The sequence below is a fragment of the Rhea pennata genome, chromosome 8 (assembly GCF_028389875.1).
Source record: "Rhea pennata isolate bPtePen1 chromosome 8, bPtePen1.pri, whole genome shotgun sequence".
NCBI classification, from domain to species: Eukaryota; Metazoa; Chordata; class Aves; order Rheiformes; family Rheidae; genus Rhea; species Rhea pennata.
Window position 1 is genome coordinate 26,898,525 of NC_084670.1, and position 124,860 is coordinate 27,023,384.

Genomic DNA, 124,860 nt, shown 5'->3' on the forward strand with positions numbered 1-124,860 from the left:
AATTTCAAAGGGCTTGCTCTTTCTATGCTGTCCCTTTCAGTTAAACCAGTTGCCAGTAACTTGGCGACACCATAGACTCTGGTAGTGTGGCCTGCTTCCACCTCCCACCTTCATCCTTGGCACAGCCACGTTTGAGAAAGGCACATTCAATGCTCGACTGAGCACGTATATTCACAGCACACACATAACATGCAGATTATTGCTTAAAAGATCTCTGTAGTTTTAAAGCCTGTTTTTAAACAAAAAATGTTATTTCATACAAAGTTGATATATTGGGGGACAGAGGAGGGTGAGTAAAAGAAACACAGAAGTAAATATGTCGTCATTTAACAATTCACACTTCACTCCCCGATCTCTCTTTTCACCCAAGTTCTCCAGATTCAGCCCTAACCCGTGACTAGCTTCGTTCGTTTGCAACATGTCATTTTTTCTGTATGTTATTCATTAAAAAGCATTCAGCGCTAATCTGGCGCTAAAACCCTTGAATTTACTTCATTTTTGTGCCTCCTTAGTCCATGCTCATACAGAAAGAGTTATTTTGCCTCTCTCCTTCCATTTCCCATCTACAAACAAATGCAACCTTAGTCCACGCAAAGATCTTGTGAATATAAATACGTTAAGGCTTGTGAAGAACACTTGCATCTCCCATTACCATTGCAAGTAGCACACCAACTTGTAGTAATACTCAGCTCAGTTCTACCATTTCCGTAAGAAATTATCCTTTTAAAATTTATTAGCAAATTGCTTATGAAAGGTTTCAGATGTAGGGGGTTACGAAAATAAATTAGAGCTAATGATATGGGAAGTTGTCCACCTAAGTCATCTTGGCACCTCTGAAAATCATACATGAGATACTCATAGAATATCTGGCTTTTGTGGAAAGGTTTTGATTTCCATATATAAAAATGTACTGCAGTGGTCTGAGGGAAGATTACATAAACATTAATTTAGTCAGGACAAGACCAAAAGCACTGTGATTCCTCTTCTAATAAACAGATAACAATTAAAAAAATGTGTTTCTCACAAAAACGGCAGGAAAAAAAAATGACAGCTAACCCTTGAAGAAATGTAACGATGTTTTTCCATGAGAAGAGAATACTGTGGAAACAGCCTCACATTTAAAGTACGTTACAAGAAGCGATTTACTTGATTCGGATTTGGGGGGAGAGGGGAGCAACTCTTACGAAGCGCGTTGCCGCTTCAGTCGAGATACGCGTGAATTAACCGCAGCTAGTGGCTGGCGGGGGAAACGACCGGCAAACGGGCTCCGCAGCGGGCGCTTCCAGCGGAACATCGGCCTGGCCGTTACGAGGCGACGCAGCGCCATCCCAACGCCCGCGCCCGCCGCCGAGCGTACGGGCGCGGCTCCCGCGCGCAGACGGCCGCCCCGCGCGCCGCGGCCCCCCGCCCCCGCCGCCTCACGGCGCCCGGCGGCGCGGCCGAGGCCGGCAGGCCCGCGGGGCGGGGCGCGCTCCGGCTCCCCTCACGGGGCCGAGCCCCAACGGCCGCGCGCGCGCCGCCGCCCCGCCCCGCCCCGCCGGCGGGTCCCTCAGCCTTTCTCCCTGCAGCAAGTTCCTCCAGCCCCTGACTCGCCCCGGTGACCTTCCGCTCCCGTGTTTCAGCGTCTCCCTTAAAGTGGGGAGAAAGCACTCGGCCTTTAAACACCTCTTGAAAACCTTAACCAAGGAGAAAAATAAATAAATGAAAGGACACTTGAACGAATGTATTCCTAGCTGCATCCCACCCACGACTTCTTGTTCGGGCAAACCTCTCAGACCGGCAGAAGAACTCAGCGTGGAAGCGACCTCTGGAGATCCTCCACTCCAGACTCCCGCCCAAGGCGCACGCGTCTTCGGGAGGGGGATCCGGCTGCCATCGACCGACCGCACCGCTCCCGCAAGCCGGAGCCCGCGTCCCTGCCCTCCGCAGTAACCCGCAGGCGGAACGGCGTGCCCGTTAGGGCTTCTGGGAACCCAAAAGATTATCGAACTAAGCTTAAACTCAGATTTGCCTACGGTTTATACCTGAAGTATTACAGTTGATACGTAAGGCGTGTCTCCTGTTGCCAAACAACTAGTTCTCAGGAAAAGAGAGTGTTTGTTTCTCTTCCACTAATGAAATAAATAAGACTGAAGTCAGATGGAGACTCTAGTCAACACAGGAGAAACATATTACATAAGCGAAAAGAAAAAAAAGTGCATTTTTGGGGAAAAAACTCCAACAAACTAATGCTGACACAACATACCTGTATCCCTGTAAAGCGAAAACAGAATGTAGCTGTTTATATTGAACAAGCTAAATAGAACCTTCTTTTATGAAATAAAGTTTTACATAATATACAGAAGTCTAAAAAAGAACTAATTAGGAATGCTCACATCAGCGATAACATAATTACTCAGATGAAGACACTACATGAATGCAAGTTTTAGGGTAAGTTTAGGCTGCAGTATTAGATCAGGAGCGTGTTCCTGAAGCAAATCTCCTGGCCATTCCCCACTTAGTTTGCTTTTCACCCTCATCACAAAGCAGCCCTGGAGTGCCTGAATCACCCTCCTTTTGAAGGAAACCAAACTGGGAAACTGCAGCACGCTTAACTGCACTCCAGCAGCTAAGTAGCATCGTGCTTGGGGGCCAGACTAGAGGCAATCCGAAATAAAACTGTCCAGCTGTGGATATGGATCTTTTCCTTTTGCACACTATGCAGACTTTCCATATTTATTTTAATTAGATAAACTTTAGCACTGGAAATGCTTGATCTTCTATCATTAATTTTTATTCTTTGTGCTCTTTTGTAAACCTGTGGAGAATTACAGTAAAATCGTATTAGCTCTGCATGACACTAAGATTTGCACTTCACCCTGTAACTTCAGTAAAGCAGGTTTTTCATTTTGTTGAAAGATGCACACACTGCTTCAAATAACGGAAGTTAAGAGGGGCTCGAGCGAGATAAAAGGCACCACAGAGCATGTTACGAGTTAACAATATGGAATTCCTCTTCGAAGCGGGCAAGGCACACCATTTAGAAGCTAAAGTCAACAGCAACCACTCACAGTCTCCAACCAGCAGTGGGCAAAATTTGTGCCTTCAAGGGTATATGATACGATGTTCAGACTTACCAGTTTCACAGGAAGACAAAGACTGTGCCAAGCACTGCTGTCACTGGATAGAATCAACAATTTTTCTGGAAAAGTTAAAGTAATCCATCTCATAATCAATACTTTGCAATATCACTTACATTGCCCTATAGGGCCCTACACCTGCAATATCATTTATGGCCCTACGCAAAGTCCTGTCTTTTCAGATACAGGTATGGCTTTACAGATTTTCCTAGCTTTAAAATGCTAACAATTCTTCCAGTATTAAAGAAACTCTTGTCTTTAGCAGTTATTAGGTGTATACACAGATAATGTAAAAGAATAGCTAAGTTAATTTACCTCATAACTTAAATTGGGGTTTTGCGGGGTCAGCTAACTTAGCGGAGAAGTTGCAGCAGTAAGCTGAGTGGAGCTACCACCCTGTTACATTGTTTCAGTTGCACATTCTGATAAAGGAAATAGCCCGATAAAAAACATTTTATCACTTTTCAGCACAAAAATCTTAAGCTGAAAGCTCCCATACAGACTTTCCCGTCCTTTCAGAGAACAGGGAAACTTCATAACACTTTCTATAACCTCCAGAGTCTTAACATATCACAAAGAAAAAGTGAAGCTAAAATAATCGTGTTTGCCTGGAGCCACTGCAGAACATTCAGGGCTGCTTTGATGTCCTGAACCTCCTCAACTTACCACCTTTTTACTGCACAGCGAAACCCCATTTCTGCCTTGTTGCTAGAAGCTTTAAGGCTATTGCTGATTTTTAAGGAGTCTTTTAGTCTGCAGACCATGGCATACACTGCATTGCTAACTGTGATATGGAACATTAGGAGCTACATTAAAGCAAGCCAGAAACTTATCTCTGTATTTCAGACACACACTTTATCCAATGTTTTACTGTTATATAAAAAACATATATATTTGTTGTGGGTACGATAAAGTCAGTAGCTGTCTAGTGTGCTAGCAATATGGTACTGGTCAGCTGAATTAGTTTTACAGAAATAAAAAAGACTGAAGATCTGAGGAGGAGGAGAAAATAGGAAGTATGAGCACGACACGATGCCCAAAGAGTTGCTGGTCTAACAGTGATGAATTTAGTACCATTTTGACTTGCAATCTGTGCAAAGGATGAGAACGCTTGAATATGTGTGTGGCATTTCAGGGCCATCTCCTGTTAAAAGGATAAATCCCTGACATATTTGGTGCATTTAGCCAGTTTCGTTCTGCTAAGTTTATCGAAGGCCATTTCTTACCTGTAGGAACGGTCAGAGAACATGGTCGTCTTCAGTTTGCATCAAAGACTGTAGAAATAAGCCATGTGAGAGGCAGATTACTAAATGCTGGTTCTCCTTACCTGTAATTTCTTACATGGCTTAGTTACCACATTGATTATTGCCTCATGTCATGCCCAACCATCAAACTTCTGTTTAGTAAAAAAATTTCAACATATGGAGAGCATGGCACTTTTATTTGCTTACATCAGAGCAGTAGCGATGTAAAAATTTATGATGTGCACCATAAGGGATGCACATTTCTTCACAGCAGAAAAAAAAGTCTATATAAATACACACATAAACACCAAAATAAATGTGCATTAATTTTTTTAGCTACAAGATTGCCCAAGTGCCTTGATATCTGGGGGAAGGGGAAGCCAGGTGAACAAATTAAGTGCTGCCCAAAGCTGAAGAAAAGATTAAAAGTGAAAAATAATCAAATTTGAGAGGCCTATTTTACAGCATTGAACCAATCTGCAGGATCATTTCACTTGATAAAGCTAAAACAAGATTATTGGGAAGGTCATTTAGGGTATTAACCCACTGTATAGAACAATAAATTTGTTCTCTGTCTCCTTCACAATGAGTTGCTGGCAAAATATTTCAGTTTAGTAATTTCAGTTCAGGAAGCTTTATCTATCTATGTATTTTTATGCTTCTTTAATTTCACTATTCCCTTTTTAGCAACTTTTCAGCAACCAGACTAATTACTTCCATCATGCATTAAACATAGAGGCCTCTTCATACAAGTTTTATTACAGAACAAAAAAGATGTCTCTTCAGTGGAATTTGAAATCTAAGTTTCATACAAAATGCAACAAGTGAATTTAAACAAAGTTAGGGAGACAAAAGATTGAAAATACCTAGAATACAAAGTGGTTATACATGAAATTCTGGACAAATTAAATTCATCTTCCACTCTAATGCCTCACTGTGTTATTGGCAGGATCTTCAGCAGAGACATTTATTTCATGAACTAGCGGAGCAATGCTAAATAATTCCATTTCCTTTATGAGGATTAAATGTTTTTAACTGAGACGCATATACCTTCAACAGTAATTGGCATTAAGAAAGTCATTACGCCTTTCTCAAGAATACCAAAATGAAGAATGCTTGATAGGCCCATCATCTCTTCTGTTTCAACAGATGCTATATAGCTTAATTATACAGGAAAGAAGTATTTGCTATTTCCAAGCATCCAGCAAAAAAAATGGGTAGTACTATCACTTCATGTCCTTTATTACATACCAAAAAAAAAAAAAAAAAAAAAAGAGAAAGAGAGAGAGAGAGAGAGACCCTTGACAGAAAAAGGCATTTAGATGTGTCAAAACCACTTCCTTCCTCTGAAACACTGCAGTGATTGCAATGAGTACAAACACTTGAGATAGAGGTGAACTGAGATGTCCCACTACCTATGAAGAGGGAGCCCATGAGCTACCGTTCAGTTAGACTATCTTTGTGAGTATCTGGATTTCCAGGGCATGCCACAAAATTTATTGCTATTTCATAGTTCTAGAAAACAATCAAAACCATGCTTTCTGCCCTTGGGTTTAGTTTGAGTTGCTGGGGTCACCTCACAGTTCTTATGAGACTGTAAATAGTTCTGACTGGTACAAATGTTGACTAGCATATAAAAAGCTAGTATCAATTTTTAATTTTCCACACTGCTCAGAATTTTGTTAAAGCAGATGATGTACCTCACACAAAATCAATATAAAGAAAACTAGTGTGGTGCTCCCAAGTCATCTGTCAGCTGCTGAGCAAAGACCACCAGGTAATTTAGCCTTGAGAACTCATTCGGTTCCAGCTGAAGATTGGCAGAGCTCAGGATAATCATTCACCATTTTACTCCCAAATACATCTGTCGTAGGAGGGAGAAATCTATGTCTTAAGACCTTGCAAAGGTGATATACATGGATTAGTAACAGTTTAAGAAAATGTTTTTATCTCCCAAATTCTGCATTACAAAGTGACACAGAATACTGAAGAAATTAAAAGGAGATACAGCCCCTTCCCTTGTTATGCCAAGAATTCTCTCTTCCTTGCTAACTCAAAGCAGGAATACTAGGAGAATTCACATTTCACCCCTCCCTCCCTCCCTTTTGCCAAAAAGATGACATTTTGGAGAATTAAGGTGTTGAGCTGATCCTAAATTAACTCTGATACACTTTTTACCTTTTACAGAGAGTGTTACTTCTATTTCACTAAATAATGAGCTCTAATGCTATTCAGTCTCCACAACTGATCTATAGTAATAACTAGAGGCATAATAACTAAGGACAGACATAACTAGTATGCCTGCACTATTTCTGCGTTAAAAACCTCACAGCTTCATTGCTATAGATCAAAATTAAACATGAAGAGAAGCATGATAAAGTATTTAATAAGTCCTATTTGCATGTATTTTTATTGAAGCAATTTTCCGTCTGACACTTTGATAGGTAACAGCTTGTGCTTCTTGTGTTTTCTCTGCAGTGTTGTGCACTGAGGGGAGCAGTGGAAGAAAAATGGATGAAGGTTTGCTGTACTGAGGTCTTCAGAAAGCTCACAGGTTTGGGAACAGTCCCAGTTTGGGAAAAAGAAGCAGAAAGAGTAAGTCAGGAATGAAGATAAGGTGTCATGTGAGTCTCTCTCCTAGACAGAACTTCAGGGGAGCAGGAACAAGTGAAAAATTACATGCAATATTTCTAAATTTAAGTGATTTTTTTCAATCCTATTCCACTGATAAAAACCTTCGCTACGACAGAACTACAGAGTTGGCCCAGATTGACAGGAACAAGAGAAGTGTGCTTTCTTTTGTTTCTTCTCTCTTGACTACATTGACTATTCCACACAGAAAGATATCCCATCTTTCAAACTGTCCCCCAAATATTTCCCTAACATTTTTCAAGATAGACTTGAGCTGACAGTATGCTAATAAATTAACTCTACAAAAATGTCAATTGTACAGTCCAGATCATAAGTAGTCAGTCAAGTAGCAGAGGTCTCCAAATACGTTTTACAGTTATTAAAGCAATATTATTCGACAGAAGTTTAAGACAGTTCCACAAGAGGTTTAAGGATTAACCTCCCCAGAAATAGCTCATCTCCTTTCATTCAACAGTGGCTTTCCCCATCAGGTTCCTGAAAATTTCATTTTAACTTGGAACCTTCAAAAACACACAGGTAAATTCTGAGTCCACCGACTATAAAGTTAGGCCAGAATTTATTATTTACAAACTCTTTCTACCAAACCTTCAGGCATCTGCAGCTTACTTCTGGCAATTTTCAGCGATACATGCACGAACCTTTGGAAGCAAGTTTTTCTGATGTTGAAATAAATCAAACTACAGCAAAAGTGAATTTACAGATGCAAATAAAAGCCCTGAATCGTGACATTTTTCTTAGAGATTTTATGCATCACTTCATATCAGTTTTACATGCAAAAGAGTCTGTGCATTAAAGTTTCAAATGTTTGAGATTGTTCTTTGCATTTGCATTTTTATAAAAATCTTATAAAGTTTAAACAAAAACAAATTTAGTAAATCAATCCAAAAGCACAACCTATCACTGTGTGCTACCTACCTACACACACTTGGCTTGATGAAATCTCATTATCCCCAAACTTATGCTCTCTGATAGCATCACAGCTGCAAGAAGTGTGATCTGCAGAGAAGTCCGTAACAGCCCAACAGGAGACATCCACTGGATGATAGATCCATTAAGAAACCATTGATTTGTCAAGTACAGGAGCTTCACTTAAACATCTTCATACTTAAAGTGATCATTGCCTCAGAAATATCGTATCACATGTTAACAGTCTCAAGGTAGAAAAAACACACAACAGAGTGGAAAGGTAAACTATGCAAGTGCTACTGAAATATGTTTCTGTTCAGAAAATGAAAGTAAAGCTGTCATCTCTGAAAAAAATCAGTTAAGTAACAAATGAACAAGTCTGAATGTCATTCACAGATTCTGGTTTGTAGCATATTTTTACACAGATTAGTTGAACTGTAACCTACTTGGCCAGCAATTTCTTCAGGCAAGGATTTTAATTTTTCATGAACACATTGCTCTAATAAAGTACTTGGCATTAGTTATGGCTTTTGAATTAAAATGCATTCATGACATTAAATTTTAAAATCACTATCTAAACCATCAATTTTGACCAGCTTCTTTTTTCTGTATAGTGTTCGCAAGAATTAGCAACTTAGTGCATATTTCACCAGCAAAAGAATGAAAGCTATGCTAATAGAACGTATTTTTGCAGGTTCCTGCAGAGCATGGTAGTATTTCATACACTGATTGCATACCAAATGAAAGTCAAAGCCAAATTTGTTTTCAGATAAAGGCTTATCTGACAAATATCACATAATAAGGAGTTGAACTCATGATCAAGGGCAGCTTAACACACATAACCCACTATCTCCGTTTTCTTCTGTATTCAAAAATAAAAAGGTTTATAGCATTGTAGAACAGCTCTATAAATTGTCTAGCTTAAGCACTGACTTTAGTGCATATTTATGAAACTATCTCGCTAGAAAATTTTCCAGGTAATAACTAAATAGCCAAGCCTACTCAGTTGAGGATGCTGATCTGCAATTTCTTTACATATGCAAGTCCATTTTAAAAAGCAGTTGCCCTACACTGCCTTATGACAAATTTCACCTTGTCTGCTTTGTTCAGGGTAGCACTCAGATAGCTCAAGTAGCATAAACAGCAGGTATTTCAGTTCTTAATATAAAGTCATTATTTCAAACATCCCTACTGGCCCCTGTATTTTTGCCACCAACAGAAATGATCAGCTGCTGACACTATGGAAGCCCAACAGCAGACTTCAAGCTACTTTTCATCTTGTTTTAGTACTTACAAAGCAGTGTAGAGCTGTGACACTTTAGATTTTTATTTGGTATTTGATTCCCATGCTAGTATCATTCCACTATTCAATAACCTGCAAGTGATATATTTTAACTGTATACACTTCTAAGCAGAGCATCAAATTTGCTCAACAGTAAGAATACAGTTCACTAAAACAGACAGCTGGTCCTACAGCTTCTCCAGTTCTTAGTATTGGTTTTCTTTATTATCCTATGTTAACTTGTAGATAAATCAAGCATAACATACTGTCTAAAAACCCAGCTGTGCTGCAAAATGCTGCTATAAAGCTTTTTCTTTTTTTTTCGTTAAGTCCAAGTAGTTTCATAATCTATGTGCAGACATTCAGGAAGGCAACAGGAGAGCTCTTCTCCTGGGTCTCCCACCTAATTTCCAAGACCAAGCTAGGTCTCCAACCTAATTCAGCTTCCAATAATGTCAGTAGGAATCTGATTGCAAAATGGCTCATTTTATGCTTTTTTATCATAAAATGCTACTTTTATGACTGACAAAACAAAAATGCACACTCAGGTGCCATCTCCTTCACAAATACACAATTTACAACTTGTGTTGTAAACTTCTGCAAGTACAGAAAAGGTTTAAGCTGAATCCATAGGAAATGTTACAGTTTAAACAAAGATTTCATGGATTTTGTTCTTCTGCCAGTTTCACATCCATTTAACTTCACTAGTTTTAGGGGAATTACTCCCAGTATATATAAGAACTGCATCAAAATCAGGCTGTCTCCTTAACTCATTGGACTTAGGATTACACATGCTTTTAAAAAACATGTGAAAGACGGGAGAGAGAGAGAGAAGATAATTGGACTTTGCATGCTTTAAGACCACTGTATAGTCTTCAGTGCATGTAAAGCACACTTTTCTTCAAAACTTGCTTTTCAAGATTGCTGTTCACTGTAGCATTTTTTTTTAACATAGGCCATAAAGTAGTGATTAATTCTGAAAAAAAGTTACATTTTCTAATTGGAACTATTTCAGAGTATAAAAAACCTGCAACATTGTTTAAAGCAGTAAGAAAAACAAAACAACCAACCAGCCAACCCACTCTAACACATATTTCCTCATGGTAGTGACTGTTGAGTTGATAACCACTACAGTTTTTCTAATTACAGCGCAGCTTAAAACAAAGCACTGGATGTTTTAGCTCACTCACATACGACATGGATAATTTTTTAATATGCTTAAGCACCGGGGGAAAAAAGCAGTCACTTCCACAAACCAACACAAATTGGGGAACTTTTAACATATTTTAAACATGTTCTGCGTTGCTTGCTCTTCTCAGTCACTTTGCAGAACTCATTCAAAAATCCACGTGAACTTCTTCCAATCTTTGTTATTCTTCTTTTTTTTTTTCTTTTCTTAAATAAGTCTCCATTAAGATAATTGTCTAAATTTAATAGTAGTCTTGGTACAGCAGGAATGAAAATACTACCAAAAAACCATCATAACTCACAGTCCTCACAAGTTTAATACAATTTAAAAAGCCTCTGAAGGAGATGTGCCTTCCAGTTTATTAAAATTGAAGGTAACATCAAATGAAAAGCAAAACTAAAGAAGAATAGCTAGAACAATTTACCTTTGTCAAACCTTAAATGTAAAGTATATTAAAAAAAACATGGTTTTGATTTTCAATCCCAGAAAAGTGTCTTTTCTATCCCAGAAAAATCCATGCAGGTGTTACAGTATTTGATCATTCTGTATATTGACTGGTACTTAACATCCACTTGATGTCATTAAACAGGTATATAAATACCACGAATTCATAAATATCAGGGTTTTCTAGCCTCAATTATGCTCATACGATAGATGAAGCAGATATACTCTTTGGTAACTGAAGTAGGCTTATTTTCCATTCTAATTAGTCACTCACATCAGCAAATTACAACTCCTGTAGATAATATGGGCTACTTTTATCACAAAAAATAGTAGAGGTGATATTAAAGGTATAAATGTAAGGAAGTTAAAATTATGCATTTCTCATGGTGGTTGTTCGGGGGGGGGGGGGGGGGGGGCGGAATCCAAACTCTCTCCCTTTCTATTCACTGTTTAATCTAGGCAACAGTTAGACTCATATATAAAGGTAATTTGGTAAGTGGGAATGTATACATGCACACTTTCAGTTTAAATAAAACGACTTGTGTGGAGAATGAAGATTTAATGTTAACATGACTTGAAAGGTATTCATAATAAAGTTTAAAGATTTAGTAAACTGGGACATTACAAATCCAAAAAAGTAGTTCTTGATTTTTCATTATCCCTTTTTCAACAAAGACTGACAGAATATACATATACAGGTTGACATTGAGTTATCCAAAACAATCTTCACTTTGCTCAGTTTGCAAGTCCTATTGACTAAAATGTAATATCATTCACAACAAAATATTCTCAGTAACTGAAACAATAAGCAAAGAAAACCAAAACTAAGCTCAGAAGCTAAGTGGTTCAGAAAGCCTTGGTAACACCTATGTGTGCCTAAGTGTGTCTATAATTTTTTTAATATATATATAATATATAGACACACACACACATATATACACACACAAATGTGCGCACATGCGCACACGCACACACGCTTTGTAACCTGCAGTGAAGATCAACCTATTTTCTAATGAAGAACAAAACACATTATTTAAAAATGTGGCTAATTTAACAAAACAGAGAAGAAACTGCTGCTATCAAAATATACAATTTGGATTGCAGACTAGAAGGCTAACATTATTAAAAAAATAGTTTTAAGCAAAACCCCTTTGCTTCTGAATAACAACAGGTATCAACCTGCCATAGCATGAAGCATCCAAACAAGATTTTATAAAAAGTTTAAACTGTGACCCTTCTTCATTTGCAAAGTTCTTGACAAATCCTATAGTGCGAGCTCTGGTCTCCAGACTGGAGCCTCTTTCATTTTTCTCAATCCATACTCCAGTAAATAAATGGCAGCTGAAGAATTCAGAATCTCAAGTGAGATTTGTGCTTTACCATATACCTACAAAATTAACAGAAAAGAATATTACTATTACTTTGGTAGTTATAGAAACTGTACTCTCAGAAATAATGTTGCACAGAAGAAATACAGTTAAAACTTCTTAGAGCATCAGCAAGTTGCAAAAGAGATGTAGTGTTTTATATGTCGTTTAGCTCTATCTGTCTCTACTAAAGGAGGGTCAGCTAAAATTTTTTTCCCCTCAAGAAAATTCATGCTGTCCAAGGCATAGGACTTCTAACATTGAGAGACTGAAGCTAAAGAAAACTCCAGCTCATTCTCGCAATTCAGATATATAGTTTTAGAGCCAGAAGCCATAGAAAGTTTAATGTTCAAAATTACTTAAGACAATTCCGATTGGATTTTTCTTTTTGAAGGCCACTCTTAACCATTCAAGCAGTTTTCTATGGAATCAACATGAAAAAAATTAAGTATTTATTAAACATATGGCTCTTCCTCTGTCTCTGTATTTCTTTAAGTGCTTTAGGATAAGGAAATTTCTTCTGTACAGCATGAGAGATATTACAAGGAACTTCCTCTACAGAGAGGGCTCTGAGCCCGTGAGAAACAGAGGGTCAGAAGCAGTGCTGCTCTTCACAGAACTGCTGGTGATACTCCATCCCTCACTCCTCATGAGAGGCAGTGCTAAGTACTTGGAAGGCTCCTAACATCAGAGTAAAAGGAACAGTAGTCCAAAACTCATCACGCATCACAGCTTTTCTAACCTCTTTCTTCTTGTATCGGGTACTCAAGAGCATTGGAGTAAGATTATGCTCCATGGCTCTTCTATCTTGAAGTACTTTGTCATCTATTTTAGACTGTCATTAAAGTGAGATGGAGCAAGAAAGCAGCAGAGCTCTTAAGCTCAGAACTGCAGTGCAGTCCACAGGAAGGGCTAGGAAGAAAAAAAAAAAAAAAAGAGAGAGGAAAACTCTGCACTAGATAGATTATTCTCTATTCCTTTCCTTCTGAGTAAAAGGACGTAGGGAATCACTATACTAATTGTTGGTTAATAGTAACTACTCTTCCTTTAAATTCGTACACATTATACTTCGAAGGTACATCATTTATAGCTTGAAGTACAAGGATACTGGTATATATTTAACCATATGGTTAAAGTCCAAAAAAGTAGTAGTTTCACTCTAACGTTGTTCAGACTTCTCTAAGCTATATATATTTCCTTGTTGCTTTAACGTTGCATTCCCAGAAAACAAGCATGACTGTAAAGGATTTTCAACAAGACATGTACCTGTCCAAAGTTTCCCAGAAGCGTAGAAATACTGGTCTGTCCAAGTGCCGTTTGTGGTAGCTTAATTCTAACACTGTTACATCCCATTTCTGTACATTTGGATCCAGACGTACTTCATCATATTTGAGATGGAAAGCTTTAACTACAGGAAACAGGAAAACATTTAGAGCATAATTAGATGAGTTTACAATGTTTAATTATTTGACAAAGAATATCCCCCTTTCTTTCCAGCCTAAAGTCTAAAAATAAATATAACAAACCTGTCTCTAAAAAAAGTCAACTGCTTAATAAATGGTACTAAACTAAATATAGTAGTTGGGGGCCAAAATCTAGCTCTCATGCTGTTACGGTTTTAAGTGAAAGGGCAGATCCTATTTTTAGATGCAGAGATTCCAAGAGAATAGGTGAAACTCGCTGCCAATTCAAACACATTTTCGTTGGGAAACTAAGACGTTCTTTCTGAACATCTCTGGGCTGTCCAAAAATTAATAAAGCACTTCTGAGACCACTGAGAAGTCTGGGCACTTCCTGAAAGTCTGGGTAGCGGGCTTTGACAGCAGAACGCCAGTACATCTCTAAAACATCACATGAAGCATTTTGGACAATAGCTCACAATAGTATTATATTAACACTCTGGGGAAATACTGTCTCATGTGGATTATACAAAACCTAAGCATTAACACAACGAGTACTGAGATTTTCCTGTGATCCCTCTTGGCTTGCTTGGCCAAATTATAACTCTTGATACAACCTCATGTAAAGTATTTAAGTCTTGTACAATTTCTATCTGGTAATTGATCTGATGCATTTTGTTTTGTATAGGTTTGTAACCTTTGAAGAAATTATGCACTCAATCTCACAAAGGACTGAATCTCAGAGGTAGTAAGGTAAGACAATAAGCATACAAGGAAGTCAAAACTTTTGTATATTTTGATATGGCAACAACTATGACATTAAAACTAAACGTAAAGTAGAAACAAAGACAAAAAAAAATTTTTTAGAGCTAACAGTCCAGGTCTGTTGGCCACTAAAATCAGATTTTGTAAAAATACAGAAAGATATCATATAAAATAGTGGAGAAAAGGCTTCCGAGAAACCAGCTTCAGCTGGGATCAGGTTACACCACATTCAGTGAGAACTCATAATTTAGAATAAAATCCCAAGGCTCAACAGGAAATGCTCCACTTAAAATGTCTGCCATAGTATCTTGCAGTAATGAATGAAGGCAAATTAAAAAAACTTACTTTGTTTGACTGGTACAGAGACTGCAGTCTTACTCTGAGTATTATTGGAAAAGTTAAACAGAAGCATTTGACCAGACTTTTAAGAACTAGTTATTTTACACATTGTGGTCATACCTTCTGATACCAGGCTCAGATTGCTTGTTCCACAGACTCCACTTAAGGTTTTAGCCAAACAGCTATAAAAATCAGTCTCCTCCTCCTTCTCACACATGGCATTCTTTGAAATGATATACCTAGGACTTTCTAGAAGAATGGTGTCTGAAGTTACCAATTTGTGCAATTAGCAAGTTAATGAAGTGACCATCTGGCTTATACCATTCCTAATTAAATTTCAAGCCTTGTGAATGAAATCAAGAATACATATACACTATCTTTGCCCCATAAATTAATGTTGGATGTTTTAAGCAAGTCCAGATGAGGCAAATCTGTGTATCTTGCATCTGTGCATTTACAGAGAACTTAATGACTGCCCAGCAGGACCTCTGCATTAAGGCTAAATAACATTGAGCAAAAGACAACTCACTTGCTGAACCTGAAAAAAAAAGATCAGTATTAAAGTGCACTAGTATGTTCTAGTAGCAAGACCTTTTACATGGTATTCAGATTAAACATTTGTTAATTAAAGTGACATAATTCAAAATTTTATTTGAGATGTTCACTTGCAGATGCAAAGATAAGCAACTTGTTTCTTATCTTTGAAGAAGAGATAAGAAACATTACACATTCAGTCCAGCCAGAAAGAAAACAGAGGAGAATGATTTTAGAAACTCTAGTAACAAAATGTGATGTGACATAGCAATTGAAAGAAATATGATCAATTTGACAGGCTCTGGTCTGATACAAATTTTACTGAGAAACTCCTTATGATAGCTGCCTTCTTTCCCCAAAATAAGCTTTGAATTTTTGTTAATGACCACCTGCCCAACAGCTTACACGAAGAATAGCAAACTGCAGATGAAACAATGGATTTCTGTAGAACCCCAAAACATATTTAGAAAGATTACTGAAGACACTGAATATGGTCTAAGTGGTAACTTTGAGAAAAAGTATAAAAACACAACCAGACTGACACTGCCTCTGCTCTCTCAATTTATATCAGCTTTATTCTGAATAAAGTCACTAGGGAAAGCCCTAGAGATACACTTATCAGGAAAATATTTTTCAATAGCTAGCTTTAGTGCAACTGAAAGCATCTCTAAAACTGAAAGAGGTGCATTTCAATGTACCTTTATGAGTCAGGTAGGAAGAGATATATCCTTCTTCCATTTGCAAATGTGTTGCAGTCTGTAGCTTCAGACTGAACTATTCAGCATAGGACCCTGATTTTTTTTTTTTTTTTTTTTTTTAAGCATGTTGCCAAAGCTTGGCATGACAATTCCTATGGCCATCTATAAATGTATATATACATACTGTTAAAATTAACAGGAACTAATAGGCAACTACTAGCTAGACCTTAAATATTTAACATTGTTTTTGCTGATTTTGCTTTTCATTATTTCCATTTTCTCTCTTTCTTCATTTTGAAGTGTTATTTTCTTCTTTCATTAGCCTCTCTTCTTAAATTCTCGCCTGTGGTGTATTATTTCATTCATTTTAGCTTGTAGACTCTTTCACTTCCTCCCTCCTCCAAGTTCCCCCTTGAGCAACTCATTCTACTTTCTCATTCACGGATACATTCTCAGCCTTCAGTCTGACTTTTCAGCTAGCATTCTCTTTCTAGCTTCTGCTTCACATACCAAAGATGTACATACATAGAAGCCAGCCAAACTTGTTTCCTCATCATACTGACTGGAAGAGGGCAGGCTGAACTAAGGCTCTTTGTGTGTACGTGTTGTGCGTGTTTATTTTATTTTATTTTATTTTACTCTATAGCTCAGAAAACACAGGACACTGTATGAGGCAAAAAGGTCTATTTTCTAAGGCAACTTAACAACGAAGCAAAGAAACACAGAACAGAAGCTTGTACTCTCTTTAGATATTACTGCACACGTCATAGTTACAAGACTGGTCTGGTAAACTGTGCAAGTGGTAGTACACTGGTCCAAAGCACACTGGGCTTAATTACTCTAACTCAAAAAAAACTGTTCAGATAAATACAGTGCTAATATTTACCTCGCACCATAAAAGTAGGTGAGCATATAGCACATAATTTGAATATAGAATTTCAAGATTTTGTCAGGCACTCCATCAAATTTGTAAAACATTCTTAATAAAACAGCAGCTGGTTAATCCTCTGTTCAAAAAAAGTGCCAAAACGTGAAGAAAGCTGGTAAACCTGTTCTCTCTGAAGTGTTATAATATACAGTATCTTTTTGCCTGTTTCAGAAACTTGGAAAGTAAATTTAAACAGTAGCTATTTCAAAACCTCTGGTAAAGACTACACCTCTGTGGGAAAATAAGATTTCCATGAGCTTCCATACATGATAGTAGAAGAGTAACAAAGAGCACAAGGTGACATTTGCCAGCTGCGTGAGGACTTGAGCCCTTTTTGTTCTCCCTCAAACATCCTAGTTCAGATTGTCCATAGGCATTAGCTGAGGGAAGAACAAAACAAAATCCCCAAACAAAGTAATGACCAGAACACTAAAAAACTTACTTTTTGCAAAGATATCAACAGGTGATCCATCAGGCAACAGCCAAGGCCAACCTTTGAACTGCCAAGCAGGACCCTGGACAAACACTGCCACTACACGATCCCTGTGAACACAAAAGGAGGTGTTGATGGCCTTGAACTTCTAAACATTGTGTTCTCTTAAAAGGAAAAAACACCTGTCTTTATTCCTGTGATGGCATTAATGTAAGGCAAGCAGCATACCTTAGCATACTTTTCATTGTAGTAACAGCAGCACAGAGCACTTAACTCTCCTGCGTGTCCATCGAGAAATATATTTTTAGCGCATTGGAGAAGTGGTTACAGACAAGAACTGTTTACAGTTTTTTCTTAAAATAAAAGCAGTTGATGATTCCACTTCCCCAGCCGGGGCTCTCCCTTCAAGTCAGCTTCTATCCTTGATCCCAAATTAACGAATCCGATTCACTTTCAAAACTTCAGTCCAGTGTTTATTGTGAGAGGGTCTTTTTTAATAGTTTTTTAAAAATTAATAATGCTAGATGTTAGAGGCCTGCAACTATACCTGCCCAACAAACTCTCATGTAGAAAGATGACTAAAAAGAGGGATTTTTCTCTCAGAGCATGTTTCAGTGACTTGCACAGTACAGTATGTCCAATTCTCAAGAATTGGAAAACTCACAGGCATATTCATATTCAAATTTCTGGACTATTTCAAACAAATCTATTAAAAGCAACTACCCTGCTCATACTGCTAAAATGCTGAAAGTTATGATTTATGAAGAAAGATCTTTAAAGAGGTTTGATTTTTTATTATTGTAACCTGAAACAAGAAGAAATTCCTACACAGTAACAATCAAATCTATCTTTATATACACGCTTTCACTTTTTACACAATTTAATAGAAATTTATGTCCTCTCCAAGTTCTGTATTCTCCCGATTAAGAAAGTTTTAAATGGAAAATCTGTTTTTACCAATCTTGTGGCATAAGCTTCAGAGGTTGGTCTACTACTCGATAAGGTACAGTAACGCTGACTGTAGTTCCCCCAGGCTGCATCTGGTCCTTCCTTCTCTGTATTAGAGTTTCATTTTCTCGTTGACAGCCTTGTTTCTTCTTTTCATCTGATGGTACAAACCTTAGGGAATAAAGAAGCATTCAGTAGACAAAAGTAATTTATCTCACATAGTCAACAGGAAAAGTAACAGCTGTATTGGAACTCTGCTTTACTGGCAACAGTCACAGAAGTCATCTCATTTCCAATATGCCAAGCCTCCATGACTACTCACTCAGTACAGCAAAAAGACATAAAAATAACAGTTCATATGTCTTCATAGTGAAAGCAGTCGTACTAACAGGTCTCTTGCACCTCAAAACTAAAGCAAGAGCTGTTTCTACACCCCTGTGGCATGCATGGCCTGTCTTACCACATGCACTGGCAAGTGGAAAACCAGAGTACAACAGGCTACTGGGTGGCAATAGCTCACTCTTCACTGACTGAGGGTACCCTAAGACACTAAGAAATGATTGCTTCATAAAGCAAATTTTATAGCTCTTGCCTTTGTGGAATTCAAACTCTAGCCATCAGAATTACGGCTCTTCAAGAAAGGTGGGATTTTTCACCCCCAAAAGTATTTATTTATTTATTTATAAGAGTGACTTTGCATAACCAGATGATTCATCTGGTTACGAAGATGAATTCTTTTAACACAGAAAAAGAAACTGAAGTTTTAGATTTACTTATTTGCTTACTAGCTTCCCTGGTAATTAATTATACTTGGAAAGTAGGGATAACATGATTCTCAATATGGAATCTTTGTAGGAAAGAAAATGCTTAAGATGTGACCACCAAATGTATTACAGATCTTTCTCTTTTCAGCCCCTACCTTAAAAGAACATTTTATACCCAATGAGAAAATTGTATTTTAGAAAAAAGTCAGATGCAATATCACATTTTTAAGCAGCATGTGGAAATTGTCAATAAATCTTCAAGGAAAAAAATTTATTTTCCTAAGTTACACAAACAACTGAATCCCTCTTCATGATTTAAGACTATTTCAAATATAGTAAGAAAGAAGGCACAACACATTTTTGAAATGTGCCAGTGTCTGCATGCAACTGCACTAGAAAAGCAAAAAGTTGAAAACAACTATGAATTGTGCATTAAAATTAACTGGTATTGCAAATATAGAAAAAGTATTATTTATGCAAAAGACAAAACTATAAATTAACTCATGCTTATCTGTCTAGTGCACATGCAACTAGAACATTCAAAAGAAAATAATGAAGAAGAAGAATGGTACACAGGCCACACTGGAAAAAAGTTCACTCAGGCCATCTAGGGTATTATGAGAAAGAAACCATTAAGATATGCATTTCTCCAGTACAGTTTTGAATGAAATAAAGAACAGTTAATATATTTACATATTTCACCTATCACAACTAATTGACACAAACAATTTTGTGCTATATACAACAGCGCACCATTGTTCTACTTTGGAAAAACGAAAGTTATCTACCAAAACATTACATCTGAATTAAACGTTTCTAGTAAAGTTGAAAACTTAAAACCTCAGAAGTTAGGTGCAACTTTAATCATGAGTGTACCTAATGGTCTTTCTCACCAGCAAATTAGAAGCCTTGTTCTGCCACTATTAACAGATAGAAACTGTATTATATAACTTTGTTTGGGTAGAGAAGAGGATTTGTTTGATCTTCTTGAGCTTTTAATTCAACTATTTGAGATTTTCTCATCACTCATCAGAATTAATGGAAATGGGAGTCAGGATTGAAAAAGCTGGCATTAGAAAAAAGCAAGCAAATAAAATACAATACAAAAAAAAAAAAAAAAAAGACACTCCCCCCAACCCAAACCTTCCACATTTCAAAAACTACCAAAAAAATCTCAAAAGACAGAATGGTGGAAAGCAGCAAGCAGAATTTTTTTCTTTAACATATCACCTGCACCGAATAAGAACAAATTCTTACAGAACATGGAGGTAAAAAAAATAGCATTATTAACATTGTTATTATACACTACAGTCCTAATAAAATATTCATAAAAACATCAATCTAAAGGTCACATTTTTGAATTTCATTTTTAAATACATATGAAGAGGCAAACACATTTTAAAAGGATGCAATAAATCTAACCACCTCCTCCAAATTAGAGGAATATGGATACTAAGATGCAACATTATTGCTGTTCTAAAAGAAATCTATCATTTCACCATTATTATATCTGAGACACCCCTGAATTTGGCTCATATACGTATTCTCAATTCTACTTGACTTTCTAAAGTTTCTATGATTAAGAACTCATTTTTACACTAGGTTATTGCCAGTTCTCTTCTTTTTTATAGTCAACTGGAAACTGTTATGTGATGGAAGTACAACTGAATATTGCCTTAGTGGCTTTATCTTCTGGACTGCAGTAACTTTGGTTTTATTCACTACAAAAAATCAAATGTTTTTGAAAGCGTTTCTCCATGACAGAATAACACGTGTATTGTCATCTGAATGTTGCGAAGAAAAAACTACAATGAACAAATTCACAAGGAAGAAGAAAAAAAAAATATAACCATCTTAAAGAAAGCACTGAAGGAAATGCTTGCATAGATGTATACACACTGAGGACAAGAATAAGTGACAGCTTACGGAACGTTTATGACATGTATGTTTTATTTCCTAGATTTTGGAGCAAAACAGCCATCTAGTCAGTAAGTATAATAAAAGAAACATGCTCCAGAATCAAGAATCAGTATAAATTACTGTATGATTGCAAATATGAAAGGCTTACCTTGTCACTACCAGGACTTAACCTCCCCCCCAAACTTAAGGAATTTTAGTGTTAAATAAAACAAACAACCCCCCCACAGCTCCCCTCAGGAAGTATTTGCTAAAAAAAATAATAGCTGGCATCTTGACTATGTATTTGTACTTGGCCCCCTTTTAACCATCCAATACACTAGAAACACGTTTTGAAACTTGACTGTGCAGTAGTCCACATTTTTTTCAGTTGCTTCTCTGGATTTCTACTCCCAAATCTGGTCAAAACAAACACACAACAGATTCCCCTCTCCACACACATTACTTAGAATTCCTTTTCGTACTCAAACTAGGAAATAAATAGTATTTCTGTTAATTGACAAAGTGATCATTCTGATCTGACCATGTCCCTCTACTAAGGGTACAGGCAAGTAAAGTGGGAAGTAATTGGTAAGACACTATCCACTGAACTGCCACAGCTGCTCATGACTAAACTCTAAACTCAACACCAATTGTTAGCATTAACTCTGAAACGTTTTCATTGAGGTCAACACATTCTTCCCCAACTCAGGCATGATGAAAAATGTGTAAATAGAGAATAGTGCAAGTCCAGTGTTGGACTGTAACAGAGATCATCATAACACACGTTTGATTGTGTTTAGAACCTGAGATGTATTTTTACAACACCTACTCCCCCAACATGTTTATTAGACTATAGTATCAAAAACCAATTCTAAAGCTCATTCTATATTCTGCATGCCAGAAGAGTAAAAACAAGCCCTGTGGTCATTTCTAAATCAACTACATCAACAAACTTGAAGGTGGAAAATTCAGGGCAGGTGTCACATTTTCTAGAACAGTGCCAGAACTGTCATGGCTAAGTTAAATTTTTGCTCTTCTAAATTCTGTTACTGCACTTTGGATGCATGAACACCTCTTGCTCTTTCATCTCGACTCTTCTGTTCTCCATATGTGTTAACCACATCAGTGTCATCCTTTGCCCCTTAATCTTCTTTTATTTTTTTCTGAATTACATTCTTTGTGCTAGAAGGATTGGCCTTCTCTTGAGGCAAATCTATCAAAGTTAATTGTAACTGAGCAGAGCTGTAAACATTGCAAATCCAGCACAGATATACCCATACATGACATAGAGGCACTTTATAGCTATTTGTGTATCAAAAAGTGATGAACTACATAGATGCAAGAAGACATTTTAGTACACTCCATGGCTTGTACAGGTGTATTTTTTTTCCTAAAACATAAAAAACCCACAAACAAGCAACTTCCTCTGTCAACACAATTACAGTACCATCACTAGACTGATGTAATATTAAAAGTCAAACTTCTTTCTGATTAAGTATTTCAGAAGTGACACCAAGTGCCCAGCATGTCTACTGGATCTTCGATGATCTGGCAGTGAGGAGGAAACTAGGAATAACTGGAGGTCAGAAAGCACTTTGTATCTTACAGTCCAGCTTAAAGAAGTTCCAGGGCAACTCCAGTGAAAGCTGTAGCATTACAATATGGACAGCTTACTCATGAAAGAAGCAATATATATTAAAACAATTCTCACAGAAAATAAGCAAAGTACCAAAGATAGAAGAAAGAATAGCTCTCCATTTTATTTTTATTTTTTTTAAACAGACCTGTGGCCGACAGAATTGGCAACAGTATATTTCTACATGAAAATGTTTACCTTTTTCAGAAGAATTAACTGGTATAAACAGATACACAACTCTGAACACCTTGATCTGCTGGACAAGCAGAAAGACACTTCCTTTCTACTGTAATAGTAAATTTTACATTACCACAATAAATTGTTGATTGCACTGTTGATTGCATTCAGCCATAATGAAGTAAATTTTAGAACTGAGTGCATTTACTCAAGCAGTAAATACAGATTTTAGCAACTCAGTAACAAACTGAATTTGCATCATTATAAATTCTTAAAGATAATTCTTTATCAATTCTTAAAGGTTCTTATCTTTTGTTGTATGTGAACTTTGAAAAAAAAATGTTCATCACTTCAGTATGGAGGCCTTTATTTACCAATGATTGTTAGGCAAAAATTGTTTAAACAAGATGACAGTCTCCATCATTTTGACAACTGCATGACCGTAGTTTCAGAGAGGTCACAGTGAAACAGGCAGAGACAGATTTGGCGTATGTGTGTGGATGTTACATAAATGAAAATCACTACAGCTATTAGAAACTGGTACAGTAGATCCTTCTTCTCAGAAGGAAGAGGTCACAACTGTGCAAAAAAGTCGTTTGCATATGAGTGTTTTTTTCCCTACTATTCAAGAGGTAAGTGCTTCCTTTATAACTGGTCTGTAAAACTGATTTGTCATGAGATAGTCGTTACTTCTTCTTAATTAATTAGTACACTAGATATACCTTTGTATCTGAAGACAGTCTTTTATATAATATGTTCTAATCAGCTACTTACTTCAGATCTTGCAGAAGGTCCTTTGCATTAAGCATAGTTATTAAAGAAGTGGTGGCTGCCGGAATAATGATTATGGGAGTTCGAGATCCTGTAGAAATAATAAAGTTACATTTGCCTGTTTTAAAATGAACTGTACCTTAAAAACAAAATAGAACTCTTGCTTTACAGACCAAAATTACGGAAAAAAATATTAAAAACTTGTACCAAATCTGTTCCATAAGTGGAAGTCTTCATTCAGGAGAGAGGGGAAGAAAAAAGTACTCCTGTACCAGGAGCCTCCAGACTCTAGTGTTGTTTGGAGTGGTGACTCATATTTAGTTAAATAATAATAATAATAATAAAAGCTGCTTGCAGTGCACTGCTTCCTCATATTGTTGCCTGCAGTCCAGCAAAAGATGGAGTGCAACCAGTTCTCACAAAAATAAAAAGGAAAACATAACTAAAAATGACTCACCTTTTTTCTGATTTGGAGGTGGTCTTGCTTGAGAAACTGAAAGAAAACACAAAACAAAAGGAGAAATTATGACGGAATGACTAATACATAACAAGTGTTGCCACAAGGCAACAATTCAAGGTTTTTACTCACAGGAAAGAACAGAGTCATGTTACAGTCACTAGATAGTTTTTACAGGTGCAATATATCAATTGCAGTTTTTAGAAGATAAAAAGCTGCTGACTGCCTGGAAAATGTAAGTATAGTTGGGTCAACTGTGCTTACTTTTAAAACTAGCCATCTCTCTCCAACCACACCTAGAGGTTGGATCACAGTAACATTGACCATTATTGCAAGCAATCTTCAACAGCAAGCTGCTTGTAGATCTTGGAGTTCGATAGTGCTGAACCAACACAAGAACTATTTCACAACAAAATAATATTTACAAACCCTCACCTCTTCATAAGCACTTATTATTGCAGACAATAACCTCAGAATTTTGCTAACCCTTAGCACATACAGATCTTTCTACAATCAAAATCTGAATGTCCGGCTTACATTGGCTTTAAACTGCAATTTCCAAGTTGTATGAGCTCTTTAGGTGCCAGCAACAATGAAACTTGACAAATGTGGTAGCACTTGAGCAGAAAGCTAACAAACAAAAACATCAAAGCAAACAATACTGGCCAGAGAGAAACCAAAGACACTAAAGACTAAAAAAATTGAACTTATCTTGAAGATAAAGGATTCCCTAGGTGTTTCCTCCAATATTAATAGCTGTAACTTTTCTTTTTGAACCAAAAGTTTTGATTTCAGGTTTCCTATTCAGTGGCCTCCACAATATGAGAGTTACTTCAGTTTAAAGTTGGAAAAGCTTATGCTTCTTCACTTTGGTGTTATTACTGAATAACTTGCCTTCCTCCAAACATTTTGTAGCTCATTTTTCTGAACAGAGCTTTCAGGAGTAATAACTTAAAGAAAGAACTGTTGAGTTTGATAACTCTCATCATACATGTTTATCCTGATTCAAAAAATTAGAAAATAGTAAGTAGTAGCAAGATTGATGCACACTATCTCAAGTCTTAACTTCTTCTATGCATGAAAAATTTCATTAATTGACTTCCAATTTTATAACACCAACTTGCTCATGTTTATTTATGACCAACTGTTTCACAAACTGGATAGAACAGTATAAATATTCACACCACATAGTTGCCATTGTTGAAATACTGAGACCATATCCTTAATTATCTTTTCCTGACACTGTCAAATGCACAGATATAATTGGTGACACGATATTGAACTACATGAACTTTTTTTTTTTTTTTTTTAATCTAGATCTCTATGTATCTGTCTTTCCTGGAAAAAAATATATGGACAAATATACAGATCAAATTTATGGACAGCATCAGTTGCCCTAAAAAAGCATTTGTAAGAAGTCTGAGAGCTGCACTAAGCCATTGTTGCAGGTTAATTGAAAATTAGATGCTCTACGTAGGCACACAAAAATTTGAAATTAAAAGTGCACCTGATATTTTTCAGATCAGTATTATAAAACTATTTTCTCTAATTAAACTAATGCTTCTCTGTGCAAAATAGGATCCTCTCACAGACTGCATGTTTTAAATACTCTGACCATTAAGAACAGAACAATTGATATTTTAAAAGTTCCAAAATCAAAAATATTCTAGAACAGGCAGAAAGAAAATCTTTCATTTGGAATGAAGTTTAAGCGGTATATACTTTCTTCAGACTATACCTCTCTCCAGTTTACAATATGGAGATGAGATATCGGATTGGATTGGCCTTAGAGAAGAACAGCATCAGTATAACCTATACAAGGCACAAAAAGACAATTCAGTCAGATTCCTGCTCTTGCCTTTTCTACCCTTTTACTGCTGTCTGTCAGCTCCAGATGCATTATTATACTTAACAGTACTAGTGAGATAAATATGACAGGCAGCGTGACCTTTCTAGTACCAAAATAACCAAACAGAAAAATCCATGCACAACAGCATTTAGGTATGCTGAGAATATTCCATATGAAAAAAGGCTTTTGGGGAAGACTATTTTTACAAGACTAAGTCTTAGCATTAAATCCTACCAGTATATCTCAAAGAATTAGCAAGGCATGTACTCATAGCGCTTAGTAGTCTAAACAAGACCACAAAACACTCCAGCAGTGCTTCTAAGCAGGTATATTAATTTTACAGTTTTTTTTTAATAAAAGAGAAAACCCCTTGAAAACATCTTTATAACAGCAATAACCTTTTTTGTTCTTAAATATCTTCTGCTTGAGATTTTCTCTCACCGAAACAAAAATTCTTACAGTATGTAGACTTGAGAGCAGACACGTACATAGCTGTTTGCTAACACTGATCCTCTCATATACTATTCATACTCTTGCATTCTTTTTAAACATCTTTCTGCAGATTTCTCATTAAAATGAGACAAAGTACCTACATTGTTCTATTTCTGAACTCAAATTGAGATTCAATTTGATGTTCAAAATTGACTTGGTAGCTAAAATTTACTAGACTAGGATTTTTAAAAGTCCAGTTTAAGATTCTAGCCCCATTACAAATATCTCACGTACGTACGAGTCTTTCTTAAGAAGTGGGAAGAAGTAATGATGATAATTTATTAAGAGAAATATAAATGATTTCTGATATAGTGATAATAGAAGTAATAATATGTTTTTTTCTGAAATTAGCTTTTTTTTAGGTTGGTTCTCCTTAGGGCATTAACTACCCCTCACGATATATTTGGGCTGTGTTTACTACAACAGATATCTAATCTAAACTGAAGCACTTGGACACTAAGTGCAATTTATCACTTACTAGCATTAATTCAACTAATTCTGTCAGAAGTAATAAACCTTGTTATGAATGCTTGGAGCACTTCTGGAAGCTTTCTAACACTGATCCTTAGCAGTTCACAAGGAATCTTCCAAATGGACATCAAGACCAAGGACGAGAAAAATAAACTGAAATGCTTAAGTTTTAGGATTTTATCCTTTCTTCAGCTGATAAAGATCCATGCTGCACAGCGTGGCAAATAAGAGCTGGATTTCAAAAGCATTTCAGCTCCCGGCACTTGTGAACTACCATGCTGATAAACAAGAAGTCTGCCACTCGTCTTTCTGATTTCACTAGTCCGGCCGTTCGGTAGGCTTGTCAGGCAGCAGCTCCGAGCGAACCCGATCCCCTAGCCTGGGACCATTTCAGTTCTCGAGCTGCGCATGATAAAACATTAACCAAACCAGTTACTACCTCTTTTCAGTAAATATCGTTCAAGGCCACATAAACGACTCCCACCTCACTCTTCAGCTACAGATTTAAGAACAACTTTTCTGAAGCTCACACGTACAAAAGCGCAATGTTACCTTACCTGGTCGTGGTACGGGCTGTGCTGCTGGAGTCTGTGTTTTTCGGGCAGAAGCACCTTCCTTTTGAAAGAGAGAACGGGTGACATTAACAGCTAGCCTCCTTGTCAGGTACATGCGTTTTTACATGAATACAAAGCTACAGAAGATACCATGAAAGTGAGGGCAGTATCTTTTCATTAAAGTGAAAGGAAACAGTGAATATATTCAAAATTGTTTTTTGAACAGACCCTGTTTTAAACTTGCAAGGAGGAGAGACAACCTGATAAGTCTTTATAGGTTTCAATTTTAAGCAGGACATGCCAATCATCATTTTTTGCCCTGTATTCAGAGAACTTCTTTCTTTCTTTCTTTTTTCTCTCTCTCTCTCTTTTTTTTTTTTTTTTTTTAAATATATACTGTTGTTTCATCATAGCTACAATTACTTGGAACCAAGGGCTAATAGGTCAGTGTAAGCAATTAGCTATATAAATTTTAAAATGAGATCAGTTTATACTCTGGATGGAAAACTAGGACCAGGAAGTGCAATGCATTCCTGGCTTGAAGAGTTTTAGTGCCCAGAAATAGCACTCATGATAATTGGTTCTGCTCATGCCTTATCCAATTACCGTAATGTAACAAACAGAAGACCTGCACTACCATTACTCTGGTTAACTCCACAGAGCCAACACACTATCTAAGAGAAAAATGAGGTCAAATGTGTCCTGCTGCAAAGCAACACTAAATTCCTGCAAGAAAGAATTCTGTTCTCGGATATTTCTGTGAAACTCTGCTGAACACAAAGGATATTACTAACAACGTAAAGAAATAAATGAAATATTCCAGTTGCATCCATTTGCAAAAGATAACATAAAACCTTAGAACATGAAACCAAACATACATTTAACCCGAAAATTACTTAAACGCTATATGCAGTGTAGCTTACATACAACTGAGACATACTCAGAAAGGTCAGAGCTCCTACCCTGAAGAAAAAAACTGTCTGAAAGGACTCCAGTAAGGTGCTATCACATTTGCATGCCCATGCATAAGTAACAATATGTTCTGTAATTCAAAATAAAACCTGATAAGCAGGAGACTCTGCAATGAGCCTCAAGTTCCAAGACTTAAATAACCCTTAAATAAATAAATAAAAACTGCTTCCAGGTTCTCACCATGAAAGTTAAAACTTGATCTTTATCTTAAAAGCTGGGCAGTACAAACAAAGATCACTCATCAAGGCCATAGAAAACAAGCATTTACTCAAAATCTCTCTCTCCCCCCTTAGCTTCATTCAAAAACCACACCATTAGTTGCAATAGTCTGGAGCTGGCATTTGGTACAGTCAGCAGCTTCTGTAACTTTGAAAATCACCTCCTACTAACCTTCAAGTCATAAACTTAACCCCTCATTATAGGAAATGGATTAGTCCTGACTTTTGCTGTCTCTGTTTTCTGATGGTTAAAATACCAATATCTATGCCAGTCACCTGAGTCAGAAAGTGTTATTTCACAACTTAAAAAAAAGCCCAAAACAAAAAATCTTCTGCAGAGAAAAAGGGATTTTTGCCATTGGCCTTCCACAGTCATTACTCAGATAGAAAATGGTAAAAATCGAAGTATCACATTCCAAAGGAAGAGCCATGCCTGCAGCACCAAAGGCTGACTGCCTTTGAGAGAAGCCTTGTAATTGAGAAACAGCAATTTGAAAGAATACCCTTCTTTTGGCCAAGAAAGTGGACATAAGATGCTTTACAGCTGTTCCTATAGAAAAATAGAATTTTCTATGTGAAAAGATTGTTTGTATGGCACATTAATTATACATTTTGAAGAACCATCATGAATTCTCTCCTTAACAATTCCTTTAAAAATAATAAAAAAGGTCACAACACTTTACGGAACAGAAAGAAAAGAAAAACAGCAAGCTAAAGAAATTTACTTCTTGTGACCCAAAGTTTCAAGTTTCTAGAGTTTTTCTACAGCCGTAAGAATTACAATGAGGAAACTTTGCTTTAGGTTCCATAGCACGCACTTGTGGATTGTCCTTGTGGTTTTCACCACCAAAATATCCATAAAGCACCAGAAAGAAGATCAAACCTGACAAAATAATTTTCAAATGATCTACTTGGGATTTCCCAACATTTTCCTCTTAATTTTCATCTCAGGTGATTCACGGGCAAACCTATCCCTGGCTCAGTGCAGAAACATGAAAGGAAAAGGCAGGGCTTTGGGAACATTTCGACTGAAACAAATTCACAAATCTAACATTAAAATATTTGATCAACTGTAGCAAATCAAGTTTTTAAATAAGACTATACAAGTGATAACTACCACTTCTCTGCCTATGACCTCCTTTCTATTTGGAAGCTTGATTTCTGCAAATCACTTTCTGATGGGGGTTATGATTCTTAGTTTTGTAAATCACAGCTTTACACTGATGATTTCATGGATAAACCTCAGCTCACAACTCTAGGTATTTTGGCATTTTAGCCGAGAACTGATTAATTGTCACATATTGAAGCCAAAACCTCACAGAGGCTCCTTCCTTTGCAACCGATTTATCACATCTTTTCTCTCTTTGTAACAGTCAGCGGCCTCACCAGCACCTCCTGCCACCTGAATACTGTCGTCAACGTAGCAAGAGTAGCTCTCTCCAGTATTTCAAGCCCAGCTGTTTAAAATGGCTTGTAACGAAAGCATACCACTGAGATGAGGAAGATATGAGAGCACGAAGCAGTGATGGTTGATACGCTTGTTGTGATGGCAATACACACTACAGAGGAAAATCTGCTTTCTCTAAGAAAGTCATCAACAGGGATAGTTTTACTAACATTTCACACTGTCCTGAAAACAAAATATATTGATTTTAAATACAAAACGAATGCTTTTCAGAAGCATTCAGATAAAGGTGAAGTTTTTCTATGATAAGTCACTAATATTTATATGATACACATTCTGTTTACAAGGCATGTATAACCACAAGTAGGTTTATAATGCTACGATTTCTCTCAGTAGAAAAAAAGAATGACGTTGATAGAGTCAACGTTGAAGCTGATGTATTCAATCATACAAGGTAAGTGCTGCTGTTAATTTATAGCGTGTTAGCTCTTCTGGGGCAACTGTTCATTTGCACGCAATAACTCCTTGTGAATACAGCAGGTTATTTCTCAGTGTTTGCACAAGAAGATATTTCAGATTGTCTAATGTGGAATTTCCAATGTGAAAGTTGTTCTTAAGTAACCAGCACGCTGCAAATTCAAACTCCAGTTTGTCTTAGAGTAGCTTTTCTTTGTGCAGCTGTACCCTGAGCATCAGAAAGAGCAGAAATCACTGTTCAGCTATTTAAGGAACATTCATTTCCTCAAAGTTTCTGAACACTTCACAGTTTTGCTCAAAGATGGCATACCTAATTCTTATGCATAAGTTGTTCTCGACTGTTAAGGAGCATATTATGAATATTCATAAATTCAAACAAATTTAGCAACAAAACCATGTAATTTGAAAAATACAAATCTTCTTTAAGACGACCACTTAACACAGTATTTTAATCAAAAACTTGTTGCTTAGTTTAGTTTTGCTAATTTACCATACAAGTTATATATAGTTAACTCATGATTTACATTTAATACATGAGTACTTAATCATTCAAGCAGAACAAGCTGACATGGAACAAAATCAGGAAAACAGATCTGAAAGCTTAATACTTGCCTGGATTTCACTGAATCATTTTCAGATAAACAGTGTATCTCCTCACCAGTGGAATTCATTCTCTTTCAGTTCCAATAGTTTCTATCACATTAGACTTTTATAAAATAGCTGCTTAACTATTTTCATCTTAGTGCATGTTTTCTGCTATGTGAGTGTTGTCCTACCTAAACACCTAAAAACATTGGGTTCACAAATCAATGTGTGGGTATTAACAGAAAACAAGTTATTACGCGTGAAAAATTCCAGATTCCCATGTATATCATACAGTGGAAAACTCCCCACTCGCCCTGAAGGATAACCAGCTTCTACTATTACTGTACGACCTTGTAATCAAACTTTTAGTACATTCTACTTTTCCCTCATTTTTTCCATAGTTTCATCATAGTTCTTCTTCTTTGTCATAGCACTTCAGGAACTACCACGTGCTCTGATTCGTTCAGTGAGAGAGTGCTCTGAGAACCTCCAAGTCTATTCTTAGAAGTCTTTTTAATCTGCACGTTCTGTATACAGCTTACCCTCACCTGAACGTTCATTTTCATTTACCCACTTCTGCAATATATAAGCAAGTTGCAACATATTATCAAGATGCAAACTATATAGGATAGATTCATACAATACTTGTCTGTCCTTCAATATCCTTGATCTGTTGCAATGTAAAAAATTCAGGAACTTAAAAAAAATCAATATATTGAAATGGTCAAATCTGAGACTTTATAACTTTCCGAACATTTAGAACTTATTTAACAAGCTTACATCTTTTGTTAATCTCTAGGTGTATTTAGTTCACTGACTGTTATTTTTTTTTAATATCACTTAAAAGCATTTTGCTGTGTTTGTGGACCTCTAACAAAAAGTAGTTTGTGTTAATTCACAGCATCAGTAATTATCACTATTAATCTCACACTGAGACACAACTAAAGGATATCTAATATTTTTCTGAAGTCTATAAGAGCATTACTATCCATAGTTCAATTTTTCTTATTCCTCTCACATTGAAATCAGAAACTGCCTTAACATAAATCATACCATATTTTAGGAAAAGAACTCTCATCTTTTACACACTGAAATATGTTACACTGGCAGATTTTTTTTTTCCTGGAGGCATCTTTCACATTTACCCAAATGAATATTTCTCTCTTGAAACACAAATGAAAAGCAGCAGGTAAGGCAAGTTGCTTTGCAAGTTACAAATTACAAAAGGAAGAAAAGGACCTGCCAAAAACTGCAGACTATCTCTTTACACTATTCCGATTGGTTTCTATGTAGAGATCCACAAAGTTGGTAAAATTTTGACCTTTAAAAATTTTAGGAGCAAGGGATAGAGTTGACAACTTGATGCCACCTTGTGGCTTTTCTAATTTAGCAAATTTAATTTCTATTTTGTTCCTCTATAATTTAAAGTAGTACAAGAGCTTTACCCCAAAATCTAAAAATTATTAGGCATCTCACATGCATCTACACAGAAATAGTACACGTAAAAAGAAACAGTTGATTCTAGAAGAATAGCAATTGCTTGCACATAAAATGTAAAGCAGATCTCAGTATCATCCTTGAAGGCAGACTGATGATTCAACCAAAGTCTGTTCTATTCATAAAAATGAACATAGTAAAACTGCAGCACTTAAATCTCAAGTGAGAAAGAAAATGTATGTGGGTAGTAAGCTTGTAAAATGCATCCTTAAGAAGAACAGTCTTCAATTTACCTATTCAATTTATAGGAAAAAAAGGATGTAAAAATTCATTTAGTTACCAGCACTAATACTATCTTTCCTTGAATTTAAAATATCAAAGCATTGATCATTCTGGTAAAGCTACTGTAAAGAACTACAATGAAATCTAGAACAACTGCATAGTTCAAAAGAATACTTTTTAAAGAAGTCAAATCTCATATCTAAATTAGGTATCACAAGGAGTGAAAACAATGAGATGACTTAAAAAACAGATAGGGAACTGATATCTGGTCTGGATGTCTTACTTTAAGCATGATAGAAAGAGCTTGGATTCTGAAAAGAAAGGGGTTTGTTCCAAAAACTTAAAGCCGTTAAAAGCTTTGAAAAGAATCTTCCAAAGAAGAACCAAGCAAAAATAATGCAATAGGGTTGCTCCGACTCTGCAGGCATCCTAACAGTTCTCAGGCTTCTATTCATATCAAGTTTAAGAATATTTTAAGTTTAAATAATGTTTCATACCGTCATTTGATTTACACATGAAATTGGTATAGCTTATTTGCATACTTCTATGTACACAAATTTGCATAAGCAGTCCCCCAAGACAGATGTTTAAATATTAAATTGCATGCTTTTACTGCCTTTCTAAATTTAAAATATGCCATAAAATAAAACAGAATTTGATAACAGGATCTTAGCTACTGTACAAGAACTGCTAGTATCACAGTAATTTTTAACTTTCATTGCTTGTAATATTAATAAAAAGGTCACTACTACTATTTACCTTGTGTCAACTTCCTTAAAATTTAGAAAATAGAGGAAGAAATTTAAGCAGACTTAAACCAATTTTTATAGAATTTAAATAAGGGGAAAATTTATCATAGTTTAATCGAAGACTTGAGATTCCAAGTGCCAAAGAAAAGTAACACTGCTGTTTCATTATCTCCTCCAACATCTAAAAATCTAGTATAGCCTAAGACAAAATGGGTTAGTAAAAGCTCTATACATATTTCAAAATGGGAAATGGCTTATACTGGAGATTATAATTAAGTATAATTTGAATACTTTGAAGAAAAGTCAATAATAAAAAATAATTTGAAGAAAACAGAAAATTGCCAATATTCAAATCATTTGCAAGACAGAAAACTGGATGCCCATCTTCCTACCCACCTTGCCTGCCCTGCCTTCTTAAGGGACAAGTGTCATTAGAGGCGAGGCTCTGCTTTCCAACTACTGTTAAAGTTAGTACATGTAACATGCAAAATGACAAGAAGTTCTTGGACATGCTTGTTGGAAAGAGTTAATGAAAGCAACAATTACTGAGATGCCAAGAGACTTGAGACACTTAAAGCATTACCCTACAGCTAAGATTTCAAAGTGTTCTTGATCAGGCTTCAATGAAGTGTGCAAGAATTCCTGTCATCTTTAGCCTTGCACAAAAGATGAGTCCAGTGAGGACCTTCCTCTTGAAGTTATTTTGATCAAATATTTTCAACTTAAATTGTTGGTACCAGTATACCAATTTCAACCAGAAGGTTTGGTAACAAAAGCCAGTTTAAACTCTTAAGCATTTCCATTTTCTTCAGGATAAACTGTTTTGTCAAGATTGAAAAAGCACCTCAATAATCATGAGATGAGAACTTTTTTTTTTTTTTTTTTGAATCAGACAAAGGCCTACCTAATTTTCTGCCTATCTAATGTACCTGATTTTATTTAAATGATTAATTCCCTTGAACAGTGTGAAAAGACAGAAGTAGATATTACTAAAACTGTATTTTTCACTTAGAATTCTTTTTCTTTGGGTTAATTATCTGAGCAAGCTTCAAGAATATTACTTGGCAATCTACAAGCTTTTTGACAAACCCAGGCAGTTCGAGAACAAAGGGACTTTCATCTTTGGCAAGTCAGGTGCAAAAGCTGCACACACTACTGAGCTTTTTTTTCACTAAAACTCAGATGATGTCACAGCAATTCAACAGAACTAGAACGTGCATAAAGGTGAATTTACTACAATCTGCTAGAGACTTTCAAACTTTCAAGCTCACACATTCCTGTGTCTCTAGTTCTAAGACCATCAGCTGCTGCAAGTTTTAGCCAGACACTCATATAAAATTTTTTCACCAAAAACATCACAGAATAGGCAATGCTCACAATTTGCTTGTATAATAGCACCGCTAACATGTGAACATTAAACACATGCAGAAAAAAGACTGTTATTTTTATATTCTGATCATACTTTGGAAATGGTATTCAAGAGAATAGTTATAGGCACATTAAAATGAGTATTACTCAGTAGGAGCTATGGGAAATTCCCATCTGCATCCAGTGAGCAGTAACTTTGCACAAGGAAAGGCTTAAAGACTTCAAAAAGGTTGCTTTGTAACTTCTAGAAAGACTTGTCAAATGCTTTGTGCAACAAGAACATTTTTAAAAGCCTTGCAAGTGCCTAAATAAATACAGATATTACTTTAGCATGTGTGAAAACTTTTCTAAAAAACCCAAAGAATTGATCAATTTTATATGATGTTACTCAAAGTCCTAATGCAACACAAAGTGGTAAGACTCTTGTCCCAGGTTCCCCACCACGACGCAGTATTCTGCCCCTAAAACAGTGCTAGTAGAAGTGAGACACAGAAAGCTACTAAAAACTATAACTTTTTTCCCTGAGTATTTTTCCAATAAATTATCTAGCGCTACTTTTTCCAAGATACACTTCATCCTGGTACAATCTTCTTTTCATTCACTGAAAGAAATTAGAGTAATATGATTCTTCTATATCTTAGTAGCTTTAGCAATCCCAGCTCATGTTGACTTTAACCTGTATTATGGTTATATATTATATTATGTTACAAGAAACATAATTATCATGAGTAGTCATGGCCAGAGAGATAGAGGCAATTTTCCAAGTAATCCCCTCGGGAGACCTTAAAAATCAGGAGAAAATCTTGAATTAGTATTCCTTGAGGAGCCAATGCACAAAGCAGTACAGGGGAGTGACGAGCTCTTGGCTGGTTTTTCTTTTTGGCTGTAAGAATAGCTGCTGAGTTCAGAATCAACATGAGCCTTTTCAGGATCAAAAGCTTTAGTCATAGCTATAGTAAATTGTGATAAACAAGCCAAGAGATAAGACTGCTTGTATTATCATCATCATCCCCGCCATCATCCAGCAGACTAAAACCACTTCTACTTTGCAAGTTGTGCCTTCACCCAGTGACCTGCCGGTGAATCCATGCAAGAGTTCAGCCTGCAGGAGCAGCTCAAGTTGGCAAGAGCCAGACCTGGCGTTATCTGTTGACATGTACACTGTTACCACCTGAGCTTGTGAAACTCCTGTGTAGCTATGGGCTGACATTATTTGACTGGATAATGAGCTAAACCCAGAAGCAAAGGAAATATGAAAGAAAACAAGCCACGTAACGCTGGGTGTGGACTTGGCTCTGCTGTCAGGTGGCCTGTGGACCCGACAACCCACCCATCAGTGGGAACGTCCTGATGCCAGCTGCCTGCAGGACATGAACCATCCCGGCACAGCTCGAGCACGGTGAGAACAACACGGGAAAAACTATTCTGGAGGGGTGGTCTGTAGGGACAAGGAAAGGGCAAGAGCGGTCACTCTACTGTGCACCTATGCTTTGACTGTAGAGCTCTGATACATACACGTATTCCCTTTTTTCAGTCCTGCCGTATTTCTAGATTTACTATACTTTTAGCTTTGCTGTATTGGTAATTTGTAGATATGTAGAACCTCTTAGCTCTAATAAACTCTTACACTTGAGAGACGATGATCTCTTGAGTTCAGCGTGACTAATCCTGGACGCCCCTCTATTGGCACATCACAGCTCTAAAAAGTAGCCTTTTTTCTTTTTAAACCGCACAAGCTGATGATCTTGTGGCCCATCACAACAGAGATAGCCTGCTACAACACTTCTATATAGATCTGTACAGTCAATCAAGTAATGCTGGCAGTGAAATTTGTTACCTCAAATTTCTTCAAAATTCTTTTCATACCTCTTTACTGGGGGAGTTGCACATTAAGATTCTACACCAGAGTCTCCTGTTGGAAATCCACTTGCTGCACTGGTTACAGGAAAGTTGAATGATTGCAATTTTACATATTGGAAACAAAAAAGTCAGAGAAGAAGGATAAGAGACGCGCATGTTTGTACGAATACCTGTGCTACCTGCAAACAGACCAGTGAGCCTCCAGCATAACAGCCAAAGCTCTATCAGCGCTGTCCATTGGCACACAGCAGCATCACCAGCTTGGCTGCTGGTAAGAAAACTACTGACAAAATACTGAGACACAAGTGATATCTGTATTATGTCAGAAATAGACAGAAATAGAAAAAGCATTATTTTGAAAACCATTATGACCTGAACTGATATTTGACTGCAATGTTAATATCTATCCCTACTTCTCTAACTAAAATCTAAGCCACAAAACAGAAAGTCTCTGTTTGGCTTCACAAAGACAAAAAGCAAGAAGAAGAATCGGACTCATTACTTTGAATTTGGCAATTATCTAACTCTGGTAGTTGTCGCAAGCTACAATGCTATAGATTATGTGTAATAAACACAATGTGAATACTCTTATAGATTTAAATGGTGCATTCTTCCTCACTTATTAAGAATAAATCAGGAAATTAGAAATATAACATAGAAATGCAAACAATACATCTACATTCAACCCTTCCAGATTACACACCACACTCAAACATCATATGAAGCACTTTGATGAACAGATGCATGTAGGGTTAAAAATCATGCAAGTAGTGTAAAGTAATGACTGTTAATGTGTTGGTCTTTGGCAAATCTACAAAGACAAAATGTGAGGAATTAATGAGTAACAGAGATGCAACATGCTATGCTATACTGCATTTACCCGAAATCATACTTCTATCTGTGATCAAAAAGTGAATGGAGGCCTTTTGAGAAACTAGAATTAGGAATTGCCTAGTCATTTCATACACCTGTATTAAATAAAACAACAGATTTCAGTAGGTTTAACTTTGACAAAAATGCATCCATTTCTGGATCAAAAACATTTACTCTTAGGTTTATATGAAATACTGAACTTTAGGAGTTCCAAAGCCTCCAATGTCCTTTTAAATAGAAATTTTCATTGTAGAACTCTTATTCCAGAATTTGATGTTTTAATTAAAATATAGTTTTGTTCAAAACTATAAAAGAACACCTAAATTAGAACAAATTAAAAAAAAACTTCCATTCAGTGCAATTGGTTTACTCCATAGGTCTTGAAATTTCCCTCCTTAGGTACAGAGGTCAACAATAAAATGTTAAAAAATTACTACTGTGCAACACTAAAATGAACATTTCAGCAGAAAGCCAGGAAGCACACTGAACACCCAAATCCCGTATTTCCTAGATATCTAAATCTAGGTAGTTCCTCAACAGATTCCAGAATATATTGTAAAAAAATCCTTCAAACTAAAACCTTCAGTTTTATTCCAAAAGAACAAATAGAAATGCACCATTCAAATTTGTAATTTTTTAATTTAATTTAACTATGTTCTAAAAGCTTAACTCTCTGCAAAAAATTATACAATCTTTTAACAGGTACTTTGGATCTAGAACATAACTATTTTGCTTTAGCAAAAGTCACATACATGAATCAAGCAACAGAGAATAAACACCACAGTGTCATCACAGCATTGATGCTTGCCACTTGTGCACCTCTTCACTAATATTGAGGTTGAAAGAGTTGCCTTCTAAAATTTTTGCCCTTTGCATACATGCAAGAGAATTAGCTTATTATTGCTACAATATTATATAGCAAATAGATTATGCAAACTGCTATTCATATTTGTATTCTGAGTTAATGTATCCTTCACACCACTTTGCTATGGAATATAAAAGCTAATGTATCAAAAGCAGTATCAAAAATTAACTCTAATCATAATAAATCAAGTATTATATTAAAATACAGGAAAGATTCTGACCATACCACACAAGAGGAGTATCTCCATTTGGCCTCTACTTTTAGCTTCCTTTGGCATTATATCTAAATTCCCCCATTATTCTTCTCTTAGTAGTGAAGATTAAATTAAGCCCTTCTCAAAGCATTAAGATGACAGCATTCAACTTTTATTTTCCATTTTATATACAATCCATATGCTAGATAGTCTATCTCTAAGCTTCTGACTATGCATTATAAGATGTGGTTTATAATATGACTGTTCTTTGAAGAGCAGAGCTCTATTTTTTGCAGCGCAAAAATACAATCATCTTAAATGAAGGTCAAATGACAAGGTCTCATTCATACAGACTGGGGCCATTTTGCTCAAAGATGGAGACAGGATAAGAGCTGTAGAAACCATTGCAAATTTTTAGGCTCCTCCTATTATGCTATGACTTTTATACAGCGTTCATCCATCATTGCAGAGAAAACAAACCCCTGACTACATGAACAAAAGCATATTTTAAAACAGGTTCTAGTAGTTCTTCAGTAGCTCCTCTCTCTATGCATACACACATAAGTACATGTCTGTACCCATACACATATTATATCGATACACGCCCCCCAGTTCATCTTTAAGTAGAAATTTCCCACTGCAAATAACCTCCTAAGATGACAAACAGTGCTAGTCAGCAGCAGACACAAGTGAGGTTCAGTGCAACTTATTTCTGCTCCTCACATTTTAGCAAATACCAGTTGTCCATAATACCCCAGTAAAATGCACAGCGTATCTGAAGGAAATTGGCCTTAAGCACCAAGCCCTCTTCAGCTTGCCTTTAGCCCTGACATCTGTCCTGTTACTTCAAATAGTTGTTTCATCTTTGGAAAAACCTAGCATCAGTGATAAAAAGCAAACACGATTTTTTTCTACAGTGGTCCAACGCAAAATGCTATCCCCTCATTTGAAAACTGAGCACTCAGGTGGCAGGAAATAAAAAAAGAATAAGGTACTGGGAGCAGAAAGGGTTTTGGAAGAGAGTAAAGCTCTCAGTGCCAAGAATGATCTTGCTGAGAAAAAAACAGAAATGTAACAAGACTCCTCTGTTTTGACACCCTGGAACTTTCTGTACATGTTTCGGAGAGCTTCACTCATCAAACAAATTCAATTTCTCAGACATTCATCCAGTTAGCTTCCTCATTTGACTCTGCTGTTGCTCTGCTTTTACAGGAAAAACGTCAAAACCAAATAGCAGCATCACCTTTTGAGAAAGGACAGCACAGTAATTCGACATATAGTTCAATCAGTCCCCTGCTCTTAGGAAAAGACCTTTTCAAAAAACAAACAAAATTCAATACTATGCAGGACCTAGAATACATTTTTCTTCCATTCTTGGTATATGCTAAAAATCCATATTTCTACATTTTGTATGCTTTTATATACACATATATGTATATCCTGAAGGTACAACAAAAATACCTTTTTCTTCTTATGTAACATAAGTTTGTCACTGATCATTTTTAATAGGACTAGTGGCTAGCTTGAAGACAAAAAAAAACCTCTTAAAATGAGGAAGATATAACGACAAGGCACTACCATTCTAAAAGCTGCTCAAAAAAACCCAAAACAAAGCACAAAAAGAAAAAAAAAAAGCTGCCTTTTACTGCAGCTGGCTCTCAGTCAAGTGCGATCAGATATTCTAGGTAGCAGATTTTCCATTCTACAGCTCAGAGATGTTTTCGATGTAGCAATTTCATTAGCTCAGGGTAGCTTCATAGGAACAGAGCTAGCTGACTTCCTAGGCCAGCAGGGCTGCAGAAACAGCCCAGTCACACAGCATGAAGCTACTATTTATAAATCTTGCTAACATCTCATGTATGCCGCACCATTGTTTCGAGAACAAGCAAGCAATTCTGCGCAGAGGCATCAGCGCTTATTAGCGCCAGGCCCACGGGACCTGAACCGACTCCACCAGACCATTCGGAGGCGGCTGATGCATCTATTCCCCGATGGTCCAGATTCCACGAGGCTTATTAGACCGTGCGCGTTGTCATGTGAATACACAGATCCAATTTTAATCTGGCACCAGTCCCAACCAACCTGCCAGCAAAGAAGTACAGAGACACAAGAGGCCTGCCCTAACCTTCCCTCTTGTGCCCAGCAGTTCCCCTCTTGCTGACACCTCTCTCTCCTGCCCCTTCCCCCTTGCCCACCTCAGATAAGGACAAGGTAATTACGCACAGCAAAAGGTCCTCCTTATCCCTAGGTAAACCCAGAGTAGAAGTACAGATGAGGTGCACACTTGAAGCACTGCATAGGATCAACTGTAAAAAGGCTGAAATGGCAAAAGGGATTTTTTTTCCACAGTAAAGAGTTCTTTTAATATGAGGTGACCTAGATTCTCCAAGGCAGAATTCCCTTCACCCCAATTACTGCATCCATGCCTTTTCCCATGTAAAAGTCTTTAAGGAGGAAGCATTTTTACTCCTTTGCTTGCTTACTTAAAACGGGAACAGAAGTAGCACACCACTGTTGTCTTTTCTGCGCTTTTACACTTCTTAGTGATATTAATAAAATCACAGAGCTTTTTATGTTTGTCAAAATAAGAAACTCAAAAGAAAACAGTAAGATGCAGACCCAACGGTTGGAGAGGAAAAAAAGGCACAGTTGGTCTCCCAAAAGCTATTTCTGCAATTCTACCTCTTCTGCAATTGTAAGCTATAATACTTGAACACGGGTAAAAACATAAAAGTGTATTAACCAAAAATTAAAAAAAAAGCATTAGTGGAAGTCTGAATGCTTAGTTATGCAAATCTTTCAGAGCAGAAGACTTAAAAGAATCTGCAATGTGTAACTCACCATCCAAGGTCATGAGATTTGCAGAGCTTTTAAGAGGATGAGATTTTTTTTTGTTAAAAAAAAAGGATGACAGATGCTCCCTATAAATTTACCCTACTTTAAGATGGATCAGTGATAGAAAGCTCTGCAGATGCTGATTAAGAGTCATTAGGAGATATGCATAGAATCTCTACTTTTAGGCGAAGTTTTATGAACTTATCATTATTACCTTAAATATATCCGGTAATGCTTTTTTCCTATTATATGCACACCTCCGTACAAAACCCATTAACGATTCCAAATATCACACCTTGAGACAGACAAGATGCAAGGGAGCTATGTTGGTTATTTCTTCTTCCTTAGAAGCCAATAAACTGCAGGAAAAAATGAAGAAAGGGGAACCTAACATTGAAATGCAAGTTAGGCTGGCCAAAAGGATGCAAATTCTCCAATTCTGAACCAATATTCTCTGTCAATTAACAAAATACAAGCTGAGCTCTTAGGATCTCCTCTAAATCACGTCTTTGAGGACTACACTAGTCCTGGTGACTATGATTCTATATTAGTAATTTACATGAAAAAAATCTTCAGTATCACAGAAGTCAACCAGAAACTCTCACAGTAGTAGACAGATTACAGAGCGAATTACACTCACAGTTATTCAGACAAAAACCATGATTCCCACAGCATTCAATTTCCATTTCCGTAGAAGTCCCTATATGGATGCTATCATTTAAGTTTCCTGTGAACTGCAAAAGTGGAAAGAAAGTCTGGAAGACAGACTGGCAACTAAGGGTATACGATGTCACTTCTGTGTGACTAACTTCCATTCTTGGTTTGTCAGGAGCATATACACATGAACACTCACTTTCAAGAGATTTTTGCCACAAGAACAGAAGTCAGTTTGAAATAACAGGGAATCTGTTCAACGAATTCAAGTACAACACATGATAAAACTCAGTACATATTAAAATCAGCTGTTCCTTAATATACACTGACTAGAAGCCACTTCAAGCCAAGGAAGTCATTAACATAGAACAACATTAAGAAAAAGCAGATACACTAAACTGACCGGTCAAGCTGAAGCAAGTCTATCATACCAGGTCGAAAGCAGGGTATTTGGCGTTGTAGTTCCTTCAACATATCAAAGGGGCAGGGTACTGCTCTTAAAAAGGGGGCTTGTTTTCCACATTAAGACTCAGCTTTTTGTGATTTAAACAGACACTGCTTGACAGGATAGAACCCCTCAGAGCACTGGGGGGACAATTCTTCCCAGATTTTGTTGTTTTTCCCAGTTTAATCATCTGAGCTAAGAAAGTTGTGTGCAATGGAAGGCACTTACCAAACCATTGCAGTTTCTGCTGTAAACCTTGCACGTCCCACTGAATCAGCTGCAAATGAGGATGCCTAGAAGACAGAGCTGGAGGAAGCAATGTGCTAAAGCTACCAAGAAAGCGAGCCAGGTGCAAGCAGTCAGTGATGGTCTCGACCCCAGCACATATGGCATCCTAACAGCTCTGACAGTCCAGCTGCTCAATTTGACATTATTTAACATTAACTAAATATCTCTGTTGCCAATTGCAACTTAATACACAAAACTATGAACTTTTGATTCCGACAAAGTACCTCCATATTTACTTTTACAACCCATGTATATATAGCAAAAAGCTTTTAGTGAGAAGATGAACATCTAGAACTGCTTTCTCACACTCTGAGCATCTACACAGCTCATCTTGCCATCCAAGACAGAGATGAGCAGGACATTCGTGTCTCTGCAGTGGGTCTGATGGGCCAAACATCTTCAAACCACCAGCAGAGAAGTGCTAGGGTGTCTCAAGAAGCCAGAAGCCGCCTAAAGGCCTCTCTGCACTCGCTGTGGGAAGAGTTTTGGCCCAGAGAAAGGCGCTGGGTTGCAGGAGGCTGCTGAAGCTGGAACAATCTGTTCATCTCCTTAGGTGTAAGGAGAGGTGACCGATCAACTCCCATGAGATGCCATCTGCTGAGCTTCTCTTCAACCAACTCACTTATTTTGGTATTCTAATACCTACCTATAGACAGCGGGAGCAGAAGGTTTCAACCGTAACTCAGGGTGTATTTGTGATACCAGGTGCTTTCTGTGAGAATTTTGATTAAAAACTTCCCGAAGTTTTTAGTGGAGATATCAAGATTTGTAGTCTTAAAAATATTTTAAAGAATGCTTGATAGGTAGTATCAGCTCTTCCCAAAGCCTCAGTTTCTGTGAAAAATCTCAGTTTTCATTTCAAATTCTTATATTGGGGAAAGCAGGAAGAAGCAGGGCTGGCTTCATCATAGAGTGCAGGCAGGTGGAATGAAAAAAAAAAGTTAAGGTAAGGAAAAACAGAAGTTTATTTTCACTGTTCTTTAAACTACTCAAAACATTTGGTACTTCAGCTGGGTGGCCTTCTCTCCCCTGCTGTGCCAAATCAAAGCTTCATAAAGTCACAGTTCTTTACAACGCAAAATGAATGCTTGTGACAGGCAGAAAACATTACTACTGGCACTGGTTTGTCAGTTCCTCAGGGGAGAACTGCACAACCAAAAATACTGCACAATACAACGAAATGATGTAGTCCATCCCCTAGCAAAAATCTGCATTTAGCACTTAAGATCAGCAATAATTGGATGCAAAGCCTGGGGGAAAGACATGAAAATTCAGAATATAAAGACTACGAGATGTGATAGAGAAAGAAAACACATTCCTGAGGAAAGAAATGTGCCTGGACAGTAGTTCAATATGCAACATTTGCATATAATACAAAAGGAGAAAAGAAATAAAGTAGCCACAAGCAACTTAACCTAGGCCTTTCATGGCAGCCTGTAGCATTCCAAACCACTCCAAATCTGTGTTCTTCACAGCAAGCTGTGACAGGAAAATGGACTGAGCTATGTTTGAATACTTCAAAAATTAATGTAATTAATTAATAAAAAAAATCAAACATTCAGAATTATAAGGCATGCCCTTGAAATGTTTCAAAGATTTACTTGCCCAGTGACACAAGGCAGATGGAATAAGCAGCACCTTCCCGACTTGAAGCGATAAGACCTTCCTGCCTGTTCCCTTTTGCACAACTTTGCCAAACTAGGGGATGCGCTTAGATTCTTTATGGAGTGACCAATGCAATTGCAAATTCATAAGAGAACATAAAAATATGCATGTTTTAAAATTACCAAAAACTTTTTCTACTGTCCATACCATTTCAGGTTGATCTACAGGAATTTTGGTGTATTTCTGTTTTAAATTTAAGATTTTCAAACATTAATAGAATCCCTGTATATTTATAGCTTGGATGTGATTAAAGTTTAGTGCAAAATCTTGACTAATAAAAAAATGCAGCAAGCGTAAGATAGGTTTCACAAGTAGCTAAGCAGCGATGAAAGTCTGCTAAGGAAAATAAGGCAGGCAATACTGACACTTGTGGTCATTTCTAGATTGCTATTTTTCATTCACTTACAGATACGCTTGTGATAGTTAAGAAACAGTTTTGTGATCACCAAGTAGCCAAGCAAGGTATAAAACCTCTGTTAAATCTCTCCTACTCCAACTCAAATATTGGAGAAGTATTCTTTTTGAAGCAAAGAGAATCACCACCACTGGACATCGATACAGTAATTCTTAATGTAAAGTTAAAACCAAGTATTGTGACATCTTGTACGAATATGTAATTTTCGGAAGGAAAAAATAATTTTTAGAAGTAAAAAAAAAAAAAAAAAATCCAACCTTGAAAATGTTGCCATCAATCATTTTAAACTGTCAGTAGACATTTTCAACTTATTACAACAGAAATAATACTACACTTTGCAATGATAAAATGGAATTTCCTTTACAGAACATTGGCAGAGTGTCCAGAAAGCATGGCCCACATGGGAGCACTCAGCCGACACGGCAGCTACGACACGTGCATTTAGCTCAACATCCAGAGGACTTGTGTGGCCACCAGGCAAGGAGGTATCTTCCCGCTTCCTCCTCGCTCCAACCCCCCCCACCCCGACATGCCCGACAAGGGTAAATTGGCCATTTTAAGTTCACTTCAGAAACTTCTGTTAACTTTGAGAAGTGTCATTCTATGAATGTTGTCAGAATAGACCTCTATTTAATGGCTCATCTTTAGGGCCTAATTTATCTTAAAACTAATTGAACGTGATTCTGATGTCCCCAAAATTACATGTAGGAAGAGTTCTTTTGAAGAAAATGCTTCAGAACTATGCTCCTTTGTGCATGCACATGCTTTGCATAGTTTAAAGTTGTCACATGCACAAGTTTCCCTTTCTTGACTCCTTGTGTCTGCTCCAAGCTTGGCAGCTCTAAGCGAGCAGTTAGGCTTTCACTGGCCAGGGGAACTTAATGGTGCTCTTTGCACGCAAGCAGCACATCTTCACATCACTGTAATTCTTCCTTCCTCTTAATAGATGGTAGTATTTCAAACACTAGCACTGCAGCTTCTAATTTAAGATGTAACCATAGTAACTTTACAGAACATACTACTCCCTGGATCAAGAAAAAGCAATCCACTGACCCTTCACAGTAAGAGTTAGCCAAAATAAAGCTCATTCCAACCTACAACCGCAGCAAGATTACTCAAATCTTCAGGTTATATTTGTAGAGCAAAGCAAGCTCTGCCTTCCTGAAATATCCAGGACAGTGCAGGGCCATATAAAAGTGCTAAAGAAGAAAGAGCTATAAAAGAAAAGGGGATTTCTTCTCGAAACTTTGACCCTCTAAAAACGCATCAGTCAAACAACGGTAGAAAGCAACATGTTTTTCCTTACTTTTCCCCTTAAGATGAGCAAAGACTTGCTTACTCTTCAAAAACAAAGAATAAGTGTACAAAAGAAATTGTCCATTAAGATTTAAGCATACCATATTCAGTTTGTTCACATAGCAAAACGATAAATTTTACACATAAAGATGCAACAGTTCTGCCTGATTTAAAACTATGCTCAAGGAATATGGTCATATAATTTAAATGCTGGAACTGAAGTCTGTTCCTTTCTAAATTTACGTATGAACAGATCCTATCTGGAAAAGTGACCTTATGATTGTTGTACCTTTAATATTTATTGAAGGGCTTTTACAGAAAAATACTAACAGTTTTGCCCAATACCAATATTTAAACACACCATATATCTCAAATCCTCTCACAGATACTTCAGGTGTAAACACTTTGGATTTTAATAAACGCTCCATTGAAATTTAGACTTGTTTCCCAAGTATGATGTCTAAAAATTCAAAATCAGAGGTAGATTTACACACTGTTATTCAAAAATATTATTTCCATCTATGTAAATCTATACTGGTAAAAAAAAAAAAAAAAAAAAAAACCTACACAAATATCTTAACTTATTCCCTACCCATATCTCAGAGTGTGGCAAATTGGCATTACTGCTAGCCAATATTTGTGTCACATTTGTATACATACAGCAAAAGATTACGTAAGACTCTATACTATGTAGAGTAACAGTAAGACAGTTTTGTACATTTAAGTGGAAACTTCAGTAGACAGAGTACATACAACCCTTCAAAATACTGATGCTCAATTATTCATACCAGTCTTAGAACAGTATGTGGTGCTCATCCCACATCTCTTCTCAGTTCTCTCTCTTTTTTCTTTTCTTTCCCTTTTTTCTTTAATACAAGAGATTTAGAGTGGAACAGACTGAAGCCTTTACTGATATGTATTTATATTTATATGCAATATTTAGGGAATATGCTCATACACCTTAAAGTATCTCAGGCAGGAGCACAGAATTTGTGGAAATTGTCATTAGGACAAGAAACACACATGTTAGAACAGGATTACATTAATGGAGAAAACTACCAAGCACAGGAGACTTAGTCAGGAGGATATAAATCTGATTGTTTCTAGAAAGTTATCAGAACATGCATCTAGAATAGTAAAACACACTGACTGCCTGCAGAAGCCTTATTTTCCGGGAAGGGAAATACCTACTCCCATGCACTACAGAACATAACCAGAGATACCGTATGGTAGGCTGATCTACTTTATCCTTTGGCTAAAAACAACGTAAGGGGCTAAAGTCAGTGAACGGTTTTCAAAGTAGGATGGAAAAACACCATGAATAACAAATACTTGGGTATATATGCTCCTGTCTATTTTCTGAATCATCTCCTGACACTTACAACTTGCATTACATATAATAAGACACTTCACTACAGAAGGGTCAGTTAGGAAAGGACAGAAATCAGAGGGACACAAGTTTCACTTGTACCAGAAAGACAAATTCTGCAATATAGGTATGTCTGTTGCAGAAGACAGACATTTTAGATGAATTGATAATTGAAACCAAGTGCCCCAAATTCTGCAATACCAGACTTCGACCTTTACCAAGGAAGAAAGCCATTAAAAGCAAAAAGGCAGCTTAACAGCGTGTGTTTATGCATGAGCGTGGTCCAGCTTAATTGACTAAAGATTACAAAAAGCAGCTTTTATAGGGTAAGTATATACAAAAGAGGTAAGAGCAAAGAAATAGATTTTTATTTTTTTCTTCCTCATGAAGGCACAAAGAATTTGTGCTCAAAGAGAGTCAAATGGGTTAAATCAAGCTACGGCATTTAAATGCTTGTAATTCCTTTGCACTGCAGAACAGCTTTTGGAATACAGAAAGAGACCATCTAGCATTAAAAATTCTCTAGAGAATCATAAGTTACAGTGTCAAGGAAAAGTGAAAACAATTTGAAAAAGCCCTCAATCACTCATTTAATAATCATGCAATTTTCATACTCTTCACCTATCATTGTGCTTATACTGAATATGTATCATTTATCAAACCGGAGCAAGAGCCTGTAAAGCTTTTTGGCTGCCTTCAGGTTTAGTCAAAATGAATGCAAACAATCACGTGGGATTCAGCCAAGCAGTGACGTTAAATTCTGCTCTGTCAGAAGACAGCATCTGTCAAAGCCCACATTTAAACTGCTGCCTGCCTGTGCAGCGGGGCTGAAGAGCTACGGGATGGATTTTATAGACCCAAATCCTCGGGTAAAACAGCTCAAACCCGTTTCAGTGACTGCCTAGCAACAATGAAGGAAGGAACGGAGGCAAATCCGATTGCTGAATGCAAGTGAAGCCCTGCGTGCGAGCGCTCCCTGCTACCGCTCGGAATATGGATACTGGGGAGGAGAGAACAGAGCGCTGCATTGTCCGGCACGGGAAACGCCAGATGTAAAAGCTCCAGTGCATCGGCTGCGCGCAGCAGACGGCCCCGATCGGAGCAGCGGCAGCAGCTACTGTCCCTTTGTTTGAACGCCGAACAAAAAGCCCCAAGGCAAGGACAACACTTATGAGCAAGGAAGGTAACGCGGCAACGAGCAGACAGATGGACAGATCGGATACTGTGAAAAGCAATCGCAGGAAGCAGACTGGTGGGGGATGTGCGCATGTTCGATAGCATCTCTGTTGCTGAAGTGATGGCGTGCCAAAACTATTTTCAGTGGGTATAATCCTCGCACCATAAATGGCCTGACCAAGGAAGGTATGTCAAATCCTTGTGTGTGATGTTCGTTCAGTTGTCTGTTACCTTTTCAGCCATTGCAGATAATGATCATCCCTGGGTCGCAGGGCCCAGAGACAGCATGTCCACAGCTGCTGGGAACACCTTCGCCCAGCTTTTCCCTTGCCTCGCCACGCCACAGCACAGTGCCCCTTCTCTCCACTTGTTAAATATGTTGCTGTCAGTCTGCTGAAGCTTGGGGTGGGTAGAGAAGGCGGATTAGAGGGATAACGTAGCTACTGTCATGATTGCATTTAACTGAGAAATTAAAAACTCAAACCCCTCCAGTTTAGAAAATAAATCAGTTGGAAATCCTCTCAAACTAGGTCAGAATTAATCCTTATCTGAAGTAATCTTAAAGCATGGGTAAAATGGCCATGATGTGACACACACCGAGAGCACTGAACCATCAAAACACCGTGCAGTCAAATTACATTAGCCTAAAAGTACCTTCAAATCTTTTTACATCTGCCCCCCCCCCCCCCAAAACACAAGCAAAATGTCAGGCTGTCATCAACCACAAATAAACTGGGAGCCTGCAGAAGACTGAATGTGATTTAAAACTATCAGCAGCACAACTAGGCACCACATTTTACAAGTAACATCAGGCTCCACGGACATCCCAGCAGGAAACCTTCTTGCACTGTACACTCAAGATGGTGAGCGTATAAATTACATCGTGCCATCATCACGATTTCTGTTTAATACGAAAACACTGACTGTTTAACTTGGCCTGCGGAACGCATGTTCCATCTTATTGTCATTCAATTCTGATCTATCGTTTAAATTTAAACACTTCATCGATAACAGCAAGCAAATAAGAAGACAGGTTACTATTAGAATTGAAATTTAAGACCTAAGACTATAGGAATGTAATACACCACAGAACAGAAGTGCTTATCTGAGGAATCTATCAATAGCTATAATAAATCATTAAGTTGTCAATATAAATGTGCTTTCTTTGTTCAATACTAACTGGCAGTAAAACAACTGCAACTGTGGAAAGAGCTCACGTATCTGAAGCTGCAACAAGATAGGACCGTCACTGTTTTTAGGTCACTTTAAAGACGTTTAAAAGATAAAGTCACTTTTCAGAACTTCCGAAACAAAAAAATTCCAACCTCAGGCAGCACACTTGCAGGAGCGACTAGCCAGCGCGGCGACTTTCCCATCTGACAGCCTAAAACCTGAGTATCAGACCTCGTCCTGGGCACTGTCTGCCCTGTGCAAAGAATTAATGCAGTCTGTAGGTGAACTCCGGCACATCACAGGAGGCCTAATATGCAACTCCTGCTGCTGTTTACCAGCACACCAGCCCAGGCTGCCTTTTGAACTTTTCCCTCTAATTAAACAGTTTGCCCACACAGCTAATCAAAATATGAAGAACCAGGATGTGTAAATTGGGAGTCGACTGCTTCAATTTGCAAAGCTATAATTACAGAGCACAACTGAAAGTACAAGAACCAAAACACGAGTGCAGCACAGAACACAAACGAAAATTCAGGAGGCATTCACAGCCAGAACGTTTGGCGTTTTGTAATGTATCAGTGACTATAGCTATTAAATTGTATGTTTAAAACGCAGGGCTACATGCAGCAACGTACTTTCAGAGAACACGGGGACTGCATAAAATCCTTTTGGTATACTTGCTTTACCAATGGTTGATGCCTGTTCATAAGCTTTGGGTGAAAAGAAAATGTAAATATTTGAGCAAATGCAGCAATAATGTAACCCTAACTCAAATGAGGAAAAAACCCAACATTTTTCATAATACTGTTCTTAATGTATACTGACAGTTGTTTACATTATTTTTAACAATGCATCTTATCATGTACTTCCCCCCCCCCCCCACAGGAGTAACTGCTACTGTTCTATTTTTCAATGCTTAATACCCACTACGTATTTTGAAATGTTTTGAACTTGAATTACAAACAAAATAAGAGATACCAAGTTACTGGTTTTATTTTTCAGTCAATATTTTTTATGAAGCTAAGAAACAGATGTGAGCCTTCCCCCTGTCACCAGCCTTTTTTAACAGCAAATTGAGAATGAAGATTTTCTAGGAAACCTCACACCTTGACAAATAAAAAAACCGCGAGAAATGACTCTCTTCAAAATAAGTTTTAGGGTGAGAGACAGGACTAGAATCATAAGAAATTTAAAGTGCACGATGTGAGTATGCAATTACAGAAAGGTTTCAGCCATTGCAATCCCTATTTCAGGTTTCAGCCATTGTAATCCCTATTTCAGGGACACCCCCTCCGTGCATCAAGAGAAGACAACACCTGAAAACCACTTCCACTTTGCACAAACATTTATGCGACTTGGGAGACTCACTTTCAGCTATTTCTGTATGTTTCTATAGAAACAACAAAGTGTATCTCAATTAAAAATTAAATATGAATTAGTAGTGCAGAACAAATTTGCTGAAGTCTTCAGATCTCATGACTGAAGTTTTCAAAGTGGAATAATTCAGTGTGAAGACAAAGTTGATCTGAATTACAGCTACAGCCCTGCATTCAGCTCCTCTTGAAATTCTGGTTTTTACCTTCTCCCTAAACCATATCCACACGCAGTGGAAGCATAATTAACCAAATATTCCCACTGTTCCCCTCAAGCTGCTATCCAACAATTGATTTCCCTGAGATCTAGGATACTCTTTGAAGTGACATTTATCTTTGCTTATACAGAAATATTCTTCCCAGATAACCTACTGTTCATTTAAAATTCACTGCACACCGCAGAGAAACTGGAACCGATCGGCTTCGAGGGCAGGCTTCTGTTTCCTAAGCACACAAAGGCAGGTGCAGGTGGCAACAGACGCCCTCAAAGTTCAGAGCTTATTTCTTTTTACATCGTATAATCTCGCAATTAAAGCGGCATGAGCAGAACAGCGTGGCATTCCTGGCTAAGTCTCCAAGCACATACTTCAGACATTCAGGTTTAACATCTGCAGACTGAAAAATAATTTTTGAAAGACAGCTCAATCTCAGGTAAACGGCCTCGGTCCCGAAATAGTTAAAAAAAATTAGAGACACTTTCAGTGATCTTAAGAACAACATACGTGAACGCTGTGCAATGCAGCACAATGACAGCAAGAGCTTCATCTATCACCTGGCAAATATTTTGCAGTTTCAGAAGGAGAATTATGCAGTAGCATGGCCTTTTTTAGCTACATTTACATTGTTAGAAACTACAGTTAAAATCCCCACCGACTTGCTCCTCCTAGCGGAGGTTAGTCAGACAAACCACAGCTTCAGCGGCGTGCACTACCACCACCCTCCCTGCTTCCAAATGTTGTGAATGAGGCGCCTTCCACACGCACATATATTATTCTGTTTATATGTAGGCTGACATGCAGTATTTTCAAGACTTGATACAAGTCTGTCTTCAGCCTTTCTGAGATCTATTTCTCCCCTTACATGAACTAGGCAGATCAAATATTTAAGTCACACACGTACAATTTAATTATGTGTCATTCAATTGCCATCTCTTTTAAATTATGCTTTTACCGTGCAGAATCCCATAATTTCCCATATAAGATGTCACTTAGTTTTTTAAGGGCAGAATTTAATCCAAATATTGGTTTTAGAAGATAGTAAAGTAATTAATAAATCACACATTTACAGTAAAAAATAGCATTTTCTAGGGGACTCCTGCTAGATTGTCATCCTTTTTCCTATGCAAAACCCAAGGGCCCAGAAATAAATTAGAGCAAATTGAAAATCACAAACGAATTGCTACTGTGCAGTGAAAGGTTCATTTACAAGATGATGTGATCAGCTTTTAATATGCAGCATCATGAAGCTGCCATATTGCCTGTGCTCTTGAATATGAAAAAAATTTAAGAGAAAATGAAGCGCAGACTAGTTTGGCACTTTTTCTTACAGTCTGAGCTGCTAGTAACAATACTTCACATTTCTGCATAACGGAAGTATAGTAGTTGCATTTAAATCTGGAGAGAATAATAAAAAAAAAAAATCACACTTATCAAATAGTTTGCTAAAAAATGACTTAGTGCTATGCAATTTTACTCCCTGTTAGTATGCACATTTACCTAAGCTTTCTGGCTACTAAAACCCAACAGTTTAGTTCAAAATTAACTGCATATGAGCCTGGTCCAAAACCAAAAGGTTCTCCGTCACTGTGGACTAGAAGGCTAAAGGTGATGGAGAGGTGACCGAAGACACTATCTTACGCCTCCATCTGAGGGCAGTGCAGTGAGGTTAGGGACCCTGAAAATTAATTTTGTCAGCTGCACCTTCTCCTTGACTTTTGGGGCACGGTGGGGGCCGGTGGAAACACGCCAAGCAACACACTGTGACTAACACAGCTCCGCGAGCAGCAACCTTGCGCTGTCCCGTTTCCGATACATGACCGATTTACAGAAGGGGCTTGAAACCGTGAGCCGTACTACCCTCTGCATGTCAAATCAATTTTAATTAATGGCAATAAACCTTCCATCTGGTATCAAGGCCTTTCCGTTCAGTCCTTCTCAAATACTGTACAAGGATTTCACAGACAGTACATGTGAAGCTATTTAAATCTACTTCAATTTTTTTGCTAGCATGATCAAATTTAGATTTCTTTTTCTTTGGTGTCCAGGATATTAGCCAAAACTTACCAGTAAAGCAATGCATTTTTTTAAAAACAAACAAATCAAGTAGATTTTAATCATAAAATAAGTTTGGCTTTTAGGATGTCTCTGGTTAGTTTTAAAAAAATAGTATTGAATTTTACATTTGTATCTAATTTCTCAATGTGATCTCTTATAGTATGAAAATGAAAAATTCAGGATTTTGTAATTGATCTTTTCTTTCCTCTTTTTTTTTTCTTCCTTCTAACCCTTTTCAGACTGAGCCATTTGCAGAGAATTACTCAACAGAAACAACAGAAAATGAATACCAAAGAATAGCAGCAAGTTCAGAAGGAGAGAAGCCTTTTGCTTGGCCCACATCTCATATTCCTGCCACTGGATTCCTACAACATGCTTCAGTGGAGGAGACGACACTGCTGCTTTGCAAAGATGACCTGGAATACCAAAAGGTCTCTATTTCGCACCCATCTTATTGGTCTGGTCTCTCTCGTCTTTCTTTTCGCTATGTTTCTGTTTTTCAATCACCACGACTGGCTGCCAGGCAGGGTGGGCTTCAAAGAAAACCCCATGGCTTACACCATACGAGGCTTTCGATCGACAAGAAGCGAGACGAACCTGAGCTCCCTGCGGAGCGCGTGGAAGGACGCGGTACCGCAGACCCTCCGGCCTCAGACCGTCACCAATGCCAACAACACAGACCTGTCCCCGCAAGGGGTAACGGGTTTAGAGAACACGCTCAGCGCAAATGGGAGTATTTACAATGAGAAAGGTACCGGGCATCCAGCTTTGTATCATTTTAAATATATCATCAATGAGCCTGAGAAATGCCAGGAGAAGATGCCTTTTCTGATCCTGCTCATAGCCGCAGAGCCAGGCCAAGCAGAAGCCAGGCAAGCGATTCGCCAAACCTGGGGTAACGAGAGCCTGACACCCGGTATCCGCATCGTCCGTATTTTTTTGCTGGGGTTGAGCATTAAGGTAAATGGATACCTCCAGCGTGCCATACTGGAGGAAAGCAGACAATACCATGACATCATTCAGCAAGAATATTTAGACACTTACTACAATTTAACTATTAAAACTCTGATGGGAATGAACTGGGTTGCATCCTACTGTCCAAGTGTTCCCTATGTTATGAAAACTGACAGTGATATGTTTGTCAACACTGAATATTTAATACACAAGCTTCTGAAACCAGAACTTCCTCCAAGGCACAAGTATTTCACAGGTTATTTAATGAGAGGTTATGCACCTAACAGGAACAAGGATAGTAAATGGTATATGCCGCCCGATTTGTATCCAAGTGAACGTTATCCTGTATTCTGCTCTGGAACCGGTTATGTTTTTTCGGGAGATTTAGCGGAAAAGATCTTTAAGGTTTCCTTAAGCATCAGACGCTTGCATTTAGAGGATGTATATGTGGGGATCTGTCTTGCAAAGCTGCGAATTGACCCCATACCTCCGCCCAATGAGTTTGTCTTCAATCACTGGCGAGTTTCTTACTCCAGCTGTAAATACAGCCACCTAATTACCTCCCATCAGTTCCAACCGAGTGAACTGATCAAATACTGGAACCACTTACAACAAAATAAGCACAACGCCTGTGCCAATGCAGCAAAAGAAAAAGCAGGCAGGTACCGTCATCGTAAACTGCACTAGGAGGACGACGATGCTCAACTCTATAAAAAGTATTCCACATGCAATCTGTAAATATCGCTGAACGCATGTACAGTGAAAATGGATGAGCTTAATGGGACAGCCTTTAGTTGATCCCCATCACTTAATGGGGTCTGAAAATTATTTTTTTAATTTTAAAAGAAGTATAGTTCTTGAAAACACTAATAATTGTGAACCTATAACCAAAAGGTTTTTCCAGCAAATTTGAGGAAAAAAGATGATATACAAGGATTTTTGTGTTAATGTGCAATAATAAGCATGCACACTTTGGTGGTCCAATTGCTGATTTATGTGCCAATAAAATATAATTGAGCATATTTTCCACACTAAAATTTTATTTTAAAACAATGCATTCATTGCTCTAGTTCTTTTCAGTCTAATGGTTTCTTTTATTATCTAGAACTGCCACAAGAAAAATGGAAAATGACAAATTAAGGAAATGCACAGAGGGCAGATCAGTTTTATGTTCAAATACCACATGAAAATTATTGTACGCTTCTTTAATGTACGACACTGTCAGTAATGTCACATTTATGATTTAGTAAGACACCACCAATGAACTCTCAGACACCAAAAATGTACCTTTTTACAGTTGGGCCACTTTTAGGAAAGCTACTTACTTTGGTTAGGAAAGAGAGTTAAACAAAATTGAATTTCAGAAGGCTACCCCTTTACCACCTTTAAAAATGCACCTAGTGTTCAACTAGATTCCCTTCAAAGAGAGGACTTAAAGATTACCTAATTCTTGAGAAGTCATAGGTTGAGTTCCTGAATTCTGGTGCCAGGTAACACATTCATCTTGGCATCTTCATGCAAATTCATTGAATTTGCTATTAATTTAATTTCCTGAATCAGTTTCTCTACAGTAGCTCCAAAGCAGACAAGAAATGCAAAACGGAACCTCAAGTCTTTTGACAGCATCTCAGAAATATCCCACTTTGCAGGATGGGGAGTTGGGGGATACTAAGTTGTTATTTTGCCCTTTCTCTCCTTCCCTTCCTCCCCCCAAAAGAAGCCTCAGTCAAGTGAAAATAGGCCAACCACAGAAAATTTAGCTAAACACCTTACTTTATGGATGGGGAGGACTAGACCATAAGATTGACATTTCCAGATAGCAATATGGTTGAAAATAAAACCAGAGCAGTTTTAAAAGTTAAATCCACAACATGTATCACTGGAAATAAAAATGTGAGAAGTAGGTTAAATCTGTTTACAGGTTTCCAGTTTTCTAACAAACAGAACTTAAAAAGCTTGTTTTCCAACAAAATTATTGCAGAATTGCATCTGATTCAGGTTATTAGTGTCTTTCACAGTGCCGGGTTAGCAACGCCCACCTCTGATTCAGCAGCAAATCATGGAACTGTGATTAGTTTTCTGTTTGACTGGGACTTTTTAATTGGGTAAAAAACAAATATTTCATGTACTTTTATTATTTAATAAAACTGATTATATTTATGGTCCTTCAGACTTCACTTCTTACGGGAAGGCTGCTCAGGAGGAGCTAGCTTTAACACTGCCCGACAGTTCAAGTTTGCCTCTCAACTCTTACAATCTAGTTTTCATACTATGCACAATATGGAGACCACAGCATTTCTGTAGCTTATCTTTTCTTTGTAATGCAAATACAGATCATATTACTGAGCACTCTTAGCAGCCCTAAGGTTGTTTATACCCAAGTACTCATACATACGAGCAGACTGAATCACACTGGACTAGACCTCTAAAAGATACTAGGAGCTCTTGTTGAAGATGGGTATGGGAATTTGCTCACCATCTTTTTTTTTTGGTGATTCTGCACTACCCAATTTTATCGTCTGCTGCATTTGAGGTATAATATGTTTGTTCATTTCCATGTACCTCAAATAGCATAAATGTCTATTTCTAGGAAAAGTAAACATACAAAACCAATAACTCTCTGCAGAAAAGAGGGGCATTGTCAAACTAGATTGAAAGTGCATCCATTCAGTTTTGGTGATGACTACTGGCATTCGTGTAAGACAGAGACGAGCTGCCATAGAAAAAGACTTTGGAGTGTCCTTTCAACATCCACTTTAGTTTTCTTCACACTCAGATCTAACCATTTCCTTCCAGTTAACACAGGCCATAGTTGATATCCCAGATGAACGCTACCTAGCTTAAGCTGACAAAAAGCAAGCTTAAAACGACAGTGCGATTTTCAGACAATTGGAAAGTGTTGAAAGCCAGCTACTATTATTAGAGTGAATTTGGTTCTGGGAGATGCACAACTACAGCATTGCTTTCTCCCCAGTAAAGGTGACCAAGAATCCAGCTCATCTCCTCTCGGAGAGGACGTGAGCATTGTTCCATGCCTTCAGCACTGTCAAGCTGCAATGTAATGCACTACTTAGATTTCCTCAACTTTGGCTAGTTAAAAGTGATGTTACTGGCTTCTTGGGATAGACCTAGAGGGTAATAACTAAACCTTAAATAGTTTGGCGCTTGAATTATAAAGTTTGGCAGCCAAATAACCTCCACAGTACTCCCTTTGGAGCTAATGTCTGATGCCAATCTGCTTAAGTTTGGCAGAATTGTTACATGCAAATTTAGTACATCAAACTTCCTGCTAGTTAACATACTAGTAAGGAGTGCAGGATGTAATATAAAAAGCCATTTTTAACACCTTGTTAAGGGTCCACCTTAACTTTTAAAGATCTGTATTAATGCGCGGGTGTAATTTGAAAGCATTTGAAAGCATTCTATAATACATTTGAAGCATTATCAGGAAAGCCAAAGGCTACTTAGATTTTTTTTTTTCTGTATCCAAGCACCATCATCTTGTGCAGTTCATTACAAAACTTTCAGAGGCAGGAGGGAGTGCTTGTGTGATGAAATATGCAGTTTATAGAATGAAATATCTATCTTCCATTCTTTCAATGTATTTACTGTTGTCTAGCTTGTGTTTAAAGTACTTGTTTACTCTAGTAGAGCGTAAAAACAGTTCATGTTAAAAACAGTGCAATAATTATTTATATCATTAAAATCTTTGACAAGTTTTCTTACTTTCTTTCGACATTGACAGAGACAAAAAATGCATTTTCAATAGCAACAGGATGAAAGTTTGTGTCTAAAGACTAACCTATGCAATAAGAAATTCAGATATCACTAGTTTACTAATTGAGGTATAGAGTTTTGTGAAATATTAACTTAACATGTTTTTACTTCCTTGTACATCTGCTTTAGATTGAAAACATACAGAAAGTTGTAATATAATTGAAAAATGCATCATCTTTACCACCATTATGGCAAAGAAAAATCCCAGAAAAATTAAACCTGGTAACAAGATGAAGAGATTGAAATTCTGTAATTCTTCCCAATAAATATAACTTTCAACTAAAAGATTTACACACTAATGCTAGATGACCAAAATAAAAGCCCCCTGGAAAAGTGATCATTTAGCAACAACAGCGCACATCTCCAGTTAAACCAGTGAGTTGGGTTATTTGCTGTTTATGCATCACTTAAGTACTGAAATAACTTATGGTTGTAAGTTTTGGAGTAAGATGACTGATCCTATCCCCCACAGCCACGTCATTTTCCTCTGGGAGAGTTCATGACCTGTTCTGGTCTGAAAAATAGGTGTAAAGGCACTTACAAGCCTCAGTGGTTTCTCTGAGGAGAAAACCAGTGTCCAGGAAAATCTTTACACAGAAGTTAAGAATTATTTTTCTCTCACTATAGTAAGTTCAAGATTATATGATGGTAGTTATCTAGAAGAGATAAGACAGACTGGCTTTCAGGCTGAGCTGACTAGAACAGTAATTTAAAATTTGCTTTTCTTTTTCATTGCAGTGCAGTAAGTATAAAATAGAAACTTGTAAGGCCATATTTACAAAATATAGTCAGAGTAAATACTCATGCTAAGGTTTATATTAGCTGTCTTGAAATTGCTACTAGTTCAGGCATTTGGGTGGAACAGAGCAGGAGGGCTTAAAAGTCATTACTCTGGAGGACGTCCCCCTTCCCCTTCCCCATCTGACCCATTAACTTTCTTGATACATTAAATCAACACAACCCCAAATCATTCTTCAATCTAAAACACCTACAGAATTCAACAGTGCAATAAAATCTTAGCTCTTAAGTGAATACTTTCAGCAATATGTGAAAACTTTCTAGGAGGAGACAAAGGGAAGAAGAGAGCAAAGATGCTAATATAGAAGTTACTATGTCTTACATCTATGCTAAGAGCAAGAACGGGCTCAGAACTAAATTTGAAAAAGCATCAATAGTTCAGCTATTTTTCCATTTTTAAAACGCATTTCAAGTGCTTATTTTATAACGTCAAATAAGCAGATGCTGAACAACCATGGTAACTATGGCTATTGACATTTTCAGAGGGTTTTCTTCCCTTTTAATTGCAGGTTGTGTTCCCCCCACAAGCAGCGTGCCATTTGGGGGGCGTGCAGCCTCACCCTCCGCGCCTGAACTCAGCTGAGGTTGCAGCCAGTGCTTTGGCCACGCAGCCACGGTGTACATCCAGGTTCAGGCCGCGGCAGCCTTCCTGGGGCTCTGCTCGCCCACACCTGGCGGCCCGGCCTGGGGCGACCGCTCTGCTGCCGGGCGGCACCGCGCTGGCGAAATGTAGGTCAGCGAGGAGAGAACGTCTCCCTGCTTTGTACCCACGGCAAGAACGAAGGCAAAGAAAAGCTTTCCCAGGCACCAGGCTGGGGAGGGCTGCAGAGAACAGCAGCTTGTACCAGGGCAGTGAAAAAAAAAAGCTCCTGAACATCAGAAGACAGAAAAATGAAGCTGCTAGAAACCAAAAACGAGGCATCTGATTAACACCACGCAGGTTAAAAAAATACAGGGCAGGCTCGGTTCTAAAAGAAAGCATTAAAAGCGAGGCCAAAATAGAAAGTGGTATCAATTTCTAGGGAGAAATATTCATACTTCTCCCCTTCTGGAGAAAAAGATGTCTGAGGTAGATCCAGCTCTGCAATGAAATTGCAAGTTTGGGACTGCAGAGCGTGCTTTTTACTATGGCCCGAATAGAAGTATAATTACCAGAAATAACACAAAGCCATAAACAGGAGGTTAGTAACTCCACAGGTAATATTTTACATACAGGAATGTCAATGCAGAGTCAAATCAAAACCAAAGGAAACTAGATCAGTTAGTAGTATGTAGAATTTAAATTTCACTTTCAAATAAAGTGTTGGTTAGAGCGTTCATTTGTTATTGGTTAACTCGAGAGAAAACTAAAACCTGGTAAAACATGGTAGCTTCCTTTCACAGTTAAATGACTGCAAAAGAATTTAGCTGAACATGGCTATAGATGAAAACTACCATGTTGCCGTCTGATATTGCCATGGCAACAGTGACAAGAGCTCTCTTAAGCATTTAAATCTGACAGTTTTCATGATACCACTAACTGGATGGTAGTAATGATGTACTTCCCTTCATGAGCTAACTGCTGTATAGCTCAGGCAGCAGCGCATTAGCCGTTCCCTTCGTTCTTCAAGGCCGTGCTTGTGGTCAAACTGCTCCGACCGAGACAGTAACCTTGAATTATCGCTCTCCAAAAGAAGTCCCTCCAGCATAAGGGATGCTCATGGCTGAAAGCTTTACGCAGTCTCAGAGGTTTCCATTTGGACACTGGAGCTGTGCACAGTTGGCGTCCAAGGCGAAGAAGTCAAGACTGCTAAAACCTCGGACAGGGCTTCCTCGCAGGGCTCCGCTCTGCCGGGAAGGGCTCAGGAAGGAGCGCGCTTTCTCAAGAGCGCGCGCAGAAAGGAGGAGGAGGAGGGAGGAGGAGGAAACGGCTGCTTTTCTAGTCTTGAGCTGTCTGTAACCAATAAATACTTTTTAAAATAAGAAAATACTGCAAGCTGTTTTACCTCACCATGGGCCAAAGTACATTGAAGGATACAAAAGTATGCATCCAAAGACAAGCGCGTCAGAACAACTGCGTCCTTCTAGCCCATTTAGTGTTACCTGGTTTTAACCAGCATTTTAACTGTTTAATGTGAATATTCGATGAACTACTTATGCGATCTCTCAGATACTCAGTTTGAGGACGATGGAGAAGTCTTTCTTTCTTTTATAGTTACCTCACTAGGAAGAGAAGCCTGTCAAATACACACTTGCCATCCTAACATTTTCAGCATACCAGCTGTGACACTGTCTGGGAATTAATTCAACTGAAAAAAAAAAATGAAACAACCGAGAACAGTGCAAAATCTTGAAAGATTTAAAACTCCCCAGATGACAAACGTCAAACTAGAGGAAGCAGCCATGTTTGCAAGCATGGAGAAGATTAATCTTTTAAAAAGGTCCTCAAACAGTTAAATATAGCCACTTCTTTCCCTGTTAACACCTCTAAAAGTTCTGTATTAAATTCCAAATGAACAACATTCATGCCTTCATAAAACCACTAAATCCCTCCACTTTTAAGGAAAAAAAAAAACACATCTTTTCTTGTGGAAAGGCCAACTGCTCCTATGTCTCAGTGTACCTGAGATTTAAAGCAAGAAAAACTGACTGCCACAAGAAATTCCTCATTAATTAAATATGAAACAAGTCACCAAGAAAAACTCAAACAAAAATCTTGCTCGCTGCCTTTATTAAATATTTAACATATCCTGCATTTAAATAAGATGAGGTCTAAGAAACATCTTAAGGACAAGAGAGAAATTCTAAGTTTCTTTCAGGATTTCTATACTGCTGTCATCGCTTCCAAAATAAATGTGAATTTTGTATTAAAAGAAAAAGTCTACATCAAAATTAATGCCTCTGGTACCATAAGGTATAGGTTGGTGCAAGAAAACAACAACCAAAAAAAAAAAACACTAGAAATTGCCGCCAGTGGCAATATAAAATTTTATGTATGAATTTAGTACTTAGTGCAAATACCAGTCTTTTTATAGGCATTCCTCCAAAGTCCACCTAGGCATTGATTTTTGCAGACATAAAAATTCAACTCAATTATCCAACCTTGTGAATCAAGAGAATAACCAATTTCCCGTTGTATCATCTTTGAATAATTTAAAGCACTGTATTTTATTGATTGTTTTTTACTGTAGAAAAGTGCAATAATTTTATGCCCAATGATTTAAAGAAACAAGAGCTTAATTCAGATGTGCTCTTAACCTTACTTAAGACTCTAAAAAAAGAGTAAATATCATGTACACACCTGGGGGGGACAACTAGCACACCTGTTCCTCAAAGAGCAAATTACAAAGCTTATACTGCAAATACACCAAGGCAAACCAGAGAAGAAATTCACACTGCTCCTAAACAAAAATGTACCTTCAACAGAAAACAATTTTCAGTAATCCCCTTACCGATGTCATGAGAAAATTGTCTTTTGAATATGAAATGATTTTTGAAAGTAGATGCATCAGATAATTCAGTGAAATATCAGAAGATAAATACGGTTTATCTATTTTGGAAATTAACAAAAGTAGTTTAAAAAGCTAGTCCATTTCCTGAATTCTCAAAATGTCAAAGAACTGAAAGTTGTAAGAACAGCAATAGACAATCATGATCACAGAATCAGTAAGGTTGGAAGGGACCTCTGGAGATCATCTAGTCCAACCTCCCTGCTCAGCAGGGTCACCTAGAGCATGGTAGACAGGGTTGCATCCAGGCAAGCCTTGAAGATCTCCAGAGAAGGAGACTCCACAACCTCTCTGGGCAGCCTGGTCCAGGGCTCCGTCCCTCTCACAGGGAAGACATTCCCCCTCACGGTCAGGCGGAACTTCCTGTGGTTCAGTTTCTGCCCACTGCCTCTTGTCCTGTCACAGGGGACATCTGAAAAGAGTTTGGCCCTGTCCCCCTGACACCCTCCCTTCAGGTACTTGCACACATTGATAAGATCCCCCCTCAGTCTTCTCTTCCCCAGGCTAAAGAGGCCCAGCTCTCACAGCCTTTCTTCATAGGGCAGGTGCTCCAGCCCTCTGATCATCCTCGTAGCCCTACGCTGGACTCTCTGCAGCAGCTCTGTGTCTCTCTTGTACTGGGGAGCCCAGACCTGGACACAGTCCTCGAGAGGAGGCCTCCCCAGGGCTGAGTAGAGGGGCAGGATCACCTCCCTCGACCTGCTGGCCACACTCTGCTTAATGCACCCCCGGAGACCACTGGCCTGCCTGGCCACAAGGGCACATTGCTGGCTCATGGTCAGCTTGTCATCCACCAGCACTCCCAGGTCCTTCTCTGCAGAGCTGCTCCCCAGAAGGTCAGCCCCCAGCTTGTACTGGTGCCTAGGGTTATTTCTCCCTTTTTAAAATATTTACTTTACTCAAGTTGAAAAGCCATAGTTGCTACTTCATACCACCCAGTTGTGAATTATCCCCTTTCAAAAAGTAGGTGAATCTGCTTTCTAAATCTGGAAAAATTAGATTTTCTACTCAAGGTTCAACTGAGAAGTGGATGCTGCAAAAAACTTAAAATATCCAGCTTTTGTTAATAAATGAATGACAGCTTTCTCCCTGTACTTTTCAAGCTTTAAACTGGAGTAAAAAATTAGTGCTGTCATATTCATTAAAAATATGCACCAATTGAGTTCCTCTATCATATTTAATATTTTTCCCCTTTAAACCATTTCCCCAGTTTCTACTAGTAGAAAGAAATCAAAAACACAGAACAACCTATTGTCCAGAGATCCCGTTAATAGAGCAGAATGGAAGAAGGTAATAAAATAGACAATCACATTCCTTCCCTATCTTTCTCCTTCTGTTCATCAAAAAAAGCTTTACACACATGTAACGCACACTTTCTGTAACTACCATCTTCTGCACATATTCCATAAATCAAGCCTTTTTGAGAAATACTATTTCCGTCGCGTATAAGACTTGCCTTACAACAAAATGGTCAGATATGTATACTTAAATCTTTCTACTTATGTAACAACAAGAACAAAAAAAAAAAAACGCAGCTACTGATCTTGTATTCACAAATTTTCCATTGGGGGGGGGGGGAAGGGAAGATTTTACTTGGAATAAAGTTTTTTATTATTATTATTATTTTATTTATTTTTTTTTACATTTCTTATCAAAATATTATCTTGGAACTATATGCATTTACACCATTAGGAAGCTGCTATTTAGAGTGCGCTATACTTGAAAGGAATTGCAACTGCTTAGGAATTGCTTATTCCTCAGGAATTTTTAGAGATTTGTAGTTCAAGTACTAAGGTAATACGTCGATTTCACTCCAAGAACAGATGAATCTTAGAATGTTCATGAAAAAAAATTATCAGTATAAGCATTTAATAACTTAAAAAAAAAAAAAAAAAAAGCTTTCAAATTCTGAAGAGCTAAACTTTTTCCAGTAATAGCTGAAGTTTTCCAAGATGAAAACGTCTCAAAATGCTGGTCATCCAAACCCTCCCACGCCCGGGCAGAGCGTGCAGGGCCAGACCGTGCCCTCGCGCCCGGAGGCGGGAGCGAGCGAACCACGCCGGAGGGCTGACTGCTGGCCGCCGCCCCGCGCAGCCCCGCGCCTCACGCAAGCTGCTCGATGGTAATCTCCGCTTACTCCGCCACTCCAGAGGACTCTTGAGCAAAAATAACCTTACATATGTGCTGAACATATTTTACACTGGCTTTGTCAGTTATTTAAAATGAAAAACGGCTGCTTGAGATGTGTTGCTATAGAAAAAAGGACAGCCTCCCACCATGGCTTACCAAATAATTCAGCGTTTCATTAGTTTCAGTGGCCAACTTAGAGGCAAGAATCCACATCCACTGTTTGCCCTGGCTTTTGGGAAGTCAAGAAATGGAATTATTCTGGTAACTATTAATAAAGCTTCCTTTCTTTGCTTTCCTAATTTCCTTTGCCAACTGTCTCTTCACAGCTCAATGTTTTCTCCCATAGATATTATTAAGATAAGTGAATATTACTAAATATTATTACAGATAAGCGATTTCCATAAAATATGGTACAAGAAATTAAGCATTCTACAGATCAGTCCTGTAACAATCTCCCTCCTCATCCCAAACACCAAAGGAGCACACAGAAATACTTATCTAATGACAGAACATTCTCTCCTATGTTCTGTCAAATAGAAATTTCTAACGTCTTAAACCTGTGGGCATCTTAATTCCCAACATGTAGTTTTTTTTTTTAAAGACTCCATTCAAAAAAGAAAACACAAACCTGACTGCTCCTAATGAGTATCAGGCTACAGTTTGAATTTTCTATGCAATAACATTTGCAAAGCTTACTAATAAGCTAGAGTCCTCCAGCTGTCATGAGAGAATTGGTTATATACTGCAGATTAACCCTCTTTGTTTAATGTTGACATCAGATATAATTAGCCAGACTACGTCAAATTGATTTGTTTCAATGGTTTTCCAGTGTACCAAAGACAGACTAAAAAAAGAGAAAAAATCCAATAAATACATAATAAACAAACATTGACTAGGATCCATTAATACCTACTCTGCCTCCTTAGAAAGTTATTAAAATTTACAGTGATTCACAGCTATCTTAGCAGGATTTGCCCCTTCAGAGGAAAACGTAAGGACAGAACACAGAAATTCAGCTAAATAGGTTCAATTAGAGGGATGTTTTAACGTAATAGCTTAGCAGGCCACATATGAAGTATGGGAATAGAGATCATCACACTGCAGTAAGTTTCCAGTAACTACACCAAGTGGAAAAAGCATCAAAACACAATAGAAGTATTTTCTCTTTGCTATTCAACATTTAAATTGAGACACTTCAGCAACTTGTTTTTCATTTGTAAACTCTTCAGGTCTTTCCTGGATGGAGCTGTTGCCACCTGAGTGGGTTTGGTGACTAGGAGTTTAGGAAGTTAAGAGACTTCAGCTGTCATTCTCAGTGATGAATTCTCAAGTGAAGAAACAACTTCATTGACTCAAATGCCAAGGAAAGCCAGGCATATAGGGGAATATCTGGACAGGAGAAGCACCAGAGAAATCATCATAAGAGAAAAAGTTCTGCCCTACATTCAGCTTATATAAATAAACAAAAAAGAACAAATTTTAAGTGGCAGGCTTCAATTTATCCACTTAAGTATTAGAAATGGATGTTTCACTGTTTAACAGTAATGGAAGTAAAGCGTGAAAGAAGCAATCATGACCTAAAATAAATAGATATTGTATCAAATATCTACAGCAACCTAATCTCCTAATCTTTTCTCACCTTAAAGGTCTCAGCAACCACCACATTAAACTGGAAGTTTAGTAGCCCTCAGGTCTCCCCATCAAAACCGAGAATGAAAGAGATCTCTGGAACTCTTTCTTCTTCTTTTTTTTTTTCTTTTTGTTTTTAATATACACAGAACAACATTTGCATTGTGGAAATCTACCTCTGACTTTACTACTGATTTTACAACTGAAATAAAAATTCCCATGAAACCCAGAGGATGTTGGACTGCGCATGCTGGAAAAAAGCACAGGCTTTACAGACTAGTTAATGAACACCTTTGCAGGTCTACATAATCCAGCCACTACTACCTGGCCTGAAGAGGATGGAGAGTTAAATTCAATTAGTGGATTTGATTCAGAAGAAAATGTCTAGTGCTATATGAACTAGTAGTGTGCACACACAGCATTAAAAAAAATAGAGCCTCAGGAACTAGAGAAGCAGAAAACTCATATGACAGTCCTGGGAAGCTGTTCCAAAATTTAATGAGCTTGCCATTAAATGTTCTAAATGTTTATAAAGATTCAAGAAAAGGTGAGAAGCCAAAGCATATTAATTTAAATGCACTAAATTCCCATAGGAATTTTCTATTGCAGGAGTAAATTGGTCTTCACTCACTGTAAACTAAGGAAATTAAACTACAGCTAGCTAAAGTAATTTTATTCCTAAAGACATCATCAGCCAATGGCAATTTAATGTATTATAACTTATGAATGTTGATGTTGTACACTTTGCTAATTTGCTTTAATTTGCTCGAGTGCTTTGATCTAGATATCGCCTTAAGGAATAATTGTATATTGCCACATTAGATTGCATCATCTTTTGTATTAAGGAAAAAAGGTTTACTTGTGAATGGGAGAACTACGAAGGCCATGCACTGATAGCAAAATGAGAATGACAGCTGAAGTCTCTTAACTTCCTAAACTCCTAGTCACCAAACCCACTCAGGTGGCAACAGCTCCATCCAGGAAAGACCTGAAGAGTTTACAAATGAGAAACAACTTTAGACCGTAACACTTTAAAACTAAAGTCCCATATTAGGGAACTCAGCAGAAGATGCTGATCCCTAAACCCTCTGACTGAGATTCAATGGCTTTTTGGAAGAAGAGACTGAGGGTGACATGGGAGGTATTTTTTCCCCATGAAGCTACATACAGTTCTCACTCTTTGATCAACATTTGCATGATTGCAAAGGCACTTCCAAGTCTATTTTTGGCTTGTCACAAAATCCCTAAGCAAGAAGGGAAATCAGTAAGATCCAATATCGAAATGGGCAGAGAACTTCTGAACTTCTAAACTATTAAGTAGCTCAGAGGTCAGCAGCAGGTTGAAGGCTGTAACAGTGGGATTACAGGCCACAAAGGTTAAAAAAAAAAAAAGAAAGAAAAGTTTATTTTCAGAACAAAATGCCTGAGAATACTGGTGGAAAGCACATTGGATGCACCATGAGTCTCTCTTACAGCAGCTTGGTAATTAGCAATAAGAATGCCTTCAAACAGGGCTTTATCAATAGAAAATAAAAATATTGAAATATTAATAAGAACTGAAAGTAACCAAACCTAGAATCTGATACGCATATACCTCACTATTAAAAAAAAAATCTACATTTTCACATCTTAGAGTGAAAGACATTAACAGTTAAAAAACAAAATAAAATTCACAGTAATCCTAAATTTACACGGAAATAAAGCAAATTCATTATGTATCAGTGTCTGAGGGAATGAGTTGTTAATAAATAAAACCAGAATACACTGTTTTTTCCTTCACCAAGATATCACAATGCACAAGTGTAGAAGTGATTAAGAACCTTCCCCTCCTCAACAACAACAGAAATCATTACAAAAACACACAAAGGTATCTTTGCAGAAGAGCAGTTTAACTGAAAGGAAAACATTTCTCCCATTATCTTCAGACTTGCCAGAAAAATGGATTCTACTTCTTCACCCTTCAGAAAAAAGAACATCTGCCCATCTCATCAACTTTTATTTTTCTTATGGACAGAACTAATTTAGCTTCCTCCTGGGGAACGTGGTAGAGGGTGAATCACCCAAGCCTAGTTGAGCAAAAGTTAGTCTTCTGGTTTTTGCTTTTTGTTTTTAAAAAAACCTCAAAGCTGTGAACACTCATTTATTATGCCACATATATGAAGTATTAACACATCTATATACATTTTAATATAATTGAAAAATAGCTTCACTAAAGAAGCATTACCTTACTGAACACAAGGCAGGAACTCCTTTAAGTTTGCCAAATATTAAATGTCAGGTTTATCAATCATTTTAATTCCACTCATGAGAGGCGTCAGAAAAAGTTATATAATTTTCTTAAAGGTATGTTTCTTATTCATAACTGAGAACATTAGCATATTAGTGGCCAATATATATTAGATTTCATATATTCTTTATCTTAACCTGAAGGATGTTTATTATTTACTATTTTTTATTATATCTTCATCTCCATTCCACATAAAGGAGTTATAATACTTGAAAATATTTTCCATATATTATAAATTTCCATCAACAAAACAATGTTCCCTGCATTAAGATTATTATTAAGGTAGCCATTGTTTAAAAGGATCTTATGACTACCTTCACATTTGAGTTAATCAGAATCACACCGTTTCATATCAAAGCCACCTGTAGGCAGCTTTCCAGAGAACAAAATCAAAGGACATTTACAGTCTTGCTGAAAACTGCCAGAGGGGTGACTATACAGAACACATGCAATATGTGTTTTTGACACAGTATAATAAAGTATATATGAAAATTACCCTTACTAAATCCTTATTACATCCAAATAAAGTGAACAAACTGCTTGATTAGACTATTCTTTCATTAGTGCAAATGACAGCTGTAATGAACAAGTAAATACAGCTTTCAAAGGATTTCAGGTATGAATAAGGAAGTTGATTTACACATTAAATTTTACATATGAAATCCGAGCCAACTACAAGACTACTATGTAAACATAGATGTAAAGCAAGTCCCGGCACTCCAGAATCAGTTCAGATTTTATTTTCCAAAATAGCATGATGATCAGTTCGCTATTCAAATATGTATTTTACTGTTTTAACCTATATTTCCCTTGTTGTTCATGTCTAGATATTTTTTGAAGTCTACATGAATAAAGTATATGACATTATTTTCAAGACTTAAAATTATACATGTGACGCTCACTATTAAATTAGTGTTTTATTACAGCATATGATACCATGTTAAAATAGAATGCAATTTCCACACTAGTATGAGGCAACTATATATACTGTAAGCAGCTAAATGAGTAGCTGCAAAATACTTCTTTAAGGCATTACAAAGATGTTTCTATCCAGAAGTACTGTGTTGTACTTTATAGCCACCATAAAAAATAGCAAAGCAGGGAGATTATCTTTGCTAATGACAACTGTATTCTCTTTAAAATTTAGTAACATTGCAATCTGTTTGTCCAATTTACATTAAGTGCTCCAAACGTAATTAGTAAGCAGGATTGATTAATACTACTACATGATACACCCTCAAGCCTCCTTGCTCTAAGGTAAAACCAGAGTTTCCTTTCAGGAATCTAATTTGTTAATAGCTGTTAATCACATTCCCTTCCTTCTTCTGCAATATACTTTGAACCTGCTCTTCAGTTTCAATAAAATTTGACAAAGGCAGAAGAAATTCAAAGAAAGTTACATCCCACAAACGTTCGGAAAACTGCTGGCCAGAGAAACGAGACCCTCAGACCAGTGCTCCCAAGGTAGGAGAGGGAGGCCGTCCTCACGCTGCGCCTCCTCGACGTGGCAGCACGGAGCCACCAGAAAGCACATCGCTCAACTGATCAACCGCACTTTCTGCCAGGGCAAAGGGGATACGAGGGGACACCCGCTTTACTGGGGTAAAAGAGAGGCTTAGGTGATTATAAAGGAAAACTAGCCTTCATTACTTTCATTGCCTAGAATGAAAACTTAGAATTTATGGGATTATTCAGATTAGAAGTACTGCAACTTGAGTGTACCTAGACTAAGAGTTAACTACTAGCAATCTTAAAATATTATCACATCACTATCACTTTGTCTAGTCACACCACACTGTTTCACACTTCCTTTTTTAATTGAATGTTAAGAGTATCTGTTGCTTATGCACAAAATCTTCTGTAATACTCATATACCTCTATGTAGGGGAAGTGTCTGTTTTTAACCTCAAAGAGTTGAGAGAAAAATATTTTCATTTCAATGCACTAAAAGCCTCCTAATGCAGCATGCCAATCAAATACTTCAACTTCCTAAAACTTAGTGTGCCAAATACAATGATAATGTAAGATTAAAAATTTTGTTGTTAATATTACATTAAGTCTAAGCAAAAGTTTTACAACCCTAGCTACTCAAAGTATACATTTAAAAAACTAATAATAAATAGGTGTTCTCACAGACAGTTATTTATCAATTTTTAACAGTTTACCAACTGCTTTAGGTAAATGTGAAGTTTTATATATATATATATATATATATATGTATGTGTATATATATATATATGACGTACCTTGTTTGAAATACTAAATACTGAACATGAAGATATGTTTAAATAGTAGCAAAAACTCCTCTAAGAATAAAAGAGTAAGGCAAAAAAAGGAGTTAAATGAAAATGCAAACAGACAATATATCTCTGAATATTTATCTATACGCAAATTCATACGTGTGAGGGCTTCAAGCAGACCTCTTCTTACCTCACATAGCAATGGTCTTCAAAAAAGTTTTAGTTGAATAAAGACCAAAGAACCACTCCTTCCCAGAGCAGTGATCCAAGTAGTTTCAGCAATAGTATGTTGCTCAGTAAAAACATAAATGTAGCTCCAGAGGGTAGCTCTGCAGATTGCAATCACAGGTATATTCCAGGAAGTATGATTAGGGCTGTTGAAATGCTACTGAGTGAGCCATAACTAATACAGAGTTTATAGTATAGTCTTTAGAGTCAAAGAGACAGCCTAAGCTGAGACAGACTGTATCCTGGACTACTAGTGGCAAACCTGAACACACCAGGATTTTGCCTAGAGTCCTGTCCTTTCAAAGAAAATAAAACACACATAAACATCCCAAAAGCAAGGATGCAGATTCAACTGCAATAGCCTCTGGCTGCATAAAAGACACAGGCAGGTTAATATCTTGATATAGATGGAACGCTAAAACCACAGGTAGAGCCCAAAATATGGTCAGTCTTACCAACTACCTTCTCAAATAGTGTAAAAAAGGATCTGCTTCAAAGGTTTAAGTATCTCCTCCTTTGCTATTCGGAAGGGATCTTCTCATTAGTGATGTTACATTGTTCAAATAGTGCTGAATGACATCATTTATAATCTGTCCCCCAAAAGACTGTGAAACCAGGGTAATTACTTACATTAGCATTTCATTAACACTTGCCTCCAAAGACCTGTCTCAGTTCTGAGTTTTGCGGGACTGATGTGCTCAGAGCCAGGAAAAAAAACAAGAAACAAACTTTGCCTCACATATTTTGATGCAAGAACTAAAGAACACCTGCCTATAACATGTTCCTTTTAAAATGTTATCTTACTGTTACAGTCTTGTAATAGCAAGATAATAAAGGCAGTAAGTTAGGCCTGAGAAGACAGTTTCTGCACTAAGATACCCTCTGGCTCGATTCAAACATTAGCTATACACTGAAGGGAAGAACAAATGCAAAAAGGAGAAGGAAAGGAGACAGAACTTTGAGCAAACCCAGAACAAAGCTCATGAATTGAAACAATAATCCTGAAGGTGTTCAAAGACAGCCTTGACAATAAGGAAAAAAACAGAACTGATAAACATAATTTAAAGAGCCCATGAAAGAGAATTTGCTGTGGCTTAACTAAGAAGTAAGTATGAGTCAGATGTGCAAGAGAGCGGGCTTTGAAGCATGTTCCTGCGGGTGTTGCTAGGGAAACACGCAGGCTACCCTACTTCCCATGTCGCAATAGGTACAGCTATGGCGCTACAGCTTGGCTAGAGCAACCCTGCCACGGAGAAAACGGGTTTCCACAAATAACCAATTGCACCTTTCCCCATTAAAAGTAAATAGCCAAACAGAAGTAATAAAGCATCACATGGCCTAAAATGCCCCAAAATTATACCAAGCTGCATTGTTAGAGGCCAGAGATTAAAACATGCTTATATCTCAGACAGTCTTTAAGAAAGGTCCACAAGATCTGTTTACTGTTTTCACCAATTCTAAATAAATTAAATTTCATATAATACCTAAGTTCTTCCTCCTTGTTGGAAGAAATCTGACAACAGACAAACTGTCAATTGAAAATGTAGCTATTATATACACAGATGATGTCTGGAGATAATTTGTAGAAGAAACGTATTGACAATATTGCTTAAGGTACAAGCTGTGTGAAACATGGGTCTTGATTCTCTGGAACAATTAGGACATAGTATAAACATCTGTAGCTCAAATGCAGCTGATCTTGAGCAACATTTTATAAAGCTTTCATTAATAGATATTTCAGTCAGGTCTTGAGAACTGAGAAAGACAAAAGGAATCAAGCATCTAAATGGGATTAAAGCAGAAATCAGACATCTAACCCAAAAACCACAGATGAAATTTGCTTGACAATTTCAGTTGGGTTAGGTTTCCAAATGACAGTGAGTCCTGGACTATTTTGAAAGGACCCAAGTCCTATCTCATAGTGTACACGGCAGAAAAGTTTCCTGAAGGGACACCCATATGATTAGCAAAGCAGCTAGCAGCATCCAGGTTTAGATCATGAAAGGTCTAGCAGCACATCTTAAAATTCATAACAAGAGCTTTTAAGGCTCTCAAGCTTTTGTCAGTAAAGTTCCCTAGATGTCTAAAGTTCCATACTCAAAAGTATTTTGGATTCTCATACATGGCGTTTCTCCATTTAAATCACTCAAGGATTTGACAGGCATGACATGAGCACATTTAGTACACTGACACAACCGAGTTTTGCACAGAACGGTGACTTCAGACACTTTCATTTAATAACAGAGCTAGGTGGCTCAAGGTCTTGGTCTGTCTTTTATTCAGTAACATACTAGCCAAATTAGCAAGGCCTAAATTCCAGATGTGTGACTAGTTATATGACATTCATTTCTTGAATTTGCCATTCTTAGACCCAAAATAAAATAAAACCTATTATGAGGAACAAAACAGGCAGTTCTGTTGTATGATGCAGTACACTGGCAAGAGGTGTACATGTTCTACAATGTTTACTGGCCACAGGTGTACATGTTTTACAATACTCTTGAGAAAATCAGTGCAGCATTGTTCAACCTAACACATTTTCTTGAAAGTAGCATTTGTATGTAATTCTCTTGGTCTTTAACTTGTCCATTTAGACCAAACTCTTTAAAGGAGAATAATTTACTTCATATTTGAAACATGACTAAGGTAATAAAATGTCAACCACTGAAATTGTTGTGTGCACCTTTAATATAAAATACAGTAATAGTTCTTAGGAAACCTTGCTGCATTTCATCCACCCTCATTTGAGTATATAGACATACAAGCTCAACAAAAGGGCTCTCTAGTCTGTTATCCCAGGGCAGTGTAAATGTAATAGCTGGATTTGGATGCTGGAAGACTATTCTGAATCAATTCCTTGCTCAAGGATTTTGAGCTAGTGGTCATGTCCATAACAGGTTGTTACGCATAAGTTAGAGTTACATATAGATATACTTGAGAGAAGCCACCAGTAATCCAATGAAAACAAAAACTTTTCAAAATTCTCTACCTTAAGAATCACCTATGGATCACCTATCTTCTGATAGATCAGCTATTACAAAGTTTTCTTCACCCTCTTTTGATAGTTAAAAATCTGCTAGCCAAACACAAACAGCAACATAGCTGCTTCCCAAGCTATGATTATGTGCACAAAGAAGGTCCAGAGCGCTGCTGAGCCCCTGGAGGGGACCTGGCACGTGCGGCACGGAAATCACGCTCTGCAGCAGAGGCTGCTCCAAAGGCTTTCAAAGTGTCTGCTGTTTTGTAGACTCCTCCTCTCAAAACCACTCCAGATGCCTTTCTCAATGCCGCTCTCTCACAAACCATTTAACGACATTAAAACAAGACATGGAAAACTGCTGACATGTAGTTATATCACACTTATAATATTTAATTTTATTTTTTAAAGAACTAAGCACTATTTACCTGCATATTGAAAAACAGTAACAAATTCTACTGTATGCTTCTGAAGAATCATTTCAAGTTTTGTCACCAAATTATACTCTGCTTGCTTAATTCCTCAGACTAAATTAAAAACAAAATAGAATATGATCTCATGGATTTATCTACTCGCACAGAAGCATATCAATTATATAATATGCATGCATATACTACATTGACTGCTTCTGCCTCTACACATTTCCCAGTCTTTGAGGTTATAGAAACTTCTTCGCCTTCTCCTCGGGAACTACAGACAGAGGTTAAACAGATCTCAGTAATCTTATGATTATATATATCTTACCATACGCACAAGATTTGGGGGACAGTAACAGGAATGTACTCTGATTAGTTAGCGCTCAAAAAGTCACACTGACCGTAACCTGATGAAAAAAATGCCTCGGGGCGTAGGGGAGCGGGGCCCGTGTTCCAGTTCTTCTCAAACGACGCTTGCTTGAAGCGTGCCTTCCAGAGTCCGGGCACAAAGATACTAACACAAACAGATGTCCCCATGCAATGTATTTTACTGCAATGTAATGCATTTTCTTTAATTACCAATATTCTCACATGGTTACTCAGTGCAATTTTTCAATTGAAAGATTGTTGTAAAGCCTGGTATGCTACACCAGCAAGCTGGACATCGGTTTCATTAAATTATACGAAAACATTATCACAGAACTTAGGACTAAAAAATTCTAGGTTTTATCTCTATAAGGAATTCTATATATGTTTGAATATACTGCAGAAACCACATTTGAGTTTGCTATAAGCAAAATGCCTCAAACTAAACTTAACTACCCTGATTCTTCAAGTGTAGCCCCAAACTATTCAAATATTGTCTTAATTCATGAGAGTGCTGTTATACTAACATCTTTAAACAACATCAGGACAACAATAGTAGTGGCCGCGTGTGCCTGCAGATGATCAATGACAGCCTCCATTACTAGCGGCAAAAACAAAAGACCAAGGGAGCTTCTGAGCTCCAGCAGCTAAAAATGCCAAACGAAACCCCGAGATAAAAAACGGTAGAGCTTTCTAGCAATTAGGAAAGGCAAACTAATTTCCAGATGGGCTTAAAGCAGTGATACTCATATCTTATTTGATTACATTCAAATTTATGACAACACTGAATCACCCCTCAAGATTAAGTCAGGACTCTCAGTACTTCAAGTAGCAGAAATCATTCTTATTTCCTTCCCCCCTCCAACACACAAACCTCAATAGTTTCCAACCGATCCAGCATTCCACAGTGTTCTGATCTATTCTTTTCTCTCACATCAGTTAAAGTCAAGAAAACTTGAGAAAGAAAAGCACAATGATGGGTAAGATCAGCATCATACTGACTATAGCACAAGCTATTATGGAGAAGCAAATGTTATCTGCATCTGCACACTACTGATACAAAGCATGCCCTCAGCCTGGAAGAATACATACTTCAGTGCTAAGCTGTAAAAGCCAGCTTTGATGGACAGGCAGTTCACAAGCAGCTTCCCTAGGACTCTGCCATGGGTGCAGACAGCTCATCTCTTTTCATCCAGACATCTCAAGCTATAGTACCAGTTAAACACTTCATGTTTTCCGATCACAGCAGTAATTAGTCCAAAATTCAATTTCATTATGTATAATACAAGAGAAAGGTCAAATCTACTTTTTAGGCTTCCACTAGATGGCACTGGTTTAATCTCCGAGTTAACGTTTCTCTTTTGTCAGAAAAAAACAGCAATACTGGGGCTTGAACACACTAATTTACACAAGTAAAGAACCTCTTGGGAATATCACTTTAAACATTCCCTAGCAGCCTACAAGTTACCAAGACACTAACACCCTTATCCTCCCTAGCTCTAGACCTCCTATTTGATTAATTTCAACCCATAAACTTTTCTACTTAACTGGACATTAGAGCTTGAAGTGGAGCGTGCAGGTAGACCCGTACATTTCTAAAAGGCTTGCTGTCTGCTTTGAGGTACACACTGCTGGGCAGCAGGAACTACCGGGACCATCTTACTGCTTTCCCAAACTCAGTCCCCCTAAGGAATTGGGGGAACGGCAGGTATTTAAAAAAAAAGGGGGGGGGTGGTTCTGAGAAGGATGTCTTGTTATAACCAGTTCCAGCTCCAGAAGTAATGAAATCATGCCTTCACAATAAAAATTCATTAAATAAGTCAGTTCTTCCAAAGAGAGAGTAAGTGTGCCAATTAAGCAAAAACCCTGTTACAGGGAAGAACTGCCAGCAGCACAAGTTATTTTAGCTGACATTACTTCAAAAAAAAGCCCACCATTCACCATCTGTTCTCGCACAAATTTTGAATGCTAAGAAAGTTTCCAATATCACTGATGAAAAGAAAGCAGTCAAAATGCAGAAGTTTGTTTTGCTGTTAAAAAAAGCAACCATCTAAGATAACTCATATTTCAGCAAGAACAAACACAAAACAGGAGTTTTGCACATTTCATATAAATCATTACAAAGAATTACGATAAGATATGGACAGAAAGTGGAATACAGATACGGAAGATAGCAGGAAACAACAAAAAACAGATCACACATTCGACATGAGAAGCAGATAGGCAACTCCAGAGAGGGGCCACAGTTTACATTCCAGCTAATAGATGTATATGAAGTCTTTCCTGCTGCTAGCAAGATCCTAACTTTTGCAAGCTTCTGGCTCCATCAGCCTCTTAAGGTAAACAGTAGCCACCAAAGCAAAAGGTTTAGTCAAACCCCCCCCAAAAAAAAAAATAAAGACAATGTGTGACAAGGAAACCAAAATAATCAATACAACATAGTTCAGACAACGAAAATAAAGGACCAGCTGTGACCAGGAAGCCAAAATAATCAATAACACACTCAAGAGAAACAAATCAAAAGCAGAGTAGATACTATCAATAATGTCAAACACTCAGCTGAACCATCACAAAGATAAGCAATCTCTTCCAATACGCAGCTCATAATTGATGAGGAAACTGGAGCAAAAACAGGAGAAAGCAACAAAAAATTGAAGAAAGCACACCTACCTCATATATCCCAAGGCAATACTAACGCCTTTGTACACCCTGTTGGTGAAATCTCCTTTGGAATACTAGGTACAATTTTACTTCTCCACATTCAAAAAAATGATGAATTCAAACTGGAATAGCTAAAGAGAGACTACTTGCATGGGAAATATGAAGTAAGGGAGACTACTCACACGAAGAAACGTGAGTAGAAAAAAAACACTGAAAAAGCATTATGTGAAATTTAATAGCTGGTAGGAGAATAAGTGCTCGATACAAAAAAACGATCTGAAGATTATGGGTTAGGCTTATGTGGTCCATCACTTTGACAAAGTTCAGACAAAAACAGATGAACATTTCTGTGCCACGTAATTAACAGATTTATTTCTTCCCCTCCAAAACACGAAGTCAATATGTCACCACTATTTATGAATGAGCTAAGCATTTCGGGCACCTTTTTAATAAACTAGAAAACTCAAAAACTCACTTAGAAAAAAATCACTTATAAATTCTTTCTTAGAAAAATGTCTAAATGACAGATGGAGTTTTAACACTTCTCGTGACACCAAATGAGGCTCTACATGCAGCCATGCATACTTCTTAAGAAACAATTTCAAAAGTTCTAGTTTATATTACAAGAAAGATTATAATAAAATATTCTAATATTAGCTGTATTTTCTTGCTTAACAGAACAAACCATCAAGGAGAACTCAATAACTCTACTTTAAAATGTCAGGTAGCAAACTGAGTATGAGCTAGGATTCCTGGAACAAAAATTTAATTATTTTTAATGACCCATGGAAAAAAAAATAGAGTTACTGCGCATTCTTTCCCTTTCAGAGTTCTTGCACTACAAAGTTTAAAACCTTTGACTGTTTGTACTTTACTGTAAACATGCTTTCCCCCTGCCCCAGACAATTTAAACACAACTAATTTACTAGGTCACAAAACAACCACTAGAAACAGATATAACACGCAATGGAAATCTGCATTGATGCTGCCTGAACCCTCATGAAACAGCAAGTGAACTTGTCAGTAAACAAACAAGCGCAAATGGCAAGAACAAACCTTTGGGGATAACAGACTATTTTCTTCCTTCACCAGGTAATTCCTGAATTCATCTTAAAACACTGCTGTTTAGAACTAGGACTCCTTATTTAAAATACTAAAAAATTAACTATAGATGCCTACATTTTAAGAATGAAGGAGGACTGCAATAAATGACTTCAGCATAAGCTTTTATCAAAGAAAAACAAAAAAAACCCAAAGTGGTGAACAGTTTTACAAAATTTACATTCTAGATACTATATTATGTTCAAATTAGGAGTAAAAACTAGAAATAGTGTACAGATTTAGGATAGTGTTTAGTGATGTCTACTCATCAGATTTATATAGGTATGCAGATGGCAAGAACCTTAATGAGGTTCTACACTAGTTTTGTAGCATCTGTCCTCCTTACCAGCAGATCAAAACAGCATTAGTTTGAGAGGATTCAACTCACTTCCACAGAAGTGGACAAAAAAAGGAATTCTGTTTGAGGGTCTCCTTCCTCATCTGTATGTGTAGCAATTCACACCACCACCATCTTAAAGTCATATGAAAGAAATGACTGTCAATCTCACTATGATAGAAGGTTTCAACAATAATGAAGAGGTCAAATTCTCCCCATCAAATTTATTGTTATTAAACTCACAGTAGGAAACTGAGATACTCCAAAGCCTGCTTTTATTACTTCAGCTTTGGGAGTACAGTTGTATCATTTATGATTATGCAAGAAGTCATGTCCTTAACAGGTACACGTAAGGCTACCAAAAAACTTTTAGTCAAGCACAAAAAGACTGTATACCCCCATCTAAAAAAAAAACAGAAAAGAAAAAACAAACAGAAAAAAACCCACCCTTTCAGTAAAGCCTTACTGCAGACATATCTCCTTGAACAAAAATCTATGAAGTATACAGATCAAAATTAAAACACCTTTTTTTTTTCTTTTTTTTTTAGAAAACAACTTTCCTTAATTCTATTAGTCAACTCAAGTAACCTTTCAGAGCCTAGGCAAGGAAGACAAGAAATATAGAGGTACAATATATAAGTACACTATCATCTCTATACAATATATTTCAAAAATGACTCTTAGCTTACCGTTACAGACTTCAAAGTCATTCCATGATAGGTGCCCATGGTATCAATTTTAAAGCCTTCCGTTTCTGCAAAGGAAAAAAGGCTCTTGTAAATCATTATGAATACAAGGACATCATGTCTAAACTGACATCACTGGAAATGTCTTTGAAGTTATTTCTGCAAGAAACAGGTCTTACTGCTGGCAGGGTTTTAAGTTCTGTTCGCATTACAAAATCTGGTCAGCAACTATGGAACCTGTGTGTTTTGGGGTTTTTTCTTTTTTGTCTTTTTTTTTCTTTAAGGCAGTATTTTAAGGTAGTATTTTCTTTTTTAAAAAAAAAAAAAAAAAAAAAAAAAAAAGTAGTATTTCTGCTTTTGCTTCCCAAACAAGTTTTTCTTGCTGCACAGACTACTCAAATACAAAATAGAAAGGACACAGAAAAGACAAATTTAAATCTTTGCAAGAACGTGCTGCACACACATGCAGTCTCAGGAATTCTTATTATTACAGGATGGAAAAAACTCATATTCTCAGAATGCATTATAATGCAACATATTCAACACGTAGTTATATGCATGCAAAAATATGCTCCATAAGAAATTGCTTTACAAAGTGACTACAAAAGTGGGGCTACATAAAAAGGCAAATCCACTTCTGGGGTACAGAAGAGCAATGGTATTACTGTATGATACGTAGCTCAGAATCTACATAAATTCATACTACAAGACCAAAATTACTAAAGGGGTTCTCCCCCCATCCCAAATAGTTTTAATGAGGCAGAATTTATGCTGAGGTAAATGCCACAAGTCTGTAAATGCTCAGTGACTAAACCTGCTGCTGCTACCTGTTTGCTTTTCAGTAGTCCTTCTCACCCTCCTGTTCTCAGCACTCCTGCATGCTGGCACCCAGACTGCAAGAAACCCTTTTTCCATATGCCTTCCCCAATCTCATAGCTCTGCTGTCAATTGACCCTAACAACCAACAGGTCAATTCATTTGTACTTAAAATGGTGTAACTCCCATTCATTCATACTTAAAATGGCATGAAACCAAGTCATAGCTGACCACAATAAACAATTGACATAGCAACTGCAAGCATTTTTCTATGCCTAAGCAGTTTTTGTGCAGCTCCATCTAAACTTGGATAAAGGATAGTGTACAGAAACAATTACCGGGAATAGGAAGATTAATGCCATTTGTTACATGACCTTCACACAATGCATCAGCACAAAACATTAAAGACCAAAAAGTAATGCTCTTTCTTGAACATACAAAAAGAACAAGAAAAATAACAGATGCTCCAAGACTATTAGAGTTTCTTACTCCTATCAAGAGTTAATTAACTTAAATTAAAACTCAGACAATTTTGAAGACAGTGCAGATGCTCTGGGGAGACTCTATGGTTGCTTCTCCTTTCGTCCTTAAAGGAGAAAGCCTATCAGACAGTTGCAGGAAATGAGGCACAGAAGTTTCCCAGATTATATGATTCTCTAGTGCCCAGACAGACAATGCCTAAGAGTTAAAAACTGATGTGATGATGTTCCTCCCAGCACAGAAATATGCATCTGTATTTCTGAACATTTGATTTTTGTTTTGTCTCCTTTTCCTTGAACGTGCTACTTATCTTTTGCCAAATACCAAGTGAAGAGCCTAGAGTTACAGACTATGTTTTGTTTTACATGCACCATCCATCGTGCCATAAGACACTTCTTGATCTCAGGGTGTGAAGACACCTCAAGTTCAACTGTTCCATACCTCAGCTTCTCAAGGCCTCCCTTCTCCCAGACTTAATGTTCCTGAGTTACATAGAATCAATTCTGAGAAATCAAACACAGGTACAGTCATGAATGCAGTCTTTACTTCAAAGGAAAATGCCTAGCTTCCCTTTATAAAATTGGTATTGCCTTTCTCTAGCATCTCCAAGAGGTAATTATGCATCGCATCTCAGCTCAGGATTCACAGAGCTGAATTTCAGTTTAAGGCAGTGAAGTTTTATCATTATCATAGCATTTCCACGGACAACAGTTTTCTCCTCAACTATATAGGTCACTGTCGCTGGGCAAGAAACATATTAATATTTCAGGTAGTGCCTGGGGGCTTACAGAATACTTGGCGGAGCTCTCCTAACTTGAAGAGATGCTTTTTGCTGACCTGGAGTGACATAAAACGGAGATGAATTATATCGGATGACAGTTGCCTGTGAATTGCAGAAGGTCAGCAACAGAAGATTTTTTCACCTTCCCTTTCCAGACAGGCCTTTTATGGGTTCTTCTTCTCTGTGACATACAGAATTTCTGACTATTTCAGCTGGAAGTTCTTCCCAAACTCCAGTGCATATATATACACTTTAACAAGACCAGCAAGCACTACCCCCTCATCATGCTTGGCCTATCACAATTTTTCTCTTCCCAAGCACAAATCCTGGTTCTATTATTAGTTCTACACATTCATTCACTGTTTAGGTTTCTATTTCTTTCCTTTGACCTCTCCTGTTTTGCCCCCAGTAAAACTTTGCACTCTCCTGAATTAACCACCCCCCCCTCACCTAAGCCTCTGTTAGTATTGCAAAGGAATAAAGGTGCAAAAACCTTGATTGTCAGAGAAGAGTTAGTAGCATAGTTAGAAAGTGAAGTGAAGGACAGAGAGGCACTGGTGGGGCACAAGCTTTTGCTCTACCACCAACTGTTGTATCTTTTGCAAAAAAGATGAAGTCCCTTGTAAAATTTGTCCCAGTTCCATTTAATGAGCCACAAAAGCCACTAAACATGGCTCTAGCCATCACTACTTCCTGCTCCCAGCCTTCTGCTAACTCTTCTTCCTAGCAAGCAACTAGGATCCCAAAGGGCCACTGTTCACTCAGGCTTTAGAAAAAGGACACTCTATCCTGCTTTTCAGGCACCTAAATGGGCCCCCTAAAGCTATTTAACAGCTACTCAGGTGTTAAAAAAAAAAAAAAAAAAAAAAAAAAGAAAGAAAGAAAGATAGATAGATCTGTCATGAGTAAATACAGGTATAGTACCTTTTCGTAGTGATGTAGATCTGAGACACACTACATGGCCAGCACAAGGCATAGGGTAGAGATTCTAGGATCTGCTACCTGCAGGTAGTGGAGTAAGCAGAGAACACCACCATCCCAAACCCCTGTCAGCTTGCCTACCTCAAGTTCTTAAGCAACTAGCAAATGAGAGTTAGGCATCACCACAGCAACCCTCTTTCAACTGATAATGGCACTGGTCTTTTCTCCAACTACAGCCCTTTTCCTGATCCTCTGATATCCACCATGTGTCAGTCCACCAGTCAGCCAGCACTTCTATTAGAGAGTCGAGTATTGTCACAAGCGAGAGCTCTGTCACTTGCACAATCATGCCCCTGTCTCCCCTCCTTTTTTTTTTAATTAAAGAAAATCTTGATGGTTTGCTGCCTACACACAGTACCTTCAACTCCACTCCCTGTACACAGCCTATGCTAAGCTGAAACCAAATGCTTCCAAGGCAGGAACTCCAGCTATGGCTGCATTCGTGCTTAAAAAATGACCAAGAAGCTGTTATCCATGTCACTGCAGCTGGCTGCAAAAAGACATTCAAAGGCTGAGATGGAAAGCGGAGCAGCACTTCTTCCAGAATATTCGCTGAGGGCAGCGACTGACCTCAAGCAGTCCCTGGTGCAGCTGCTCAAAACCAGCGCTGGGACACAACAGGCCTAACAGGCCAGAGTAGAGAGGAGCAGAATACAGAGCAACCAGGTGATGTGCTGCCAGCACACATCAGTGTAAATGCTGATCACAGCCTCTGACTAAGAGGAGAAATGCAATGTGCTTCTTCCCTCCTTCCTCCTCAATTCAGCTCCAACCTCTGCTGCTGAGTCATGGAGCAGCACAGAAATGAAACATTCACGACCAGCTAAGAATTTGTTTGCAACTCCAAAACTGTGATTTCAAAATCACAGCTTCACTGATAGTAACAGAGGAAGCAGATGAAATTATAAGTCAACTACTAAAGGAAAGGCTAAGTATTTAAGATGAAAAAGCGACCTTAATTAAACAAATAATCACAATGGCAAGACTTTGGATCTTTATTTTCAAACTTGGGATTAGATACAGAACAATTGCTTATACATTTGGGATTTTTCAGTAAATTTGCAAAACAGGCTATATCATACACCTTTTTTAAGGCAAAAAGCAGTCCATACTAGATATTTTAAATGCAAGTCTAACACTGAAGAATGAGTAATGCAAGCAAAACTCAAGAGTAATGAAGTATTCCAGCTTTATTTGCCAGACGTAATCAGTTTTATAAACGAAAACATTATTAAAACCATCTTGAGCAAGAAAAGCCTTTAAACACTACATCATTATGGACTAAACCCAGTAACTACTATTGAATAATCAATTCTAATGCTTCAAAGTCAGTTAATATTAAGACTATCTTTTCTCCTGCAGTCTTTGTGTGTATTGCCACCATAATTTCACAGTCCAATAACCCAAAGGTTGTCAAAAGAATCATATACATTTTCTATGTGGTTTATCATTAGTTACCTTTCTAGCATCATGAGATAGCAATCTGACTGTCTCCTCATTTAAAAGATTTAGACCTAGAAATGAAAATTAGCACACTAGTGCATCAGCTTATTGGACTGATTATATTCCCTGTAGTGTGGACATATGTAGCATTTCCTGAGTATTAATACTCAAAAGAGCCTTCCCTTTGCTTAAAGACCACTGCATTTTTGATCCTGCACCTGCTGCCGTTCTAGTCATCCACTCTAAGTGCAAACTTGAGTGCTGATACACTACGGAGTAATAGTTTAAAAAAATGCTTTAAGTTAACCTGATTTTCTGGAAGGGAATCTAGGCAAATAGAAGCAGTATAAAGGATCATTCACGGCTTTGAAACACTGGTGAGCCTAGTTAAAGACTTTGTTTGAACTGTGGATGAGTAAGACTGAATAACCATTTCTTTTTCCAGATGTATACTTCTCAAAACAGATAGCAACAGCTCTGCTGACTCCTCAGAAAATGATTCACTAACGCATTTTCACACCTATGGTAATTATATCACTGACGCTGAATTTCACTCTACATGAGTTTACTGAGCACTCCTTTTCAGTACTATAAAAAGTAAAAGTTAGTTTCATGCCTACGTTTCCAAACTATATTAACTGCAGTTTACAAAATTCCCAACACATGTAAAACAGTTCAATAAGCACCTTACAAGTACGTAACACCATGTTCTTAAGTTTCTCACAGTATCAACAGAAAAATTGCCATATGAACCTGTGTACGTTTTCCAGCAATGAACAGGTATGTCAGCAAACTACTTGATCACATTCAGTCAGAATATAGCAGAGACTGTAATCTATTTCCCCCAAAATGGGAATGTCTTGCATATGTTCTCTGCTAGAAATAAGCATAATCTTATATCCTTAAAAATGAACGGAATCAATAAAAAAAGTCTAGTAGGACAGTCAAGTTTCAATATTCTGAAACTCCTACTACCTAAGGACAGAAAGAAATCACATTTTATAATTCACTACTTCCTAGGCTGAATGTTAGGACTGACCTTTCTGAAAAACTGCTATGTTAGAAAACACAATCCAGTTACATGAATGATTCAAACATAAGATGACAATAGCAGAAAATAAATGGCAAGCTTTCCTGAAGGAAACACTGGATATGGTGAAGAATATTCTTTTTGCAGTTATGGTATGAAGTCAGTTGGCTGTACAGCAAGCCCTTTTCCAATTTATACTAAATAGACTTAAAGTAATATTAATTTTTACAGTCATTAGCTTTTAGTATGTTGATACCTGGACAGCATACTTACACTAGACGTGCAAGAATAACTCTCCACAAACTCTCCTTAAAGGATGGGATTTAAACATTATTAGAGTAGCACAGGGAAACCTTAAATTTTCCATCTATACTGTTACACACACTCAATGGATCAGAAAATGCAAATCTTCAAGATTATCAGCTCAACACAATTTTACACTCTGGAATCACTTAAGAAACAACCACATGAAAAGCAGTCTCTCAGGTAAAGTTACCTAAAAAAATGGGAAAACAAACAAGGTACTGCATTCAAAACAGATTATTACCTGCAGTGCACTACGAAACAAACATCGTATTAGCTCAAAGTTTCAGTTGCCTTCCCAATCAATGCTGCGGCAACAAGATATCCATTGGAGAGAAAGCTACAAACTTACTCCGGACTGCACAAGCAGTTCAGCTGACTGCAGGTGTAACAGATTATTTCTTTGCTCTTGGAGAAAGTATCTAACAGTTACAAAGGCCCCTCACATTTATTATTAAAGCAACCTAAAACATTCTAGCAACAAAGCCTGTCCATTTTGGCATCAAGATTACAAAGGTAAACCACAGAATCATCCTGATACCACCTCAGAAATAACAGACCACCAGAAAAGGCAGACAAACTTGACTGCAACTCAGTCTCCTTAATGCACCTCATGTTAACGTTTTCTAGTCTGCTTTCTTGGCTCTACAAGCTTCAAATCACCATTAAAAAGAAGTTTCTATCTGATAACTATACTAAACCAACACAAAAGTATTCAAAGAAACAGCTGACCTTCCTGCTGCCTAAAATTTAAGTCTCCATGAATAATAGCAGTACAGCATACTGTAATAGTGTACTAAAAGAATATATAAATTATGTAAAACTGCAAGTAGCATTTAGCTACAATCATCATGCAACTGTTAGAGGACTGCTGTGAAGCCTTCCTAGAGTTTCAAGATCTGAGGACAGAGCAAACAGATGAGACCCAAAGGCAAAGGACTAGGAGCTGTTGCTTCTGTTGGCTTTATTTCAATCTTTTGCTAAAATCACTTTGCACATTGCTACACACATCACACAATTAATCCTGCGTACTGCAACCCTTGGCCAACCAGACACACACAAAGAAAAATCATATGCAGAGTAAGATCTGGAAACCCTTCATAATCATAGAAATCTACAGGGTTCAGCTTTGGGTCATTTGCTATCTATCCATCATTACTGATACAGGCTAACACATTGGTTAGAATCATTGTTCCCAGAACTTAAGTAATCTGCCTTCTTTGCCTTCAGATGTCTTCCCAAAACCCCAGATACTGCTAGTTTTCAAGAGGCAGACTACCAACAATTCCGGGCTCTTATTAGATTGATTGCTTTAAAAAAAAAAAAAAAAAAAAAAAAAAAAAAAAAAAAAAAAAAAAACACCTTTATGGAACAGAGATGCCTTAACTATTTTTATTTTATTGACATCACTTTTGCACTATTTTTGTTGGGGAACAACCTGATTTTTGGAGCAATTAAATTAAAAATGCTTTAAAGATTAAGTTCACTGCAATGCAGTTGCAAATGATGCATTTAGTCCAGTTTTAAACCAAGTACATTACCTGTACTACATGGTACAGAAAAATGTTAATATCTAATTATAGATTTTGAAAATTACTTTAAGGTGAATTTCAGTTGAGATTACATTCCTCGCAGAGTTTAAGTCTCTTACATTAGAATACAGAAATAAGTAACTAACTAACTAAGGTCTTTTGCTATTTTCTAAAGTTAATTCACAACTGAGAAAAAGATATCAGAGATCTTTAAGTCCTCTTGTAAGAAATCTAGATGTTGATTACTGATTTCATGCAACTGATGCAGTACTAAGTCAGAGAGAGGGTAGGACTAGCATTAGAAATACAAATCTTTTTTTTGAAGGAATGGATTTTTTTTTAAATAGACCATGAAAATTAAAATAGAAAATTATCACAGTGTATGACTAAACCGAAGGTAAAAAATTGAAAAGGCCAAGTGTGAAAACATGTTTTAAAAAGGTACAGAATGATAACAACTGTGCTAAGGTAGAATATGACCATTTCAGGCACTTCATAACTACCATGATGACAAAAGAACCTTTAGCTGGAACAAGACCTACAAGATGGTCCAGTCCTTTTCAGTATTGACAGAATCCTCAAAATCCTCAGAATTACACAACATATAAATGCACTTTTCATCATTATTAATAACAGGCAAATTCTTTTTTTTTTTTTTTTTTTTGCTTTTTTCCTGGTAATCATTCAATCTCACTGTTCTTTGAATTCTGCTCCAAAATTTCTATATTAAAACTGCACTGGTTACCTGCTGGACTTTTGGGTTCTTTTTCCTACCAAACAAAATCTGCTATTACCTATGACCTCTTGAACTGTGCACACGCAATAAAAGCATAAAATACATTCATTTGTTTAATAGAGATGTGCTCTACCTGTGTGGCTTACTGAAATTTGTCATCTAGAAGAACGCTGGTCATCCCTTTACCAAAGGATGATAAAAATGTGTTTGCTGTTTTAAAGTAGTCCACACCATGATATACATATCAATACATTCCATCATACTTATCTATTAATTTCTTTCTCCAATTTCTTACTGTCCAGTAGAGACTTTTTTTACTCTAAAAAGGAAATGATAACAATAGGAAGACTACTTGGCAAATGGTCAAGTCTAAAAAATAAAGTTTAAAGATTATCAGACACAAAATTGAGGAGATATTAGTAGAAATACTCTTCATATTCTGACTGAAAAAAATCAGAAGGGAACACTTTTCATTCTTTCCTCCTACTTCCCATAGCTTTTTTTTAAAAAAAACAATAAAGTTTCATGGATGCTATTTGTAGATTATTTTTCAATACCTAAAAAGCTAGTAAGTATCCCACTTAAGTTTCCCCCCTTCCCTCCTTAGTGCAATTTTAAGTGAGAGTAGTAAATAAAAACCCAAACCAAAAAGATTGAAATAAAAGTATATTGAGGCCAACAGGGTATAGAGTTTGAGAATATAACAAAATATCTGACCAACTAACTGTAGGAAGTCTCAAATGCTGGAAAAAAAATCCCTGAACAATGTATTCACTTGTAAGTTCTTATTTACAAAGCAATTTTTTCTTAAGTAACTTCAGAGATGCATAGTCAGATTCTGAACTTCTACATTACCTATTATGATGGGCATGTAAAAAAATCCCTCACAAATTTCTAATAACATGAAATTCTCCTTAGGGTTATATTTTATGCTTTCTGTTCTCTAATTGTAGACATCAAAACTGAATAGCCATGTAGTACTGTAATATACTCTTGCCTTTTATTCCAATAGAATATTGGAAACAATTCCTAGAATCATTGTGATTGTGGGTGTAGGGGGCATGGAGAATTATTTTATGCATCTGATAGTTATTTTTGCAGTTCTGCTTTTTTATTGATGGCATGTGACCCTTCTCTAACAAACACTTTTTTTCCAACAAATTCTGGTTTAAAGTTTTCGGTTTGCTTCCTAAAAAGTAGTACTTTTAAAAAGTAGTGCTTTTAGACTTGCCAATAATTTTGGCCAACAGGCCATTCGCCTAATGGAAAAGTTACCTCTAGGCAGAGTTACATGGTTTTTTTGGTCTTGGGTTTGACAAGCCGTGGCACAGAACCTCTTTTCCCCCCTTCACCCGTCAACCAACCCTAACATTACAACTGATCACTTCCAATTTCAGATTTTCCTATTTTTTTAAAGCAGTTTTATGATCAACTTACCCTCTTTTCCTTTGAATCTTTCCTGATCATATCTGTTGTAGGCAGCTGGAATAGGTTGCTTATTTCGTAAAGTGGGATCCTAAAACAAAATTAAGATTTTGAAAATATCCCAGAAGGTATTCAGTGGTTTTTGAACTTCACAAAGTACTACATGCAACTAAAGAGTAGAAAAATCAAGTTAACTTGTGTAAGACTTTCCATGCATTTAAAAGCTTCTGATGTGTTTCATTTTAACATCTGCTTCTCTGTATTATAACAGAAAGAGTTTAAAATTACATATCAACAGGAATGACAAAAAATTGAAACAAAACTAAAGTGCAAGTAATGAACCACATTAGGTAGAATCCAAGTTTTTATGAAAACACTGTATTTCTGTAATATCTCAAGAATCAGAAAAAAAACTGTCAACTGACAACTCATGGTTAAGCCTACAGCTACACACATGCAATGCTCCTTGCAAACCTAATCAGGCTAAAAATCTGCTAAACCTACAGCATAAAAACTAATTTGAAGGAAAAAATGAATACTAGAAAAAAAAATTTAAAAACTGTGCCAATCTAGCAGCACAGTAAATATCAACTCACTCTTTTTCATGGATGATTTAGTTACCTTGCCACAATTATTCTGAATGGTGCATTTGAATAGACTCGTGTACATTATGAAATTCAACATAAAGCAAATATTTAATCGCTGAAATTCATCTTACTATTTAAATTTAGTTCTTCGTTAAATGTAATGATATCAAAACCAAATCCAAGATTAAATAGATTTCACAGCAGACTGCCACTGAGTTCATATACATTAAGTTTTATAAAGCCCAATAGTAAACAGCACAATACAAACCAATTCTTGTCTAAAACTCAGATAGGCTTAAACAATAAAACTGTAAATCTGTCTTCCTGATTTAATCACAGGCAAAAGAAATCTAGTTCAAGCTGTTCCCACTCATGAGTCATGTTCCAGATTCCTAAACATTTGCTATTCTGTCAAAAAAAATAAAAAACCCTGCAAAACATTGTTTGAAATGGCAATAGTCTCATCTAATATATTTTTTTGCAAATAGATGCAGAATGTAGCTACTGCTTCGTACATATGGAAGCTGGCACTAGCTGTTTAAGCTCCAAATAACAAGAACATATTGAACAAATTGAATTGATACATTCAACTCTTTAAATACCAATAAATGTAACTTAAGGCAAAGAGTATCTGTGAAGTTATGTTTGAAAGTCATTCTTTCACTGGAACTAAACCAAGACAGACCCTGAACTTAAAAATGACAAGATACTTCATACTTTCACTTTGGGAGCCTCAGCCATCATATTCAAAATGCTGCTCCTACCGTGGGTGCTGTATTCGGTGCCGGTCTCTGCTCAGGTGCACGGCCTTCTTCTCTGGCTTTTACTGATTGAAGAATTGCAAAAATATTCTTGGCAAAGTTCTGAAAAACATGACAAATACCCATGAACCTTGCTGACTGTGTTTTATGCAACACAAACGTAGCTAGAAAACACCATTTCGCTTAACTTGTGCTTCACAGAAAAACAACTTAACTTTAGTAAATAGTAAAAAATTCTGCTGCTGCTTGCAGAAACGGAAGCATTCACTCCGGCTCTCCCGGAGCAGCCTCATCGCCCCTGCTGCTGTAGCTCTGGTGGGGATGCCAGGCGCCCTCCCTGTGCCTGCCTCCCCCCTGCTACGGGCAGCTTCCTCCCAAACCCTTGGGAGGGCTCCCTTGCTCCTGCCCGGGGCAGGAAGGCCAGGCAGTCACCTCCCACGCTTTCCAAAGCTCTTGAACAAGGCACAGCACACCTGGAACTGGTTTTTAATTGTTCACGGACACGAATTACACCACAGGATTAACGAGGCATTTCCTTTATCATTTATTTTGAATTATATGAATCACCTCATTCCATTTGGCACCAAATAATTCTTGTACAGTTCAGCTTCCCAGTCTGAACGGAAGAAAGCAAGTACAGAGATTTCATTCACAAAGCCAAGACTCAAGAACGAGCCAAGATAATAATCCCTACAGTTTTGTGTGGTGTCTTGTCAGATCACCCCAAGCCGCTGAGGCACTACTGAACAGACACCGATCAAGGCTTTTTAACACACTTCTCCAGGTAATATTACTAGGACTGTTTTGTTCTGAGCAAAAATATAAATACTAATTAATCTTTTTGAAAGGCATATACTCATTATTACATGAGCACTAGAGGCATTCTGAGTTTATATTGATGTACGCAGCAATGTCCTTCTCTGTTGACAACTTTCAGCAATGGCTCATTGCCATTACAAAATGGCATTGCAAAACACATGCAAAAGTTACAAAACAAAAATTCCCAGCATGAATTTTGTAGGACTCTTAAAGCTGCTCCAGTTCCTTTACCCTCAGTTAGCATGTTGTCAGTCAGCTCCAAGATGGAGGGGCTGGAACTGGAAGGCCACCAAAAATGACTTAGAAAGGCACGCTTAGAAAGCCATTCCTTGCACAAAAACAGTTCTTTTCACAAAGACATAAAGAACTCTCACAAAACTGTATTTCAAGTTCTTTTCAGTTATAAAAATCTTGAGGGGCATAGGGAGGGAAAAAACTTCAAAGAGCTGTGAGCCATGCACACATCAGTTACTGAAGAATACTCAAACTCAAGTCTTTGAAAAGTGAGTCTAACTGCATGTTTTTAATGGAAATTCAGATTTCTCCTAACCTCTGGACTGTGTAGCATATCAATTACAAAAATCATCGCTGCATTTCAATGCTTGGTACCCCTTGAAAATGACAAGCTACTCAGTCTTCTGAAATTCAAGAGAGAGAAACTAATTAACAAAAGAAAGAATGTAGAAGAGTGATTGTCCATGTAGAAACCAAGGCTTCTTCCAGTCACAGAGAAACTACAACTAGCTTTCCTTTCATACTTCATTCATAAAACCTACATCTACTACACTTAAAAAAAAAAAAAAAAACAGACTTAAATTTTAAATTCTGGATTTTTCAAAGGCATATAAGCATCTCAGTTTTTGTTTAACTGAAACTGCATGTTCTGGACCAAGTTTTAATTTACAACAGCTAAAAAACAGGATTTTTCCAGACCATTGAGAGAAGAAGTCATTGATAAGCATGGAATTACAAAGTGTTCTTGCTGATGTACTCTCTTAGAGCGTGAAAACGCAGGTCCCCCAAGGCCACAACTAATATCTGTTTAGCAGGGGAAAAAAATAACAGAGTTTTAATAAACACTCAATCTAAGATGATCATCTTGTTGTTCTGTTCATTGGCTCATTCCGGGATGCAGGATTACATTGCTGTGACAGAGAAGTGATTGAGCAAGAATGCCATTACAGCTACTGACTGGTTTGCAAAAGCCCTGACGGATGGGAAAAAACACTAAGTTTTCACTGTTCCTCTAGAGAGGTCAAATTGTGATCATCCCCTAGCTTCTGCCCTAAATTTGGTTAAACTTAATACAAAAATGTAATATTTTTATTACCAAAACCTTCTGGTTTGGGGCAGAGTAGAAAAAAGCCTACGCACCTCTGCATTAAATCTTTAAGGAATTTGAATGTGCTTTAAAAACAACGCTTAAGAAAATCCTTAGTATTTAAGGGAAATTTCATCAATTTTTGTTTTTCCTCTCCCTGGAGTACTGCTATTTCTATGAAAGCTCTCTGTTGATTCCCACCATGCCTGATCCTAATAATAATTCATCACACTGGAAAAGAGAGGCAACATTTCAGCACCTCTCTAATCAGGCGCTTGAGGTATTTTTGTTTTGTTTTAAATAAAGCCCTACAATGAAGTTTCTTCTTCCCATCCTCATTCATTCCTCTAAAAAGACCACCCATGCACAAGATATAAATTGTAAGGGAAAAGGATAGTAGCCAACAGAGGATATCAAGAAGAATGGAAGCTATTGGGCAGATAAACACAGCAAACAATCTTCTTACAAAAAGAAGTCCTATTTTCTTTAGGAAAGCCTGCAACGACAGTATGTTAATTTTCAAAATTTACTGGCACAGATGCTCTATCACCCACGAGAACAGTGATAACATACAAGAAGTGTGGTAACTATTACTGGTGTCAATTTAACACCAGGCTCTTTGAGGAGAAATACCAGAGCAAATAAAGCCAACCTGCTCTGATGAAGAAAACTTTAAGTGAAGTTGCATCACTAACAAGACTCCCTTTGCAATCAATCTACTTGTATTTAGAACAAACTATGCTCTATTTAAGAAGACTACAACCTTTATTCTGTAGTTTCTCTAAGTAGCCAGAACCCTAATGGTTCACTAACAGACTTCTAGTCACAATCATAGCTTTATCTGGCTGGCATTTTTTTTTTTAACTTTATTTCAATTTTCTACACAAAAATACAAGATGAAATCTGGCACATGAAATTAGGAACATATACAGTTTTATGTAGCATTGCTTATCCAGCTTCAGAATATTCCTACAGATATAAAGAATTTATATCAGATACTAAATAATAGCATTTTACTGCAGAGACAGAAGAACCTAGAAATGATCCTACAAACTCTTACTTGAGCTCACAATAAGCATTTCTTGTTGGATCTGCATCTCAGAATGGTTAAGAGCTGTAGAACGCTACAAGCATTGTCCAGAGATACAGCCATAACTATGGAGAAAGAAAAAAAAAGTGCCTACCACACTTTACAGGTGTTTGCCATGCTCATATATTCTGTGAAATCCCTTGCAGTCACTGACAAACCAGAAGGCATGAGGCTGTACCAGAAATACTAAGAATGTGTGATGGGAACATTGCAATTTCTAATACGCTGCATGACATGAGCTATGCCAACAGTATCCAGGTGGTCTCATAGAAGTACAGCAGGAATTAAAAACTTAACAGTCAAAGTATGGATCAAAATGGTAAATTAAGTTTAGAAATTTTTAAGTGCACATTTAAATCTAGAGTCCTTTAAGGCATCACTCCCCTAAATTCTAAGCAACTAAAAGTATCTTCAATTCACAAATCATTCACCACTGAAGCTGATTTGCTCTTCCCTTGTTCTTCTAAACTGAAGATAGTCTTAACGCATTACATTTAACATTGTGCGGTTAGCTCGCCCTCAGAATCAAAAAGCTGAACATACTCAAATTGATATTCAGGGACATTTGCAGTTACTGCAAGCATGCAAATACATTGGTGGAAAGCCTACATGAATTATTGATACTTTCTGCATTGCGCTTATTCTGACCATAAAAATCATTTCTGACCCAAGTTTCACAAAACTTAAGTTCAAATGCATCTCTCTTCACCTAATAAAGGAGCTCTTAAACTAAATACCACAGCTGGAAATATGATCTTGAACAGTCTAGTTGTGATCAAATTCCTGCTTTTTTTTGAATTACACAAACATGTGCCTCTCCCACTCCCTTCCTTCGATCCAAGTAACATGTAAAGAACAGAAAATATTTAGCTGCACTGATGCAGACCATGTTCCTGCAAGATACAGGTGTCCTCGCAGAGAGCTCATGGCATCCCTCAAACTATTCTCTACTCATGTTTGACCTGTATATAACATTATAGTAATTCATAAAACAGTATGCTTGAAACAGAAAACATTAATGTATGAACAATTTAAGAAAGGACTGCCAAAATAAAGAGATCTTCCTAGATGTGCTTTCAGGACAGTAGCAATGTAAGAAATTGTGAATCAAGTACTAGAATTTATATAGCTAAGCAACTGAAGCAGAATGCATGGCTTAGCAACAAATTCAGTTTTACTAATAAATTTTCAAATTGTCAGATTTTTGAACATGTGAAAAACTAAGTGCAAGGAAAAAATTCAAAACAATCTTTCCCAAAAAGTCAAATGTTTCTTCACATTCCAATCAAATCAAAATGTTTCTTCACATTCCAATCAGAAAGGTTAAATGATACTACAGTTTACTGTACTAAACCAAAAACATATAGTTATTACCCCTAAGTATTTCTGGATATATTTTCTGTAAGTTTCACTCTTCATTTGTTCCACATTATTATAACTTATTCACTAACTTTTATAGCAAAGGGGTTTATATGGAAGACATCCGAAGTATTTAACTTGAAAAGAATAAAGGCTAATAGAGAAGTCTGAAAAAATAGCATCATAATATCCTGAAGAAAGATCATTGTATAAAACCTGCAAACAAAGCAACCCCAAGTAATTTGAGATTATTTTTGCTACAAATGCAGCATACTTTTACATATGCTATTTCTTATGTAGTCACAGAAGTACTCGAGTATGGTGAAGTTACCTCACAGTGGACCTGAAATTTTCATCCAGACAACAGTGTTTTATTCTACAAGCCTTCTGATAAATTTGAGGCACAACAAGATACCGTATTATTAAAAATGAATAAAAATTTCACGATCGCATCTTTATGTGCTGTATTCAAAACATCACTATTTTCTAGCAGTAATACAACAGTCTTCCAGGGTTAGTAAGTAAGCGAATAAAGTAGAGTTTTGGAACATAAGCTATATCCTTCCATTACATTTGTGCACAACCATTTTAAAACCATACGCTTGTTCCATTTGAGAGCACTAATGAGGAGAGTAGTTTCTATTAACTTGGCATGCCTTCCTCATTTCAAATTGGCTATTAAATGCACCAGTACTGTGATTTCAGGAACATAGAACAATTCTGCCACCTAGAGTCCATATAAAAAACTGCTTTCACAATCAAAGAATTTCTTTGAAATTTCCAAAATTTTCTCTCAGAGAACTTAGCTGGCACAAATGATGAGTTTAAAATACTCTATTAGTCTTGCTATAAATATTTTTTAAGTGAAAAGTTTTCCAGTTACAAAAACATATAAAAAATTATACTGATATTATGATAACTATAAATTGTAATGCCCTTACAGAGGACTTAGTTGACAAGAATGATCAAAATATCTTGGAACAAAGGTAAGAACAGAAAGTAACCTTAAAGTATCTTTCCTGCAGCTTTTTTAAAAAATATTGTTAAAATAGGTACGAATAAAAAACCTCAATTTTTCAAAAATAAAAATATGCACACACTAATTGCAGAAATAACACAGTTAGAAATACTGCCTACCATGAAGATGAGATTCCTTTGGGAAAAAGGAAGAGTCATCACCATGCACACAAACAAGGTTTCCGAAAGCAGGAAAAAAAAACCCGTACGCACTCTCATGTCCCCATCCCCCTCCAAGGTTATGGTATTTAATACATACGATTTGCAATTATATTCTCTAAAATGAAGTTAGGCCTGAGTCTAAACCCCTCTGTAATAATGCGCTTTTCACAACACACAGGGTATCATCAACCTTCTTCTCCAAAGGTGAGTATAGATAGCCAGAACATTATGACATAAGAACCAAAGATATTAAATCTGAAAAGTGATGAAGAGTTCACTCGCAAGAGTTGTTTATTGAAGCAAATTATTTTTTGTAATACAGGGAAGATTCCCAAGCTTTCAAAATAAGGCTTAAGAAAAATATCAGCTAACATAAAGTAATCTAATACAAATATGAATAGAATATAAAATAGAATGTAAAATGCCAAGTTTAAGGCAGAAGATAAACATTTTACTTCACTTAGGCTTACTTCATTAGAAAGGAAAGAAGATAGAAGAATTTTTTTTTTTTAATCTTAAAAAGTCATAGCTCAAGATGTTCTCTTAATTTTTATGGAAAGTAAATACTAAGTAAGGAAAGGATTAACAATGCAGACTGAGACAAACTCAAATTTGACAGTCTGCAGAAAAGAAGCATCAAGAAGTAATAAATGAGACTTCTGCTTCAACCTAGATCTAGCAAGTAAGTTAATGTACATAAAGAAACAATTTTATATTGACAAAAAGATAAGTCTTTTACAATTCAAGCATTATGAAACTAAGCTACAGGGATGAGTTTGATAAAATTGTGATCCTGTAGCAAGTTTTAACACACTAAAATAAATACCGTGTTATTAACAGATAGCTGAATGAGGAGTCCATATTTGATTACTCTGCCAGCTTATGCAAAGCTAATTCCATTACAATTTTTTTTTTTTTACCTCAAATTCACATTTTCCACATCTAATTTTTATAGCTCTACTCTGAAGTTCTGTCCCTCAGCCCCTTACAAGAGCAGACTTCCCTAATGGCAACAATGGCAATTCAAACACGTAAGTAAAACAAAATACCAGCAATTATCTATTGTACAGATCCAAATGGACAACTTTCCTAGAATGCATTCAGGCATACAATAATTTAAGATGCCTTATGGGTCGCTCAAAACTCCTAGTGCCTTGTTGTACCTTAGAAAGACTGGCAGAAGTCCCAGGGAAACCAGCAGAGAAGCTACTTGGGTGTGTCTTAAAAGAGGCCAAGAGATCCACAAATCCTGCAGCTGGACAATACCTGTGCAGTTGCACCACATACCTAGACCCGTACACGTGTGTGTCTGTACTCACATATGTAAAGTATGCACAGCACTTGCTCCAGCTCACCAGCTCTGAAACAACCCAGAAAGGTTGTGTCGTGTGACTTTTCAGCCTTGCCATAAGCTAGATGGCATGGATTATGCTTTTTCTCCTGTACACAGGGTTAGAGTTCACTAAAGGAAATTTAATATACCTCCACCTGCAAGAAAGTATCACGTGATATTCCCCAAATTTAGTATTAGCAGTAACCTCTAGAAAGAAAAGGACAAATGACATCTTAGAACAGAAATGTTCAGTACACACTATTGCCATGAGAACATTGCTTGAAGTCTTATAAACATTTCCAAGTCTCCAGTTCTAGATTTTGCTACACAAACAAAACATGCTCAATCGAGCCTCTTCTATTACCATGCTGCTTATCTGAGAAACAATCCTGAGCTTGCAGGAAGACAGGCTTTTAATTTGAGTACATCAGAAGTCACTGAGACAAAAGACCTCTTGCAAATATTCCTGTGAATGCTAACACTTCTACAGACTACTCTCATTTGTTCCTACAGGATAAATTCAAGTGCTATGAATGCATTTACAGTAGAGAAGGAACAAAAAGATGTTTGCTTCAGAAAGGATTGCTGAAGTCTCTATGAGAGATTTTAAATAAATAAATAAATAAATCCATCCATGGATAGATGGAAAGATATAGGGAAACAGTTGAAAGGAGGTAATCAATTGCAGTTTGAACTCAAAACAAAGGTTCTTCCTCAATGTTCAATGTTTTGTTTTACAAAATGGTCAGATATTTATTTAAAAACATGCACCCAGTCAGGAAGGGAAACCCCTGCAAGTCAAAAATTCAAAATTTAATACTCCAAACACTTCTGATGGTGAATATGCTCTGTACCGGTTCAATCTTCAGCTACTTGAGAACGTATCCGCTTCAATGTACAAAGGTTCTGACAATAAAGTTCTTACAGAAAACGTCTTTGCTAGTATTCTTCCCTACGATCTGCAGTTTAAGTGTAAACACCGGATCTGACGTATCTTCACCAGGTAACATTTCAGCTCAGACTGATTTAAAATACATAAAATCTTACAAGACAAACTTTACCTGTGCCCTAGAAACAGATTTCAGCCAATGGCAATGCAATATCAAGAACTCATTCGTATACTTCCAACACTGCGTACATAAGCATCCTAAACTATTAGCTGTTCATTAACCGCTTACTTACGAATTTATGTAATATAAAACAAGGTTATAAAAAAAATAATGCACCATGTACGGTAACAAAATACCTAGTCCAAACATCAACTCAGATTAAGTAACTTCCACTTTCTTTTCTAAGCTCTGCTTGCTATACCTGTACTACTACTTTCTCCCAGCATGTACAGCTCTGTTAGGCCTGAAGACAGCAATTTCCTGACCCCAATTTTTGTGTTTGTTTTCAAGATCAACAAAGAGAATTGGACTGTGTGAAGAGTGTGGCCAAATAGAAGAGATGAATTTCTTAAAGCCGCCAACAACTGTGGCTGTTAACAGAACGAACAGTAAGGGAATTCAGAACCAGCTCTCCTATCAAGCTCTCCTACTGTTTTTGAAATCTGACTACATTTTAAACTGGCTAGACTATCAGCTGACTCATCAAAACAGCAATGTTGCACGTCTTTATTCAAACCTGAAATTAAAATCCCTTCTAAACAATGAAGCTACCATAGTAGGAGGGAAAACTTTAGACTAAACAAATGGAATTTGGATCTGAAAAGTGATTACATAAAAATGTCACTTTATTCATAAACTCTAAAAGACTACACTAAAGTCTTGGGGAAGGCCAGCAAATGCTTAAAACAGACAGTGCAGAATGACTCACTAGGGATTAAATCAAACCCTTGTTTCAAAAGAAGATAAAAATGCTTAACAATCAGACAGAAAACCACAAAAAATGCCTCAACAAAAATTCCAGTTCTGGAAATTTTAAAACAAAAAGGATAGGTGCCTAGCTTTGAAAAGCCTGGTTTAAAAACAACAGGGATCTCAGAAATCCAGGAAAAAGACAGAGATAGCCAGGGATCACTGCAATATTTGAGTACAAGTCATATAAGAGTAACAAAGGGGGCCATGCAGATAAAGGAGCTGAGCTATGCATTACAGAAAGCTTAGAGTCAAAAAAGGCAAATATATTGAATAGTAATCTATACCAAATCATTAAAATATCAGGGTTATGTTGCCAACTATCAAATCTTAACGGGGTCAATAATAGATTTCAGACAGACTTCCAAAGAAAACACAATAACTGTGAGGGACTGAAGTTACCTTCAGGACTGGATAAGTGTCAGGAAGGAAAGTGATGCAGAGATTAACTATTTAGCTATCATAAGCAATTGCTTCTAGGAGTACCTGGCCAGAGAAGTCATAAAAGGAAAAGCCTCTCTTAGTCCTTAGGACCTACTCTGAGATGTAGCTGCTGAATACTCTGTAATAACAGTATCAACGCACCCAAATTCAACATTCCTGTAGGGCAGAAAAACCCCACCAAAAATCCAACACCATTTAACCTCAGCTGGAGCTGGGTTAAATGGTGACCTGGAGCTGTCAGACTGAAGCAACGTGCAAGGTGGGGGGTTACAATTTATTGCCATTCACTCAGGCCTTCTAAAGGTAGAATTCAGACACGACGCAATCACACACTATACGGTATGGATATTACTGCTGAAGTCAACATTGTTTTTGAACACATTCCAGGAGGATTCAACAGATTCCCAATAAATCCATATCAGGCAGAATCTGAGAAATTACAATAAAAAGAACTAGCAGGCACATTAGCAAATAATACATCATACAGAAAAGTCAAAATGGCTTTTGCTGGGGGATGTCATGCTTCCTTGATTAAAGTTCTTCAGATGAGACAAGAAGCAATCAAATAAGTCATCTACTTGAGAGAATGGACCTGAGTTTCCAAACAGTGTCTATGGGGTCTTCACAAAGCCTTTTCCAAACCTTCCCCCATGCCCCAATGTTTCTTATACAAAAATAGAAGCACTTGAATTCGATAATTCCTGTTCACGCTACCAAGAATGCTCCCACAACCCTGTGTGAACAGAAATAAAGATTCACTGCCATGCCTACTATACTCCTCCAACTAGTCAAAGTAACTGCACACTACAGTCCAAGAACAAATGATCTCCTGTCTTTTGCCTCTCCCCTGTTTGAGAGGCTCATGTTAGATTTTGCCTAAAGCACTAGATCATCTCACTACTATTACAAGGATACCAGGACAGAATACTCAACTTTTTCCATACCAACTTTGCAAGACTTCCTTGGAAGACATGTAAACATATAAATTCCATACATAATTCACTACAGGAGAAAAAAAAAGCCACTGAGACTCCTGCAATATAAACATTTTGTATGACAAAGATGCTCGAGGTTTTTACCAATTTATCATCAACTGTTTAGCAGTGAGATCACCGCAAACCTCTCAGACTCAAAGCAAAAGCAGTCCATCTGTTTGTGCATGCTGGGAAAGATACATACCACACCCCTAGTAATAACCTTGTAATTCAAGAATATTTATTTCCTCACTAAGACCATGAGACTAAGTTGTGAAAATGACTAATGCTAAAAATACAGCAAGGAAAACCTGGGAATTCATTTACTTCTAATAATAATTTTCCTGTGGTACTACTTACACAAGAAGTGAAAGCAAAGGGCACAATTAGGGCATTTGCAATCTTTCAGAAATTAAAAATACTTACGGCTTCCTTAAGAAATTTAGTTCCAAATATCTCTACAATATAGGGGAAGACTAACCATCTAAAGAAAGCAAGCCATCATTTGTGCTTGTAAGCATGTTCTAGATGGCATATAATCAAGGCGGGAGCTGAAGACACAACTTAAAGAAGCTCAAAGAAAGAAAAATAACCAGAAAATCCTTATTCTAACATTTGCTAATTTTATTCATTTTACTGTTTTCTCTCCCTACTTCTTCAGTGTTTTCTACAGCTTAATAGCCTAGGACTTTTCTCCAATGCTTGCATATTGCTACTTCTCCTGTTAGATCTCCCTCTTTTCACTGATTTCTCTTGTCTGTTTTAAACCTACAGGCACTTATTTCATACAGCCTTCCCAACTGAAGAGCTCAAGCCAGCTTTGTTTGAGAGGAATTAAGTGATTACCTGGTTTCTTTTAAATGGCCGAAGCAAGTATTTTAGGCTGTATTTTAGGCATACTGCAGCAAGCTAAGAACCAACTCTTCTGTCAATACGCCAACAGCCCTCCAGTTTACCTTTGCCTAGCACGCTAAGCGTAATTCCCCCAACCATCTGCGGTTACCAGGCTAGAGATACAGAAATGGGAGGGGGGCGGAGGTAGTTTATTTGCTTCATAAAAATAATTTCATAAATAGAACATTACCTTGCCTGTGCTTTGTAAGATTGTAGTTCTTGTCCTCCATACTCTCTCCCTGCTGACAATATCTCTGGTTACATCCACCTCAGCATCAACAAAACTTCTCTGTTTAAGAGCAGTTATGTCATCATCCAGATCAGTTTTGATAGTGGATCTTTTCTTTGCCATGATTTTTGCTTTGATAGCAGCAATTTTTTCCACAGACATGGCCTCAGACAAGGACCTAAATGAGCAAAAATAGCAGAAGAGACTAAATAATAGCACAAAAAAAAATCTCCGGAAAAAGAAATTGTGAATGTCCTTCTACTTAAAATTTATGGCTATGCCATAAATCATAACACAGTCTCCTTACATACATTTAGAGACTACATGTAAGCTGACAGTGCTATTTCAGACAATAGAACCGTTTTTCTGAGAGAAGACTCCACACAGGTGTACAACAAGAGTGCACAGAGCACTAAAAAAACCCTACTATAACAAGCAGCAGTGAAGACTATAAATTTAAAGCACGGGGATGAACACTTCCATTTACAAAATAATTGAATTTGAGCTCCCTGTTTTGATAGTGGATTACCACCTTCTGTCTAGTCAATGAATCCCTGGTTGCTGTGATGCATGCAAAGCATTAGTCTAAATTCTGGCTGAAGTTCTGCAATGCAGATTTTTTTTTTTTTTTGGGGGGGGGGGGGGTGGAAATCAGTGTTACCAGAACAGAGCATGTAGGCCAAACAAACAACAGATGGTAGTAACTTTGCACTCATTAAGCTGTATTTGAGGTGGTCAGCTCAATCTAGGGCTGCAATATCTTTACCTATGTTTGCTTTTAATTGTACACACAGCAGAATTTGATTGCCAGTGAGCCCTATTCCCTTCCAGGTGAGCTGAAGAATAAAAAGGACTGAATAGTGCACATACCTAATCCAATTTTACATGATTTTTTGAGATCACCTTGAAAAATTAATACAAGTAGCACTGGCTATCAGGCACTCCATTTCTGTAGCTAAGCTACTGGAAAAGGAACTTCTTTTTGTTGCTGCTAAACATACAGTAATGAGTGACATGCACACACCCCAGCCTCAGTGCCTGTGTTGTCTGCAGTTTTTAAAAGGCAGTTTTTTACACCCTGTATTAAAAGTCAATAAGTATAGAACAAAGTAGTTCTATGTAGTAATTCTCACTGCAGCATTGTCTGGTATGCAAAAAAACCTCAAAACACTTGATACACTCAAACTAGCATCCAAATTATTTTACACAAAACAATGAATAGATCACTATATTTTTGACTTTTACTCAAGTGTGGCAATCAGATCTCTTTTTGCAGTTTGCTTTTAAGTATGCCTACACAGGAGACAGATAGGAAGATAATCAAAAGATTTATTTATCATGCAGTTAGGTATAATTATATATTCTGTACACACTTGCCACATTAATTGTTACAAAGTTAACTGATAAATTTAATCCTGATATAGCTGCAGACAAGGATTCATTACATCACCTATGTGAAAGAAATAAATTTTACTTGATAGACAAAATTCAATCTTGAGAAATTAGTTATTTGCAAAATTCAGTGACAACAAAGAAGAAAGTTAATCCATATTCATACATCTTAACTGTAGGAACTACAAATCCTATTTCACATTTTGAGAGCTGAAACACAATGAGAATTAAGCAACTAGCTTTATCTTAGACTTCTGAACTTACACAGCTGACAGTTAACTATCTGATACCAACTAAGTGCTCACTAAGCTTAAAATTTTTAGCATCCACACTGTCTTACTATAATTCCATTTCCTCTCTGCCAGACTTTGGGAAGACATAACCCAAAAGACAGTTGTCATTCTCTATAGAATTCTGGATGGATACAATGGAAAAGGAAAGGCAACTAGCCCTTTAAGTAAATATTAGTAAATACTATCTATAGGAAAAAATATTCCTACCTGATCTGCTCTGTTTGCACGATACCTTCTTTATGTCCTTCCAATCGAGCTGCCAATCGCTCCTTGTCAAGACGCACACACTCTTCATCCTAGTAGTAACAATACAGTTTAATTTTTTGTGCATTCCTTTTTTAATTAAATAAATAAAACTATAAAAAAAGATATTCAGAGTTTAATTTTTTGGGTAAGCAAGGGATATCTTTATTTCCAAGCATTTTTGTAGCTACGCACTAGTGTTAACTGTGTAGCTATTGGAAATTTCCTAAGAACCACCAGGTATAATTAGAATAATAAAAATGAAACTACCACTCCCTTCTAAAAAGCCTTGTTCAGACAACATTTCAAAAGAAAAGAAAACAGTCAGAGGACTAAGCTGGCAACCAAGGCATGTATTTATGTAGGAAATTACATACACACACACATATATATTTAAGGTAAACTTATCTGACACTCAAATTTGCCTAGATATTTAATCAATGATATTTTTAAGGAAAAAATTGCCTAGCACTGTTATATCTTAATGCAGAAGTTTTGTAAGTGACATTCCCAATGTACATTAAAAAAAAAAAAAAAAAGGACAGTCACAAGTAAGGAAGCCTCTAGTTATTCAAACTGAGTTTGAGACACATAGACAGGTAGAGAAATTAGTACAGAAAGACGTAATTTTATGTCATAATTTCAGCTTCCTAGTGGTGAGACCTTTTGCACTCAATTTGTTTTGCTCCCCAACAAAATCTGTTTCTGCTTCCCAGAAAAACCTAAATCAGCATCAAATTTGTCTTATTGCTAAAAAGCTCTTTGAAAAGGCTGAAGCGCAGCAAAACCAGTCATGGTCATATATTAGGAGAGACCTTGAATCTCTACAATGAGATGATCTTTGAACAGCTTATTAAAAAAAAAAGAGACTGAGCTGGCAAAGCAGTAAAGGAACAAAAGATGGCCATATGTTGGAGAACTGCAGTTTCAAAACATATTAGCATCACAACCACATAGGGTAATGAAGAACTTGAGATCATCCAGTAGCCTCTTGTAGCAATCACCTGCTCATGTACCATTAAGAACGTGTAGTTCTTAGGATTACTATGCAGCCATATCTAAGTGCAAATAATGTCCAAATCCAACTCTAGAACAAGTGTATTTATATATTTTCCATAATTCCTCTTCTAAGACCAAATCTTCACTACCCTGAAATATATACACACAGATTTATAGTAATTGACAGAGGAGACTTAACTGGATGAGTATAATAACATATGTGTAATAACGAGACACATTGCTTTTATTAAGCGGTACTTGTGCAAATATACTGTTAAACTAATTACTAAGACATAGTATCAGATAACAGTAATCATAAAGACAACAGTTTCTTATACTGCTACAAAAAAACCCTAAAATAACTGGTAAAATAAGAAATATCCAATGACAGAGCTAAAACTAACATTTCATTTACAATGCCAAGTTATGAATGGCAAATAACAGTAATTAGTCATTAAATAGCATTTAGATTCCAATCACACAGTTCTTAATAGACAGATTTCCAACTACATGTGTAGTATACAAATGCAGTCTGATTTACAGGTGCTTACAGATATATGTGGCCAAGCTTTTCCCTGTCATACTAGCATATACACTTAACATGTTAAAATCTCTAGCAAGCAGGATTCTCACATTTAAATCAGAGGCTGAAATTCTTGAATTCAAACTCTTTACAGTTCACTTACACACTAACAGATGTAATGTGTGCACCTAGAGAGTAAGTAGCTAAGCTGAACTGCTACAAAAACAGATAAATAATATAATCATTTCCCTCCCCCAAAATTTGCACTGATGAGTTACTGTCATTACCTCTATTCTTGGTTTCTTTGCTTCTGCTAATATTTCATCTGCTGCTCTTTTAACTACAAGAAAAAGACAATGTTAAAAATAGAAAATTGTAGTACACTTTCATAAAATATACTTTGTTATTTTTTTCAGTTAAACTGTACCTTGTGTGGATCGCTGAAGACCAATTTCAAGCGGAGCACTTCTGTCTATACTCGATGACGTTGCTGTAATCAAACACAGTATTTCATTTAAATACAAAAAGGTTTAAGTATAAAATGACATATGAAACAGACAGACTGCAACAAGGGATATTACAACTAGGTATTCGGAAAAAAAAATCCATAGTGAGGCTGGTCAAACACTGAACCAGAAGACATTCAGAACTCAACTGAATATGAAGTTAGATCATGCTGCTCTGGGTTATTTGACCCTTCTTTGAAAAGAGGCTTGAACCAGTTGACTTCCTGTGTTCCCTTCCAACAAATTTGTCAATGATTCTGTGATCTGTATACTGCACATAGAAGCTAACAGAGTCAAGGAAAATTACTTTATAATCTGGAATCAAGATCTAGCAGCTCATTCAGGTTTTGGAAAAAAGACAACCTGAGGGTCCTTTGAAAATACAAAAACAGCTTACTGCTGTTTTATTATATTACCGACAATCTCAAGTGCCAACATACTTTAAAACACTCCAAGAAAACCTACAAAACATAGCAACTTAAAACAGTAAGTCATATATATTTTTCTCTAGTCACAGAGAAAATTCTTTTCTCTGACTATTGGTAACAAAAATTAAGACTACTGACTACTAGGAAAAATTGCAAAATTGAAAAAGCAATGATTTGACATGTTCTGCTATATTGAAGAATTTATCTCACATCAAAATATATGTATTATTGATAAAAGTTTCCCACAATCTGCAGGGAAGGAAGAAAAACACTGAGCATCCTAATGTGTGACTATATTAACACAAAAGTGTTATTAAATAATAAATAAGCAGCTCAGTTGTAAAGCCGCCTGTAGGAATGCAACTCCTATCCAAGTGCCATAAAAAAACAGTTAAACGTAACAAAATGAAAAATAAAAGGTAGCTTCATCTGAGCGGTCTCAATATATTCAGTTAAGCTGCAAGCTGACTGCTGTTTACCATCCTTTCCTTTACCCACCTTCATATGCCCCATAAATACGAAGCAGGGGAAAGCACTATGCAACCAAGTTAACAGAAAATACTACTCACATGTTTCCCCATTTAGGTATGCCAGCAGGTCTTTCCTATCAGGTCTTCTTACCACAGGAATGTTTTCAGTCTGAAAAGACAGCAGACTTGACATTAGGCTCCCTCAGAGTGTTCCTCTCTGAAGATGTTTCACTTTTACTGAAAACTGTTCGTTCATACAGAGACAGGAACACAGGTGTCCTACCTCCCAAGCAACCACAGCCACTCAGCTTAAAAATACAATTATTTCCTAAAGTATGCTCAGCTACACAAAACAAAAAAAAAATGTTATCTGCTATAAAACTAAAGGGGAGGACAGCCTTTTTCTTCCTTCATTTCAAACTTGCAAGTTTTTTTTAGGTCATGTATATACACACGAGCTTATGTACACAAAAATACACATATACACTTCACTGTACATCTTCTTCCCTCTTCCCATCCAAATTCAGACACTTAAACGCTACCATTGTTTCCTGACAATAACTATGCTCGCCTCACTCATCACAACCTTGCAAATCAGCGTATTTTTTTTACACATGTATACACACACACGAACATATACACACTCTCCATTGTATATCTTGTTCCCTTTCCCCAGCCAAATTCAGACACTTAAATGCTACCATCATTTCCTGATAACAACTATGCCTGTCTCACTCATCACAAACAACTAAAAAAGAACCAACATATAGTCTACTTACTGCAGCACGACGGACATAAACAGGATGTGAAAGGTGTACATTATTAAGCAGGAACAAGATAGAATCCAAAGTGTAGTATTCCCTGGGCTGACCCTCTTTCCCCGTCCTGTAACATAATGAAAAAAAAGTTTAACATTTAACCCCAAACCTCTGCCTCATCCACAAATATTCATTTACTGAACTCACTTCTTAGTAGGTAACGGTTCAAAAAGCAAGTGCCAGTAATACCAGGCCATTGCCAAACTAGTGAATTATTAACCATCTTACCACATTAAGTAATAGATATTTTTCTTACAGCCTCTACGTTTCTGAATTAAAAAAAGAAAAAAAAAAAAAAAAAGGCAGAATAATCAGAAATAAGAGCTGGCCAGGGTGTATAACATATAATAGGAAAGAATTGGGAAACCATAAGGACATACTCTATTACATCTCAAGTGTATTTATTTTTCTGTTTGTCAAAGGCACTATCTTATCTGGGATAGGCAAAGGAATGTATTTCAACTGCAAATGGGGAAAATATAGCATTACATGTTCTTCAGATATCAAGAGACATAATTTGCATCACTAAAGATATCACAGTGAAGAACTCTGAATAAGCAAATTCAGTGAACTTTACAGAGCACAAGGTTCAAAATGATGCTAAAAGATAAAGAGTGACTGTAAACTAATTGCACCCTAAACTAGTAAAATAGACTACAAAATTGCAATGAATTTCCATACTAAAGTCAAACCACTTAGCAACACAGTAGCATCAAGTTCATTCTCAGCTTCAAAATGGCTAGTTTGAAAGTCTAAAAAGGCGTCTGTGCTGCATAATAGCAATTCCAAAAAAACCCACCCTGAAAAAAAATCCTAGTTCCAGTTTGGCTCCATATGCATCAAATCTAACTACCCCGCCACTCCTCCCTCCTCTTCCGTGCCCTCACCCCATGCTGTTACTAGATTTTGCTGAGGAGGCAGTGCCTCCCCCTTCGGGAGGGCCAAAACAAGAACTGCTTCCTAAATACCTTAACAACTCTGAGAGAGGGACATCTGGGGCAGCTTCAGAGCCCTCAGTGCAACCACGGCACTGACAAGCGCATCAACTTCATGGCGCAGTTGCCTGAATCGCCAGACCAGGGCTCCTCCCCGCTGCACCTTCCCCATCCCCAGCCAGTCAAAGCAGCGCGCTCACCTCTAAGCCCGAGCAAGGCTGCTCACCAGAAAGCTATGCCAGAACTGTAGAATTTAAGATTGTCACAGAAGTTTGACCAAACCTGACATTTCAAGAAGAAAATCTTTCAGCAAAACGATAAAGAGTTCCCCTTCTAAGTTTAGTGGCTTTCCTTAGAGCTCACCATCAGCACAGAAACACCTGACACAGAAGTGGCAAGCTCACTGGGGGAAGTCACAAAATTACACCTCAATTATAACTAACTTGAAAGAGCTGCATGACCACTTACCAAATGTGACGTAAGACCATTTTCTCCATACACACACAATGCTACTGTTGCTTTTCGCAGCAGAACTAAAATCAACTACATTAGAAGTGTCCAACAACCTATTCACAGCTGATTACCAGAAGGTTGAACACCTTACTCTCATAAAGTTGCCTGCAAAAGCAAATACGCCTTTACTCACAGAGAGAAAAATGCCCCAAAATACTGGGAGATTGGTAGAATAAAGGATCTCTCTATTACTGCTCCTTCCTCCCAACAGCTTAGTCTCCACATAGGGGATTACGTTTTGTTGATAGTAGACATGGAAAGAGGCATAGTATCTTTAATGCTAGGAAACTATTATCCAAAAATTGGCTTAACGATTACAATCAACAAAACTAGATTCCTCAGTGAGGAATTTCTTGAGCACCCAACTAATTCACTGCTACCTTTGATTAGATGGTGAAAATATTCAGAGTCTGGTAGCAACAAAAGCTTCCTTCACATTTAATTCACTCTGAAGTGAAGTCTATGTCATGTGACACACTTATCACTTCTGTTTCAAAACAAACATTTTAGATAGTCTCACTTCAAAGTCATTATTTCTTCAAAGTGTATCTTACTCACTGAACTTTACATAAAGTGCCCAGCTATTTATCTATTCAATTTTATTTACACTATGTAGCAGCAAGTGACAAAATTCAGAAAATTAATATTGAACAGTATCCTATTAATTTGAAAATGTTGTATTAGAAAGCTATAGGCATTTCCACAGCTCAGCAGTACACATCTGATACTTCATCACTTAAATCACACACTCAAGAAATCTCTATGCTCATTATAATTGTAAAATGATGTTCTATTAAGAATATAACACAATATACTGCTTATTAAAGGAAGAGTGTCAGATGGGCAAAAAGCTGTAGAACAAGGAGAAAAATTTAACAGTCTAAACTGACATTTCAGCAGCAGTTTGTGCCCCTTGTAGATTCAGACAGTGAGAACCTGCAATAAACAAAGAATTAAAAGCATGCCGATTTAAACGCAGCTTGCTTTGCTCAATTTTACAAACATCCAAAGTAGCAAAATAAATTAATCCTCTTACTTCTCATACTACTAATCTCACCAATTATTTCATTAAAAACTTAGAATCCTAAAATTTGGATCTTGAAAGTCCAGTACATTTTATTTTCTCTTTATTTTATTATGAGAGATGACTCTTAATATCCATAGAACTCCAACTTAAAGCTGAAGAAAATATTTACATAATGCAAGAGAGTTTCAGCAGCTTGGTTTCAATACCAGATGCTTATCTGCAGTTTAACCATTCACTGTCAATCCATGGGCAGCAGGAGTTTATTCATTTTTAACTGTTCTTTTTCCTCTCTCATGTTCCCAAGCATGATTTATAAAGGTATAGAGGCCTACATCTTATCCACAAAGGAAAACAGTAATCTTCAAAAATACAAGACTAGACATGCAGACTATCACACAAATTACAACACCCATGACCAGCTGCTTACTATTTAAAAACTTCTCAACTATGCATACAAGCCCCCTCTACTGTGTAAACAAAGCAAGTAAGTTTCTTTGTGGGACCAATTTTCTTTCTTTGGTTTTAAAACTGAATAAACAATCCTTCTTCTGGCGCTACAGATCAACTATTAGATCAAAAAAAACAAAACATTTAATCTTGAGCCATCTAGCCTTCTCCTTGCGCCAGCAACAGAATTTACACAATTATGTTTTGTGGACTAAATCTGGGAACTAACCTGGATTAAAATATTTTTTTTGTGTGTGTGTTTTTTTTCTAGGTTAATTTTAACCTAGATCAGTTCCTGTGCTAGCACAAGCATCAGTCACACAGTGAATAGATCTGAGGGAGAACACAGTGCAAGGCAATATAGCTCTTCTGGCAGCTGTACAGGCTTCTGCCAGCCTAACTGCTCAAGGAGCAACAGTGTTAAATATCTAGGGGAACTACTTCTAATTCCAGCATGGACAGAATGCCCCCACTGCTATTCAGACTTGGATTACTCTCTCTAGACTACTAGTAGAGATGCAATTACAGCAACCATGTTGTGGACACCTAAGACTGAAATCATACTTGCTTCATGAAAGATGAAGCTGTTAACAACTGCTCACTGCAAACACAGTTCAGATCCTGTCAAGCAACAAGCAAATGAAAGGCTTTGAATCTTAAAAGCTTTCTAATGTTTTCCTGCTATGTCCCTGCATAAGCCTGGCAATTAAATAAATTAATGGCTCCCAAACTGTGGTCCCAAAGCTACTGAGTGTATGGAACCGGTTTCACTTTTGCAATGTCTTCAATTTAAATATCAGACAGATACAGTTGCATGGTGGTTTGCAAGAAGTGCTGTGAACTGGTAACAATTTGATCCTACTGAAAAGCTCAGAAGCCACTGATCTAAGCCAACTTTTACTAACTTACTCCAAAATAATCTTTAACGGCTCTGTCACTATAGATGAGGGCACAGTCAGCTATTACGATGCTACGGCTTCTGTTCTGCTCAGAGCATCCTCTTCTCCCCCACAAACTCTCCTCAAAGTAGCTTTACCTTCATGGTTAACATACAAGGGTCTTTTTTTTCCCTCCAGTGCTGTCTCCTGTCCTTTGTTACGGATTCTAAGCCTAACTGGGCCTTGGACTAATTCAAGTTCTCCTAGGCAGTAGCAGAATTTGGCTGGCTTATGGGTTTCCCCTGTTCATTATAGGGCAGCAACAAAACTGGCCTGTCTAGCTAGATGTTACTTGTTATTGCTTAGTAGAAAAACTTTAAGCAATGGAAACATCATAGCTGTCTATACACTTGTTTAAGAAAACAGAATTAAGATTTTTCAAGAATTTTAAAACTTATATACTTATGCAAACACCTTTCTTCCTGTTCAGTCTAGATATCAGCATCCCTCGCTCAACCAGTAAGTGCAAATAAATCCCAAATGAGTTGCTGAAATTTTGAAATGGACAATAAAATCACACATTTATAGTTTTAAACTGAATGCAAATTAAAATCAGTAAAATACATTAAAAAATCTTTCTACAAGTTAACATAAATGAACAGGTTTCTTCTGTCCCCCATAAAAGTCAGGATATTAAGTCAATACTAACATTCTTAGCATAATAATGAAAACTTTTTAAAAAATCTAGGCCATAGACTGAACTGCATTTTTTTTTTTTTTTGAAAAATCCATATATCATTCTCTTTTTCCTATCAAGCTTCACAAGATAATGTAATCTCTTTGACTGGCTTCAGGTAACTGAAATTTTTATTATGTAATATTTGATTAAAACTATTATTTTTCCCTTGGGTTTAAAAGGGATTCACTGAAGTCCTTCTAGCTGAAAAGTTGAAAGTAGGTGGCTTCTAAATACAGACAGAAAGAAAATAAAGAGAAGAACTCCACTGCATCACAAACATTACATATTAAACTAGAAAATTCAACAGGTACAAAAACTAATATGAAACTCTTAAAAAAAAAAAAAAAGAAATTTATCTAGTACTACCACCAAAATGACAGAAGTATTATTTCTACTTGTTCATTATGGTAAGAACGGCTAGGAAGCAGAGTGCATTAGGATGAGCCCAGGAAAAGGCCTCTGCTAGAAGTGGGCTGAGCAAGTACCACAAAGCGCCTGCACAGTTTCACAGAGCTCGCAGGTGGCCACGGAGGAAGCGGCGCTTTGGCCCTCACTTGGGTTGCAAGACAAACCTTCGTGAAGAAAGAAAGAGAGCAATGAAGCTAGTGGAGTAAGGGCATAACACCTGGGGGGGGGGGGGGGGGGAACAACCGGACAGCAGAACAAACTTCGGGAAGGAGCCTCTCCCGCCTCCCCGGGAGAGCCTGCGAGAGCCGCCACCGCCGGGACCTTCCGGTGCCGCCGGGACAGCGGGAGAGCCGGGACAGGCGCCGGTGCCCACCGCGCCCGAGTCCGGGGCGCCGGTTCGCAGGACCGGGCGGGGCCCCGTGCACGCCCCCCGAGGCGGCGGCGAGACCGCCGGGGCGGCGCGGGCTCCCGGGCGGCACCGAGCACCGCCCCGCGGCAGGGACCAAACCGCGCCGCCAGCCGGGCCCGGCCGCCTGCCCCGGGCCCCCGCCGCAGGGCGCAGGAGGGGCGGCGGGGCCCTCCCGGGAGGGCGCAGCGAGGCCGCCCGGCCCCGCGCGGCGGGGCGCAGCCCCGGGGCTCCGCGCCGCTCCGCGCCGCTCCAACTTAGGGCAACTTCTCCCTCCCTCCCCCGGCCCGGCCCCTCCCGGCGGCGGCGGCCGCGCCGCGCCGCGCCGGCCCGGCGCTCACCCCCAGATGACATAGTTGGTCTTGACGTTCTTGGGCCAGGAGAACTCGCCGAAGATCACCTCGTCGCCCTTCACCACGATCTCCTTCTTCTGCGTGTTGTACTGCCGCAGCACGCTCAGCACGTCCGCCATCTTCGCGCCGCCGCCGCCGGCCGCCGCCGCTCCGCCGCGGCCCGGCCCGGCCCCACCGCCAGCCGCGCGAGGACCCCGCCGCCGGCCGCCAGGGCCCGGGCTGCCCGCCGCGAACGCCTGAGCGCAGCCGCCGCGCAAGCCGCCGCCGCCGCCTCCAGGGGGCGCCCGCCGCGGCCCGGCTCGCCCTTATGGGCGCGGGGCGGGGCGGGGACAGGTGAGCGTGGAGCCGGCGGCCGCGGCGCGCGCCCGCCCCGAGTCGCCAGGGGCTCGCGGGGCCGCGGCCCGTCGCGCTGCGTGGGCCGGGCACTCACAGGAGGGAGGAAGCGCCACTCGGGCGAGGCTCGCGGTGGGGAGCGCCGCATCGCGCTGGGTGGCCGCTGCGGGCTTTCTTTACGCGGTCACTCGGGCCCGCGGCGCCCGCCGTCCCGCGGGACACACGAGCATGAAAAGCAGGAAGCAACTAGCCTGTCGCAACGCGCCATCGGTTAGACGAGCTGCGCACTGCAGCGGTCTGCGCTGGCGGCCTTGCTCCCCTGCCGCCCCGGCTGCTCTTCCTCGTGCTGCGCTGTCCTGCCCGGACGGCAGAGTCACACATTCAAGAAACTGGTGCAAAAGCTCTCAAATCGGTGTACTACAACCATGCTACGGATCAGGAAGAAAGTCTTCTGGAAGCTGGATATAAAGCAAAGTGAATCTGGTTTATTAACAATAAAAATGCAAATTCTCAAAAGATTTAGAATGATCACTGATGCTACTGCTTACAAAAAAAAAAAAGCAATGGAATTTGAGATGCTTCCAAATGGTCCAAAATCTGTTTCTGTGTCTTATGCAAAAATGCCCACAGCATCACCCAGAACAGCGTTAGCGCAGAAGAAATACACTTTCTAGACATGTAATGCTTTTATTTATCAAGACACAAAGTCATTATGGTACAATGACACAACAAACATTAATTTCTGCCATGCTGTCATCTGTTATTTGGTAAGCAGTGATTCTGCACATACTCAATGGCAAAGAGCAGCTGATTTTTTTCTTATGCTTCGGGAAAATGTAGTTCTGTTTTATGTCTTTCACTTAAGGATATCTTCAGTAAAAACTTAGATGGGAATTATCAAGATAAGATTCCTAGTTTGGAGATCATAATGGGAACATTAACCATTGTCTCTATCAATAAACAAGAGATGTCAGAGAAAGAACTACTTTCACATAGCATTAGATACTTCAGGGCTTATCAGTTTCATCAGAGGAGATAAGGCTAGAAAAACCTCCATTTAATGCCTTAAGACAATTAAAAGTTACTGGCTTTTCCAGACCTACTGATCTTTTCAATCTTTTCTGAATAATTTGCCCTATTTTATTAACTTAGTATTGTTTCTTGGTTGGGAGCCAACAAAAGCACGTGTGTTGAGAAGCTTTTTTATGATGCATACAAAGATATATATATTTAATAATCATATATATTTACAAAATTATATAGCTCGAAGAGTATTACAAGAAAAAGCTAACCAAAAATGCTACGAGTGAAGATTTAAAGGGAGTTTTAATTGATACAGCAAAGGCACCCCCAAAAGCTTAGCATGCCATAGTTAAGCACAAGGATCAGGACACATGGCTCTGGCTTCATTCACTGTAGCAAAAGCTACTTCTGGGCCTTCAGGAAAATCACTTCGAGAATCTACACTGAATAACATCCCTCTCGCAGGAACGTTTCAAAGCTTAATTAACACAGTGTGAAAGCCTAAACCACAACTCCAGGACATTTTCCCCCCTAGGAACAGCATGTTACTATCACCCTTTGAACACACCTATAACTGACCGCACGGCCTTGTCCGTCCTCACCCTGCCTGGGCTACCAACAAGGCGCCTCAGGCCCCCGCATCTCTTTTCCCTCCAAGGAGTCTCCTCGCAGGCCGGTCCCTCGGGACCGGGAATCTCCCTCTCCTCCTTCCCTGCTGCACATTCCTCTGCCCGCTCCTTCCCTCCAGGCTCCCCGCAGCCGCGGGCCGCCCTCGGCAGCTCCCCGCTGAGGCGCCACACGCTGCGCCTCCCCCCCCCCCATTCCCCCCAAACGGCCGCGCCAACGGCCGGGCCGCGCGCCACCAGCTCCGGCCGCGCCTGCGCAGAGTGGGCCCAACCCCCTCCCCCCGCGGTGCGCTGCCGGGCACCGGCAGCGCCGCGGGCAGCCCCGCGTCCCGCGAGGGGAGGGGACGGAGGGGGAGAGCGCTGCACTGCGCCCGACCGCGGTGAGGACTGCGGGGAAGCCCCGCCCCTTCCTGGCGGCCGCCATGGCCCTGCAGAGGGCGCTGCGCGGGGCGGCGGCGGCGGCGCTGGGGCGGCGGTGCGGAGCGGAGCGGAGCGGGGCGGGCGGCGGGCAGCTCCCCGCGGGCGGCGCGGGGGCCCTCCGGGGGCCGGCGGGCCCCTTCTTGAGCAGGGGGCCGGGCCGCAGGGAAGCGGGGAGGGGCGCGTCGCGGCCGGCCGGCCTCGGGGTGTGCGGGCCTCCGAGCGGCCTCTGTAGGACGCTCGTATATACGTGTTGTCATTGTGAAAAAAACAAGGAAGGAAGGAAGAAACCCGAAACCCACTGACTGGTAACGACAACCGTGTTGGTTAAAGTCTGCGTCAGCCTCTTCATTTGGGCGCTACTGCAGGCATGCGAGAGCTAATGAGACTGTGGTCGTTGCAGGTGGAAGAGTTTATGTGCACGGGGGAAATGCCATTACATACTCAGACAGAACCAACCCTGGCGTGGGTTGAATGAAACCAAACCTCAGAATAATTTGTGAGCGGTAATAATGTGTTCTTTCGTCTGAAAGCTTGAGTATCTGACTTTTTTCATTTCTTTTTAGTTTTAGAATGGGAAATAGGCTGCCGGCTTCTGTAGGATTATCTAATGATGCTGCTGTGAATCAAATACAGGTAATGAGTTATTTTTGAGATGTCTACTGATTTTTCAGTGTTTGCAAAAGTGATAGTTACTTTCAGTTTTTTTCTTTTTTTCCCCAAGCTATGCAAAGATATGCTATAAGTAGTTCTGCATATTGAATTGGATCTTTATGGTTATTACCAAATACTTGCTGCATATACTTTCTAGCCTGGATCCTGTTTTATTTTTCCCATATTCTAGTTAAATTCCATATTGTCCTCTGTGTTGGGCATTAAGCCTTGTAAAATTACTGATTTCAAGTAAGAACTGATACTAAGTGACCATACAAAACCACCTTGGATATACTTGCAGTGAAGTAATAGGCGTCTGTCTGTTTGTCTTCCCACTCATACCCCCCCCCTTTTTTTTTTTGCTACTCTGCTTATCACTAGCATATCCTGTTGGCCTTGCAGACAGGAAAAGCTGTACTAGTACTTCAAGGAGATACAGCTTCTACAGTTTGTAAAAGGTCTGTGATCAGAGAGCAAGAGAGGCTGAGGTCAAGGGACTTTCCTGGCAGTCAAGTGGGAAGCGATTTCAGGTGGGAAGCGATTTTCATTCTGATGTGAAAGCATGGGATGCTTCCCTAGAGAAGGTGCACGACCACCACAGATGTCTTCAGGACAAACATGTGGTGAATGATTTGTGCTCACCATACAGTTGATGGCATCTTCCTGATAGGTATTTTAGTGGAAGTCATTATTCTGCTCGTTGTTTGACTGTTTTGCAAATGCTTTTTAAAGAAAAGTGGCTTACACCTCATATTAAGAATCTTGTGGCTCTGGATTAAAAGTAGAGAGAACTTACAAGTTAAACAAGCTTTTCAGTTTATCTTAAAAAATGAAAAAGAGGTATAGTGGTTAGGAACATTGTTAAGAAGTAGCCAGCCATCCCTATAGCATGGCTGGGAACTCTTCAGTTGTCCTTGTTAAAAATGCCCCCAAAACATTTAAAGAGATTAATTTTCCTGTATTTGGTACCATAATAGTAGATTTCTAACTTACGTATTTGTTTTTGTGACTGTTGGATGTTGTTAAAATACATAGACTTAATTACAAGCACATTGACTTGAACATTCTTTTGAATATACAGGAGATTATTTCTGACAACTGTGTCGTGATTTTCTCGAAAACAACATGCTTCTACTGCAAAATGGCAAAAAAACTTTTTGAGGGTATGAATGTAAATTACACAGCTGTAGAACTTGATGTGAATAAGAATGGAAGTCAGTTCCAAGACATTCTTGAACAGATGACTGGTGGCAGAACAGTAAGTATATCTTCTTGGATGTTATGAGCAGAGACAGACATTATGTTGCAGATAGGTTCTTCATAGACTATGACCACAAACTCTGGACTTTTTTGAGGCAAGATAAACTTGGAATATGAGCTCCTAAGTTAAATACAAGGTACTCCAGAAGGATTCTCTAATGTCTCTTCCTTATGAGACTGAATATTCCTCAGATATGATCTTTTTTGTACTGTCACCGAGGATGTAGGTTTGGTTGACATACAAAAGTCAGTTTAGTTTGTATAGTTACTCCTTTTTCTTGATGATTATGTTGCAATTCCTTTAATTTTACATAGTCCCACTTGACTCAATATTTTGTACATATTCCAGTCTCCTATAATGACTTTATCCTAATTCTGTGTGGTGTGTGAAACATTAAAAATTTTTCCTTTTATATAAATGTTATGGAAATGTATATGTTTTAATATTACCATATGATTCATATTAATATTCATATTAGTAGAAATATCAGATATAAAGAAGGCTGGCATTTAAGTACTACGGTTCCTATATGGGTTCACTTAAGATTTTTGTCTTGGTTCCTAAAAGTAACTGATGCAGGTTTCATATGCTTGATAGGTCCCAAGGGTGTTTGTCAATGGGACTTTTGTTGGAGGTGCTACAGATACTCAAAGGCTTCACGAGGAAGGCAAGTTGCTTCCATTAGTTCATCAGTGTCAAGTGAGAAGAAAATCCTGAACATCCATCTAGCCCAGCTTAGTCCTGTTTGTTCTTAACCTCTTGCACAGTTAGAATTTCAGACACGTTAAAAGGTCACAAAGGTATGCTGCGAAGGTACCCCCATCAGCTGGACTTAACAGGACATCAAGATACAGCTTTCTGAACCACAGATCATTTTCTGACACAGACTTCATGGGCTTGGCAAATTATTCAGTCTCCTTGCCTCAGCTTTACCACAACCAAAATAGCAATACAAACCATCATCTACCTCTTGGGGCTCTTAAGTGATGATGTCTCATAGTTGGTGTTTTTTATTGCTATTATGTCCTGATACTATGCTTTGGAGAAGTATAGATTTGTGTGTCAGAAAAAAAAACTATACCAGTGCATGTGAAATGAGTGATGATGAGACCTGCACTACTGTTTTCAACAAAACTTGTCTTGAAGATCTTCTGCACAGTGCTAAAAAGTTCTGAACAATTCTGTATTTTATGGTGCAAATTAATTTGCTTTCTAATTTTGTTCTAACATAGTTGCAATAAATGTCAAAGTTCAGTTTAATAGTTCCTTTAAATTTATTTCTTCTCTGAATGTCAAAGGTCATCATGAAATACAAAGCAAAACAAGCTTGTAGTTATGTTACTATATGTCAAGCCTGGTGTTATTTTATTCTGCATGCTTGTACTAGTTTAGAATCTTTTCCTTCTGCTAAAAGCAGTGTCTACAGTTAAACTTCTGATGGTTTCAGGGGCATATGTATATTTTAAATAGTAATGGAAATACCTGTTTTTACTCAAAATAAATTGTAATGCCACTACCTTGCCACCAGCTGTTGTGCTGTATTTAAATTATGGAAATAAGCTATTGCAAATATGGAATTAGTCAGTGAGTGGGATCTAAAGTGCTTCGGTCATTTATTTTAATAGAGGAGAATAGTACTACGGGAAATAGGTTTACTTTTCTCTTGTATAGTCACTGTTCAAGTAAGTGCAAAGTTACAGTAACTTTTAAGCAGTGCATCTGACAACTACATCATTAAACTTTTACATGGAGTTAATCTTTCATCTATGAGATTTCGTATTATGTACAAATGTATGTATTATGTAATTTTTGTATTGTGGTACGTCAGTTAAACATTTGTTAAATCATCACGTAGTGGAGGGCTTTTCAGAACATAAATTTTTCAAAACTTACTTTCTATGTAAGTATTGCAGCTGAATCAATTTCTGCTTTAAACAGAAGAGTTAAATCTGTATTCAAAAAGTTCTAAAATCCACGTATATTATTTGAATTGCTCTGAAACATGGTGTGTCATATTGGGGGAGAAAGAATTCAGTTTCCACTGCAAAAAAAGGGGGGGTTCAGTTGGTTTCTCAAGATACAGGCTTTGGCAAGGGAGAATGCAAACTTCTCTTAAAGTTGGCACATACCTATGCTAGAGGAATTACTAAAGTCTTACTGCTGCTATTGTTCAGCAGTTGTTAGCCAGCTTCCCCCCCCCCAAAAAAAAAAAAAAAAAGTCATTCTAGGGTTTAGTGATCTTAGGACAAGAGAGTTAGGTCTGTTACTAGCCAGTCCCTTCTGACATGTGTTTGCAATGGATTAATCACAGTTTTAAAACTAGCTCAGTTTCTATCCTATCTTAGGATCTTCTGTGGGGGAAGTCTTCCAGTTGTAACCAACTTCCTTGATAAGTTTTCTCTCTCTGTAAATGTCTCTGGAAGATCTGGGCAGTTCTGCAGGCATGGTGTGGCATGTCTGCCTTTGCTCCTTTGCCTCTGTCAATTTCAGTTCCCAAAGTGTAAGTCAAAGTACTAACAGAAAAAGTGAATAAAGCTTTTTGTAACTTTACAGGGGTAGATAATTGCTGTTTCATCTTTACATTGTGAAGTATCAGTCTATATACAGTGTAATTCAGGAATATCCTTTGGGGGGAGTCAGATAGTTTCCTATCACTAAACCGCACAGCTACATACTAGGTTAAGAGTAAGCCAACACCATTATGAAACTTGAAACCAAGCAAAATGGGTCTAATATGCATAGAGTTTATTACGTAGTTAAATTCTACAGTCAGAATGCAGTTTACTAGCAATTTTCACTTGCAGTTAAACATCTAAAAAACCCACATTTTTTTTCAGTATAATGTACATCCAAAGCCAGGCTAGGCAATGCTAAGACTGGTGTCTTAAGAATGTTCATATGCAAATAGGAAAATATATTCCCTTCTTAGGCAAAACGGACCATTACACAATTAAAGGTGCACAGCTGAAGAATAAAAACTTTATAGTCAATTAAGTTTTATTCACTACTTGTGAACAGGGCTCCTGTTATCCCCATTGTTCTGGACACTCCATGCATCCAGACTACTTTCTTCCCTCAAGGAAATAAAGCATCAAATATATCTTCACTCAGATAACTGAACACTTAAGATCTTCTGAATTTCAGAAATCCATTCATTTCTGAGATGTAAGTATGAAATAATTAATTTGTAGGAAGTCTTCAATATAAAATTCTCTGCACAGTGCATCTTTAACATGTGTAACGAGCTAACTAAACACACTGACCATGTTCTATCCTTAATACTGCAGTTCACTGCATTTGGCTAGTTTCATCACTGCCTTATTAAAATTGTTCACAAGGACACACTCAAGTTAAACACACACAAATGTACCTCTCTCCCTAAATCCATAATTACTAAAGCAATTTATTTTGCATGTATGCTGATAACCATTTTTTTTTTCCTGTGTAGAATTCTTAGGCCAGTTACATTTTCTCAGAAGATTAACTTTTGCACTTGAAATCTGGTAAAGCTGGTAAATCCATTATGTTAAAAAAATAATAGCACACAAAGGAATTTTTCAGAGACCACTTTTCATTTTGTTCTTTTTTGTTTGTTTTGTTTCGTTTAAGCCCCAAACAGTAGTCCAAAATAACCCTTTGAGTTCTAAAGTTCAGAAATTCCAGGGCATTTTCATGTAAGGCAAAATTACATTAATAATTGAGAAAACATGTTGTATGTCCTCAGATACTAATGAAAGCCCATTCATTAAAGAAGGTATGTCTTAAGGCACTCAAAGGGTTTATTATTATTTATTACCATATTAAGGCTCCCCATCCAAATGTTTTCGCATGAACTTTGTATCATTTCATAGAAAGTAGCAGCAAGATAGTGCCTTCATTTTGGATGGCAAAAAGCCATGTTATGTTACTTAAACATGATATGGCAGTTAAAGTGTGATTCTACTCCGAAAAATCGATTCAAAAGTTGTCATTAAAGATTTCCATATTTTTCTGTATAGCAATGTCTCCAAGAGAAAGCCGTTTGTCTTAAAAATAATGTTTGCCTTCACAGCTTCAAGTTGGGATCTGAATGCTACGAATTACCTACTAAAAGATTCTGTAATAGGAATTAAATTTATAATACTGACACTAGTTAGGACGTACGTGCACTTCCAGCTCAAACAGCATGCTCCAAAGAAGTTTGAGAAGCCGGAAACAAACATCTGAAGTTAGTTAACTTAGCAGACAGAGCTGTGAATGCACTGATCTATTGTTTCTTTACATGGAATTATTTTTAAGAGTAGAACTGCACTTTTATATGAGAATGTAATAGAACAGAGATTTTATTTGTCACTTGTGCTTAACAAAGCAGCTGGTAACATTAACAAAACAGATATTCATTATTTCTTAATGAAGTATTTTTAGAATTTCTTAAGGTACCACGCACGCATACATACATACATACATATATATATAAAAACTTAAATTCAGAATGCAGAAATACCTGAAGAAAAAAAAAACACTTCTTACAGTATCCAAAATATGCACCAAAACAGATGCACATTTGAAGACACTATCTCCTGCTGAAATTGGCTAACCTTAATCTTAGCTCTTAGAGCAGCACGTACCATTGTTCTATTGATTTGCCTTTTCCCCATAACCCTAACCCAGCAATATTGTATATTATACTGTATCATGATGTGATGAAATCTCTTCTATTCCAGCCACAAAGCCCTTAAAACAATTTACTTACAGCATTTTTGTCCACTGTGAACCATTGTAAATAGCTAAATAAACCTGTAAACTGATGAAATGCTACTTAAACCACTAAAAGTGCAAAATAAAAGAAATTACTCTTTGCTCAGGTTTGTATCTACATACTATTCTTTAACAATTTTCTCTAACCAATACTGCAAATAAGTTGCCGTCTGTCAAGAATATCCATTTAAATATTTTCCTAAGTCTGTAGATAACAGCAATTCAGTAATATTTAACATAATGGAAAGCTCCTACTCACTGAACCAGTTCTAGAGAGTAGCTTTAAATTTGCACAAGCCAATACTAAAGAATTTTATTTATTTATGTATTTATTTATTTAAGAATAAAGCCACTTAGATAGGTGGTTTTTTAAATATATTTTTCGGGAAAAAATCTGCTACTGCAATTTACGTGCAATAATCTTACCAAAAATTTGATTGATACAGAAAATTGTATATTTTTGAGATTTATATAATCAAAGAAACGAAAAAATGTCTACTTTTCAAAATTAAGATAAATAAGATGTCAGTTTTAGTGCAAGTTACTTAGCTAAGTTAGCATGCCCAATTACACAACAAGGTAGAGTATGAACAGAGGCGTGAAAGGCATGAATAAGAATTTGTATGGGAAAAGCAATTCTAGTATAAAGCAGAGGTGTCAGAGATGGGAAAGGAGAAAAACAATCCAACATGAATAGGGAAAATGAAGGACAAAGAGAAACAGTAACAGAAGAGCTGAGAGAACTGGAACCAATAATAACAATAATAACGCTTCTGATATGGTGAGCTACCAGGTAGATGCATCATTAAGCAGCACGGCATTTTTGCAATGGAGAAAAACATTTTCCTAGTGTTTTTAGATGGAGCCATTATTAAAATACATTTCCAGAACTGTTTGGGTACTTTATAAGCCAAGAATATATATTTTATTGAATACTGATCTTTCAAGCCACAGCCATTTATGGACCACCCCCCCCCCAAAAAAAAAATCCCAAACCAAAAACGTCCAATGATTATGTTTATCAAACAGGTTTAACAGTGGATTTAAGCAGCAATACGTTTTCTGGCCAGTTACATAGAAGAGAGTTAAACAGACTGGCCCTGCCGACTGCAGAACTAGCCTATTTACAGACTTTTTTTTTTTTTTTAAAAAAAAAAAAAAAAAAAAAAAAAAAGGAGAGACAGGATTGTAAACACCCCTATTTTCCCAGTATTTAAGTTCTACAAGCACCTCAAACTCTCTTTGTCCTTGTTAAAGGTCCAAAATACCTAGCACAAAACTTTAATTCTTGGCCAAAGTATTAGTCTTTGAATAGTTTATTACATGATGCTAATGTATGTGTTGCACAACTTTTAAAAATTCTTAAGTACTGTCTGCCTTCTCTGCACTTTTGATTTTATCACTCCCATACAGAAACTTGACCTCTGAAGTCCATCAGTTACAGCCTTCACTATAGATGGACGTTATACCTCTACTATGCTTCTAACTATTATATCCTTTCCTTCTTTCTTAAAACTAAAGTGCCTGAATATTATAGTCTTAGATGTAACAGTCTAGTACTTTTAAGAATTGTTAATGTGGTGATAGTGAAATGAAAGTCAAACTGAAAGCCTGACAGTCAGACATCAGGAAATCAGTGTTCACCCCGTCTGTATCTGCATACTGCATTTTGACATTTAATTATTGCCTCTTTACATATCCATATATCATTTTGGAAAGTATCAACTTAATTTTAATAACTAAAGACCAAAACCAAGACAAATTTATGTTACGGCAAGAGAGTCTCACTATCCTCCAAGCCTCAACATATGGACAGTTGAAAAAGATCCAGTCTATGGAAAAGGAATACGCAGCATCATCCTTCCATGCTTACTGTAGGGTAATAACAATACCAGATAGAAAACAGTGGGGACAAGGGTCAGCACACTGAGTACCAAGTTTCAGCTGCTACCATGTACTTCAGTCTTTCCTCTACGTGGAAACCTTAAAAAACTCAGGTAATATCAGCCATCCTGCTCTGTTCCCAACTCCTGCTAGACACTATGTCTGTGAAGCTCAAGACATCCATATAAAGGTGAACAGTTACATGACTTCTGTTTTATCTTTCTGAGAGGGAGCAAATTCTACTTAATCACCTGTGGGAGGAGCACAAAACAATACAATCTCATTGGTGCTAGTTTTACATTAGTACAACCAAGCCATTTAGAATACAATATTCTACTATAACATTTTTTTTTGTAGTCTTATAGAGAATAAAGTAAATATTTAGGAGCGTATTACGTACTCCAGCATGGACAAGAAGATACAATTTGTAACACAGATGGCGTAGCTATCCAATGTCAACAGATACAGGGAGCTACATATTCTATAAGTTCTACTGAAATTTTTACCTTCACTTTCACTCTAGCTCAAGGAT

At 37.6% G+C, this 124,860-nt stretch overlaps 3 protein-coding genes across 4 annotated transcripts; 2 read left to right on the forward strand and 1 right to left on the reverse strand.

Moving 5' to 3' along the window:
- Nucleotides 1-7,738: 7,738 nt before the first annotated feature.
- CDC73 (cell division cycle 73) lies at nt 7,739-113,560 on the reverse strand. Its single transcript, XM_062581644.1, has 17 exons — nt 113,382-113,560; nt 107,649-107,754; nt 106,969-107,038; nt 105,893-105,955; nt 105,753-105,805; nt 103,908-103,996; nt 101,977-102,193; nt 90,518-90,616; nt 89,179-89,257; nt 79,643-79,707; nt 27,322-27,379; nt 23,953-23,988; nt 23,499-23,586; nt 18,258-18,419; nt 17,310-17,410; nt 13,470-13,611; nt 7,739-12,223 (listed from the first exon to the last, which is right to left on the reverse strand). Exons 1-17 carry the CDS (start codon nt 113,510-113,512, stop codon nt 12,187-12,189), a joined length of 1,596 nt encoding a protein of 531 aa, XP_062437628.1. The 5' UTR covers nt 113,513-113,560; the 3' UTR covers nt 7,739-12,186.
- On the forward strand, nt 48,371-56,683 carry B3GALT2 (beta-1,3-galactosyltransferase 2). Its single transcript, XM_062581886.1, has 2 exons — nt 48,371-48,931; nt 53,804-56,683. Exon 2 carries the CDS (start codon nt 53,937-53,939, stop codon nt 55,203-55,205), a length of 1,269 nt encoding a protein of 422 aa, XP_062437870.1. The 5' UTR covers nt 48,371-48,931; nt 53,804-53,936; the 3' UTR covers nt 55,206-56,683.
- Nucleotides 113,561-115,776: 2,216 nt separating the features above from the next.
- On the forward strand, nt 115,777-119,470 carry GLRX2 (glutaredoxin 2). Of its 2 annotated transcripts, none has more exons than XM_062580887.1 (4): nt 115,777-115,850; nt 116,359-116,428; nt 117,528-117,704; nt 118,305-119,470. In XM_062580887.1, the coding sequence occupies exons 1-4, from the start codon at nt 115,798-115,800 to the stop codon at nt 118,422-118,424; spliced, it is 420 nt and encodes a 139-aa protein (XP_062436871.1). In that variant the 5' UTR covers nt 115,777-115,797; the 3' UTR covers nt 118,425-119,470. The 2 variants fall into 2 exon arrangements, with proteins under 2 accessions (XP_062436871.1, XP_062436872.1); XM_062580888.1 differs by lacking the exon at nt 115,777-115,850 and adding an exon at nt 115,983-116,160.
- Nucleotides 119,471-124,860: the final 5,390 nt, after the last annotated feature.

Excerpts from the sequence above, each read along its gene's own strand:
- B3GALT2 (XM_062581886.1), top strand. The coding sequence starts at position 53,937 with ATGCTTCAGTGGAGGAGACGACACTGCTGCTTTGCAAAGATGACCTGG.
- GLRX2 (XM_062580887.1), top strand. The coding sequence starts at position 115,798 with ATGGCCCTGCAGAGGGCGCTGCGCGGGGCGGCGGCGGCGGCGCTGGGG. Across the intron at positions 116,429-117,527 it reads CTGCTGTGAATCAAATACAG|GAGATTATTTCTGACAACTG; the intron begins GTAATGAGTTAT and ends TTGAATATACAG. Across the intron at positions 117,705-118,304 it reads AGATGACTGGTGGCAGAACA|GTCCCAAGGGTGTTTGTCAA; the intron begins GTAAGTATATCT and ends TATGCTTGATAG.
- CDC73 (XM_062581644.1), bottom strand. The coding sequence starts at position 113,512 with ATGGCGGACGTGCTGAGCGTGCTGCGGCAGTACAACACGCAGAAGAAG. Across the intron at positions 102,194-103,907 it reads GTGCAAACAGAGCAGATCAG|GTCCTTGTCTGAGGCCATGT; the intron begins GTAGGAATATTT and ends TTGCTCATTTAG. Across the intron at positions 89,258-90,517 it reads CACCGAATACAGCACCCACG|GATCCCACTTTACGAAATAA; the intron begins GTAGGAGCAGCA and ends ATTTTGTTTTAG.